Genomic DNA, 144,179 nt, shown 5'->3' with positions numbered 1-144,179 from the left:
CTACATTATGAAGGACTTTGAATCCCAAACAAAGCATTTTGTATTTGATCCTGGAGGCGATAGGGAATCCTTGGAGTTTATTGCTGGCATGGAGGTGTGGGGGTGCCATGATTGGCCTTGCATTTTAGAAAAATCACTTTAGTGGTGGAATTGAGGATGGCTTGGAATGGAGTAGGAACTTGAGGCAGGCAAACCCACCTGTAGGCCGTTTCAGTGAGGTAGTAAGGGCCTGCAGTAGAGCAGTGTCACAGGAGAGAAGGAGTATATATCAGATGTTGCCCAGGTGAAATAGACCTTGGCAGCAGATTGAATGGAGGGTATGAGAGGACAGCGAGGAGTCCAATATGATTCCTAGGTTTTAAGCCTGAGGGACTGGGAGAATGGTGTTGCCCTCTACCATAATAGGAAAGGTAAGAGGGAGGAGAAGATTTATGGGGAAAGCTCTATTGAGTTACGTTTTGGACATAATGGGTTTAAAATATCTACTGGATAGGTCAGTATGTCTGAAAGAGATATCTGAAAGGCATTGGACAGGTGAGATTAATGGTCAGCAGAGACTTTGGGGCTGTTTTAGATTTGAGAATCATTAGCATAGAGATGATAGTTTAGTCCATGAGAGCTGATGAGATCACTCACTAAGTGAAGGAGTTTAGAGGGAAAAGAGAGATGAACATTATTAACTTGTAAGAAGTCTAAATATGATTGAAGGAGCTTAGAAAATCCACTTGAGAAATCTGATATTCCTCCTGAAGAAGCTTGAAGCCTCTTTGCACCTTTCTTAAATACCTTAGTGTCCCATCTATCTTTTTTTCCCCTGGTATTATATTTCTTGATGCTGGATTCTTGGAATTTTTTGCAGCATGAATAAAGAGGTAGAATCAATTTTCTCACAAGGTGAGAAGTATGTTTTTTTCTTTTTCATCATCATATTCCTGGCATATGTCACTGTATTGGTCTCATGACAATTCTCTAACCAGCATTTTAATATGTACTATTCCTTATGACTAAACATCAACTGGTCTGCATGGATTTCTTTCCATGTAGTGCTGGGACAACATACAATGGAGTTCTACATATCTTGTTCAATAAACACTCAACAATTATTATGCCAGAATACTGTTGCTAAGACCTTTGTCTTAACCTTTTTTTGTGTGTTTGTTTGCAGGGCATTGAGGGTTAAGTGACTTACCCAGGGTCACACAGCTTTTCTTAACCTTTTGAGGTTATTTTATGTAATAAGAGATTTGGGGGGGGAACTAAATTTCCCTTAGGGTTTTCCTAATACTATGAAAATACATGATCCCTGCCATAAGCTGATGGAAAAACTCATGAACATCTTATTTAAGCATGCCTGTATCAGGCTTTGATTAAAAAGTTGGGTTGCAGTACTCTTAAAAAGAGATACGGAGGCAGCGAGATGGCGCAGTGGATAGAGCACCCCCTGGAGTCAGGAGGACCTGAATTCAAATCTGGCCTCAGACACTTAACACTTACTAGCTGTGTGACCCTGGGCAAGTCACTTAACCCCAATTGTCTCACTTTAGATAGATAGATAGATAGATAGATAGATAGATAGATAGATAGATAGATAGATAGATAGATAGATAGATAGATAGATACGGAATAGTGCCTTTTATCTGATCATGTGGTTTAACATTTTATTGATGTTAATTTCTTTGAATGTTTTTTGGACAATTTATGGCATAGTTAATGTCCATAGCATTCATTGTGACTGCTTCTTCTGTTAGCTTCTTCAGAACAAATTGACTTTCCTGCCAAAATTCACCTCACAAATTCCTCACAGATGCAAAACAGCCAGACTAGCTTCTTCATTTGGCTTTGGGGTTGGCTGATGGGCTTGTTCTTTCTGGGTTGGCTTTATCTCACTGCAGGGAGAGATGGCCTGGCTGAGCTCCTGCCAATACCCTGCAAAGCTGTTAATTCTTTTTTTTTTTTTAATCTGTAGTTCTCATCCTCCCCTCCCCACCATTTTTTAAAAAAGTGCTCTCATTTGGTTTTCAAAATCATTTTTTTAGCTCTTAAAAAAATATTCTGACTTTATGTCAATAGGAATTCCAGTTGTTCTTGTGCCCAAATTATGTTTTATTTTGAAGTTTTGCTTGTAGATGTTTTGTAATCATTCTCTCTTGCATGTCTTGTCACCATAATAGCCTTTTCTGGTCGGATTCTTTTTTTAAATTTCTCATTCTTTAAGCCTACATCCAGAATTTGGAATTTATGTTAGGCCCAAGCTCTGCACATTTCTGTAGAAAAAGTCTGAGCTAGTCCTCCTGCTGTTTTCTTGGGGTATTGAGTGTTACGTTATTCCAGAATCTCAAAGACAGCTTAGGCTGGGAACCTGCAAGTTTTCAGTGGTCCTAAAGTGCTGTGATCCTGGACCACTAATTGCTGCCTCTCTGGTGTGAGCTCTGCAAGTTCCTAATCTAGGTTTGTTTCTAATCTAAACAAAGCAGTTCCTAATCTAAACAGATCTTTGGGCTTGTGCAGTTTGGAGTTTCAGTAGATTGCTGCTGGTTTCAGCCATTATTAGACAGTTGGAAAGCTTGGTTCAGTGACAGAATTGTCAGACAGAACCAGATAGCTGCTACTTGCTTTTGAGCTTAACCTCTTGCTTGGTACACAGCTTAAGGTCCATAAGCCTTCCTTCCCCTGGAACACCTCCCACCCCCATGCCTTTCCTCAGTCTCCCTGGATCCATGATCTGGAAATGAGTAGTGAGCAAAAGTTTTGCCATATAGCACTGATTTTTGCATCTTGCATAAATTTAGGACCCTTTCTTCTGGTTTTGGAATTTCTTCTTTCCCTGGTGTACCCCTCTCCCTGTGCCGGATTGTCACTTTCTCTCCATACTCTTGTTTCTTTGTGCCCACCTGAGCTAGAAAATGGCTCTCTATGATTTTTTCCCCTTGGAATTCCTGGTCAGGATTCAGTTTAGTGCATTTTCTGACTTTGTTTGTAGGAGTTAAGGGATAGAGGTCAGCTGTACTTCTTCCTGCTACTCTGCCACTTTGGCTTCACTTCTGATATGACCTTTTATACCCCGGTTTTGAGTCCCATTTAGAGCATTGTGTCATGTGGTATGAGATGTTGGTTAAGACTAAGTGTCTGCCATACTGTATGCCAATTTTCCCAGCCATTTTTACCAAAGAGGAATTCCTTACTATGTCATTTGGAGCCTTTGGATTTCTTTAAAACTCTGCTATGATGTTCATTTACTTATGGTTCTTGTGTGCCTACTCTGTTACACTTATTGGTTTATGTATTTTTTTAATCTAATATCAGGTGTTATGATGAGTTTGATTTGATATTGTTAGGGCGCCCCCCCCCCCCTTTCTTTTTCTAATCTTGACCTCCAGATTAATTTTATTATTTTTTTCTAATTCTATGAAATAACTCTTTGGTAATTTAGCATAACATTGAATTTGTAAATTAATTTGGTAGTATTGTCATTTTTATTTTATTGGCATAGCTCAACCATGAACAATTACTATATTTCTAATTGTTTATGCTTGACTTTTTCTCTAAAATGTTTTATAGCTGTATTCATATAATTTTTTTGCATGTCTTGGTATTTGGACTCAGATGTATTTAATTTTTTTATCATATCTATTCACCTCTTTAACTTCTTTCTTATTTATTTTGTGGTTAGATTTATCCAATTCTGAGAGGGGAAGGTTCAGATCCCCCACTAGTATAGTTTTGCTGTCTATTTCCTCTTGTAACTTATTTAACTTCTCCCCTAAGAATTTGGATGCTATACTACTTGGTGCATACATGTTTAGTATTGATATTACTTCACTATCTATCATACCTTTTAGGAAGATGTAGTTTCCTTCCTTATCTCTTTTAATTAGATCTATTTTTGCTTTTGCTTTGTCTAAGATAAGAATTGCTACCCCTGCTTTTTTTTTTTTTCCTTCGTGGGGCAGTGGGGATCAAGTGACTTGCCTAGGGTCACACAGCTAGTAAGTGTCAAATGTCTGAGGCCGGATTTGAACTCAGGTACTCCTGAATCCAGGGCTGGTGCTTTACCACTGCACCATCTAGCTGCCCCCAAGTTTAACATCATTGAATAACCTTTTCCCCACCTTGTTTACTTACCTCTTTATATTTTTCTTGAGTCTTGTATTTGGAGATCAAATTTTCTGTTCAGTTCTGATCTTTTTCTCAGGAAACCTTGGAAGTCCCTTATTTCATTGAATGTCCATCTTTTCCTCTGAAAGAGAATAATCAGTTTTTCTGGGTAGTTGATTATGGGTTGTAATCCAAGCACCTTTGCCTTCCTGAATATCATATTCCAAGTTCTGCAGTCCTTTAATGTTGAAGCTGCCAGGTCCTGTGCAATCCTGACTGTGGCTCCATGATATTTAAATGGTTTCTTTCTGGCTGCTTGGGGTATTTTCTCCTTCACCTGGTAATTCTGGAGTTTGGCTACAATATTTCTTGAAGTTTTCCTTTTGGGGTCTCTTTTAGGAGGTGATTGGTGGATTCTTTCAATGATGACTTTATCCCCTGATTCTATAATTTCAGGGCGGTTCTCCTGATGTGGGATGGAATTAGGGTCAAACTGATCATGAGTCATCCCAAAAGAATTACAAGACTCAGTGACTCAGTTTTCCAAGTTTTATTGCAATAATGTGAGTGATCACAGGGAGAGAACCAGAAAAGTGGAAAGGTATCTCTTGAATAAGGAAAGGAAAGACAGTTATATTTATAGTATGGACTAAATGATTATCAGTCTCATTATAATAATCTCCACCTCTGGGAGGTACAGGGGAGGGCTTATCCTAATTTGGAGTTCCTGGGGTTCTAAGCCAACCCCTGAGGTGGGTACCTTTTTCTGTGGAGGTGTGTTTTGGGGATTTACATATCATAAGGTGAATCTGGGGACCAATTTGGCCTTTTCTGTGCTTGTCTCTTTCTGATTCCTATGCTTAGTTTCAAAACAACCTTAGTTTTCATTTATTCCTAGTTTGAGTTTCTATAGACTGTCAGTGTATCATTGTTATAGTCTGAGGTCTACATGGCTCAGGCAACTTCCTGGAAACTTCTCTCTGCCATCTTGGCTCTCCCTGCCCCTAGAACTCCCATACCATTTCTAATGGTGCAGTAATATTCCATTACATTTCATATGCTACAATTTTTTTATCCATTCCCTGATAGTTAGTCTCCTCATTAATTTCCAGTTCTTTACTACTAGTTAGTTAACCTTTATTAAGTGTCTACTATGTGCCAGGCATTGCTAAGTTATAAGGATACAAAAAAAGATAAAATAAAAGACAGTCCTTGCTAGGAAGGAGCTCACAATCTAAATAAGTTATATATGAAACCTTTTTCTCTTTCTTTGATTTCCTTTGGGTAAAAGCTACCTCACTAAAGCATTTATTATATTAAGTGCTAACAATGTGACAGGTACTGTGCTAAACACAGTACACAAATTCACAATCACACATCCAAGCCAAAAAAAAGTCTTTGCTTTCAAGGAGCTCGAATCCTCATGATGGAAGAAAAAACATAAAATGGAGCTGAAAAGGGAGGTGAGAACCTGTACAAGGGCAAGGTAGAAAAGCAATCTGGAAAATAAGAACTTTGCCAAATTTGAATGACTGGATCTAAAGTCAACATTCAGTCTGTGTCATCTTGAAGGGATTGCTCCAGGCATTTGTCTTTTCCCCACCATTGCTTATTATTTTTACAGAGATACTGTCAATGACACAGAAATGAAACCCTAATAATTTAACTTAAAAAGGTTTCTTTTCTGCTGGTTTTATGCAGTATATTATCAAATCTCTAAATATTTTCTTAAATTACAAAATACAAGCAGTTGCATTGTAGACAACAGGAACCCAGAAAAGGAGCATTAACACTGATTTCTACATCAGGATTCAAAAAGGTCTTGTTAGAATTGATGGCCTACATCTAATAAGTTGAAATTTAATATAGTTAAATGGAAAATCCTAATATGGATTAAAAAATAAGTCTTGCCAAGTGTATGATGGAGAAGGCATAGCCAGACAGCAGTGGGTGTTTTCAAGAAGAAATTAGAATGGGGCAGCTAGGTGGTGCAGTGGATAAAGCACCGGCCCTGGATTCAGGAGGACCTGAATTCAAATCAGGCCTCAGACACTAGACACTTAATAGCTGTGTGACCCTGGGCAAGGCACATAACCCACATTGAGCGCGCGCCCCCCCCCCCCCAAATGAGATTGCTTTCTCATATCTGTTGTGGAGGTGTTTCCCTTAACATCTCTAGCTCTCATAATCCTTAATAAATGTCCATTTCTGTTTTCTCTTACTCTATATAATTTTTGTTGTTACTTGGTAGCCACTTTTTTCCTCTCTAAATCATTGAAAATTTAGTCTGTCAGAATTGATTTCTAGTCATTATGTCTGCTGTCTTAATAAAGGTGGATCTTTCAACTGGTCACAAATTGGGAAAGTACCAGCCTATATAGAATGAGTGGTAATTAGTGGAGCTGTCCTTTACATTAGTATGAAGAAACAGAAAATAAAGACATGTCTATGTTTATTTGTCTTTTGATTCTCTTTCTATGACTTTACAATTTTAAAAAATTGTTTAAATGGTTAAAAAAAATTTTCAGTGCCCTTTTTTACTTAAAAATTTATCATTGTCTCTGAATTACCAGTTGTTGGTACTTAATGATAACTAGTAGTCATTGCCTTAAATAAAATAACCACACAGAATTATGCTTTCACCCTTTTCCCATACTATTTTTGTTATTTACAGAAGCATTTTGGCATAATGGCTAGAGTTGACCTTGAAACAAACCATGAAGACCTGTCTTGGACATCTACTGGGCAAACCACTTAACTTCTCAGAGATTTTTTAAGTGTCAGCAAAGATGTGAGCTGCATCGGTAGAGGCATTTTTGTCAGCCAGTAACAGTTTCTTCCCTGTACCAATGTCCAAGTAACTATTCCTATCCTACAGCCATAAATTAGTTATTTGGGAGATCCACTTTTTTTAAGCCTCCTCAGGGATCTTGGTCAAATCCCTGGCTTGGGTCACCACTTCTATTTCATAGGAACCAGGCACTCTTACCAAGAAGATACTTGGCTCTGCTGATTGCCCCCACTTATTTAAGAATGAGAATTTTATAATTAGGCTTTTAGAATTTTTTAACTGAAAGAAACTTTAAAAAAAATTTTTTTTTTCCAGGCCATGGGGTTAAGTGACTTGCCCAGGGTCACACAGCTAGTAAGTGTCAAGTGTCTGAGGCTGGATTTGAACTCAGGTACTCCTGAATCCAGGGCCGATGCTTTAACCACTGCGCCATCTAGCTGCCCCCTGAAAGAAACTTTTTAATGTTTGTTTTTTTTTTTTTAAGTGAGGCAATTGGGGTTAAGTGACTTGCCCAGGGTCACACAGCTAGTAAGTGTCAAGTGTCTGAGGCCGGATTTGAACTCAGGTACTCCTGACTCCAGGGCCGGTGCTCTATCCACTGTGCCACCTAGCTGCCGAAAGAAACTCTTTAAAAAATTTTTTATTGAGTTTCATTTCTCCCCCCAATTACATGTAAAAACAATTTTAACATCCACTTTTAGTTCTTATTGTTCTTTGCATTTATAGCAGTAAGGACATTGCTTTCATGGGTCTGCTTACTTAACTCAGCATCAATTCATAATTCTTCCTATGTTTCTTAGAATTCTTCATATTCATCATTTCCTGCAGCAATATAATATCCCATTGCGAGGGCTTACCATAATTTGTTGAGTTATTCCCCAGTTGATACAATGCCCCCTTTGCAGCCAGAGTTAATGGCAACTTTGGTCTTTTGGTAGTCTTAAGAGGCCAGGAAAAAAATAAAGGAGAGAGGAAAGGTGGAAGAATAGATTCTTTACTCTTCCCCGACATGGTTTATATGTCTTCTTCATAGCTCCAAACTCATACTTTTATTCACAGTCCTAACTTTCCTGTACTCTTTTCTTTTCTTTCTTTCTTTCTTTCTTTCTTTCTTTCTTTCTTTCTTTCTTTCTTTCTTTTTTTTTTTTGGTGTGGCAATCGGGGTTAAGTGACTTGCCCAAGGTCACACAGCTAGTGAGTGTCAAATGTCTGAGGCCAGATTTGAACTCAGGTACTCCTGAATCCAGGGCCAGTGCTTTATCCACTGCACCACCTAGCCGCCCCCTGTGCTCTTTTCTTATGATAATAGCATGTTGATTTGTAAGGTCCAGGAGGGTATCTCATCTCTTAGGCTATTCCAAACCTCTTCTTTCCTCAAGCATCCTATGTGCCATCCTACACTTCATTACTTTGGAATCGTGATTGGTCATTATACATTGGTAAGAGTTCTTAAGTCTATCCGTCTTGTTTGTCTCTCCATTGCTGTTTGTATATAAATTATTTTGGTTCTACTTATTTACCTTTTTAGTTCATATAAATCTTACCTAGTTTTGCCAGGCCCAATTCTTTTTGTCAATTCTTATGGTACAGTAATATTCCATTGCATTCATGTACTTTATTTGGCTTTTCCCCAATTAATAGTTGCTTTCTCATTTTCCATATCTCATTTAGCACCCCCCACCTCTACCCCCACTCCCTTCAATTCACTTTTCTTCTGAGCTTCTCTTTGGCTCTCCAGGACAGTCGTGTCAGACCCAAATAGAAACAGATCTGTACATGCTGCATATTGACTTAGAAAACCACAAATTAACATCATCTATGTTCTCCTGTATTTTTATTTAATTAAATATTCCCCAATTATGTTTTATTCTGGGTCAGGCTACACTTAAGAGTTTTGCTACAGCAAGTTTGATCTTGCTACTCAAGGATATCACCATCTTTCCAGTCACTAAGTCCTGTCAAGGAATCGAGGTGACATCCTTAACTTGTCACCCTTACCCCCACATAACCATTCCATTGCAAAATTTTGCCATTTCTCTTTTCATGTGACCTCTCATACATTCATTTCTTTCTACTCACACAACCACAACCGTAGTTCATCATTCAATAAATAATTAAATGCTTTCTGTGTTCCAGGCATTGTGACAAATAGAGGTGTTACAAAGAAAGGCAAAAATATTCTGTGCTTTCAGTGAGCTCACATTTTAGTGGAAGAGAGATCATGTAAACAACTAGGTACATATAAGATATATATAGTATAAATGGACAGATAATTGCAGAGGGAAGCCACGTGCATTGGGGTGGGACCAGTAAAGACCTCTTGTAGACGGTGGGATTTAAACTGGGTATTCAAGGAAGATAGGTGGTAAGAGGTAAGGAGAGAGTGAATTCCAGATTGGGGTGGGGGTAGCTAGTGCAAAGGCTAAATGCTGCTGGAGGTGGAGTGTTTTATGTAGAAGAACGAAGGCCTATTTGGGTGAACAGAGAACATGAGAGGAGAAATAATGTCCAGTGAGTCTGTAAAGACAGTTGGGGCCCAGGTTGGGTAGAATTTTAAAGCTAAGTAGAGTAGTTTATATTTTACTCTAGGGACAGAAGGAAGCCACTGGAGTTGGTTGAGTGAGAGAATCACAATCATATCTATACTTAAGGAAAATTACTTTGGCAGTAAGTGTAGGATAAACTGGAGTGCAGAGAGATTTGAGGGAGAGAGACCAATTTAGGAGGTCATTGCAGTAACCTAGGAGAGAGGTGAAAAGGGCCTAAACTGAGGTGCTAGACTCTGTAAGCGGGAAGAATTAAGGAAGATCAGTGTAACAACCGAATGGGGGAGAGACTTGAGGCAGGGAGACTAAGCGAAAGGCTATTGCAATAGTCCAGGCTTGAGGTAATGAAGCAGTGGTAATGGTAGTGTCAGAGGAGAAAAGGGCGGGGTGGGGGGGTATATACAAAGATGCAAAACTAGAAATGATAGTACTTGGCATTTGATTGAATATGGGGTTGAGAATAAGAAGTTGAGTATGACACTTTGGTTGAGAGCCCGAGTGACTGTGAGGGTGGTGGTGCTTTTAATAGTAATAGAGAAGTTAGAAAGAGGGGGAGGTTTTGGGGGGAAAGATGAGTTTAGTTTTGAACATGTTGATTTTAAGATGTTGAAAGGGACATCCATTTTGAGATGTCCAGTAAGCAGTTGGAGATGCAAGATTGAGGTCTGGAAAGAGAGAATATTTGAATCTATGGGAATTGATAAGATGTCTAAGTAAAATTTTATAGAAGAAGAAGAGAAGGGGGCCTAAGACAGAGCTTTAGGGAGCATCATGGCAGGCATGAACCTAGATAAAGAGAGATAGCAAAGGAGATTGAAAAGGAATGGTTGGAGAACCAAGGTAGTAGAAGAACCAAGAGTTCAGTGTCAAAACCCAGAGAGAAAAGATTATCAAGGAGAAGATGATTGACAGTGTCAGAGGCTACAGAGAGGTCAAAAGGAATGAGAATTGAGAAAAGGCCATTAGAAGTAGCAAATAAATAATTTGTAACTCTGGAGGAGAGCAGTTTTGGTTAAATGATGAGTCAGGGAGCCAGGCTGCAGGGAGTAAAGAATTAAGTGAGAGGAAAGGAAATGGAGGCACCAGTTGTAGACAGTCTTCTCAAGGCTTATAACTGTGGCATCTAAGGAAGTAACAGTAACAGAGAGAGGAGAAGATAACCTAAGATCAAACCTTGGGGAACTATTGGAGGGAGGACTGTGATTTGGACAATGAATGAGCCAGCAGAAGTCACTGATAAGGACGTGACAATCTTTAAGTGGAAATCTGAATATGTCACTCTCATACTTAAACTCCACTGGCTTCCCATTGCCTCTAAAATCAAATGCAAACAATTCTTTAGTCTTTACACTCCTTCACAGCCTGACTCCCAACATATTTTTGAACCTTCCTCTCCTCTGCCATACAACCTCATACACAACACTCCATCTCTAATTTGTGCCTTTTCACTGACCAGTCCCCCTTCCTTAGAATAAGCTTCTTCCTCCGCTTCCCTTTCTTCCTTGATCTCACTAGGTACACTTTCCATCCCTCCTTAACTATTTTATATTTAACTAATATTCCGGGTGTGTTTACTCTGTGTATGCGTGTTTACCCATTAGCATGTAAGCTCCTTATGAATAATTGTTTGATCTTTGCTATTTGTATCCCCACTGCCTAGCATATTGAAGGTGCTGACTAAAACTTGTTCATAGATAGGCTACACGCTAAGGAAGCTTAGAGACTAGAGAGCATCTAGCCCAACCCCTTCATTTTATAGAGTAGGAAATAAGGCCAAGAATTTAAATATGTATATATATTTTTTAAATTGATAAACATTTTTATTTATAGTTTTGGGTTCCAATTTTTATCCCTCCTTTTCTCCCCTTTCCTTTCCCTTCCCTGAGACGGTAAACAATCAGATATAGGTTATATATACGATTATGTAAAATATTACCATATTAGTCATTTTGCATAAGAAAACTTGAATAGGGGCAGCTAGGTGGTGCAGTGGATAAAGCATGAGCCCTGGATTCAGGAGGACCTGAGTTCAAATCTGGTCTCAGACTCTTGAAACTTACTAGCTGTGTGACCCTGGGCAAGTCACTTTGATGGGCATTCCTTTGATTTGAAATTCTTAACCACTGCAAAAGAGCTGCTATAAATATTAAGTGTGTGTTTTAATACAAAGAGCATTATATTAGACCTTGGTCTCAATTTCAGCCCTGCTATTGATTCTTTCTGAGAGTTCTTGAAAATTTTTTCACTTGTCTTCAGTTTTCTTTTATAAAGTTTCATTGACGCTTCTTTGTTTATAATTAATCAAAATCCATTAATTACTTACTGTGATTGGGAGGTAGGTGGTACAGAGTGCTAGATTGGAAGTCAGGTAGATAAAAGTTCAAATGTAACATACCCTTACTACCTGTGTAAGTAAACCTAGGATAGTCACTTAACCTTCAACTCCAGTTTCCTCATCTGTAAAATGGGGGTGATAATGGTACCTAATTCTCTAGGCTGTTCTGAGGATAAAATGAGATACTTGTTTTGTTTTTTCTGGGGCAAAGAGGGTTAAGTGACTTGCCCAGGGTCACACAGCTAGTAAGTGTCAAGTGTCTGAGGCTGAATTTGAACTCAAGTCCTCCTGAATCCAGGTGTTTTATCCACTACAGCACATAGCTGCCCCCAAAATGAGATGCTTGTAAAGCATTCTGCAAACCTTAAAGCAGGGTATAAATACTGTCTGTTATTATTTTTAGATATTATTGTGGACCAGGCTCTGGGGGTACAAAGCAATGCATTCTGTGCTCTCCAGAGTGTTTTCCCAATATACATTCTCCTCACCTCTCCCTTGTAACAAAGCAAAATAAGTGAAAATAACTGACAGAGACTTATTTGTGAGTATATAAACTATTGGGCATCCATAGGTACCACCACCCCTTCCCTATCCAGTGGAGGGATGTTTTATCATTATTCTCCAGGACCATTATGGAACTAAGTTTTCTCATGTGTAAAGTGAGAAGTAGAAGGGGCATTGGTTTAGATATAGCTATTCTTTACAGATAATAGCTAATTTCTTTCAGTTACAATTCCTGTAATAAAGTGAATTGCCCAAGATTACTCAGCTAGAAAATAGGAGAGTTGAAATTCAAAAGTAGTTTGAAACTAAATCCTTTGCTATTTTCACTTCCATCACACTGCCTTTCAACAGTACTGCAAAGTCTGGTGTCATTAATATAAATGACCAGAATTCTGTGATTGTGTCCTCCTACTTCACACTCACTTTTCCCCCTTTCTGTCAAGGAAGGCAGAAAGAAATGTAATGTTTCCATTGAAATTTAATGTGGAAATGGTACATGAACTAATTAAAGAGCTTTACCCCTTTTAAACATTTGTAATTAGTATGATGAAGTATTTAAGTACTAAGGAGCCTCACCAAGGTTGTGATTTCTTCTTTGTAAACTGATCAAACTGTCTGGGAAGTGTTGATTCCCTCAGCAGACTGGTGAATACATTTCTCACGGAGGAAGTACAGAACACAAAGGGTTAAAGGCTGCCATTTTGTTATGTAATACCCTTAATGAACATATCACTAGCACCAAAATGGCAGTCCTTAACCCTTTATAAGACACCTGGCCTCAGTCAAGGAAACACAGTTTAGAATAGTGCTTTTAAGTAGATGACAGACAGAGCAGCCATGTGCTTGGTAACATTTTACAAAAGCAGTGCACTGTCTGCTAGCCATTCTTCAATTTCACTTTTTCCTAAGAGAAAAAAAAGTTGGGGCAGTTTTTCCTAAGCTAATTTAATTTTTTTTTGTTAGGTTTTGTGATAAAGTAAGCTTAGTTTTTATGACAGAGGATGTCTTTATGGGGCTGGGGAAGAAATTACCTTTAGTATGTGCAGGCTGCAGTGCATATATTTAGATTTAGAGTTTCCCAGAGCATACAACCATAATAGGCTGTTTCTTTAGGTATCTAGAAGAAATTTGAGTGTTGTTTTCTAAATCTTCCTAGAGAGATTCTTTCAGAGATTCAGTATGTAGTCCCAGAATATGCTTTGTGTGGAGTAGTGGTAATTCCCAAATTTCTTTTTAGGAAACAACAACAACAAAAACCAGATGGAAAAATAAATATATGGTCAGTTTGGGTGCTGAGAGTATTAGCCAGGAATTACAGAATAACATCTGGATAGTCTTGTTACTTTTAGGGTAATATAATTAGGACCCAGCATTTACAGTAGTTACTGTAACATAAGAAACTGAAGCCTTGTTAGAATTACATCCTTAGTAGCACTTGCAGAATGGTATTTTTTTCCCTTTTAAAGATACGTAAACTTTCACGAGAGACCATGTTTGAGAGAAAATTAAGCTTCTAGTAAGAATTCTGTCACATAATTTCCCCAGTTTTGCATACGTGTTTAAAAAAATTAATCTTAAGTTTTTCCTTTGTAACTTTTCTTGCATTTATATGTAATGTAGTGATTTTTCTACTGTTGTCACCCACATGCTAAGATGAATGACTTGGACCTGCTTTGGTTTACCAGTTACAGTAATTGGAGCACATTGCATTTATTCCAGGTTTCCATTTCCTCATCAGTAAAATGGCGATTATAGCAGTCAGACCTGGAAAGGTAGAATTTTAGAAATCATAATCTCACCCCTTTATTTTATATTATAAGAAACTGAATCCCCAAGAGCTTGTGATTTGGTCAAGGTGTCATGGTCCATCAACAAACTTAGTAAATACCTATTCACCAGGCTTAGTGCTAGAGATATAGTGACAATCATGAAATGATCCCTACTCTCAGGGAACTTAAGGGAAGGTGCTAACAAGTAGAGGAATCTGGAAGTGCTTCTGATAGAAGGTAATATGAATTGGGGATCCTGTGATTGGGAGGTGAAGAGGGAGCACATCCCCAGCACTTGCATAGTAACTGGGACAGGGGAGAAATGTACTGGATGAAAGGCATCAGGTAGGTCAAGGGGAGTTAATCTGGAAAAGTAGATTGGAGCCATATTGTAAAGGGGTGTAAATGACAAATGGAAGTTATATTTTGTCCTAGAAGTAATAGGGAGATTCTAGAATTTATTGAGCAAGGTAATGACTTGATCATTTTTATACTTCAGGAATATCATTTTGGGTGATATGTGGAAGTTGGATGGAAGAATCTTACTACCTCATGGGATTATTAGGATAATCCTGTGATATGGACATGCAAGCAGTTTTAAAGTGCAAAGCAGGTTACAAATAAATAGTAGTAGTTACTAATAATACTAGTTGTAGAAAATGACTAATGGAAAAATATTGTTCTCATTTAAAAGGTATACTTGTGGGCAGCTAGGTGGTACAGTGGATAAAGCACCAGCCCTGGATTCAGGAGGACCTGAATTCAAACCTGGTCTGACACTTGACACTTACTAGCTGTGTGACCCTGGGCAAGTCACTTAACCCTCATTGCCCCACCAAAAAAAAGAAAAGGTATACATGTTCATATAGCAATTTGATTTTACTTTTTAGAAGCTAGTTATAGAAAATTGGAGTCTTTTTTAGTATACAGTATTCTTTTTCAAAATTTGGTTACTATATTAAAAAGAAAAACATTATGGGATGGGTACAACTTTTCTTTTTTACTTTTTTTTTTTTTTAGCAGAGCAATGAGGGTTTAAGTGACTTGCCCAGGGTCACACAGCTAGTGTCAAGTGTCTGAGGTCGGAGTTGAGCTCAGGTCCTCCTGAATGCAGGGCCGGTGCTTTATCCACTGTGCCACCTGGCTGCCCCCTAACTTTTCTTTATTAAAGATATCATTAAGCTTTCCCCCCACGTAGATCATAAGTATGCCCTCCTCTTTTTTTTTTTTTTAAAGTTAGGCAATTGGGGTTAAGTGACTTGCCCAGGGTCACCCAGCTAGTAAGTAAGTGTTAAGTGTCTGAGGTCAGATTTGAACTCAGGTCCTCCTGACTCCAGGGCTGGTGCTCTGTCCACTGCACCACCTAGCTGCCCTCCTCTTTTAAAAGTAGGAATAGGAGTCCAGACAGTGTTTGGATTATTAGTATCTGAGAACTTAAGTAATGCTATAGCTTTTCATGTTCTACTATTCATATGACTCTTTGGCTTCCTGTTTTCCTATCTGTAAAATGAAAATAATCCTTCTAACTTACTTCATAGGGTTGTTTTGAGACTCAAATGAGAATGGGTGTGTTTGTGTATACATGCTTGATTGTTATCTTAATGTAAATCATTGGTATTCTGGTTTTGCTTTAGATTATTCTAGTTTATATGTGTGTGTGTGTGTATGTTTATGTATATATAACATGTTGTGTTATTCTAGTTGATCCATACAGTAGTCCTATGAAATTGGTAGTCCAAATGCAGAAATACATTTAATGTGACTGTGTGTGTGTGTGTGTGTGTGTGTGTGTGTGTGTGTGTGTGTGTGTGTGTATCCTATATCAGATTGTTTTCTGTCTTGGGGATTGAGGAGGGGAGGGAGAAAAATTTAGAACTCAAAACCTTATAAAAACAAATGATAAACTATCTTTACATGTAACTGGAAAATAATAAAATACTTTTATGATTTAAAAATAGGGGCAGCTAGGTGGCGCAGCAGATAAAGCACTGGCCCTGAATTCAGGACCTGAGTTCAAATCCAATCTCAGACACTTGGCACTAGCTGTGTGACCCTGGGCAAGTCACTTAACCCTCATTGCCTCACACACAAAAACAAAAACAAACCAAGAAAACCCCATCAAAACCCCCACAAAAACAAAAATATATTACTTTGCAGTCTCACCAAAGCGGGGGGGGGGGGGGAGAAAAACAAAAAAATCAAAAGAACTAGTTAGTACAGGTTGTTTAATCTACGTTTTCAGATGAGGAAACTGACCATATATTTAATAAGTTTTGTGGTTTTGTGTATTACTCTTTCTACTAATCTATTTCTTCCCTTCTGTGTGCAACTGTGATGATATAGACTTACCTATGACTATGATTGGTCAAGAAGTATTTATCAAGCACCTACTATGCTAGGAACCTTGTTCAACTCTGGTTTTACGATGACAAAAGTTAAAAACAGTTCCTGTTCTCAAGGAACATTCTAATAGGAAGACAGTATATCTCTGAGAATGCACCACCATGTGCATGCAGCACACCCAGCCCCACCTCAGTGTACACCTGACATACAAATGTGTAGGTATTTACAAGGTAAGCTCAGTGAAGTTAGTGAGGAGAGAAAGCACTCAAATTTGAGAGGAATAGGAAAGGCTTCATGCAGATGGTATAACATGTGATCTGTATCTTAATAGAAATTAAGGATTTCAAGAAGTATGAGTAGGGAGAACATTTTAGGCAGGAAGGAGAGCCAGATGGTTGTGTTGGAGGAAGAGCAAGTAGGACTGTAAGATTGGACTGAAGGAAGGAAGCAAACAAGCATTTATTAAGCACCTTTGTATGCCAAGCACTTGCTTAGTGCTTTACAAATATTATCTCTTTTCTTTTCTTTCTTTCTTTTTTTTTTTTTTTGAGTGAGGCAGTGGGGGTTAAGTGACTTGCCCAGGGTCACACAGCTAGTAAGTGTTAAGTGTCTGAGGTCAGATTTGAACTCAGGTCCTCCTGACTCCAGGGCTGGTGCTCTATCCACTGCACCACCTAGCTGCCCTAAATATTATCTCTTTTAAGCCTCACCAATAAACCTGAGGTTGTTGCTAGGGGAACATGCTATTATTATTATTCTCACTTTATAATAGAGAAAACAGTCAGGCAGAGGTTAAGTGACTTGGACACAGGTGTCCTAGGCTGGGTTTCAACTCAGGTCTTCCTGATGCCTGGCCCAACTCTCTTTTCATTGTGCCACCATAGAGTATATAGATTGTCTAGGAAAATTGGGAAGATAAGAAGGAGCCAAGATGTGAAGAGCTTTAAATGCCAGCGAAGTTTATATTTATTCCTAGAGGTAATAAGGAGTCCCAGGTGTTTGGTTAAGGGTAGTGACATGGTCAGATGATAGAAGGAATGAAAAATTGCAATTTGACCAAATATGAGGTAAGAAGTAAGAATGATACTGAGGTATCATTCTTATGCTGGGTGCATGGAAGGGTAGTAGTACCCTTAACAGAAATAGTTAAATTTGGAAGACTGGTGGGTTTGAGGGAAAAGATGAGTTCTGTTTTGGACATGTTGAGTTTGAGATACCTATGGAACATCCAACTCAAAACGTCCAGATTCAGAGGGATGTACCTATTTGTTGTTAGTGATTGTACCAGGCTCTAGGAATACAAAAGAAAAAGTCCAGTAGTTTAGTTCTGATGGGAGAGATGTAGTAGATGTAGTTAGTACCCTTCTTTTAATGCTTTTTGTTTTATTTTCTTTAGATATCATTAGGATTCAATAGACTTTGCTTTATAGGACCATGCCCTCTTTTGTTATTCACTATCCTTTATCTTCCTTTGTTTCCATAAGATTCTAGATTTAGAATTGGGCAAATTACAAATGTTGTTTGTGTCTTTTTTTCAATCAAGTCCAAATTTCTGTGACCCCATTTTAGGGTTTTCTTGGCAAAGATAGTGGAGTTGTTTACCATTTCCTTTTCCACCTCGTTTGGAACCAAGGCAAACACAGTTAAGTGACTTGCTCAGGGTCATACAGCTAGCCAGATTTGAACTCAGGAAGATGAGTCTTACTGACTCCAAGCCAAGTGTTTTATCCACTGTGCTACCTAGCTACCCAAATTGCAAATAATATTGTCCAACCCCTTCAACTATGAAGGACTGGAGAGGTGAAATGATTTGTTCAAGGTCAATTCCATTGCCTTATCTCTGTTGATTTTCTCCTATTTTAACCTGAATATACCTTGGGGTGTGTGTGTGTGGGCGCATTTGCTTGTATGTTGTCACCCCCATTAGAATGTAATCTCTTTGAAGGCAAGTACTTTTTTTGGGTGGGTGAGGCAATTGGGGTTAAGTGACTTGCCCAGGGTCACACAGCTAGTGTCAAGTATCTGAGGCAGGATTTGAACTTAGGTCCTCCTGAATCCAGGGCCAAGGCTCTATCCACTGTGCCACCTAGTTGCCCTTTTGAAGGCAAGTACTTTTTCCTGTTTTTGTATCCCCAGTGCTTAGCACTGTGCCTGGCACATAAGTAGTCACTTAATAAATGTTTATTAAATTGAATGTCACATAAGTAGCCAAGCTAGAAACCAGAACCAGCCTTTTGACTTAAAATCTGATGCTCTTTCCATTATGACAGCAGTTCCCAAACTTTTTTGGTCTCAAGGTCTTTTTACAGGGTAGCTGTAAAAGGTCATAATTGAACTGAGTGTTGAAGGAAACCAGGAGGCAAAGGTCAGGTTGGAGGGCATTTAGGATATTCCAAGAATGGAATACAGGGAGAAAAGAGGGTCATGTTTGAGAAACAGCAAGTGAGCCTGTGTAGCTAGATTGTAGAACATAATGAAGAAGAGTGAAGTATAAAAAGATGAGAAAGGTAGGAAAGGACCAGCTTATGAAGAACTTTAAATGCCAAACAGAGGACTTTATATTTGATCCTGGAAGCAATAGGAAACCATTGAATTTTTATTGAGTGTATATGGCGGTGGGGGAGACACAATCAGTCCTACTTTTTCAACTCTGGCAGCTGAGTGGAAGATAGGTTAGAAAGGGGAGAAATTTAAGGCAAGGGGACTATTTAGAAAGTTTTTGCAATAGTCCAGGTGTGAGGTGATGAGTGCTTGCACCAGTGTTGGCTGTGTTGAGTGGGAAATAGGAGAAATACATGAGAGATTGTTTTTTTTGTGGTTTGTTTGTTTGTTTGCAGGGCAGTGAGGGTTAAGTGACTTGCCCAGGGTCACACAGCTAGTAAGTGTCAAGTGTCTGAGGCTGGATTTGAACTCAGGTCTTCCTGAATCCAGAGCTGGTGTTTTATCCACTGCCACCTAGCTGCCCTAAGAGAGCTATTGTGAAGGTAGAAATGAGACTTGGCAACAGCAGACTGGATATGTGGAATGAAGGAGTGCAAAAAAAAAAGTTGATGACTCCAAGATTGTGAACCTCAGTGACTATGATTGTGATGCTTTCAGCATTAATAGTGAAGTTGGAAAGGAGGAAATGTTGAAAAAGAGAAGAAGAGGAGGGCAAATGATTTCTGTTTTGGATATATTGAGTTTAAGATTGTGTTGCAGATGTCCAAAAAAGTCAGTTGGTTATGCAGGACTTGAAGGTAAGGAGAGAAGTTAAGTCCGGGTATTTAGATTTGTGAATCTTTTGTATAGAGAATGTTGATTGAATCCATGGGAGCTGATGAAATCACCAAGTATATATGGAGAAGAGAGCATTGGTGGAGGGACAGCAATTATTAGTGTGTTCGACCTGGGTGAAAAAACCAGCAAAAGATACTGAGAAGGAGGAGAGAATCTGTAAAAAACCCAAGAGAGAATCCAGGAGGAGAAAGTGATGGGCAGTATTGTGGTTCAGAAAGTTTTAGAAGGATGAGCATTGAGAAAAGGCAATTAGATTCGACATTTAAGAGATCATTGCTAACTTTAGATAAAGCAGTTTTGGTCGAATGATGGTCAGACATCAGATTGAATAGGGTTTAGAGAATAGAGTGTATTGATAAGAATCTTCTTTTAGTGAGTTTTTTGTGGTTTTTTTTTGTGTTTTTTTTTAGTGAGGCAATTGGGGTTAAGTGACTTGCCCAGGGTCACACAGCTAGTAAGTGTTAAGTGTCTGAGGCCAGACTTCAACTCAGGTACTCCTGACTCCAGGGCCAGTGCTCTATCCACTGCACCACCTAGTTGCCCCTTCTTTTAGTGAGTTTTAGACATAAAGAGGACAGATATAGGAAAATAGCTAACAGGGATGGTTGGATCAAATTAGCATTGTTGTTTTTTTTAAGATGGAGAGAAATATAGGCATCTTTGTGCCTGTTCATCGGTTTACTTTGAAGAAGGGCCAATCCCATACCTCTTCCTCTGAGACCCAAGTGAAAAATGAAATAGGGGAAAATGTCTAAGTAATGTGAGATGAAATGAGGTTGGAAGAAGGGGGAGTTCACGATGAACAGCCTTAATTTTTTGGATGTTGTAAAGCCCTTGGCTGAGAAGATAGGGGAAGAAGGGTATAACAAAAGACTAGGAGGTTTGGAATAATTGAAGGTACTATCATGTTACTTCCCCTAAGTCTTCTGCAGGCCAAATATCACTAGTTTCTTCTGGTGATTGTTTTGGGGATCCGGACATATAGCTTGTTAGTGTACTTAAAAAATATGGTGCTCAGAAATGATGAGTAGGGCAGAGGTCTGTGGAACTATCTCTTCCCTTAGTGCTGATTACTATGCTTCTGTTAATTTACCTAAGATAAAATTGGGTGGGGGCAGCTAGGTGGCGCAGTGGATAAAGCACCTGCCCTGGATTCAGGAGTACCTGAGTTCAAATCCGGCCTCAGACACTTGACACTTACTAGCTGTGTGACCCTGGGCAAGTCACTTAACCCCCATAACCCTGTCCAAAAAAAAAAATTGGGGTGTGTTTGGGGTTTTTTGGCTGTTGTTTCACACCGTTAACTAAATAGTATTTTATTTTTTCCAATTACATGTAAAGACAATTTTTAACATTCACTTAAAATTTTGAGTTCCAAAATTTTGTCCCTCTCTCTTCCTTTCCCCCTCCCTAAAATTATAAGCAATTCTATATAGGTTATGTATGTGCAATCATGTAAAATATTTCCATATTAGTACAATGAAAAAAATGAAGTGAAAATAGAATGCTTTGATCTGTATTTGGACTCCATCAGTTTTTCTCTGGGTGTGGATAGAATTTTTTCTCTTGAATTCTTTGGAGTTATCTTGGACCAATGTATTGCTGAGAGGAGCTAAGTCATTCATAGTGATCATCCCACAATTTTGATGTGATTGTATAATAGTGTTCTCCTGGTCCTGCACACATCACTCAGCATCAATCCACTTCAACTTTCCAGGTTTTTCTGAAATCTGCCTGCTCATCATTTCTTACAGCACAGTAGTATTCCATTACATTCATATACCATAACTTGTTCAGCCATTCTTCAGTTGATGGGCATCCCCTTAATTGCCAATTCTTTGTCACCAGAAAAAGAGCTGTTATAAATGTTTTTGTACATGTAGGTCCTTTTCCCTTTTTTATGATCTCTTTGGGTTACAGACCTAGTAGTGGTATTGCTGGAACAAAGGGTATGCACAGTTTGATTGCCCTTTGTGCATAGTTTCAAATTGTTCTCTAGAATGGTTAGATCAGTTCACAACTCCAACACTTATCATTTTCCTTTTCTGTCTGTCATATTAGCCAACCTGATAGGTGTAAGATATTTTAATTTACACTGTTAAATCTTAATGAGTTTATAGACCACTAAACCCCAGCCTCCTTTTTCATGTGAATAAACTTTCCCATGAAAGCATGTTTATTATTTTTTTTTTACATATAAGGTATTTTATTTTTTCCGTTACATGTAAAGATAGTTCTCAACTTTTGTTTATACAAGCTTTACAATTTCAGATTTTTCTCCCTCCCTCCCCTAGACAGCAGGTAATCTGATATAGGTTATATCTATATATCATATCCATATAGATATAGATATATATATACACACATATATATATACACATAATAACATTAATCCTATTTCTGCATTAATCCTGTTACAAGAGAAAAAATCAGAGCAGTGATGCAAAACCTCAAAATAGGGGAAAAAAAAAACAGCACCCAAAACAAAAGAAATAGTATGGTTCAATGAGCATCTATACTCCACAGTTCTTTTTTTTTTTTCCTTGGATTTGGAGATCCTCTTCTATCATGAGTTCCCTGGAACTCTTCTGTACCATTGCATTGGTGAGAAGAATATAGTCCATCACAGTAGGTCAACACTCAATGTTGATGATACTGTGTACAATGTTCTTCTGGTTCTGCTCATCTCACTCATCATCAGCTCACGTAAGACCCTCCAGGTTTCTCTGAACTCCTCCTGCTCATCATTTCTTACAGCACAATAGTATTCCATTGTATTCATATACTACAACTTGTCCAGCCATTCCCCAATTGATGGGCACCCCCTCAACTTCCAATTCCTTGCTACCAAGTAAAGAGCAGCTATAAATATTTTTGTACATGTGGGTCCCTTTCCCCCTTCCATGATTTCTTTGGGAAAAAGACCTAAAAGTGGAATTGCTGGGTCAAAGGGTATGCACAGCTTTATCGCCCTTTGGGCATAATTCCAAATTGCTCTCCAGAATGGTTGGATCAGTTCACAGCTCCACCAACAATGCATTAGTGTTCCAATTTTTCCCACAGCTTCTCCAACATTTATTATCTTCCTTTTTTGTCATTTTAGCCAATCTGATAGGTGTCAGGTGGTACCTCAGAGTTGTTTTAATTTGCATCTCTCTAATCATTAGAGATTTAGAGCATTTTTTCATATGGGAATAGATAGGAAAGCATGTTTATTCTATGAACCATAGTCATAGCCTGTCAGAGCTAGAAAGGAATATAGCCTGTCAGAACTAAAAGTGATTTCAGATAACAAAATATCAAGCCTGAAATGGACATAAAATACTACATTTGGGAGAACTGTGAGGAACCAAGAAATACAGATGATGATGAGGACCTTAGATAGAGGAAATATTTAAACGCTTACTATTGCCAGGCATTGTGCTGAGTCCTGAGGATACTAGTAGTTATTGGTATTCAGTTATTTTTTCAGTCTTGTTCAGCTCTTCCTGGCTCATTTGGGATTTTCTTGACAAAGATACTGGAATGGTTTGCCATTTTCTTTCCCAGCTAATTTTACAGATGAGGAAACTGAGGCAGACAGGGTTAAGTGACTTGCCTAGGTTCACACAGCTAGTGTCAGAGGCAGGATTTGAAGTCAGGTATTCCTTACTCCAGACTCTATTCACTAGCTGCCCTGCAAATACTAGTTACATGAGCAGTGTACAATGCATTTCCCTCCCATAAGGGATGAAGACAACAAATAAAGGGAAAATGGAAGGGAGGAAGGGGTGGAGAGAGGAGTACCATCTTAAAGGCAAAGCTGCTATTGAGGAGGCAAAGTCTGAAAAGTTAATTGAACAGGGATGGAAGCAGGTTCCTTTCCAAATTGGCAGTGCTGGTAAGGGAGTTATCAGTCAGGGGAGAACAGGCCCTTGGGGAGGGAGGGTGTTGCAGAGGTTTCTCCAGGGTAGTACCGTACCTCCACCCTAATCATTTTATAGATGAGTGAACTGAAGGCCAGAGAAAGAAAGTGATTTGCCCTAGATCTCCCATTTAGTAAAAAACTCAAGAGCTAGAAGCTGACAGTGTGGACATGAACCCAGGAACCAGAAGATATCCAGTACAGTGCACTATGAACTGAATTGCTTGTGTTCTGTAGACAATTTGTGTGGACCAGTAACTAGCCTGTTTTGTCAACCTTTGTATATCAATGGTTGTGTTGCATAGGAATTGAGTACTGGACCTAGAGTTCAGAAAACCTGGGTTCTGACCATGTTTCTAGCATTTACTAGCTTTATGACCAGGGAAAATTACTTAACCTTTCTGAACTCCAGTTTCTTCATCCTTTAAATGAGGATAATAATATTTGTAGTACCTACCTCAGTGGGTTGTTGTAAAACTCAAATAAGATATGTAAAATGCTGTAAAGATTTGAAAACCACTGTTTAATAATATTTTTAAGCTTGAGCCTCATTTTGATGGAAATGTTTTCCCTAAGCACCTCTTTCCTATACCAAGAGTTTTGAAATAATTGACCTATACACATCTATTTAATTCTTATGTTTCAGTCCTGATTATTATTACATGGATCTTATTATTATTACATGGATCTGAGTATGTGCCAGGAACCTCAGTTCTTGAGTGGGGGAAAAAGGGCAATATTCCTAGTGTAATATTAATAATACTATATTTTTTCATAGGGATTTTTTCCCCCAGATTTCATTCCCTAAACAGCTTTTCTCCCTTAAGGATTTGACTTTTTCAAATATCTTTGGATTAATGCCAGTAGTCACCATAGCTGCCAAATGCTAGCTTAGTGGTAGGCATACAGGTGTGTCTGGTTACTCGGCAGCCTGCTTGTAGATGCATTTCATTTGGCCTAAAACACTTGTACTGCCTTGGGGGAGAGGAAAAGACAACCATCATTGGAAAGTTTATATCAGGTTCTGCCCAACCAAGGCAATGAACGCATTACCATGGAAGGGAGTCAAACATAGCAGTGACCTTGGGGGAATCTTGAACCAGTGGGAGGTAGAAACAGTCACAGAGGTAGTGCTGTTTCCAAAGGGACACTGGAGCTCCCAGTACTCTACCAAGTTGTGTAGCATGGCTATGCTTGTGAGAGGTCATCATCTCTCTTTTGTTCTCACACTCAAAATGACACCTGATTTGTACAAATTTGGTGTGCAGAGGAGAATGTGTATGTATGGGTTGTATTAGAGTGATTTATCTGGGGAGACATTTTGGGGGCAGGTGAGAGGGGCTAGTTCAATTCTTCTCTACTTGAATTGGCAAAGTTCCAGTTTCTTCTGCTTTATAATAAACTCTCTTGACATTGTCTTTATTGAAGGGTTTAGTTCTTTCACCTCTCCTAGAGAAACTGGAAAGAATTGTAGCTCAACTAAAATAGAAACTGTGAAGTCTTTATTTAATGATGTTGTAGTGACAAGAACACTTTTAAGTACCAGCTCCATGACTTATTAGCTTTGTGACCTTTGGGAAATTATTTTTCCATTCTGCGCCTCAATTTCTTTGTTTGCAAAATGGGAATAATAATAGTTGAACATAGTTATTGTGAAGAAATTGCTATGTAAATGTGAATTATTATGTCATTGCTAAGCTAGATTCTTAATGAGTGAATAGAGATACAGCTAAGTGAAATATAAGACTGACCTTAATTTGGCATACATTTTAGTTAAGGGGACAAAAATAAGACACAGAAAATGGATTGAGTACATGAAGTCACAGTCCTGAAAGAGAAGCCTACATACAAAAAGGGTACATTTGCAAGGGACCTTAGAGTTTCTCTTCTAATGTCTTCATTTTCATAACTACTACTATGCCAAATGCTGGGGATATAGAAAAAAAGTAAAAACACAGTCTTTACCCTCTAAAGCTTACATTCTAATTTGGGAGACATGTAAACAGTTATGACATATAAAGTGTAAATGGAAGGTAATCTCAAAGAGAAGTCATTTCTGTGGGAATCAGGGAAAGAGCCAGAAGTAGGAAGCTAGAAAGGGGAGCATTCTAAGCATGGGGGGTAGCCTGTGAAAAGCCATGGAATTTGGGGATACTGTATCCTGTGCAAGGACCATACAGAAGGCCAGAATTTTTGGATGCAAGGAAATAAGAAGACTGAAAACAGAAAAAGGGGCCACATTGTTAAGGGCTTTAAATGCCAAAATAAAGATTCTTTTTTATTTATTCCTAGACGTAATAGAAAGCCACTGGGATATTTTTATTTATTTTTTTTTGTGGGGCAATGAGAGTTAAGTAACTTGCCCAAGGTCACACAGCTAGTAAGTGTCAGGTGTCTGAGATCAGATTTGAACTCAAGTACTCCTGAATCCAGGGCTAGTGCTTTATCCACTGTGTCACCTAGCTGCCCCCTGGTGTTTTGTTTTGTTTTGTTTTGTTTTTAATTAAGGAAAGGGGTACATATTTGTGATTTAGGAAAATCACTTTAGCAGCTGAGTAGAGGATGGATTGAAGTGAGAAGACACTTGTCAGGGATACCAACTAGTTAGGTTAGTCCAGGGCTTTTTTGGGGGTGGGGTGGGGTGGGGTCTTTGGGATATAAACCTAGCAGTGGTATTGCTAAATAAAAGGGTGTGCAGTTTTATAGCTCTTTGGGCATATTCCAAATTGCTCTTTTTTTTCTCTTTAATGAAATTATTGTTTCTGTGATTTGTTCTTTGACCCACTAGTTCTTTTTTTTTTCATTTTGTTTAGAATTTTATTTTCCAAATTACATGTAAAAGCAAATTTTTACATCATTTTTAAAAAACTTTGTGTTCCAACTTCTCTTCTTCCCTCCCTTCCCATCTCCCACCCCAAGAACTCAAGCAATTCAATATGTTATACATGGAAAACATCTCTACATTAGCTAGGTTGTGAGAGAAAACAGATAAAACAAAACTTCAAATTAAGGAATTCTCCCCCAAAAATGTGTTTCAGTTTGTTTTCAGATACCATCAGTTCTTTCTTTGTAGATGTATTGCAATTTTCATAAGTCCTTCAGAGTTATGTTGGATCATTGCCTTGCTGAAAATAACCACATGCTTCCCAGCAGATCAGCTTACATTAATGCTGTTATTTTGTATATAGTACATTTCTCTCTGCTTCGGTTCATGTGTCTTTCCAGGTTTTTCTGATAGCATCCTGTTAATCATAACTTTTATACAGTACCTTAAACTTGACAAAGAATTTTCTTCACAATAACCCAGCAGAGTAGGTACCATATGTTTTGCCATTGTAGTCAATCATCATAACTATTTCCCGCCATCCTATTCCCTTCTCATGATATTTACTCTATTTTCTATCTTATTTTGCCCCCTCCATGGCTCTACCCTCCCTCCATTCTCCCTTTCCTCCTTATCCTCTTCCCCTCCTACTTTCCTGTAGGGTTAAATAGATTATTCCTCCCAATTGGGTGTGTATGTTATTCCCTCCTTGAGCCCACTCTGATGAGGTTAAAGTCTTTGAGCTAATTCTGTTTTCTAAATTTTTCTTCCTCCCTCCTCAACTCTCCATATGAAATCAAGCAATTCAGTATATGTCATACATGTGCTGTTAATGCAGAACATCTTCACCTTCCTTGAAAATGTTTTTATTTTTTGTTTATCTTTGTTTTTTGTGGGGCAAACAGGGTGGGGTGTCTTATGTCTGGGGATTAGATTTGGGCTCAGGGCCTCCTGGGTCCAGGGCTGGTGCTTTGTTCACTGTGCCATCTAGCTAACCATGATGACATCTTTAAAATAGATTGAGGGGTAGGAGGAATAGACTGGGGGAAGGAAAAGGGGAGAGGTAGCTCACATGAAGGAAACAAGAAAAAAGCTTATGGGAGGGGAGGGAAAGAGGGGGAAGGAATAGGGCAGTGAGTGAACCTTACTATCATCAGAATTGGCTCAAAGAGAGAATAGCATACATACTCAAGTGGGTATAGTAATATATTTTTGCCCTGAGGAAAAGTGGGAGGGGAAGGAGGGAAGGGAAGTTTTGGGGGAGGGAGCTGTAAAAAGCAAAACACTTTTGAGGAAGGTGAATATGTTCTGCATAACAGCACATGTATGACATATATTGAATTCCAAATTGCTCTTGAGAATGGTTTGATCAGTTCACATTTCCACCAACAGTACATTAGTTTAGTGCCCCTTTTTAAAATTCCTTCCCTTCCCCTCCATTTTACTGTCCTTTCCCCCTCCTCCCCTTCCTTCTTTTCTCTTTCTTTTTTCCCCCCATATCCTCCCTCACCCTCTCAAATCTGCGCTCGCGCGCGCGTACACACACACACACACACACACACACACACACACACACACACACACACACACACACACACACACACACACACACACACACACACACACACACACCCTTTGGTGAAAAAAGAGAAAAACAAACAGGAAAAAAACCGAGAAAAAGAAAAATCATTTATTGTAATAAATACGAATAGACAATACAGATCCTCACATTGGTTGTTTTCAAAAACATTTCATTCTTTATCTTCAGTTCATCAAGGAGGGGCGGGGGTGATGGGGGTTCAAAATGTAAGTCGCAGACTTCATCATTAGTCCACCGTAATCAAGGTTGGGTCATTGCATTGATCAGAATTCTCAAGCCTTTCAAAGTTATTTTTCTTTATCGTGTTGTCGTATAAATTCTCCTCCTAGATCTAAATACTCATATAGATCTTCCCAGATTTTTCTGAATTTGAGGAGTAAAGAAAGACAAGTGAGAGAGCACTGTCGCAAAAACTCAGAAGACAGATTATCCAGAAGTTGGCCAACAGTTTCAAATGCTTCCACAGGTCAAGAAGGTTGGAAACTGAGAAAAGGCTATCAGATAGGTTAGTTAAGAAATTATTGGTAACTTTGGAAAGAGGCGTCTAAGTTGAATGATAATTTAGGAAGCCAGATTGCAGAGGGTTTTCAAGACAGGGAAATAGAAGGGGAAGCAGAGCCTAAGAATATAAAGTAGCTTAAAATGTTTGGGGGATTCGAATGGAATGAGTACTTCAGGAGAGGGACAATGTCTTTAAGTGTATCCATAGATTCGTGAACTATTAGAGATGGACAGAACCTTAGAGACGTGTATAATCCTCCTTCATTGTAAAGATGAAGAAACTTTAAACTCAGAAATTTGAACAAACAAGACATATTGTGAGATTTAGAGTAGAATGAAGTCCCTTTGGCTGATTTTTGTATCTTCAGTGTACAGCACTTCCCACAGCTGGTACTTAATAAATGCTTGTTGAACTGGGTTTTCATGGGAGAAGGGTTGGGTCTTGAACTGGACTTTGAAGGTTTCATAGAATTTGGGAAAGCATCATAGCTGCTGTCTTAGCATGGCCAAAGATTGAGAGCCATGAATGATGGTGGTGTGTTTAGGACACTGTAGATGAGATTTGTTAACTTGAAAGAGGAAGGCTTATTTGGGAGTAGAGTTAGTAAGTCAGTAAACATTTATTAAGTGGCTACTATGTATCAGACCCTGTGCTATGTGCTAGGGGATAGAAAGAAACGTAAAAGGCAGCTCCAACTCTGGAGATCACAGTCTACTGGAGGAGAAAGCATATGAATAACATTGGACAAACATTTATACAGGATAAATTGGAAATAATCATTAGAAGGAACGCACTGGAATTAAGAGAGATGGAGAAAGGCTTCTTGTAGAGGAAGATAAGGTTGTAGTGCTAGATTGTGGAAGGCTTTCAGTGACAATTTGGCTTGGTAGTAAGGAACAATTGAAGCTTTAAAAGCAAGCAAGTTACATATAAGTATCATCCTCTACTCATCACTCCCTCTCTGTATATACAATCATTTTTGAAATTTTGTGTTTTCTATTTCTACAGCATTTCTCCTATAAATCCCTTTCTCTCTAATTAGAAAACCACTATCCTAGTTTTGGTCCTTAGCTCTTCCTTCGGTTCTTACAACATCTTCCTAAGTGGCTTTGCTGCCTCAAGTCTCTTCCCCACTCCAATTCATCTTCCACACAGCTGCCCCAAATGATTTTCCTAAAGTGCTCTTGAGCCATGTCATGTCTCCTCGATATATTCTAGTGAATTCCCATTACTTCTGGGGTCAAAAAGGAACTCATTTTTTAACATTTAAAGCCCATCACAACCTGGACTACCATATTTTAGCCTATTACTCTATTTCATGCTCTGTGTAGTCTAGTCAAACTAGCCTTTTTACTGTTTCTCATATATGATAGGACATTTCCCCTCTAAGTTTGCCTTCCCCTTATTCTTTATCTGTTTTTTTTAATATGTTCTCCTATTAGAATGTAAATTTCTTGAGGGCTGGGACTATTTTTTACTTGTATCTTCAGAAATTAGTACAGTATCTATCACATAAGTGTTTTATAAATAATGCCTTCCATATGCTTTATAGAGTAGTGCCCACTCTCCACCAGTCATCTTGTTAAGTATATAAAAATATATGAAAGTGATAAGTGAAGGACAGCTTGCTTTTTGTCTGGGGGGAAAAACACCAAAAGCACCTGGTGCAATGCCTGTCACTTATTGTTTATTGGTTGGTTGATTGATGGGTTGATTGAAAACAAAGTTTTAGGTTAATTAATCCTAAAGGACAGATTCAAGGGTTCTTAGTATTAAAAAGTATTCCTGACTTTTCATTTTTTAAAACACATCTTTATAAAGAATATTTGGGAGAGATGAGAGAAACACATATCTGAAGAACTATTTATGATATTGGTTTAGCTGTTGTGGATGAATAATCTCAGATTAAGAATTATAGACCACCTTTGTAGGCTAAAACTGGAGTTTGGAAGAGGTGGGAGGAAGAGCAACAAAGAGCTGGTAAATAAAGGAACAACCTTTGGAAAGAGCTAGAGTTGTCCAAAATGCCTGGTTTACTAGAACCTAATGCTATTATTTTGATTAAGCAACTCCAAGAATCAGGAAACCTGCATTTTGGTCTGGACTCAGATGCCAATTAGCTTTGTCCTGTTGGAGAAAACACGCCAATAGAATTTCAGAAATGAAAGGGGCTTTAGAGATCACCTTTATTTTTTTAAGGATGAGGAGACTGAGGCCCAAAGAGGGAGAATGCTTCAACAGAGATCATCTTTCTAGTTAATCACTGAGGCAAGACTGGAACCCAGGTCTCCTGGCTCCCTTCCCATGGTATCTCCACTGTGATGTGCTACCTCTTGAGTATACCATAGAAACTTAATCTCTGGGCATCACTTTCCCCATAGGTAGAGTGTGGGGGTCTAATTAAGTTGTTGCTCAAATTATATCCAACAGAACCCAGTTGTATGTGTGAATTTTTGTGAGAATTTCAATTCAAGTAATATTTCCCCTCAGAGTATTAAATATATTGTATCAAATTTATTTCATGCTGTACTTTTTCAACTTGAAAATTGACTTGATTTCTCAATTTTGCATCATTTTCAAAAAGACTTATCTTAGAGGTATTTGTTATACTGACTTCTAAGTCTTTATGGTGTTTCTAAGTCTGTATGTATTTAAAGCTCCAATGTATTTTGTGGCCCATTACCTAGACTAGATGATACCCAAAGTTTCTTCTAGTTCTGCTATTCTGTGGTGCTACGAATTGAATTGCTGTCCACTTTCTCTATTTAGGTTCCAGTGATATAGTAAAGTTGTGTTTTCAGCTTGAGTATATTGTGTGTGTTTTTTTAAAGGTTATGTCACTGCTATTTTTTAATATTGTTGTCACTCCCTATTGACTAGCCCACAGTCATAGAACCTTTCTAGTAATAAAGTACAGTTAAGCCAATTTATCTGACTACTTATACCTTATTTCATGCCCAAAATCTCTGAATTAGTTCTCTGAAGACATGACTTCTCACTGTAATGATTAGGCCACAATAATGTAAAGGAAAACAATGCTGAAAGACTTCAGAACTATGAATTTATTTTTCCAAATGATAATGTAGTATGTTCATATAGTCAGTGATAGCAATTGATGGAAATAGACATTTCCAAATATCAAGCTAGCCTTCTTTCTCCCATTTCAAATACTTTTACAACTACATCTCACAAAAAAAGTATTGTCTTTCTGATTCACTTTGGGGGTCAGTCCTGCTTAACACTGAAGAAAGGATGGTATAGCCAGTTCTTAAAGTAGAACCTAATTTTCTTTTAGTTCCTTGTAAAATGAGGTTATCCTTTATATTACTTCATTAATTTCAGGTCCCTGAAAGTTAATATCATAAGTAGTATGGTACCATTATTCCATGACAGTATGGAAAAATTTTATACTGGCTTGGGGAGATCTGATGACCTGAGTTTGAAGGCCTAACTTTGCTTTTTGACTCTTTGGTTTGTTTTTGTTTATTCGAGCTGCTTGACTTTGGGCAGAGTCATAAAATCCTTTATTTAGAGCTGGAAGGAATGTTGCTTTAGAGGCTGTTGAGTGATCATTGTTCTTCACCTTTCCCCATTTTAAAGATGAGCAAACTGAGACACAGGCAAAGTCAATTTTTCAGGGCCTTTGTTTTCTGATCTATAAAACAAGCAGGGTGGACAAGCTAATTCTGTAAATGGGACCCAGAAGTGAAACAGTTTGAAAAGTGACTATGGTCATTTATATTGCCATGTCATCATATAGCTCCTGGATAGAAGTCCACTGTTTATTAAGAAAGGTTTTGGTCAGGATTGTAATAGTAAAACTATGATAGGAGGCTCAGGAGTGGCATTGGGAAAGTGGATGGGGCTTATGTCAAATTTTAGAGGTGTTTTGGGGGGAAAAGCCAGTGGAACAAACCCAGTTTGTTTTTGGCTTGACTTGCCATGTTATTTTCTCCCTTTGAACAAGCATCATATTTGGCTTTTTTTTTTTTTTTGGTGGGGCAATGGGGGTCAAGTGACTTGCCCAGGGTCACACAGCTAGTAAGTGTCAAGTGTCTGAGGCCAGATTTGAACTCAGGTCCTCCTGAATCCAGGGCCGGTGCTTTATCCACTGTGCCACCTAGCCGCCCCACATTTATCTTCTTTTAAGTTAGCAAGGGGGCCTTTTATACTGTATAATTGACTTCTGTTTTCTTAACTCAGTAAATCTAAGAAATTATGATCTTCTGGGTTTTGGATTACTGAAGTAATGGCATAGAGAATGTTTTCCTTCCAAGATATTCCTTTTCTCCAATGTGTTCAGGTGACTGGTAGGCTTTGTAGTTCTACTTTGGTAAGTGAGACAGACTTTCAGTCTGTATCTTTGGCTTTAAGACTGTGCTTTCTTAAATATATATTATACTAAATTAAAAAAAAACACTAATGAGCCCCTTTTGCCACAGAAAAGTCCCAAAGGCCAAAATAGTTAAATTAGTCTTCCTTTGGAATTTTTAGACAACTGCCCCTTTAAGAGCAGTGATGCTATCCTGCCAGACTTGTGTTTTGGAATTCCAACAGCAGTCCTGCAGATATACATTGCTGCTGCTGCTGCTGCTGCTGCTGCTGCTGCTGCTGCTGCTGCTGCTGCTGTTGTGTCTCTGTGAGGGTTAACAACATTTCAGCTTGTTGTCTGGAACCGGTTCAGACTGGTTTTCTGGAAAGTGCTTTGTCTCTCAGACTGAATCCTGGGAAGGGTCATGTGGAGCCCAGTGATGTCATGGGATCAAAAACTGACTCAGCTTTTTTTCATCTAGATATGTATATGATGCAGGTACAGGAAAGTGGTAGAGTGAAATGCCCAAACCTATCCAGCCTAAAAGTTTCAATGACTCTGGAATTTCAAAGGTTAAATATGATCCCAGAGGAGTTGTACACTTCCTGTGCTCCGAATGGGCAAACGGGCCTCATTCGTTAAAAGGGAGTAAAAAGTATCAACTTGAATATTATCACAATGGCAGTAATTTAGTTTGTTGTGCAATAGACTGGACAGAAATCCAGAAAGAGGTCTTTTCCTGCAAGACAAGGTAGTTCTTTCCCCCTTTACCTAAGACTCCTGATAACTGACAGGAAATGTAGGTGCTACAGATCCCACAGGCAGAAATTGCAGAGAAATTCAGGTCTAGATTTCTTGTACTTTATTTGACTTTGAGACTGGAATGCAGAGAAAAGCTCTTTTCTTTTTGGTAAGCAGCCAACTTTCATTTTTCAGCTTCGAAGGTTTCTAGTTGAGCATTAGAGTGGTTTATAGTTGTACTTCCATACTTAGTATTGCTTATCAATTTCTCTTTGCCATAATGATACCATTGACTAGGAGCTATGAACAGAGTTTTTGAAGAAAGTCAGGGAATTTTATGATGGGCTTCAGAGATTCCTTGTTTGGCTAAAACAAACCCATGTATTGTTATGAATGGAGGAAACATTCAAAAAGGCAACTTCAAAGAAACAAAAAAATAAATAAGATACAAACTTTATTTCAGAAAATGTTAAACTTGTCTTTTCCCCCTGCCCCCTCCTTCTTTTACTAGAACTCCAGAATGACTGAAGAAGCATGCAGAACACGGAGTCAAAAACGAGCACTTGAACGTGAAACAACCCTAAATGATGTGGATAGTAAAAAAATAAAGATGGAGAAAGGGTTACTGGGATCAGACATCAAGACTGAAAGTGAATTGAAAATGAAGTCTGAGCCCGGAGCAACCAAGGTCCAAGGATTACTAAAAGGAGGGGAAGTTAAGGCAACTATTAAGGTGGAAGTACAAACAAGTGATGAGCCAGTGGATATGAGTACCTCAAAAAGGTAGGTAGCAAATTGGCCATTGTATACCAGCTGAAATTTTCAATCTTAAGGAGTTGCGCTAACAAGGTCTACTTTTTACTTTGCTGTTTAATTAATATCTTAAACTCATCATTTGATTAAAAATAAATTTTTATTCTTTTTTTAACATCACCTACATATTCCAATTTCTCTTCTAACTTTCCCTTCTAGAGAGCCATCCCTTATAATAATAAAGAATTTAAAAGAGGAAGAAAAACAGTTTAGCAAACCAAAATGATATTGAAAAAATTTTCTGAAATTATATCCTATGTTTCTTATCTCCTTATAGTTTGGGGAGGGGGTGTATAGAATACACCTTATCAGATCTCTTATTTGGGTCCAGGCATAATCATTTTAATTTTACAGCATTCAGATTAATTTGTTTTGTTGTTGTTTCTATTTACCTTTTTGTAGTCATTGTGTATATTTTTTCCTGGTTCTGCTTATTTCACCTTTCATCAATTCATATAAATCTTCTCATGCTTTTCTATATTCATCCCATTCAATGTTTCTTAAATATAGTAATATCCTATTGCATTCATATAACACAACTCATTTAGCCATTCCCTTATCAGTGGACATGTACTTTGTTTCCAGTTCTTTGCTATTACAAAAAAAAAAAGCTGCTATAAGTATTTTGATGTAGGGCCTTTCTTTTTCTCATTGAGTTCCTTTTGGTTATGTGCCTAGCAGTGGAATCCTTTGAGTTCAAAGATTTGGCTGTTTTACTTTCTTCAAGTGATTTTTATTTTCCAGAATAGTTGAAATCAATCCACAGCTCTGCAGTATAGTAGTGTGCTTGTCCTTTCTATAATCCCTCTGACATCTACTACCCCCCCCCTTTTATTTTTCATCTTTGCCAGTTTTCTGTTTTTCACTTGAAACCTGTGAGCTATTTGCATTTTTGTTTCTCTTAATAGTTTGTTATTCTTCTTTGAGAGTTGTTCATGTACTTTGACCTCTTATCTATTAATAATACTTGCCTTTGGCCTTATTTCTTTTAGTTGCCTATATGTCTTTGATATCAGACTCTTGTTAGAGATGATTAATACAGATTTTTCCCCCCAAAACCAGTGTGATATAAAAAAGCAAAGGACTTGGATTAAAACTTTTTAAAGTGTGATGGAGAGAGTAATATTTCAGTAATTTACAGAGATTTTTGCCATGTTTGTCTTCCTTTGAAAGTTAAATAATAGGGGGCAGCTAGGTGGCGCATTGGATAGAGCACTGACCCTGGATTCAGGAGGACCTGAGTTCAAATCTGGCCTCAAACACTTGACACTTACTAGCTGTGTGACCCTGGGCAAATCACTTAACCCTCATTGCCCCGAGGGGGGGAAAAAGTTAAATAATAGCTGCATGTATATAAAATTTAACTTGGTCTCCTGGCCAGTGCAGAATGTGAAAGGGTTTGAGGAACACCATTCTAAGAATATCAAGGGAAACAACAAATCAAAGTAGTAATGAAGGGAGAACTATATTTCTTCAAATTATATATACCTCAGAACTCTTATTTTAAAGTAGTAATTATCAAAAACTATTCCTGGGGGAAAAAATAGAAAAATAGTTTCATGGGACAGTCAACCAATAAAAATATATTAAATACCCATTATGTGTCAGGCACTGTGCTAAGCACTTTGGATACAGATGTGAAAAAAAGGAGCAGCTAAGAGCGCAGTGGATAAAGCACCAGCCCTGGATTCAGGAGGACCTGAGTTCAAATGTGACCTCAGACACTTGACACTAACTATACTACTGTCAGCCACCATCCCCACTTTCCCCTGGCTTCCTGTTACCTCCATGATGACATAGAATTTTTTCTATTTGGTATTCGAAGCTCTTCATAATTTAGTCGTGCCATCTTCCCCCCCCTTCCAAGACTTACACCTTACTCCTTACCACAGACTCTTTGATCCATTGACACTGGCCTCCTTGCTGTCCCTGGACAAGATACTTCATCTCTTGTCTTTGGGCATTTTCTTTGGCTGTCCCCCATGCCTGGGATACTCTCCCTCCTCATTTTTACCTTCTAGTTTTCTTGGTTCCCTTCAAGTCCCAACTAAAATCTGATCTTCTATAGGAAAACTTTCACCTCTTCTAATTCTAGTGTTTTTCCTATCAGGACAGCTAGGTGGTGCAATGGATAGAGCACTGGCCCTGAAGTTCAAATTTTACTTCAGATACTTACAAGCTGTGTGACCCAGGACAAGTCACTTAACTGCAATTGCTTAAACATCCAGTGCCATCTCCAGTTGTCCTGATATGTATCTTGCCACTGGACCCAGATGGCTCTGGAGAGGGGAGAATGAGGTTGATGATCTTCCACAACCCTCAATTATTGACATCACCTCCTGATGTCATGGTCCTTTTTGAGAATGAAGGACAGAGAATAACAATAATTTATCCTTTATGGCTTGTTTATACATATTTGTTACCTTGTCTTTCTCATTAGATTTGTGAGCTCCTTCAGGACAGAGACTGTTTTTCTTTGTTTTTGCCTCTTTTTTATCCCTTGTGTATTTAATAAATATTTATTGACTGACATGGTAATTTGAGGAAAGAAGGTGCTTTATCAACTGGTGAATTAGGAAAGTTCAATGGAAGAGGTACCTTGAGCTGAATCTTTAAAGATACTGATTCTGGAGCAAACATTTATTTTCTTTTTTCCAGTTACACATAAGAGTAGTTTTCAGTATTTTTCATAAGATTTAGAGTTCCAAATTTTTCTCCCTCCCTCCCTTTCCTCCCCCCTCCACAAGACAGCAAGGAGGTTATATATGTACAATCTACAAGTGCTCTTTTTATCAGTTCTTTCTATGGGGGTGGATAGTATGCTTCATCATTAATCCCTTAGGATTGTCTTGGATCATTATATTGCTGAGAGTAGTTAAGTCATTCACAATTGCTCATCTAACAATACTATTGTCACTATGCACAATGTCCTCCCAGTTATGCTCACTTCACTATACATCAGTTCATATGAGTCTTTCCAGGTTTTTCTGGGATCATCCTGTTTGTCATTTCTTATAGCACAATACCATTCCACTACAATCATAAAACACAGCTTCTTTAGTCATTCCTCAATTGATGGCCATTCCCTTGATTCCCAATTCTTATTCACCACAAAGAGTTGCTATAAATATTTTTTAAACAATTTTTATAAACAATTTTTCCCCCTTTTCTCTTTTTCATGATTACTATTGTTAACTGTTTCCCTTCCATCCTCTTCCCTTCCCTGTGGTATTTATTCTGTTACCCATCTTCTTTCATCCTATCCCTCTTCAAAAGGGATTTGCTTCTTTCTGTCCCTTCCTCCAAACTGCCCTCCCTTCTTTTCCCCCTCTCTCTTTATCCCCTTCCCCTCCTATTTTCCTACCGGGTAAGAGAAATTACTCCACCCAATTGAGTGTGTATGTTATTCCCTCCTTGAACCATTGCTGATGAGATTGATGTCTTTGAGCCAATTCTGATGAGTGTTAGGCTCATTTACTGCCCAGATTAAATAGATTACCCCACCCAATTGGGAATGAGTGTTAATCCCTCCTTGAGGCAACTTGGATGAGTTTAAAGTCTTTGAGCCTTTTCTGATGAGTGTAAAATTCATACTGCCCTGGTCCTCCCCCATCTCTTCCCTACTCCATAAACCCTTTCCTGTTTCTTTGATGTAGGATTTCATCCCATGCTACCTCTGCTCTTTCCCCTTCCCCACTGCATTCCCCTCACCCCTCAATTTAACCCTAAAGATGTCATCATGGGGTAGTTAGGTGACACAAAGCATCCACCCTGGACCCAGGGGGATCCCAGCCAAAACCTGGCCTCAGACACAAGACAGTCACCTACTGCACGACCCCAGGTATGTCCCCCAACTCCAATTTTTTATGGTTCTCTAGGTTCTTGTATTTGAAAGTCAAATTTGCCATTCAGTTCAGGTCTTTTCATCACAAATACCTGAAAGTACTCTTTTTCATTAAAGTCCCATTTTTTTCCTCTGAAAGATTATACTCAGTTTTGCTGGATGTGTGATTTCTTGGTTGTAATCCCAATTCCTTTGCCCTCTGGAATATCATATTCCATGCCCTCCAGTTCTTTAATATAGAAGCTGCTAGATCTTGTGCTATTCTGACTGGGGCTCCACAGTACTTGAATTCTTTCTTTTTGGCAGCTTGCAATATTTTCTCTTTGACCTGAGAGCTCTGGAATTTGGCTATAATATTCCTAGGAGTTTTTCTTTTGGGATCTCTTTCAGGAGGTGATCAGTGGATTCTTTCAATTTCTATTTTACCTTCTGGTTCTTGAATATCAGGGCAATTTTCCCTGACAGTTTCTTGGAAGATGATGTCTAAGCTCTTTCCTTGATCATGGTTTTCAGGTAGACCAACAATTTTTAAATTATCTCTCCTGGACCTGTTTTTCAGGTCAGCAGTTTTTCCCAGAAGATATTTCACATTACCCTCTATTTTTTAATTTGGATTTGCTTTATTGTGTCTTGGTTTCTCATAAAGTCACTAGCTTCTATTTGTTCAGTCCTAATTCTTAAGCATTTATTTTCATCAGGGAGTTTTTGTACCTCCTTTTCCATTTGGCCAATTTGACTTTTTAAGCTGTTGACTTTTTTCTCATCTTTCCTGCATCACCGTCATTTCTCTTTCCATTTTTTCCTCTACCTCTCTAACTTTATCTTCAAAGTCCTTTTTGAGTGCCTCTGTGGCCTGAGACCAATTCATATTTTTCTTGGAAACTTTAGATATAGGGGCCCTGACATTGACATCTTCCTCTTAGTGTGCACCTCTATCTTCCTTGTCACTAAAGAAACTTTCTGTGGTCCTCACCTTTTTCTGTCTGCCCATATTGCCTTTCTTTTACTTGACTTTTAGCTCCTTAAAGTGGGGCACTGTTTCCAGGCTGCGGTATCCCAAGCTTCAGAAGGCCCAGGTGGTATGATTTAAGGAGGATCAGGTTCTTCACTCTCCTGGCCTGTTCCCTGGTCTGTAGATGACCTCAAACCAACTTGCTAATCCACCAGCTTTGTGTATTGTGGTTATCAGCTCTGAGGAGCCTGTGCCCCTCCCCCACCTGGGCCACTGCTACTCAAGCCTACCCCCTGGTTCCCAGCAGGGGTGAAAAACCCAAGTTCTGCCTCAGCACCAGCATAGACCCCTGTAGTCTCTCCCCGTGCCAAGGGCTCAGCCCTCTCACCAGACTGTGAGCTTAGTTCCAGATGACACTAGCGCTGCAGCTGATTCAGAGACTCTGGGGGGTCTCATTCTCTGGTGAGGCCTTCCTGGGAATGGATTTGTGTCAGAGTGACTGTGGGGTTGGGCTCCACTCCTGTCTTAGCACAGCAGCTCCCTCCTTCTGACCTTCCAAGCCGTTCTTGGTTAGATGATTTCATTTCAGCACATTCTTTTGTGGGGTTTGCTGCTCCAAGCATTGTCCTATTCTGTAGTAAGAGGAGAGTGCTCACCAACCAGACAGCCTTCCCAGTCTAATGTGTGACCCAGAATGGTGTTTGCCTCATGGTCTGTCTTTTTCTTCTTCCAATAGAGGAAGATACTGATTCTAAAAGACAGAAATGAGAAACTAATGCGTTCTGTGCATTTGGAACCATTTCTACAAATGTAGATTTCACAATTTAGCAGGAACGTGTAAAATTGCTATCCAGCTATATTGTCTAAAATTATCTAATGAGTGGTCGCCAGTAAATTATAAGCTTTAGCAAGAGTTCAGACTTTTAAGCATTTATTAAGAGAGAGAAAGCGGCCTAGATACCTACAGCTATCTATCTCGGGGAGCCATCAGCCATCATTTCTAGCTCCTCTCTCCCCTGAGGTCAGAGAGAGAGAGAGAGAGAAAGAGAGAGAGAGAGAGAGAGAGAGAGACAGAGAGAGAGAGAGAGAGAGACTGAGACTGACTCACCCCTTCTTTGTCCCACAAGCCTCCTGTGAAACCCAGAACATCCCATCCACACACACACACACACAGAGCTCCAAGCTAATTGGCTGGTAGCTTTGATAGACAGTACCCACGAGCAAAGGTCACTTCCTGACACCAAGGAACTGACCTCCCAAGCCACACGTCTTGCCCTCAGATGCCTTCCCATGGTGGAACTTTCCTACAATAACTCTCCAGCAGGTGGCGTCGGTCCAATTTTTACAAATGTGTAGTGTGTGAAAATAAGTCTGGAAAGGTAGATTGGCACTTGGATCTGGAAGATCATTTTCCAGGTTGACTTTATATTCTATTCCAGAAGCAATAGGGAGCTTTCAAACAGAAGAATAATATTCTCTCTTCTGTGCATTAAGATCTTCTTGGCACCTGTGAGTGATGAATTGAAGATAGCCAAGAGTAAAAGGAGTTTAATTGGGAAGTTTTTACATGGATGAAGGGCATGTGAATGCAGAGAAGGAAACAGTCATGAGAGATACTGTGGAGGTAGAATCAACAAAATGACACTGATCATAGGTATGTGGTTAACTGGAAGGAAGCATTCTATGATAGGTTGTGAATCTGGCTGAATAGGAATATGGTATAGTGAGCTCATCAGAATAAGGGAATTTGCTGTGGGGCTGCTTTAGGGGAAAGGATGATGAATTATAATGGTGATATTGACCTTAAGATGGTACTGTTGAATTCTGATAGAAATGTTCAGCAGGCAGTTGGTGGTGCAAGAATGGAGTATAAGAACTATCTTTAGCAGAGTTTATAATTAAACCCATGGTAGTTGATGAGATAACAGGGAAGAGAGTACATATAGGGAAAAGAGAACCTGGAGAAACCCATGTAAAGGGTTTGAGATGGGCAATAAACCAAAAAAGGCTTTTAAAAAAGTGTTCAGATATGTAGGATAGCTAGGAGAGTATAGTGTTATGAACATAAAAGATTTAGAGTGACTTTTTTTTTTTTTTTTAGTGAGGCAATTGGGGTTAGGTGACTTGCCCAGGGTCACACAGCTAGTAAGTGTTAAGTGTCTGAGGCCGGATTTGAACTCAGGTCCTCCTGACTCCAGAGCCGGTGCTCTATCCACTGCGCCACCTAGCTGCCCCGAGTGACTTTCTTTTAAAAAATTTTTTTAAATTTTTTTGGTGGGGCAATGAGGGTTAAGTGAGTTGCCCAAGGTCACACAGCTAGTAAGTGTCAAGTGTCTGAGGCTGGATTTGAACTCAGGTCCTCCTGAATCCAAGGCCAGTGCTTTATCCACTACACCACCTAGCTGCCCCCTAGAGTGCCTTTCAATAGAGAGTAATCAACAGTACCATGCTTTCTCAACACTGCTTACCAACTACAACATGGGGTCCTGAACTCCTCCTTGGTGAGAGTTCTCCATAACCAGACTTTCTCTGGTGTCCTATCCCTGTTTCTTTTCTTCCTTTGAATGTAGTTGAGAACACTCTTTTTATTCTTATTATTCATTTCAAGCCATATCTCATTCTAGGCTTTATGTTTCCAATACTATTCTTTTTTTTTTTATGAGATATTTTATTTTTTCCGTTATCCAATACTATTCTTTTGGGACTTTGCTATGCTTTTGTGATTATCCTTAGTTGCCTACCTTTGTTTCTGTCTTTTATACGTCTTTTATTTTATTTATTTATTTATTTATTTTAGTGGGTCAGTGAGGGTTAAGCCCAGGATCACACAGCTGGTAAGTGTCAAGTGTCTGATTTTGAACTCAGGTTCTCCTGAATTCAGGGCCAGTGCTTTATCCACTGTGCCACCTAGCTGCCCCATATACATGTCTTTTAAAAAAATCTGACTTGTTAATGAGTCTCCTTTGTAGCCACTTCTATCTCTTTAGAGCCTACTTTTCCTTCATGGTTGACTTCATTTGTATGTTAGAATTGTGTTCTGGAGAACGTTATGTCTTTGAGCAAACTTTCCCTGTGGACTCATAGGTCCTGGAAGCCTGGCTTTCTCTTTTCTGAGCTCTTTGAAATCCATCCTCCCAAACTACATGTAAGACCATGTCCAGATGCTCTTCCTCATATTTCAGTAATTCTGATTCTGATCACTTTCTCCTCCCACTTAAATACTTTGTATTTTACTAGTCTTATTGATCAGAATCAGATTCAGAAAAATATTTACTCTGGTTACTTTCTCTGCCTTAAAAATTTTTTTTATTGTTTTCAATTTACAAACATCTTCCCTCCCTCCACCACAAATTTTCTTTCTCTCACCCTGAAAAAAGGAAAACAAAACCTTTGCAACAAATACACAGTTAAAGCATTTCCACATTGGCCATATCCATAGACATGTTTCACTCTGCTTGTCTTTTCTTTCATCCCTCTGTCAGGAGATAGGCAGCATTTTAAATTATCCTTCTAGAATCAGAGTTGAAATTCTAGAATCAGAATTCATAAGTCTTTCAAAATTATTCATTTTTAAAATGTAATTATGGGGCAGCTAGATGGTGCAGTGGATAGAGCACCGGCTCTGGAGTCAGGAGGACCTGAGTTCAAATCCGGCCTCAGACACTTAACACTTACTAGCTGTGTGACCCTGGGCAAGTCACTTAACCCCAATTGCCTCACTAAAAATAAAACAAAACAAAACAAAATGTTGTAATTATAGTATAAACTGTTCTCCTGGTTCTGCTTATTTCAGTCTGCATCAGTTCCAAGTGAGGTTCAAGTGATGTTTCTCCCTTTCTCATTTATATATAGTCTTCTACTTATGGGGCTGCTAGGTGGGGAAGTGGATAGAGCACTGGCCCTGGAGTTCGGAAGATATGAGTTCAATTTTGGCCTCAGACACTTGACACTTACTAGCCATGTGACCCCTGGGCAAGTCACTTAAATCCAATTCACTGCAAGTCATGAAATCAGGTCCCAATATCATGGTTCTCTTCAAGATTGAAGGACAAACAAAAATACAAAAAATCAAAAGTAGTCTTCTGCTTGTACTCTTTGATTATGTGGGATAAGTCATCCCTTGCCCATTTTTCTCCTTTTCTTCCCTAGTGTATCATCTTCCCCTCCCCCCTTTCCTTTCTCCTTATAAGAAAATCATCTTTTCTCCTTATAATAAAAGCATAACAAAAATCTCAGATGCACCACCCTCCCCCCAATTGCTAGCACCATTATTCTCAGGGGGTGTTTGTATCTTTTCCCCACCCCCACTCCCTATCCCCCCCATTAGAATGCAGTATACTGATAAAGTCTTTTCTGATTACTTTATTATATTTATCTTTTTATACTTCTCTTCACTCCTATATTTGTATTTCAAAGTTTCTACTTAGTTCTGGTCTTTTTTCCCCTTGTAGGATTATATTCAGTTTCATGAGCAAGTTATTCTTGGTTGTAAGTCTGTCTTTTGAATTTTGGAATATTGTATTCCATGTTATCCAGTCCTTTGTAGTGGTAGCTGCTAAATCTTGTGTGATTCTGACTTGATTCCTTGGTACTTAAATTCTTTCCTTCTGGAAGTTAGTAGTATTTTTTCTTTGACCTAGAATTGGATTTTGACTATGATATTGCTAGGAGTCTTCATTTGGGAGCTTTTTTCAGGAAGTAACTGGATTCTTTCTTATTTTCACTTTGCTCTGTTGTTCTGAGAGATCAGGGCAATTTTATCTCTGTTTCCAGGTCAGTTGTTTTTTATATATATCTTAATATTTTCCTCTATTTTTTTTTTCAGTTTTTGACTTTGTTTTAATAGTCTTGTCTCACGACATCATTAACTTCGGTTTTATATTATTGTGATTTTCAAGCAGTATTTTACTTGTGTAAGCTTTTGTACCTATTGGTCCAAGTTGTTAATTCTCTCATTTCTTTTCTGGTTCTTTCTGTTATCACTTTCCTTTATAATACCATTTTCAAATTATTTTTCTGTTGCACCATTTCTTCTATGAATTTGGATTGATCTTTATTCCCAAGCTGAGTTTTTCTTTGAGTCTTACTGCCAGGAATGTAGGAGTTATTCACTTCTAGATTTTGTCTTGGGCATCCCTTGTCTCATGATAGCTTTCTACTGTTTTTTGTTTGTTTATTGTTTATTTATTTAGTCATTTTTCTAGCAATCTACTCTGGGTAACCTAGAATTCTTAGCCTAGCTAGGGGCCCTTTCAGGATTAAATCTGTGATCCTGGCTGCCCCTCTCAGAGAACCCCTCTATGCTGCTCTCCTGGACCAGAGACGAGTCCAATGTCTGCTTTGGGTGACTCTGTGCTAGGGGTTTGGGGTACTGAGACCATGTTCTAGGCCCTAAGCTGCTGGCTTGGACCAAGTGCTAAGTCTGTGATTAACTCTGGAAATTTCTGAACTTTCAGGCTTCGTTTGGAGCTCTAGGTGCTGCATCCTAGCTAATGGTACCTCTGAGAGATCCCAAGGCTTGGGCCTAGGGCTGAATGATCAACTGTGAGCATTTTCATGCTGCTGGCCTGGGTCCACATTCTAGGTGCTCTGTCCATTTCTCTTACACAGCTTCTCTCCTGGTTACTTACTTACACGTAGAATCTATGGTCTTGTGGTAGAATCCTTCAATTTCTTGTTCATTACTCAGTCTAGCATTTTTCTTAGATTATTGTTAAAAAGTTGTGAATTTAAATATACAAAAAATTCAAGAATTAGACAAAAAAATGCTCAGCTGCTCTGAGATGAAAATATGTCAATCAATGGGCATTTATGAAGCACCTATTATGTACTAAACACTATGTTAGATGCTTGGGATACCAAGCCAGAAATGAGTGAGTTCCTGCCTTCAAGGAGCTTACATTCTACCAAGGGGAGGGGAATAGAATGGGACAGGACTCTATATCGATGTCCGTTTTGAGCAAAAATATACAAGATAGTTTTGAAAGAAAATGAACTAATATTTGGGAAAATCAGCGAAGACTTAATGTTTTATTAATTAGTAATGTACTCACATGAATTTTTTTTTTTTAGTGAGGCAATTGGGGTTAAGTGACTTGCCCAGGGTCACACAGCTAGTAAGTGTTAAGTGTCTGAGGCCAGATTTGAACTCAGATACTCCTGACTTCAGGGCCGGTGCTCTATCCACTGCACCACCTAGCTGTCCCTCACATGAATTTTTGACCTCAACATTTTGTCTGACACTCCCTTCTCCCCTCCCCCCCATATGCAAATTGATACCCATGCATGCCTGCTCATCCTATGTGACTGTATTCTCTCCTGAACTGCAGTCCAGCATCACCAACTGCCTATTTTGAATTTTATGGGCCACAGGAGCCTCAAAGTCATTGTCCCAAACAGATCTAATTATCTTTCCTCTTAAATTGATTCCTCTTCCAAACTTTCTATTTCTGTCAAGCGTGCTAGCTAGCATCAAGCCTTTAATACAGTCTAGAACTCTAAGTAAATTCTGGGGATAGTGTTGCTTTTTTCTGTTAAATATGAATAGTCTTACAACATCCTTCTCCTTTGACAACTGCATGTCTGATATTTACCTGCCAGCCATAGATCCCAAATGTAACTTTGAGAATGGTGGCTCTTGCACCTGTTCAGGCTCCTGCAAATGCAGATCGTGCCAGTGCACCTCCTCCAAGAAAAGCTGCTGCTCCTGCTGCCCAGCAGTATGTGCCAAGTATGCCCAGAGCTGTGTCTGCAAAGCCCCCCAGACTAAGAGTTGCAGCTGCTACCATTGATGTTCCCACATCCTTTTGCCTGTAAATAGAAGAATTTGTACAGACCTAAATTACTTTCATACACCATGGATATCTTCTACTGTTTTTCTATGAAATGTATGAATTAAAATAAACTTGATAAATACCTTTTCAAAATGAATCTTTGGCATCTAATGTAGAATTCTGGCTTAAGATCTTTTTGGGGAGAGGCCTCTGCTAGACTTCTGGTATTGTTGCTTTATCAATATATAGATGTAAGTTCTCACTCTCCAATGTGTAATTTTTGTGGGCAGATTAAACTAAACTGTTTCTTACCACAATTTAACCTATCTTAAACCAGTTGGGCATTGTTCATTTGAAATTACTCTGTTCACTGTTTACTATTTCTTTAAAAGTTGCTGATCAATAACTATGAATGGAACTGGAGTTATTAATTACCTGCTTAGCGGTTTGTTTGTTTTTTCTTTTTGGTGAGGCAATTGGGGTTAAGTGACTTGCCCAGGGTCACACAGCTAGTGATTGTCAAGTGTCTGAGGTCGGATTTGAACTCAGGTCCTCCTGAATCCAGGGCCAGTGCTTTATCCACTGCACCACCTACCCGCCCCCCCAAACCATAGCTTTTTAAAAAATATCCTCCACATTGTTTAAACTCCTGGATAATTTGATAGTGTTTGAGGAACCGTAGTGGATAAGGTGAAAGTTTCCAAGTCCTTCTACCTAAGATTTTTGTTCTTTAAATTACTAATAATACGTTCATGTTTAATTGAATAAACGGATATGAGAACTTCTTTCTTATGTGCTTAATTAAAGATCTAGTGTTGTGCAGGTGAAAAACTTGAATTAAGAATCTAAAGACTCAGGTTCTAGTCCAGGTGATTGGTTATATAGCTGAGACAAATCCCTTAATTTGTCTGGGTCTTTTTTAGTTTTCCTATTTTTGTGGAATTAATGAATGACTCTACCATGGAGATAAAAATACTTGTGCTAACTTCAGAGCATTGTTGTGAGGATTAAATGAGATAATATATACACACAACATTTTGTACAGTGTAAAATGATTATTATAAAAAGGGCTACATGCTAAGTAAAAAGCTACTTCTCAGGCCCCCCTCTCCTCCAACTACACACATACACACACACACACACACACACATATCCACTTAAGCTATTTTGCTTTTAAAAGTAGTTTAAGCTCTGTTGCTTTTAAAAATCAATAATGTGGAAGTCAAACTTTATTCATGCAACTTACACCATCAGTACCCATTCTTTTAATGCCTGTAAATAAAAAGATTACCCCCCCCACACACACACACCCCTGCTGAGAAACCATTATTAAAAATGTATTAGGGGGGGCAGCTAGGTGGCGCAGTGGATAGAGCACCGGCCCTGGAGTCAAGAGTACCTGAGTTCAAATCCAGCCTCAGACACTTAACACTTACTAGCTGTGTGACCCTGGGCAAGTCACTTAACCCCAATTGCCTCACTTAAAAAAAATGTATTAGGTAGGGGGCAGCTAGGTGGCACAGTGGATAAAGGACTGGCCCTGGATTCAGGAGGACCTGAGTTCAAATCTGGCCTCAGACACTTGATACTAGCTGTGTGACCCTGGACAAGTCACTTAACCCTCATTGCTCTGCGAAAAGAAAAAAATGTAATAGAATTCTGTCTAAATTAGAAATTAAATTCTGTCTAATTATAAAGTCAGGAAGACCTGAGTTCAAATCCTCCTCAGACACTTACTTTTTTTTGGGGGGGTGAGGTAATTGGGGTTAAGTGACTTGCGCAGGGTCACATAGCTAGTAAGTGTCAAGTGTCTGAGGCTGGATTTGAACTCAGGTCCTCCTGAATCCAGGGCCAGTGCTCTATCCAGTGTGCCACCTAGCTGCCCCTCCTCAGACACTTACAAGCTATGCCACCTAGGCAGATCACTTTAACCTGTTTGCCTCAGTTTCCAAATCTCTAAAATGGGGGTAGTAATAGTATCTAGCTGCCAGGGTTGTTGACAGTCAATTGAAATAATATTCATAAAGCACTTGGCACAGTGACTGACATGTAGTAGGTGTTATGTGTTAACTGTTGTTGTCATTTTTCCTTTGAATGTGGGCTTTAGAATGTGAACTTTGTTATATCTTTGTTTATCTGATACTTTCCCCCTTTCTAGTTCTGGAAGGTTAACATTGATATTATTGTACATGCTATTACATCTCTTTGCCCTCTATTGTCAAATACTTTCTGATCTGTAAGTACCTTTTTAAAAGTACTAAGAATATTCCCTATTTAAAAAAAAAAAACCCTTTAAAGGGGGCATTGCTTTTGGAATGTGAATACTTATCGCCTGTTTTTTAGGATGTTTTCTGGAAGGGGCAAAAACCCTATATCTATATCTATATATATGAGGAAAACCTTAAACTTTTCACCACCACAGACAGAACTGGCTTCCTGTTCAGGATGATAGGAGATGGAAATTGGACTGATCTCTTGATTTGATAGTGCACATCTCTTTTCCTTTTATCTTTTTTAAAATCATTGAATGTCATATTTGAAAGGGACAGATAGAGATTATATAGTCCAACCCCTTCCTGTTCCCTCATTTTACAGAGGAGGAAACTAGGGCTAACAAAGAAATGATTTGTCCAGTGTCACACAGAACATTATTCTTCTTTTCATAAATACTTGTATAATTGATTACTTCCCCTAAACTAAGATCAGTTTATAATGGGCCTCTCCATGTGGCAGCATGCTGTATATTTACTCTCCAGGGATTTGTGTTTCTGAGAGACAGAATAGTATAGTGCATAGGACCCTGGACTTGGAGTCAGGAATACTTGGATGTGAATCCCAATTTAAATGCTTTCTACTTGAATTTCCCCAAGATAAGTCCCTTAACTTCTCTGTGCTTTAGTTTCCTCATCAAAAAAATGAGGTAGTTGGTTTTCATGGCTTTCAAGGCTTCTTCTAGCTCCAAATTTATGATCAATGCTTTTTATCTTGCAGGTGATAAAAATTTGGCCTGGTGAACTATAGTTGATAAATATATAGATGACAAATCTAGGATCTAATAATTTATAACTTTTATGGCATATACCTCATTGTAATGTCATAAATAGTTTATTAAACAAATCAGCAAACATTTATAAACCATCTACACTGTGCTAAACTCTGGGGGTACAAATACGAAAAAAACAAGACAATCCCTAACCTCAACGAGTTTACAGTCTAATGGGGGAAGACAACACAAAAAAAGAAGCATTACCCTCCAATCAGAGAGGCAGAGGGTAGTGATAAGGTTGATTACCAACACAAATGACATCTTATGAGATGATAAGGTCATCGCAATAATGTGCTTCCTTCGGGGCAGCTAGGTGGCACAGTGGATAGAGCACTGGCCCTGGATTCAGGAGGACCTGAGTTCAAATTTGGCCTCAGACCCTTGACACTTACTAGCTGTGTGACCTCGGCAAGTCACTTAACCCCCATTGCCTCACCAAAACAAAAAACAAAAAAAACCCCCAAAAAACAAAACCAATAATGTGCTTCCTGGAGCATGGTGAAGAAAACATTTTAGTCATGGAGGACAGGCAGTTAAATAGAGTACTTTGTAGGAGGAGAACAGAGTCACTTGATTGTAGAGGATGTAGATTATGTGCCATGCTTAGCATACTAAGTACTAGAACTTTACAAAGAAAGGCAAATAGGAAGACATTACTTTAATGTTTATTTGGCCTTTATGGTCTTTGACCTGTGTGTTACATTCTGTGTTCTGTTGTATGTTTGTGTTGTTACCATTCCACAATACCAATCTGGGGGATCAGTTTTATTGCCTATGAAGGGATAATGTTTTAGCTAAGGAGAAAATGAGTAGTATTGAACAAGATGAACTCTTATGACTTTCCCATTTTTAAGATTGTAATGTTCTAAGATTTCTTTCAGCTTCAATATTCTGTTCCAACATTCTGTGTTCTATAAAATCCTATAGTGTGTAACTAGCACCCCCAATGGATTTAGTATCAAAAGAGGCTTCCACAACCTCTATTTCTGATTTCCTTCTCCTTTCCTTATATCTTCTTTGGACTTTAACCACTAGAGGGTGATGTAATTCCAGTCTTGAATCAAATTTATTCATAGAAAGAAGTGTGGAGGGAAATAGCAATTTTATGTATTTTAATTGTAAAATAATCATCATTAAATATTAAAAGGAAGATGTTGGTAAAAGTTGATAAAACTTTTAAATATTAGAGCTATTGTGATATAGCTATTGATGCTTCAGTGAGTGATTGCACCTGACTTTTGTAGGTCAGCTATAGATTTTGTAGGCCATTAGTGAAAAGCAATTATTTTCACAGTTCTTTCTTTTCATTTCTGTTCTTTTTGGGTATAGGGAGGCAAAGATTCTGGTTATGATTAGAGTTATGAGACCATGAACACAAAACCTGGAAAGTCAGACCTGGAGTGGATTTAAAGAATTTTTAGTCTAATCTCCCTGCCCTGTTATCAAAAACCCTCTGTAATCTAGTCATAACCTATTGTACTTACCTCCCATAATTCTAGCCTCTGCTGGTTTGTCAGCTCAGGATCTAGTTTCTCATAGAAACTTTCCCCTAACTGTTCAAAACTTCAGTCCCTTCTTAACTCCTCTAGCATTATTCACTCATTGGACACTTAGCACAGGCTCCCTTGTTTTGCCTTTTGTATTTATGCATCTATCCTATCTTAGTGTGGTGTCAATGTAGTGAGAAAAATGACCTCATGCTTTCCCTGTTTGTATACCTTCCTTAATAATGTGCTTGATATTGGAATAGCACAAGGTGCAAAGGTGAAAGACAAATTAGAGTGAATATATCTGGCATTTGGTGGCAGAAATATGTTCTAGTAGTATTGACTGACAAGGTAAATAAGCACTAAATCCCACAGAAATTACTATATTTCTTCACTCACCTTCGCCTGATATCTTTTGGGAAGATGCTGTGACCAAGTATTAGAGTGTTGGAATTGAAGTCAGGAGGGCCAGGGTTTGACTTTTGCCTCTGACACATTGGACAATGAGACTGTTGGCAAGTCACTTAATCCCTTTCAAGTGTTGGTTTTAATGTATTTTAACTGTGTATTTAAAGTATTTCAAATGGAAAATGGGAATAGTAGCAGTTAATAGTCAACAAGCATTATTAATTTTCAGCAAATCAACAAGCATTTTTTAAGTGTGTTGCTGGCACTGTGTTAAGCTCTGAAATACAAAGAAAGACAGAAAGACAGTATTTATCCTCAAGAAGCTTGCCATCTAATGGAGAGACAACAGGCAAAAACTATGTATAAACTAGAAACGAACAAGATAAATTGGACATAATTTTCAAAGGAAGGCATTAGTATTAAAAGGAGAACATCAAAGGATTTTCTTTGAGACTTGAAAGCCAGGAGGAGAAAGAAAGAAAGCATTTCCAGGTATGGAGATGGAATGTCTTGTACAAGGAACTGCAAAGAGATCAGTCAGTGGATTGTAGAGGATATGGATTAAGCTTTTACTGTGAGCTAAGCATTATGCTAAACACTGGGAATACAAAGAAAGGCAAAAACACAATTCTGCCTTTAAGGAACACAAGTTCTGCTGTGATATTAAGCAGCTATTATGTGTCAGGCACAGTGCTAAACAATTAACCAATATGTGATTTGATCCTCACAATAGTTCTGGGAGGTAGGTGTTAGTATGATATTCATTTTACAGTTGAGGAAATTGAGGGGGACAGGTCAAGTACCTTGCAGGATCACATAGCTTGTAAATGTCTGAGACCAGATTTGGACTCAAGTATTCCTGACAAGATAAATGGAATGGAAGTTAATTTCAGAGGGCGTGCAATAGTACAAGGAGAAGGAGGGTATGGGAAGGGCTTCCTGTAAAAAGAGGAATTTGATCTGAGCCTTGAAGCCAGGGAGGCTAGATAGAGATGATGAAGCCTTCCAGAAATGAGGGACATAATGCAAAACCATGGAGTCATGAGATAACAGTTTCATATGTGAGGAACAGCGAGGCCAGTGACACTGGACCATGAAGACTAAAAGGGAAAGGACAGCCAAGTGTTTAAGGGCTTTAAATGTGCAACAAAAGATCTTTTTGTTACTGGCAGTAATAAGGAGCCATTGGGATTTATAAAATAGAAAGGTGGCATCATCAAACCACTTTAGGAAGATCACTTTGGCAACTGAGTAGAGAATTGATTGGAGTGGGGAAAGTGTTGAGGTATGGAGAATGACCATTAGGCTGTTGGAATAGTCCCCAAGTGAAGTGATGAGGGACCTATACCAGAGCAACAGCTGTATTAATGAAGAGAAGGACATGTATGCGAGAGAGAGGTTTTGCAGATAGAATCTATTGAACTTGACAAGAGATTGGATTTGTGGAGTTAGTGTTAGTAAGGAGATGAAGACACCAGATTTAAGAGGCTGAGTGACTGGAAGGATGGTGGTCCTCTGGACAGCAATAGAGGAGTTGAAAAAGAGGGAAATGTTTGGGATAAAGATATTCCATTCTCTTTTGGATATGTTGAATTCTAGACATCCCAGAGGTATTTGATAATATAAGACTGGAATTTAGGAGAGAGATTAGGACTAGATATTTAGATTTAGGAATCATCTGCCTGGAGATAATAATAAGCACTGATAGCAGTTGATGAGATCACCTAGTGATAGTATAGGTGGAGATGAGAGCCCAGGACACACCCTTGAGGTAAACTCATGGTGATTGAAGCATGACCTGGAGGAAGATGGGTGAAAGAGTCAAAGATGGTAATGATCATATATTTAGAAGGAGTAGAGAGACAGCAGTATCATGAAAACCTAGAAAGGAGAGAATATTAGAAGGGGGGGGATCAACAGTGTCAAAGGCTGCAGAAAGTTCAAAAAGGCTTTAGATTGAAAAAAAGGCCATTAGATTTGTTAACATTAGAGCTGTTTTCAGTTGAATAAGATCAGAAGTTAGATTACAGCGGGTTTAAAAGACAGTGAGAGGAGAGGAAATGGAGTTACTTAATGTAGATGATTTTCTTTGTCAGTTTAGCCACAAAGGAGAAGAGAAATATGAGATAATAGCTAGCAGGGATGGTGGAATCAAGTATGGATTTTAATTTTTTTTTTATCCGAGGATGATGGAGCCATCATGACTTGTTTGTAGGCAGTAGGGAGACAGCCAGTAGATAGGGAAAGAATGAAGATTAGTGGGAAAATGGTGATGTTAGAGGGGGGCAAACAGCTGAAGACTGGATGAAATAGAATCACTTGTGCATGTAGAAGGGTTTGCCTTGACAAGGAAAAGGGCTACCTATCTCTTCATGTGAAATGGGAGTGAAGGTATAGATACTGGCAGAATGTGTCTTGGTGAGGTAAGGAGGAGGGGGGGGGGAAGTAATTCTTAACAAATGACTTCAGTTTTTCCAGTGAATTATGGGTCAGGATGGGGACTAGGAGAAGGGAATAAGTATTTATATAATACCTACTATTTGGGCTGAACACTTCCATAATATTCTCAACAGACTGTCATCAATTAATGCTAAAGCCATTGACTGTTTACTTCAGGTTAAAGTCAGTCCCTCTCTAGCTAAATATCCAACTGAAGAAGAAGTTTTGAATGGCATTAGGCTCTTTTCCTGTGGCTAAGCACTTGGTGCTGATTCTCTTCCAGCAGAGATTTACGAGGTGGAGTGTCCACTGCTCATACAAAACTCATACAAAAGCTGACTGAAATTTTCTGGGTTAAATAGCAAGAAGAGGAATTCAAGGATACCTCCATTGTCCATATCAATAAAGGCAAAGGAAATAGATTGTCCTGTGACATGGGGGAAGTCTTTCTCTTAGTCATTGATGGCAGAATTCTTGCCAGAGTCCTTAATCCTTCACCTGGAAGATGGTTATCTACCTGAGAGCCACTGTGGCTTCAGAAAGGGCTAAGGAATGATCCATGGTTTTTTTGCTGCCCAACAAATCCAGGAGAAATGCCAGGAGCAGGACAGAGGTCTGTACACAATGTTTATTGTTTTGACCAAGACCTTTGATACTGTCAGTCATGAGGACCTATGGAAAATTATGTTAAAATTTGGTTGCCTGTTGAAGTTCATAAGTATTCTATGTCAGTTTCACGATGGCATGCTTGCCGGGGTTCTGGATGATGGATGATCCTCTTGTGCTTTTCCAGTCACTAGTGGAGTGATACAAGACTGTGTGCTTGTTCCTGTATGTTTTCAGCAGTACCTTCAATGAGGATGAAGGCAGCATCAAGGTCAGCCATCACACTGATGGTAGATTATTTAGTTTGAAAAAGCTACAAGCCAAGACTAAAGAAGGAGAGTTGGTGCATGCATGATTTTTAAATTTTCTCTCAGATTATTGCACCCTCAATGCAGCCTCTAAAGGTGAAATGCAACAGAATATGGATTAGTTCTCTGCTGCTTGTGCTAATTTTGGCCTAAGAATTAACACCAAGAAAACAGAGATTCTCCCATCAACCAACACCACACCATCCATACATAGAACCTTCGGTTATGCAGCCAATGGAGAAGTTTTGAATACTGTGGATAAGTTCACTTACCTTTGTAGTATACTTTCCAGGGATGTACACATTTATAATGAGGTTGATGTTCACATTATCAGAGCTAGCTCAGTGTTCCGGAGGCTCCAAAGGAAAATGTTGGAGAAGAGGTAGTAGACTGCTTACCAGACTGAAGATCTACAGAATTATTGTGCTGACCTCATTGTTGTATACCTGTGAAACCTGGAGAGTCTACCAGCACCATGCTGGGAAACTAAATCACTTCCATTTGACTTGTTTAGGAAGATTCTGAAGATCCCCTGGAAGGATAAGGTGCCAGACACTGAGGTCCTTTCCTGAGTTAAACTGCCAAGTATTCAAACTCTACTGCAGAGAGTTCAACTGATGGGCTGGGCATGTTTGAAAGCTGAACATATTGTATGCCTAAAAGCTTATATTACAGAGAACTTACACAAGGGAAGCCCACACATGGTGGTCAGAAGAAGCAATACAAGGACACTCTCAAGGTCTCTTTGAAGAACTTTGGAATTGATTGAGTGATAGGGGAGACACTGGCACAGGACCATTCAGCATGGTGTGTCCTCATCAGTGAAAATGCTGTGCTTTATGAGCAAAGCAGAATTGAAGTAGCTCAAAGGAAACGTGATATGTGCAAGTTTAGAGACTCCAACCCCAATGTTCACGTGGATTATTTGTGCCCAACCTGTGATAGAGCATTTCAAGCTCATATTGGTCTGATCAGCCACAGTCAGACACACAGTAACTTGACTCTAACATATAGTGATGTCATTGTGGTCCTCTTCAGAAATGAAGATCAACAACCAACCAACTGCCAGGCACTGTGCTAAGTGCTTTTACAGATATCTCATTTGATTGTAACAAGAACCCTGTGAAGTAAATGCTGTTATTATCCCCATTTTACAGTTGAGCAAACTGAGGCAGTTGGTAAACATTAAGCATGTACTATATACTAAGCACACAAAAAGAAGCAAAAATTCCCTGCCTAAAGGAAATCACAATCTAAAGGGAGACAACAACTATGTAAAAATAAATTATATAGGGGGCAGCTAGGTGGCGCAGTGGATAAAGCACCGGCCCTGGAGTCAGGAGGACCTGAGTTCAAATATGGCCTCAGACACTTAACACTTACTGGCTGTGTGACCCTGGGCAAGTCACTTAACCCCAATTGCCTCAATCCACCCCCCACCCCCCCAAATATATACAGGATAAATGGAAGGGGGGAGGCACCAGAATTAAGAGGGGTTGGAAAGGGCTTCCTACAAAAGATGGGGTTTTAATTGGAACTTGAAGGAAGCCAGGAGGTAGAAATGAGGAAGAAGAGCATTACAAGCATGGGGAAGAACCAAAGAAAATACTCAGAGCCAAGAGATGGAATGTCTTTTTGGGGCAACAGCCAGAGGCCAGTGACACTGGATGAAAGAGTATATGGAGAGAGTAAGGTATAAGAAGACTATTCATGGTAGGGAAGAGGTTATGAAGGGCTTTGAATGAAGAATAGAGGATTTTGGTTTTGATCATGGAAGCAATAGGGAGCCACTGGAGTTTACTGAATAGAGAGGAGACATAGGTTGGACCAGCACTATAGGAAAATCACTTTGGTGGCTGAATGGATGATGGATTGGAGTGGGAAGAGACTTGAGGCAGACAAACACACAAAAAACACTTGCTGATGGCAGCAGGCTATTGCATTCGTCCAAGTAGGAGGTGATCAGGATCTGCACCTGGGTGGTTGGCAGTATCAGAGGAGAGAGGGGACATATTGGAGAGATGTTGAGGACGTGAAATCAACAGGCCATGGTAACAGATTGAATATGGAAACTGAGTACTAGTAAGGATTTGAGGAGGACACTTCAGTTGCATGAGCCTGCAGGACTGGAAGAATAGTGTTATTCTTGACAATAGTAACAAAAATAGTTAATATTTACATAGCACCTACTCATATGCCAGTTACTTGTACTAATAAACACTTTACAAATATTATCTCATTTGATCCTAACAACAACCCTGGGAGACATGAGCCACTATTATCCCCATTTTATAGATGAGGAAAGTGAAGCAGAGGTTAATTGACTTGCCTTGGGTCACACAGCTAATGTCTGAGGAATCTTCCTGACTCAAAGGCTAGTGCTCTATCCACTGCACCACTTAGCTGCCTCAGTAGGAAAATTTGGAATTGGGGTGGAGGGGAATTTAGGGAGAAAGAAAATAAATTCCTTTTGGATATATTGAAAGTAAGATATCTAGTGTACATCCAGTTCTAGATATCTGACCGGCAGCTATAGATTCATGACTGGAGGTCAGAAGAGAGGTTAAGGCAAGGTAGGTAGCTTTGAGAATCATTAGCATGGAGATGATAATTAAATCCTTGGCATCTGTTGAGATTACCAAGTGAAGTCTATAGAGAGAAGAGAAGAGGGGCCAGGACAAAACCCTGGGGGTTTGGGTTCAAGAGTGCAATCTGTAGGGGCGGATTCAGAAAAAGAAACAGAAGGAGCAGTCAGGTAGGAGAAGAACCAGGAGAGTTGTTCCAAAAACCTAGAGTATAATACAATGCAAGGATGGTGGCTTGGTAGGGGGGTTTAAGGGGGAGGGATATTGGAAAAACCTGCTGGCCTAGGCTTGTGAGGCTTATATATAAAGTATTCCATAAGCCTTCAAGTACCATATTAATATCAGTTCTTATTATTAATTACGTGCTGCTGAATATCACTGTCCAATTTTGGGCTGCTTCCTAGGAAAAATGGAAAAGCTTAGTACTCTACAGAATTGTTTGGGGGGGGGGGCAATGGGGATTAAGTGACTTGCCCAAGGTCACACAGCTAGTAAGTGTCAAGTGTCTGAGGCTGGATTTGAACTCAGGTCCTCCTGAATCCAGGGCCAGTGCTTAATCCACTGCGCCACCTAGCTGCCCCCTTACAGAATTTTTTAAAAAATGGGTTTAACTTGTAGATGTGGACTTTTTAAAAAAAGTAGACTGGGGACTAGACCTTTGATTTCATTGGCAGAAAGGACTTCCAGGTCAGGAGACTCCTACTAATTCAGGTTGGCCCCTTCCCTATAATTTATCATCTAGAACTCTGATAGGTTAATTTACTTGCCCAGGATCACACAGCCAGTCTGTGACAGGAGGCAGTGAACCTGTGTTTTCCTGGCTCAGAAGCTGACTACCCATGAGAATTTATAGTGTGTAAAACATTTAAAATTGTCACTTAGTTGTTGTACTTTTTGGTTTGCTCAAATCGAAATCAAGTCACTAAGCACATTCATTCATTAATGCCTGCGATCTGTACTCTGCTAAGCAGTGGGGATGTAAACAAAGGCAAAAACTGCCCCAGCTCTCAAGGAGCTCACAGTCTAATGAGGGTGACAACATATATGTTTGCATATAGACACTAGAGATACTCTCAGAAGGAAGACACCACTAGCATTAAGGAGAATTGAGAAGATAAGATTTTAGCTGAGACTTGACAGAAACCAGGGAAGCCAAGAGGCAGAGGTGAGGAGAGAGAGAATTCCAGGCATGGGGAACAGCCAGCAAAAAATGCATGGTGTTTTGGAGATACAGCACCTACTGATAAAACAGACTGCCAAGCAATGTGAAAGAAACTGCTTCTAGCTTGGGGCTTTAATACTGGTTTGATCCAGTTAACTGGAAAAGGAACTTTAGCTCTCCGGGACCAAAAAAGTAGTCTTTTAGTTCAAGACATTTTCAGTGGTTTCTGTCCCAAAATAAGTCTTCCAGCCTTCTCTGTCTATTATTCTATTGAAACTACTCTCTTACATGTCAAGATGGCCTCCTTTTTGACATATTTAATGGCCTTATCCTGGTTCTCTGTACACTCTTGAATACTCTTTGTTTATCTCCTTTGTTGATTTCTTTTTCTTTTTCCAAGGTTTAAGTTTCACCAGTCTCCCTTTTCTGTGTTTACCCTATTATTGAGAGGGCTTATAAATTCTTATGGCTTTTACTCTTTTTCCTCTGACTTTCAAATCATTCCTTTAGTGCCATCTTAATACTTCAGTTCCACCCATCCTTGGTTTGACTTGGAGTCAGAAAGACCTGAGTTCAAACACCCAAACACTGACTAGCTTTGTGACCCTGAGCAAATCATTTAACCTCTCAGCCTCAGTTTCCTCAATTATAAAATGAAAATAATAACAGCATCTACCTTCCAGGGTTGTGGTGAGGATTAAATGACATAATATTTGCAAAGCACTTAGCATATTGCCAGGCACATAGTAAATAGGCGTGCTATATAATTTCTTACCTCGAACCCCCCTCCCCCTTTTGCATATATTGTCCCAATCCTAACCACAACTCTGTGCAGGAGGTACTATGATACTACTCTATACATGTACTATATAGATGAGGAGACTGAGTCTGAGAGGTTAAGGGACTTGTCCAAGATAACATAGCAGGATTTGAACTCACATCTTCCTGACTACAAGTCTAGAATGCTGTCCTACATTATCTAATTGTCTCTTTAGATGGGGCAAATGCAGCTAGATTACAGTTGTTTTGAAAAAGATTTAGAGGTTTTAGTGGATATGAGTTTACAATGTGATGAAGTAGCCTAAAAATATAAATGCAGTGTTAGTTTGCATTAAGAAAAGCATAACTAGGGGGCAGCTAGGTGGTGCAGTGGATAGAGCACTGGCCCTGGATTCAGGAGGACCTGAGTTCAAATCCGGCCTCAGACACTTAATACTTACTAGCTGTGTGACCCTGGGCAAGTCACTTAACCCCAGTTGCCTCACTAAAAAAAAAGAAGAAGAAGAAAAGCATAACTATCTAGAAGGAAGAAGGTCCCAACGTACTCTGCTGCAGTCAGATCATATATGAAATTTTTTGTTGAGTTCTGGCCACCACATTTTATGAAAGATATTGTAAGCCAGATAGTGTCCAGAGGAGGAAAGCAACCAGGATGACCAAGAGCTTAGAACAAAGACTTAGAATGAGAGCAATTGCTGTTCACAGACATTTGAAGGACTATTATGTTGTAGAGGTATTAGACTTTTGTTCTCCTTTGCTTCTGGAAGACAAAACCAGGAGTGGAAGTTTCAGAAAGGCTTGATGGAAGGAAAAATGTGCTAATGATTAGAGCTACGTCAAAATGGATTGAGTAGGCTGCCATGGAACATTGTGGTTTTTTTCCTTAAAGGAGATCTTCAAAGGCTTTATGACCATTTGTGAATTGCCTTGTATAGTAAGGATTCGTTTTCAAGTATTAGTTGCACCAGTCAGTCAGCAAGCATTTTAAGAGCTTCAGAGAACAATCCCACTCATAAGAAACTTGGACAAGTATGGATGGACATGAATGGAGGACAAATACAAACAAAAATATATACAGCGTAAACATCAAGTCGGTCAATAAAAATATATACATGATAGTTAAATACCAAAGTGGTTTAGGAGGGAAGAGAGGAAACTAGCAGTTGAGGTAATTAGGAAAAGCTTCATGTAGAAGATGGTGTATAAGCTAAATCTTAAAAGAAGAGAGGAACTGTTGTTTGCGGTAGAGGTGAGGAGGTGGGTGCACTCCAGGTATTGAGTTAAGAAGGGCAAGTGCAAAGTATAGAGGCAAGAGGTAAAAGTTCAGTTTCTGAGCAACAAAGAAAGCCAGTTTGGCTGAATGGAAAGGGGGTGGGAGGTGGAGAGGAGCTAATATTCAATAAGAATGGAACGATTGGTGGGACCAAGATGGGTAGGGCTTTAAAAGCTAAATGGAGGACTTTATGTTTTAATCTGAGACTTCCTGTTGGAAGCCCCAAGAGTTTGAGTAGAGGAGTAACCTGATTACTTTTATAGCAATGTATAGGGTGCTTTGGAGTGGCAAGAAACTTTGATGAGAGAGAGTAATTAGAAGGTTATTGCAATAATGTAGGTAAGAGGTGATGAAGGCCTATGCTCCTGTAGTAGCTGTATAAATAGAAAGAGGTCAGGATATAAGAAATGTTGTGAAGGTTGAAACAATAAGATTTGGCAACTTGATTAGATATGTGGTATAAAGATGGAGAGACATACACCGAGGCCTAGGGAGCCTGGGGGAATTATAGTTGTGGAGCATAATGTGAATGATGAAGTCAGATAAAAAGGAGGTGAAGCAGGACAGATTGGTATCAGAGAGAGGGAGGGGAGAGGAGAGGAAAGGATGGTCAGTAGTATCAAATACAGCAGATAGATTGAGAAGGATTAGGACTAAGAAAGGAACCTCAGGTTTGGCATGTAAGAGATCATTAGTAACTTTGGAAAGACCATTTTTCAGCTGAGTGATGAGTTTGGAAACCAGGTGATAAAATGGGCTGAGTAGAGAAAGTGGAGGCAGTGTAACAAAGATAGACGTCTTTTTCTATGAGTTTGGCTGAGATTAGGAGAAGAGAAATAAAAGATGGCAACTTGAAGGTGTGATAGGATCTAGGGGTTTTTTAAGGATGGAAGGAGAGCCTGTCTCCTGACTCTGGGCATTTTCACTGGCTGTCCCTCATTCCTGGAATTCTCTTCCTCTTTGTTTCCCGGACTTTCTGGCTTCCTTCAGGTCCCAGCCAAGCTTTTCCTGATCCCACTCAATGCTTGTGCTTTTCCTTTGTTGATTATCTCCCATTTATCTTGTACACATCTTCTTTTGCACATAGTTGTTTGCATGTTGTCTCCTATTAGATTATGAGCTTCTTGAAAGCACGAACTGGTTTTTGTGAATTTTTGTTGTTGCTTTGAGTTTTTCCTTTTCTCTTTTTTTGTTCGCCAAGTGCTTAGCACAGTGTCTATAAAATAATAGATGCTTAATAAATGTTTATTAATTGACTGACTGATTTGGACATATTGGAAGGCAATAGGGAAGGATCCATTTGATAATGGAGAGGTCGAAGGTTCTAGAAAAAGGGAGCTAATCAAGCATGCAGATGAGAGCAGATGAAAGGGGTTAAATGCATGTGTAGAGGAGTTATCTTGGAAATGAGACTACCTCTTTGTCAGAGCCTAGAGGAAAAGAAAAGAGAATATGAAATGTCAGAGGCTTTGAGATGAAGAGGAGATATTGTAAACCAACATTGAGTGGCCCCAGTTTTCTCAGTAAAGTCTTCTAAGTCCTCAGCTAGGAATGGGGGGGTATGTGGGGATTTAGGGAGGTTAGAAGAAATTTCGAATAGTTTCAATGGGGAGTGAAATAGAAGAGCAATTAGGGAGAAGTGATAAGATTCTGTAGTAGTCAGCTTGATGGTTATACTTAAGAAAGAGACAAAGAAACAAATACTGATCAACACAGAGACTTAGAGGCCTGTGAGTCATACAGAATTTGCAATTTGGGAGGGACTTTAACAGCTGGCTATTCCAATCCATAAACTAAAGGAATCCCTGCCAATCAAGTAAATATCCAGCCTCTACTTTAAGACCTCCTAGGAAGAGGAATCTATTACCTCTCAAGGTAGCCTGTTTTACTCTGTGTTAAACAATCTTTTCTGACATAGAACATAAATTCTCTTTGCAACATCCTCCTATTGCTCCCAGCTTTATCTTCTGAGGCCAAACAGAACATTTAAAACTGTAGCACCTAGCACTGAACACAGTATTCCAGTGCAGAGTACAGTGAGGCTATTGCTTCTATTAAACAAAAGTTATGACTCCAGGGGGCCCTTCGCACTTCCTTATTCCTGGAAGCTACTACTTTAATAACAAAGCCCAAGGCCACATTAGTTTTTCTGGTTGCTATATCTCACTGTTGATTCATATTGTCCTTAGATGTTTTTCAGATAAATTGTTCCCTAACCATGTCTCTCATATCTTTCACTTATGAAATTGATTTTTTACATCCAAATGTAAGATTTTTACATTTTATCCCCATTGAATTTCATTTTATCAGATTCAGGCCCAACGTTGTATCCTGTCAAGATCTTTTTTGGTTCCTGACATTCAGTGTATTTACTGTCCCTCTCAGCTTTGTTATCATAAGTAAAATTAATGAGCATGCCATTATTCAGGTCAACAAAAGTAATGATAACAGCATAGAGCCAAGGACAAATTCCTGGAGGTACTTCACTGAAGACCTCCTGCCATATTGACATTAAACCAGTACCCTCGAGTCTAGTCATCAATGTGGTCTCTGTGGAGAAACTCTCACATGTGGAGAGGGGAGGAAGAGCAATATCATTCAGAGCTATGGGAGGAGAGATAGAACTTCCAAGAGAGAGAAAGGTCAGGGAGAGTTGGAAGGATTTTGAGGTTTCATGAAAGAAAAACACACATGGCCTCACTCAGACCAGGAGAGAGTCTGAAAGACCACACCATTTGTATGGCCTCAAAGAGGAGGAAGAAGGGGTCAGAAAAAAGCATCGCATTCACTAAAGAGTATCACAGACCATTTTCTATATTTTTTTAATGCCATCTTAACAGTTTGTGTTTATTGATAACTTTTTCTACCCCACCCACTTCTATCAATCACTAAACATTTAATAAGTGCCAGGCATAGTGCTAAGAGCTGGGGATAGATGGGATAAGTAAAAAATAATTAACAGAAGGAAGACACTGGAATTAAGTTTGGGGAGGCTACCTGTAAAAGATGAGATTTTAGTTGGGACTTGAAGGAGGCCAAGAAGGTCAATAAGATGAAAAGGGTTTCAGGCATAGGGGACATCAAAAGAGAATGAATGGCAGGAATGGAAAGATGGAATGTTGTTCATCAACCCCCCCCCCCCCCCCCCCCAGTCAGTGTTGCTGGATAGAAGAGTCTGTGTTGGGCCACTAGGTGGAGCAGTGGATAAAGCACTGGCCTTGGATTCAGGAGGACCTGAGTTCAAATCCAGCCTCAGACACTTGACACTTACTAGCTTTGTGACCCTGGGCAAGTCACTGAACCCTCATTGCTCCACAAAAAAAAAAAAAAAAAAAAGAAGGAAGAGCATGTGTTGAAATTTAAGTTGTAAGAAGAATGAAAAGGTAGGAGGGAGCTAGGTTATGAAGAAATTTGATTGCCAGTCAGAATATTTTGTTTTTGTTCCTGGAGGCAACAGGAAGTCAGTGGAGTTTATTGAATAAGAGGAGTGACATGATCAGATCTGTGTTTTTTTAGAAAAATCATTGTAGTGGCTGAATTGGAGGATGGATTGAAGTGGGGAAAGACTTGAGACAGGAGGTAGACTTACTATCAGGGTTTTGCAGGTATGAGACAATGAGGGTCTGCCCTAGATGGGTGGTATTGTCAGAAGCAAGAAGGGGGCATATTTGAGCAATTTTGCAAAGGTGAAATCATCAGGCCTTGACAACGGCTTGGAAATATGGGGGTGGGGAGGGTGGAGAGGTGAGGGATATGAGTGAGGAATCCAGGCTGACTCCTAGGTTGGGAGGGTGGTTGGGGGGTTGGTGTGGTCTTCTACAGTAATAGGGTTGCTAGGAGAAGAGTCCTGTTTTGGGGACATACTGAGTTTAAGATGTCTTTTAGACATCCATTTTGAGGTGTCCGAAAGGCAGTTGGAGATGCAAGATTGGAGGTTAGGGGAGAAATTGGGGCAGGAAAGATACATAGATTTGAGAATCATCAGCATAATTAAATCCATGAGAGCTGATGAGATCACCAAATGAAGTAGAACTCTATTCTTGTTACAAAGAAAAAACATTGAGCAAAAGTACCTGACACAGAAACCTTATTTGACAGCGAATACAAGACCTAGCTTTTTACTGATACCTTGCATCAGAACTGTGGTTTAAAAATTAGTGGACCCACCAAAGGGTTGCTTAATGCTCTGTAGGAAAAGAGAGAGAGAGATCAGTTTTCTTGTCTTTTGAGAAACTCAGATACAAACACATTCTGGTTTTGTGTTCTGTTAGGTTAAATAAAACCTATCCTTTATCCAGTGTTTTGTCAGCCTTGTTGCTTGGAGGGCATTAAGAAAGGTATAAACCAAGTTAATATAAGAGGCAACATGGAGTAGAATGAGCCAGAGATGATTCTTAAATGTGTGCACCTGCCATCCCCCACCCTTCCCCAGTGAAAATTTTAGTGGCTTGGGCCAATTCACAAGACTTACAGAAATACAAAGGAAATTTTTAAAGGGGGGGGTGGTGGGAAACTGAAGGAAAACTTCAAGTTCCTAGGTTTGGGCAGTGTTGTTGGGAAGTTTTTTGTATTTTTTTTTCTTCCTAAAAATCTGCAATTAGATGCATTTGGCCTACCAGTTATATGTTGGAATGAATCCCTGAGAACAGGAATCTGTGTCTCCTGACTCCCATGACAGCATTCTTTCTATTATATCATTCTTCCTCCCTTAACCTAAATAGAAATTGCAAAATTTAAATTGAGGTAATCCAGAATTACTTTAGGGAACACAGATAGTCTGTGATCAAGGCCTGCTTTGTGTAGAGTGTGCATGTGAATGCAGACAAATCATCTTAAATCTAGTCTGACTTTGTTAGAAACACTTCTGTGTTGTATTATTGTCTCAAGTTACTCAATTCCCCTTTTGTCATAGAGTAGCTAGATTTTTTTTATATGTATTTTATCTTAAGTTGGGGATAATAGATATAAATAAATTGGCTCTACCTTTTTTTGGTTGGGGAAGGAAGCATACATCTGAGGAGTGTTCAGCTTAACATTTAATCATCTTTGTTTAGGAAAATATTTTCTTGTAGAGCAATAGCTTTTGCCTTGTGGGTTTAATTTCCTACTAATTACTTAATTATTAATTATAATTAATTACTTTCCTATTTATAACTCTCCTTTTTCTTTGGTGTTCTCTGCTGCTATCCCTTTGAGAAAAGCAGAAAATGAATATAGGCTCCAAATTTGCTACATTTCTGGATTTCTGAATGTCGTGTGCTTTCTTTAGATTTCCTTAGAAAGGAGGTGTAGTGATTTGTTTACAACAGTCCCAACTGTTAAAATTTTGACTTCTATAAATATGCCCTCTGATTCTGGTCCAGGTTCTTCTTTCCAAGGGTTATTGAGAGACAGCATGTTTTGTTTTTTTGCAGGGCAGTGAGGGTCAAATGATTCAGGAGGACTTGGATTCAGGAGGACCTGAGTTCAAATCCAGCCCCAGACACTTGACACTTACTAGCTGTGTGATCCTGGGCAAGTCACTTAACCCTCATTACCCTGGGGGAGTCCCCCCTCCCCCAGGACAAAAAAATGAAAGTTGAAAACTATCTTTACATGTAATTGGAATAAAATTTAAAAAACTATTAAGTTGAAGGAAAAAAAATTCTTTGAAAGAGTTATCCATCCATAATAGGTGCCTCCACTTTTTTTTTCCTCTCATTCTTCTTAACCCCCCCTTCCTTACAAATCTGGCTTCTGACTTCATAATTTTATCCAAAGTTATCAGTGATCTCTAATGCTAATTAATTTGATCTCTTAATTGCCAAATCTCTTGGCCTTTCCTCAATCCTCATTCTCTTCCACCTTTCTGCAACCTTTAAAATGGTTGATCACCCTTTCTTCCTTGATAATCTCTTCTCCTGGGTCTTCTCCTACCTATTTGATTGCTCCTTCTCTGTCTCTCTTGCTGAATCCTCCAGAACACACCCTCAAACCTTTTTTTTTTTTTTTTTTGGTAAGGCAATTGGGGTTAAATGACTTGCCCAGGGTCACACAGCTAGTAAGTGTTAAGTGTCTGAGGCTGGATTTGAACTCAGGTACTCCTGAGTCCAGGGCCCGTGCTTTAACCACTGCGCCACCTAGCTGCCCCGACCCTATCATTCTTTATCTGCATGTAGATAACATTTTCCATCATAAGTCTTTTGGAATTGTCTTGAATCATATAATCATAGTTGATCATCACACAATCTTGCTCTTACTCTGTACAGTGTTCTCCTGGTTCTGCTCATTTCATTAATGGGGGAAATCACACACAGGTTCATCTCCTATCCTTCTTTTTTTTTTTTTTTTTTAGTGAGGCAATTGGGGTCAAGTGACTTGCCCAGGGTCACACAGCTAGTAAGTGTTAAGTGTCTGAGGTTGGATTTGAACTCAGGTACTCCTGACTCCAGGGCCGGTGCTTTGTCCACTGCGCCACCTAGCTGCCCCCATCCCCTATCCTTCTTTTTTGTTTGTTTGTTTGTTTGTTTTTTTGCTGGGCAATGGGGGTTAAGTGACTTCCCAGGGGTCACACAGCTAGTAAGTGTCAAGCGTCTGAGGCCAGGTTTGAACTCAGGTGCTCCTGAATCCAAGGCCAATGCTTTTATCCACTGCGCCACCTAGCTGCCCCCCCCCATCCTTCTTAATAACACATAGTATAGGTTCTTCTAGGGCAACGTTTCCACACTTATTTGTCCATGGCACATTTTGAGACTTGAAATATATTGTTAACTCCCTCAGTACTGAGCTGGAGAGATACAAGGATTAAAAATACTGCCAAAATGAAAGAAGTTTCCATTTTAATTGTGGAGTAAAATTGAGCCCTGGAAGAAGTTCATTGTGGCTCTTTTTTGTTCAAAGGGGCATTGTGGAAGCCCCTTTCTTTGGTACCATCTTTACATTTTCTGTTCTGTTGTGAGAACAGAGAAGAGATCTGGCAAATTCCCTTTTTTCCTCTGTTTATCAAGGCATGGATTTACCTTTCTGATTTCACTGAAGGAGTGTAGTAAGCCAACTACATTTAGCTTTCATATTGCTGCTTCTTGCCATTATATTACATTTCTTTGCGCTTCCTGATCCCAAAGATAGATCCTGTAAGCTAGTTCTCTGGAACATATATCTTGATGGCTCTTTGGAAAAGCATGGGTAATTCAATGCTGTGTAGCTTATTTTAACCATTAGAAGTATGGTAACCTCTGACTCAACTAAATGGAAGAAATTCTCCAAGGGAAAGACAGACACCTGAGGCCTGTCAAAATAGGTTGAACTCAAGCTCCCTTATTGATTTTTTTTATTATTACTAGTAGTATTTAAAGTACATTGGTCCCATATAGGGTTTTCTATTTCATCCATAAAAGAAAAATCCCCTAAAGGCAAAAGGAATCCAGTTCTACTATTGAAGAGAAGAAAAACCTACATTTGCAAAGCAAATAGTATTTTTATATTATAATTTTTTGCTGATAGACTCTCCTATTTAGATTAATTCATTTGTCATCCAAAAATACGTAGTACACCTGAATTTTTACTACCAAGGCTCCAAGAAAAGTTAATAAATATTTGTTGATTAAAACTCACCAGAACAATTGTTCTGTTCTTATCCTTTGACCATTTCTCACTTGGGGAATGATTTGCATTCTTATAAATTTGATTTAGTTCTCTATATATTCAAATGTTATTTTCTCTTAAGAACTTTCTGAGGTGGTACAGCGGATAAAGCATCAACCCTGGATTCAGGAGGACCTGAGTTCAAATCCGACATCAGACACTTGACACTTACTAGTTGTATGACCCTGGGCAAGTCACTTCAGCCCCATTGCTCCACCTTCCTTTCCCCCCCCCCCCCAAAAAAAAAAGAACCTTTTGAAACTGCCAGTTGAAAATAAGTCTCTCATTTTATTTCACAGCATATTATACAATTTATACAAATTTATATAATTACTGTTTTATAGATGTTGACCCATTTATATATGTGTCACATCTCTCCTTACTATTTTCCCTACACCATGGGTCCCTCTGATTGTGGATAACAGTAAATTGTCCTTTACCAGCTGAACCAGTGTATAGTTATCACTAAATTGTATGTAAAATTGAATTTAGTCAAATTTCTCCCAGTGAAACATTTCATCATCCATTAGATTATTCTCAAAAGATTGTATGTGACCATCTTTTAGACTCCTTCCAAATTAGGTAGAATCAAAATAAAAACAGCAGATAAACTTAGAAATACTATCCCTCAAAACATTTTAGCTAGCTGCTATCCTGTCAAAGTTAAGATGACATTTGTCTTCCAGTAGGTACTTTCCCCTTCCCCAGGAAAAGTTCACTTAACTCATGGCACTGGCAAAGCAGTTGAGCCATTTGATAGTGCCAAGGACTTTGATGGTGAAAAACTTCTTTTTGATCTTTGAGTTCGTGTAGCTGTCAGTGAGGGAGACCAGGTTATGAAGGTAAGTTGCTGTAGCACAAGCAGAGGCAGTTTGCCAGGTCATATTTTCAGGTGTGTTGCTCTTCTGGATGATGACTAGGTGGAGTATATTAACAAAATATAATGACCTTATCCACATTCATATCAATAAATTCAGTTTGCCCCTTGAAAATTTTATTTCTAAATCTGGAGGATATCTGGTGTGTGGTGTTTTGTTTTTTGTTTTTAGTGAGGCAATTCGGGTTAAGTGACTTGCCCAGGTTCACACAGCTAGTAAGTGTTAAGTGTCTGAGGTCGGATTTGAACTCAGGTACTCCTGACTCCAGGACCAGTGCTCTATCCACTGCGCCACCTAGCTGCCCCAGATATCTGTATTTTTTTCTTTTTTTTTTCTTCTTTTTTTTTTTTTTTGGTGAGGCAGTTGGGGTTAAGTGACTTGCCCAGGGTCACACAGCTAGTAAGTGTCAGGTATCTGAGGTCACATTTGAACTCAGGTCCTCCTGAATCCAGGGCCAGTGCTTTATACACTGCGCCACCTAGCTGCCCCCACCGGATATCTGTATTTTTAAAATGAAGTTCTAATTGTTCATTTTCTCGAAAATCAACTCAAGTAGTATCACAAACTTTCATTTGAAATCTTAGCCTCTTGGAAACATTCTGTAGTCACTAAAAATTTTTATGATGATACAGAAGATGCTTTCCCATCTAAATTCTTGTCAGTTGCTGTGAGGAAAAAAAATCTTGTCAAAAATTTACTGTATTAAAGTCAGACTCAAGATTGGGATTTTAGTCAGTTCTACTTTTTGTTTCTGTTTAATATGAGAGTCCCAGGATCAGAGACCAAAAGTTCAAGTAAGATGGGTATTGCATGAGTCAAGACTGGTTATAGCTCTACGGGACCAATCATAGATTCAGAATGTTCAGACCAGTCCCATTTCTGCCAGTAACAGAATGTATTACCTTGAACAAGTTCCTTCTATTAACTGGGCCTTTGTTTCTTCATCTGTAAAATGAGAGTGTTGGACTAGATGTTTTTAAGAGTTCTCTGAGCTTGATCATTTTTTGTTCTAAAGTCTCTTCCATCCCTATTGTTCTGTAAGCATATTTCCTTATCCTTGAGGACATTGGGACAAAAGAACAGTATTTCAAAGTGAGATACATTTTAATGGAAAGGTGAAAAGAATTTTATTTGTAGAGTAAAAGTGGACTCCAGTAATTTGAAGGTTTTATTTTTGTTGGCTCATTGCGCCACCTAGAGGAATCCAAAATGCGACTATTTGTACTCTCTCTTGGAATTCATGTAAAATTAATGACCCCTGTTAACTATTTTAGCTTCTGCATAAATTTTTTTTCATTGAAATATTATAAAATATGTATCTTGATCAAGCAAAAGCTAGCAACATATTTGCTTTTCCTGATCCCATGTTTTTAGGGTATTAGGTATTAACAAAGTAGCAAGTCATAATACTGTAAATTTGCGGCATTGTTCTTTGTATGTTCTTCATGAGAAATGGAATTGTTAAGGACATGAATTATTGCATAATGAATGGTCACAACTTTACTTTGTATTTCTTTTAAAAAATATGTTATTGATATTTTCTGTTTCTTAATCATCATGGATATCCCAAGTATCTCCCCTCCTCCCTCTCCCACAGAACTATCCCATATGACAAATAGTATTTGTTAGAGAGGAAAAAAATCAGCACAACTTACTGATAAATTTGAAAAATGTGCAGTGTGACATCTGTGGAGCTCCCACCTCTATGAAGGGGTAGGTCTCCAAATCCCACTTGATTTTTATAATTTTGTTACATTTACTTTTGATTTTTCAGGTCATTATTCTTTCTATTTACATTGTTGTTACTGTGTATTTGTTTTCTTGGTTCTGCTTACTTCACTTTGCATTAGTTCATATAGCTCTTTCCATGCTTCTTTATTCAGCACACATGTCATTTCTTACAGCACAGTAATATCCCATTGTGTCCATGTACCATAATTTGTTTAGCCATTTTCCAATTGATGGGCATCTACTTTGTTTCTAATTCTTAGCTATGAGAAAGAAAAAGTGATGCTGTAAATATTTTGGAGTGATTGTGGACTTTTCTTCTTATTGATGTGTAAGCCCAACAATGGAATTTCCAGTTTGAAGAGTTATAGACATTTTAGTCACTTTATTTACATAATTCCAGATTGCTTTCTAAAATGATTGTGCCATTTCACAGCTTTGCCAACAATGAATTAGTGTGTCTGCCTTTCCACAATTCCTCGAATGTTGACTGTTGGTGTGTTTTGTCATTTTTGCCAATTTGCAAGATGTGAGGTAAAACTCTGAGTTGTTTTGATTTGCATTTCTCTTTGGTGATTTGAAGCATTTTTTCCTGGGATTGTGAATAGCACTTTCCAGTTCTTTTGAGAATTGTTTATTCCTATCTTTTGACCATTGACCTAATGGAGAATGACTATTTTCTGCAAGCATGCATGCATATGTGCTTGTGTGTGTTGGTGGCAGCTAGGTGGATAGAACACCAAGCCTAGAGTCAAGACCTGAGTTCAGATCCTCAGACAATCACGAGCCATGGGATCCTGGACAAACGGGAGGAGGGAATGGAAAAGTACTCTGCTATCTTCGGACAGTGTTGGTGTGCTATGTTTCATGGGGTCATGAAGAGTTGGGCACTACTGAGTAACTGAACAAAAACAAATATATGTAGTATACTTCCATCCCATTAAATTGTAAGATTCATGAGGGCAAAGAAAGTGTTATAGAATTTCAAGCTGATGAACCATCGTCCAATGTATATTTAAACAGGTATATTATCTAATAGAGTGCACACATAAAGGGCACTTAATCCTTTTGGTCAATTGAACATCCAAAAAAGTAGTTATCTGGAGTGTGCTTGAACACCTGAAGAAGCTCAGAACTACACTAACTCTCAAGATGCTTCATTCTACTTTGTGATATCTGTAATTCTTAGAAGGTTTTTTCTCATACCAAACTGAAATTTTCTTCTGTGCAATGATTGTTTTCTAAGTCCAAGTAAAACAAACCTAAATGGCAGCTATTCTTTCATTTGAAGGTAGCTCTCCTGTCCTTTGCCCCCTTCCCTCCTTCCTCAGCCTTTTATCCGCTGACCATCTTGAGTTTTTTCAGTTCTAGTTTCCTAACCATCCTGATCACCCTCTTAATTGTCCATCTTAAAATGTGGAACCCAGAACTGAACATAATACTTTAGGTGTGATGTGACCAAAAACCAGAATACAATGTCCCTAGTCCTGAAGTTTTTGCCTCAGTCCAAGGATCCTGGGATAACATTAGTCTTTTTGATTGCCATGTCACACTGTTGACTTATTGGCCATCTAATACAGCAAAATCACCAACTCTTTTTCACCCCCATTTTGTATATTTGAACATAATATTCTTTTACATGTGGTAACTTATTAATAGAAGTTTATTGAGTGGTACTTTATGCATTTTATAGAAGTATCATATTTGTGCATATATTTTTGTGTGCATGTTTTATTACCTCTACTAGATGATATTAATGAGGATAGACACAGAGTATTAAATACATCTTATTTTTATTGCACAGGACTTTACATGGAAACACAGAGAAGATACTTAATAAATGGCTAAATGATTCATAGAAATAGATTTAAGCATGACCAGACCTGGATCAACACTGATTACCACCCCTGCCCCTTTCTGAGGAGCACGCCATGTATTTGAGACTGTGCACTTTATTTTTCATCTACCACCCACTCCAACCACTATAGCTAACAATTTTCCTCCACCCTGTATTGATTTATTACTAGCCACATAGGAGAAAACTACCCCCAGCTTCAAACACCTATTCTCTCATTCTCTTCCTCAGTCCTACCCCACTAAAACCCATCCCCTGTCTTCTGGACTTTCCATTTTCCTAGACCTCTTTCTCTCATTCTTTCAATCCACCAGTCCCCATTGAGACATGACCCTTTTCTATAGCACTTGTTTTGCCCAGACCCCTCAATATACTTGTCGTTGAGAAGGAAGGAATCCGAATACCCTTGTTGCCACTTCCAGACTGTCCATTTAGCACCATAATTCAGCTACCTCTTCTTAGTCGAAGGTCATGGTATCAAAAATTTCTGTCCAATCCAGTGACTGTTGTACACTATCCCCCAAATCATTCTCCCTCCTTTCTCAAGAAGTGCATTACCCAGCTCATCATCTTTCCTTTGTCAACTCCTGCCTTTATAGTAGGGACTTTGAACATCCATACTGATTCTCCTTCAAACTCTATGACTCTTTTTTTTTTTTTTTTTTTGGCAGGGCAATGGGGTTTAAGTGACTTGCCCAGGGTCACACAGCTAGTAAGTGTCTGAGGCTGGGTTTGAACTCAGGTCCTCCTGAATCCAAGGCTAGTGCCTTATCCATTGCGCCACCTAGCTGCCCCCTAAACTCTATGACTTTTATTCTCTAATAGATGACCTTACTCCTTTATTCCACCTCAGCCACACATAGCGATTATCACATACTGCATTTCACCATTATCCACAAGTATTCCACTTCCCTAATTAAAACTCAGACATTCCTCTATGCAGCTATAGCCTGCTATCATTTTATTTCTCACTTTGCCTTGTCCTTCATAAATACATTATTTGCCCCCAAAGAGAACTATTCAGGCTAATTATCCCTGCTCTGACTTCACTTTGTTCTTTCTTGAATCTTAATCCAGTATTTAGCCAATCGACTCTTCTTCACTATCTTCCATTCTCACTTCCCTTTCTCCCTTTACTCTGTTGTGTGCACCCCATGCCAAACCTCAACCGTCCCTTATCCCAAATCCTTCATCTCTTCTGCTTCTGTTCAGCAGTACAGAGCTGAAGGAAGTCGTGGGTACATTATAAATTCATTTTATCCAACAACATAAACAAAGTCAGTGTGTGTATGTATGTATGTAATCATTAAATACCAAAGTGGTTTGAGAGGGAAGAGAGAGCACTAGTTGAGGGATTAGGAAAAGCTTCCTGTTAGGTCTTTATAGCTTTCTGGACCATAGGGGACCCTTCCTGGCCACTACTCTCTTATATGTATAGTTTTCCCCAGTAGAATGTAAACTCCTTGAGGGATGGGGACTATCTTTGTGTTTGTATCCCTAGAGCTTAGCACAGTGCTTGGCTCATAGTAAGCACTTAATAAGCATTTCTTCATTCATTTTTAATTCATCCACCAAAGCTCAGATTCCTTTCTTAGCCAGACATTTAAGACCCTTCACCAGCTTCATATTTTTTTCCTTCTCTTTAAAATTTTTTCTTTTTTGTTATAAAACTTAGAATTATCAATAAATCTTAGCTTCTACAGGAAACCTTTCCAGGTTCCTACTAAACAAAATCCTTGTAACAAATATTAATAATTGTCTCAGTCTGCAAAGGGTGGTATCAAAAGATTTTGCGGGGGGCAGCTAGGTGGTGCAGTGGATAGAGCACCAGCCTTGGATTCAGGAGGACCTGAGTTCAAATCCGACCTCAGACACTTGACATGTACTAGCTGTGTGACCCTGGGCAAGTCACTTAACCCCAATTGCCTCACCAAAAAAAAAAAAAAAAGTAAAACAAAAGATTTTGCAGGGCTCTGCCACAGCCTGCATTATCTCTACCCCAACCTATTTTCTGACCTCATCTCACATGTCTTCTCTGATACTCTGCTACAAAACCAAACTTTTTGATCACTCTTTATGGTACTGAAATACCTTAATTAACCCTCTTCTCCATCTCTTCTATTACCATCCTGTTCTTCATTGTCTAGCTCAAATACTACCACTTCCACATTACCTTCTTTAATTTTTTTTCTCCATGTTCTCTGTCTCCTGCACTTAACACAGCAGTGTGCTGGTAAATGTTTAACATCCCACTCTCTGGGGAAAAATATATGCTCAAGACACATTTTAAAATTTAATCTGCATTATTAACATTTTCTTCATTATTTAAATCTAGATAGTAAGCAAAACCATATATTAAGCCCTACTTTGTATCAGTGATCCGTTTCCAAGGTGTAAATGTTCACACTAAAAATTTAACAGTTGGGAGCCAGTTCAAGTAGACTCCAGCACATTCTTTTTGTTTGTTTGTTTTTGTTTTTTGTAGGGCAATGGGGGTTAAGTGACTTGCCCAGGGTCACACAGCTAGTTAAGTGTCAAGTGTCTGAGGCTGGATTTGAACTCAGGTCCTCCTGAATCCAAGGCCAGTGCTTTATCCACTGCTCCACCTGGCTGCCCCAGCACATTCTTGACCTAAACACATAATACCACTGAGTTGTCCCTTGAACCACTACTATGTTTTAAAAATATCTAGGTTTAATCATCTCTACTAGAGTATAAGCTCCTAGTGGGTAGAAACCAGGAAGAGAGTAGAAGTCATAGGATCTTTAGGGCTGGAAAGGACCTTCAAAATCATCTAGTTTAGCTTCCACATTTTACAAATGAAGAACATTCGGCCTAGAAAGGGGAAGTGACTTGCCATAGTCTCATAGATGCTAACAGCACTAAGATGTGAACCCAGATTTTCTGACTCTAAATCCAGTGATCTTTCCACTTTCCCATGCTGCCTGGCTAGTGTTCCTGCCTTGTTTTAATTTCCGGTTTTCACATGAGGTTATCACCTAGTTGATCTTGAGAAATTGAAAGAAAATTATCTTAGGAGTTTTAGAGTATCAGGCACACTGTTGTGGAGAAGTAGAATGTTCTAAGTAGAAGCTTACTTTCTGACTGACCTATTTTCTCTTTACTTTTCAGTGACATGAAGCCAGAGAAGAGAGTTCCTTCACCTGATATTATAGTGTTATCAGACAATGAGCCTTCAAGCCCTAGAATGAATGGCTTAACAAAAATACCACTAAAGGAAACCAACACCGAAGCCCTCATGGTGAGTTGGGCTTTTTAATGTCTTTTCTATTACTAGCTGTTGAAAAGTATCAAAAACCAGAGCCTAATTGTTTTGATGACATTAAGCTAGAACTTGGAGCCACATAGTTCAAGAATTGGTTCCAAAACTCATGTCACTTGGTCATGAATATGACATGAATATTATATCTGACAACTTGGAGTACCTTTGGTGCCAGGATTAAAGTTCTCTTGAACTGTAACAGTACATTTTGATCTTAAAAAAAAAAAAGATACAGCTCATTCACAGGGAACAACTAGATATAATTTATTAATGTTAAAATAAAAGGTATATTAAGGACACATGAAAGTCTTCGATATGATGGTTCTGGTCCTTTTTGGCCTGCTTTGTGGTACCTGATATTTATGTAGCACTCTGGAGTTTATGAAATGCATACTGTCTCCTTTAATCCTCACAACAACCCTGTAAGTATTGTTGTTATATCCGTTTTGCTGATGAGCAAACTGAGGTTGAGTGGTTTAGTGACTTGCTCAGGGTCACTTAGCACCTGAATGATGCAGGATTCAACACAAGCATTCTAACCCCTATTTCACCTAGCTGCTTCCTTATACAGTTGAGGTCAAGCTAGAAGCCTAGTCACCTCTTCAAAGACTGCAGACTAACCTGCGTCACTCCAAAATGTTGGGACTTGTACTCTGTCTTAGGGTAAGCAGGCTGCTAGATATAGATGAATGTGCCAGTTACGGATAAGCTAGGTTAAGACTGTACATAGGGACTGGTAAAGTTCCTTTGGTGCTCACCTGTTGTACTATGGTACTATGGAGTCATCTATTGTTCTGGTTCCAATTTTTTTGTTGGTCCACCTCACCCCAGGAAAGGGCCTAATCTGACTAGACTCCTGGAAGTCAATAGGATTGATTAAGGACTTACTATTGACTAGATATCATGCTAAGCACTAAGGATATAACAAAAGGCCAAAAAACAGCCTCTGCCCTTAAGAGCTCACAATCCGATTTGGTGAGACCCCATGAAACTAACTACATACAAGTTATGTGCAGGATATACTGGAGAGAGAATTCCAGGTATGGGGGACAGGCTGTGAGAATGCAGAATATGAAGTATTGTATTCAAGGAGCAGCAAGGAGGCTAGAGATACTGTAAGGAATGATGAAGGGAATGAGAAGACTGGACAGGTACGAATGGACTTTTAAAAAGTCAAACAGAGGATTTTTTTTTTTTTTAAGTGAGGCATTTGGGGTTAAGTGACTTGCCCAGGGTCACACAGCCAGTAAGTGCCAAGTGTCTGAGGTCATATTTGAACTCATGTCCTCCTGAATCCAGGGTTGGTGCTCTATCCACTGCGCCACCTAGCTGCCCCAGAGGATTTTATATTTTATCCTGGAAGTATAGGAATCTACTGGAGTTTATTGAATGAGGAGGTGATATGGTCAGATCTACACTTTAAGAATATCACTTTGCCTAGCTGAATGGAAGATGGACTGGAGGAAGGCTATTACAGTAGTCAAGGTATGAGATGATGAGGGCCTGCATCAGTATGGTGGCAGTACCAGAGGAACGAAGGGAGTATAAATGAGAGATATAAAGGTAGAGTGTACAGGACCTGTCAGCAAACAGAATATGAAGGTGGGAGGATTTGGGTGAGGATGGAGAGGAGTCAAGAATGAAATCTAGGTTATGAGCATTTAGCACAGTCCCTGGCACATAGTTTCTTTTCTTTTCTTTTTTTGGTGAGGCAATTGGGGTTAAGTGACTTGCCCAGGGTCACACAGCTAGTAAGTGTTAAGTGTCTGAGGCCAGATTTGAACCCAGGCCCTCCTGACTCTAGGGCTGGTGCTCTATCCACTGCACCACCTAGCTGCCCCCCTTACCTTCATTTTTAGTTTAAACTCATAAAACTTGATCAGATTCATGAGACATGAAGCAAATATATTTTCTTTTTCTTTATTTTATATTCATTTTGAACTTAAAGACAAAAAAAGAACATTTCCATATACACAGCACGACATAAAGGGAAGATTCAATATAAAAACATGAATTTCCAACTCTTTACTTTGGGGAGGGGGCAGGGCAGGGCAGTGAGGGTTAAGTGACTTTCCCAGGGTCACACAGCTACTAAGTGTCAAGTGTCTGAGATCAGATTTGAACTCAGGTCCTCCTGACTCCAGGGCCAGTGCTCTATCCACTGCGCCACCTAGCTGCCCCTACAAAGGGTTTTTATAAAGTACCTTTAATTTGCATTTCTCTAATCAGTAGTGATTGGGAAATTTTTCATATGGCTGTAGATAGCTTTAATTTCTTCATCTGAAAACTGCCTGTTCTTATCCTTTGACCATTTCTCAATTGGGGAACAACTTGTATTATACATACACACACACACACACACACACACACACACACACACACATTTTTTTTTTTTAATGGTGAGGCAATTGGGGTTAAGTGACTTGCCCAGGGTCGCACAGTTAGTATGTGTCAAGTGTCTGAGGCCGGATTTGAACTCAGGTCCTCCTGACTCCAGGGCTGGTGCTCTGTCTACTGCGCCACCTAGCTGTCCCTTGTATTATATATTCGATTTGGTTCTTTATATTTTAGAAATGAAGCCTTTATCAGAAACACTGGCTGTAAAAAATATATTGCTTTTGTTTGTACAAAACTTTTTTAATTTAATGTAATCAAAATTATCCATTTTGCATTTCATAATGTTCTCTATCTCATCTTTGGTCATAAATTCTCCTCCCCATAGATCTGACAAGTAAATTATTCCTTCCTTTTCTATGCCTATGGGATTTGCCTATGGGTTCACCCATTATGCCTAGGTCATGTACCCGTTTTGACTTTGCTTTGGTATACGGTGTAAGATGTTGGTTTCAGTTCTGGGGGGGTGGGGGGCAGTGAGGGTTAAATGACTTGCCCAGGGTCACACAGCTAGTAAGTGTCAAGTGTCTGAGGTCGGATTTGAACTCAGGTCATTCTGAATCCAGGGCCAGTGCTTTCTCCACTGTGCCCCCTCAGTTCATTATTTCTTATAGTGCAATAAGTCATATACCACAACTTGTTTAGCCATTTCCAATTGAAGGGCACCTATCATTTTAGCCAATCTGATAGATCTACAATAATAACTCAAAGTTCTTTTAATTTGTATATATCTAATTAATAATGATTTAGAGCATTTTATATGACTATATAGTTTTGTTTTTTTTTTTTTGGCGGGGCAATGGGGGTTAAGTGACTTGCCCAGGGTCACACAGCTAGTAAGTGTCAACTGTCTGAGGCCGGATTTGAACTCAGGTACTCCTGAATCCAGGGTCGGTGCTTTATCCACTGCACCACCTAGCCGCCCCCCGACTATATAGTTTTGATTTCTTCATCAGAAAAGTACCATTCATATCCTTTGACCATTTATCAATTGGGGAATGACCCATATCCTTAAAGATTTGACAGAGTTCTTTATATATTTTAGAAATTAGACTTTTATCTGAGACTGCATATAACATTTTTCCCCCAGTTTTCTGCTTTCCTTCTAATCTTGGCTACATTGGTTTTATTTGTACAAAACCTTTTTTAACTTAATGTAATTGGAATTATTCATTTTATACCTTACAATGCTCTCTTTCTCTTGTTTATTCATAAAATGTTCTCCTATCCATAAGTCTGATAGGTAATATGTTCCATGTTCTTCTAATATCTCCCTTTATTTCTGGGCCGTGTATCCATTTTGACTTTGTCTTGGTATATGATTTAAGATAATAGTCTGTGCCCAATTTTTACTAGACAGCTTTCTAGCTTTCCCAACAATTTTTACCAAGTAATAAGTTTTTTTAATCCCCCAAACATAAATCTTTTCTTTTGTCAAACACAAGGTTATTATAATCATTTACTTACTGTGTATATTGTAGGTGTACTCTATTCCACTGATCTCACTTTCTGTTTATTAGGGAGTACCAGGTAGTTTTGATAATTACTGCCTTATTAGCTTAAAATCTGGTACGGCTAAACCTCCTTCTTTTTCATTTTTATTAGTTTTTTTGAAATTCTTGACCTTTTATTTTTTGAAATGAATTTTGTTTTCTCTAACTCAGTAAAAATGGTTTTTATAATTTAATTAGGATGCCATTGAATGCATAGGTAAAATTATCATTTTTATTAGATTGGCTTTGCCTACTCATGAACATTTAATATTTCTCCAGTTATTTAAATCTAATTTTATTTGTATAAAAACATTTTATAATAAAGTTTATTCTGTTTTGGCAGGTATACACCCTGGTATTTTTTACTATCTACAGTTCTTTTTAATAGGGTATCTTTTACTATCTTTTCTTGCAAGATTTTATTGGTGATATATAAAAATGCTAATGGTTTATGTGGATTTATTTTATATCATACTATATTACTAAAATTAGTTATTGTTTCAACTGACTTTTTAGTTGAATCTTTAGGATTTTCCAAATATATCATCTGCAAATAGAGTTTATCTCATTTCCTATTCTGATTCCTTCCATTTTTTATTGCTATTGCTAGCATTTCTAATACAATATTGACTAATATTTGTGACACATAACTTAGCTTCCCCCTTTTTGGGGGAGGAGGACAGTGAGAGTTAAGTGACTTGCCCAGGGTCACACAGCTACTAAGTGTCAAGTGTCTCAGGCTGTATTTGAACTCAGGTTCTCCTGAATCCAGGACCAGTGTTCTATCCACTGTGCCACCTAGCTGCTCCTTCCTGTTTCCCTTTTAATTAAATTAAATTTTTGCTTTAACCTTGTCTGAGATCATGATTGCTACCCCTGCTGTTTTTTTTTTCAGCTGAAACATAAATCAGTTCTACTCCAACCTTTTAACTTCATGTTTATCTCTCCTTTTTAATTGTATTTCTTGTAAACAACCAAGATTCTAATTTTGTAATTTTGTTTCTTGTAAACAACCAAGATTCTAATTGGATTCTAATTTTTAATCCATTCTGCTATCCCATTTCCTTTTTATGGGTGAGTTCATCCCATTCACATTCAAAGTTATAGTTACTGGTTGTGTATTTCTCTCCATCTTATTTTTTCTCACTATTTATCTTTCTCTCCCTATTTACTCTATCTCTTCTCATGTACCTAATTTACTTCTAACCATTGCCTTGTTCTCTTATTCCTTAATCTACCTACCCCTCTAAAAATTCCTTCCTTATCTTCCCCCTCCAAGAGTCCCTCCATTATCCTATCTCCTTTCCTTCCTATTTCTTTATAAATTTGAAGACTTTTATGCCCTTCTAAATGTATATATTATTCTTTCTTTATCCCAGTTATGTAGAATTCCAGCACTAACAGGCCCCCTCCCCTACTGAAACAGTTCTTCCATTCACGCTTTATTGTATAATTATTCCATTTTACCTCTCCCTACCTAATTTTATTTTGGGAGACTCATCCCATCATACTCAACTCAACCCTGAGCCTTACATCAATATAGGAGCTTTCAAACTACACAAGTAATGATAACAATCTTAAGAGCACCAATAACATTTTCCCATATAAGAAGTAAACAGTTCAACTTATTGAGTATCTTATGTTTCTCGCTCATTTTGTGTCTCAAATTTTCTATCAAGTTCTAGACTTTTTGTCACAAATACTGTATTAAATATCCATTTTTTAAAATTCAGAATATTCTTGATTGTAAGTCCAGCTCCTTTGTTCTACAAAATATAATGCCCCAAGCCCTTCAGTCTTTTAATGTAAAATCTTGTGTTATCCTCACAGTAGCACCACAGTATTTAAATTGGCTTTTTCTTATTACTTGTATTTTTTCCTTAACCTGGGAGCTTCAAAACTTGGCTACAATATTCCTGTAAGTTTTCATCTTGGGATCTCTTTCAGCTGGTGATTAATGAATTTTTCCTATTTCAATTTTACACTCCTTTTTTTTTTTTTAAGTGAGGCAATTGGGGTTAAGTGACTTCCCCAGGGTCACATAGCCAGTAAGTGTTAAGTATCTGAGGCTGGATTTGAACTCATGTCCTCCTGACTCCAAGGCCAGTGCTCTATCCACTGTGCCATCTAGCTGCCCCACTCAATTTTATACTCTTGATCCAGTACTTCAGGGCAATTTTCCTTAATCAAAACTTTCAGGTAGTCCAACAATTCCTATATTTTCTCTCCTCAGTCTGTTTGCCAAATCAATTTTTTTCTAATGAAATGTTTCACATTCTCTTCTTTTTTTTATTCTTTTTATTAAAAAAAATTAATTTCTTGGTGTCTTATAACATCATTAGCTTCCCCTTGCCCAATTCTAGTTTTTAAGGAATTATTTTCTTCCTTAATTTTTTTTATCTCTTTTCCAGTTAGTTGATTTTTCTTTTAATAATTCTCTTGATTTTCTTGGATTGCTCTTATTTTTTCCCCCTAATTTTTCCTTAGCCTCTCACTTGATTTTTAAAGTGCTTTTAAAACTCTTCTAAGAATTCTTTCAGGTTTTGTGATCATTTGACAATTTTTCTTTGAATTAAGTAGGAATGGGTTTTCTTAACTTCACTATCTTATTTTGAGTATGAACCCAGATCTTCTCTGTCCCCTTAGTAGCTATCTATGGTCAGGTTATTTCTCCTTTGCTTACTCACTGTTAGTGTTATTATTATCATTACATTTTAGCAGTTTATTATTATAATTAAGTTCTGGTCCAGAAGTATGGGGGATGATGCCTTAGGCTTCAGGTTTTATGTACTGTTGCTTTCTAAGCTCTTTCTAGGAGCTGGACTTCGGGCACTCCTCTCCATCTCAGAGCTAATGACTAGGGCCCCTATCCACAAAGTCACTGCAAATACTCTTACTTCTTGTGGGCTAAGGGCTGGGAATGTCCGATTACCCCTCTGCTCTGGAACCACTGAGCTCGCTGGGTGTGTGCTTGTTCCTCCTTACCATCACCCACAGCAAAATCTGGTCAGTGAACCTGTGTGTGGTATCACCTCACACTGGCTGCCACGTGGACTTCTTTGTTGATTCAGCAGAGTGCCTGGAATTGTTTGCTCTTAAATTGAGCCTGACCTCCCTTGAGATATATATTCTCACCAGACCTCCTTAGTTATTCTCTATCTGTTGTCTAGAGCCATGATGACTAAAGAGGGACTTTTTTCCTTTTACTTATCATTGCCTCTTCCAAACATAACACTGTTGACTCCTTTTTTCCAGGAGAAATCCAGGATGATCCAGATTCGTTTAATCTGCTTTGGTGGAACTATAATATTAGCAAAATCTTTCTGGTGTGAGGTTCCTTGTTTTTTATCCCTCAACCCCTTTCCAGAACCCATCCGGGCCCACTGGGCTGCAAAAAGACCCTTGTCTCACCCTTGCTTCATTTCAGCCTTTCCTGTCAGACCTACCAGTCCTCTAGGCCTTACCATCTACCCTATCCTTATGTCCTGAAGACCCTGCCACTGTCATCTCACCTGTTTAAATTATCTGAGGACGGCTGGGCCTTGACATCCACTCCACTGCCTCTTGAGAGCAGACAGTCTCACTTTTTCTATTTATATCCCCAAAGCTTAGCGTGATACTTGGCATACAGAGAAAGCACTTCATAAACGGTGTTTTTTTTCCTTCATGCTTTCATTCACGGCTGCTTTCTTTTGTTTTTAGCTGGCACCCTCTTTTCCACAGTGTTTAATTTTACCCCATGTCCACGCTTAAACCAGTAGAGTAAAAGGCAGCCAAGCAGTCTTAGAAAAACTGGGCTTTTTGAAAACTGTTGCCAGAACAGAAAGCCAACAATGTCTGAGAAAAATGAGAGATGGGAATTAGGCTCAGTTGAGAGAACCAAAGCAAAGTAAAAAATGGAAAGGTGGGAATTTTACCCAGTTAGTTCTCAGCATCGGAGTCACCCACTGATATTCTGTATTGGCTCCTTAGTCCTTTTCTTACTGGTTCACAGTCAGCATCGGTTTCAGCAACAATGGGTAGTGGCAATGAGCATGTACTCAGTGAGTGTTCGACCTCCTGTCTTCCCTCATTCTTTTTCCAGTGGTGCAGCAGAGCTGCCCTTTCTCTCCTCTCTCTTAGGACTGGATGAGAGGGACATTTTTATAGGTCGTGGTCTCATGGTTCCGAGGGGATTGTCTGCCAATGAATGTTGCCTCCACTCCTTGTTATATAACAGTTTGTGTTGGTGTTTGATTTCACGTCTTATTTATGTTATATTTTTCTCAGTGCTACACGTGGTGTTCTCTACACAGTTGGTGCTTAATAAATGTTTGTCGAATGAATTAGTGAATAAAGAATGAAGAAGAATCCTATACTTAAAGCTGGGGAGCCTAGCATTGAGTCCTACTCCAGTATTTATTACTCATGTGATGTTAGAGCCTCAGTTACCTCCTTTGTAAAATGGAAATAGTAGTACTTGGACTAACTCTATTACAGCTTCTGTTCATGAGGAAAGGAGTCTTTGTAAATTGTAAATCATAACAGAAATATGAGATGCTATCATTGTTATTAAAACACTACAAAGCAGAGCCTTCACAGACTATCACTGCTTTAAACTTTTGTTTTCCCAAATTGTCTCCTTTTATTCACTTATTCTGTCATTTCTTCTTGCAGAAAAGCAGCCCAGAAGAACGAGAGAGAATGATCAAACAACTTAAAGAAGAGTTACGATTAGAAGAAGCAAAACTTGTTTTGTTGAAAAAGCTAAGACAAAGTCAAATACAAAAAGAAGCCACTACCCAGAAGGTGTGTACTATTTTCTGGGATGTTTGAGATGAGTTGTTATAATTTAGGATGAATCTTTTTGAGGATGGTGGTTCTGAGTATCTCATTTTGTTCACTGCCTTAGGATACTTACCTATGTACAGAATCCCATTTAAAAAAAAAAATAATAATAATAATAAAAGCCCCTGACATATCTTTTGTTGTTTTAAGGAGAAAGGAGATTTTTCTGGGGCTATGCAGCCTGGTAGAAGGAAGGGCAATTAGTTTAATGAAGGAAAGATATGTATTGGCCCCATAAAAGCAGAACAACCTCTAATTCATGGTATTTTTCATTATATTTTAAAGTTTTCCTTTCAGAGAAATCTCATTTAAGGAATTTGCTTTTTTATGTATTATTATAACTGTTCTGAATTTAGCTAAAAGTGTGTTTGAGTATGTAGGATTTCCTTTAGAGCAGTATATTTAAAATGTGACTTTGGTGAGACTAAAAACTTGACAATATTTCTTCAGAATAAAAAGAAATTTAATACCTATTAAAGCTTAAAACAGTACTAAGACTTTTGGAGCAGCATATATATTCAGTTAGTAGATAAAAGTCCATTGCTGCCTAGAAACTCTACTATTTGTATTTCAAGAAAGGCTTCCTTTTTCCTGTTTTATAATAGATCTATAATAATAGTTTGACAACTCCAAATTCTGTAACTTAGACATGTGTGTCTTGAAACATTTTTTCATTTTTCTTATTGTCAGATTTCTCTTTCCAATCTGATCTGGGTCTTGTTTAAACCTAGACATTTGAACATGATGATAGTATGTGTATGAAAAAAATACTTTCACATTCCTAAATCTTTTTTTTAAAATGCCTTTTTTAGAAAGATAATCAGTCCATCGATGAGGTTTTCTAGCCTCATCCTTGGGCCTATATTGTCGGTCCTTCCAGCTGGATAGGACCAGCCAAAGCTTGTCACTAACATAATCAAGAGTTTCTACAACATGATGAAGTATCTGAGAAAGATTTCAGTGGAAATCATCAGAGAAAAGTGTTTGGAACATTATATGGTTATATTCACATCAAAGGCTTTGTTGGGCTTTTAAAGTGCCTTAACATTTTTCCTCCCTTTGGGAAAATCCCCCATCTTGTGAAATCTCTCAGTTGCTTTTTGATTCATTTTAGTAAGTATCAAAATAGTCATTAATATAGTATAAAGGCTTATTTCTTTAAGGTGGGGGGGGGCGCAGGAATAAAAACATTGTACTTAACTGATTTGTGATTTTGTTTGGGGGCTTTCTACTTAGTATCCTTCTATCTTGTCTTCTGAAACTACTTAGAAATATTTGGTGCAGTCCATTATCACTCATTAAAGAGGTAGAACCTTAAATACTATTCTTGATCATGTAGCAGCAAGACCAATTTTTCTAGCTCTCCTAGGGAGGAATGAGTTCCCATTACCATATTTAGTCTTTTTGTCCAGTCTATAAAATCCCTGCACTGAGTTGTTTGTGTAGGTGTGGAGATTACCTTGCCCACTTGTCAGATGGCAAGCTCTGAATATTGTTGGGAGGTAAAGTGCTGAAACAAGGATCAACCTATTCCAGTATACCAGTCCATTTTGCTCACTTTACTCAACCACAACCTCCTGCCATTCTGGCCACACGAGAACAAAGCATTCAGCCTCCATTTAGCTATCTGGGAAAAGCAGTGAATGATTTTAAAAGCTCAATACCACTGAGGGTCTGTGGTCAAGAGAAAATTGTTTCATGCCCTGTTTTTCCTCTACCATTCACACATGCCCAACAGTTTGCCTTTGTTCCAATTATTGACACAGACAGGGTCATTTTCTTAGTTTGAAAGTATGGCTATGGGAGCATGGCCAAAAAATCAATATCTTCTTAGCAAAATCTTACTCCATGAGGATTACTTATTCATGTAGATTTTAGGGGGAGGGGATGTTTTTGTTCCTCTTAATTGCTTGCCACTGTGCTCCCACTCTCTCATGTGTATCATTTTGATGTTCTTTTGCAGCCTGTTGGCTCCTCTGGGAATGCTGTGGCCACCCCTCCCCCCTTGGTACGGGGAACACAAAACATTCCTGCTGGCAAGCCATCTCTTCAGGTCAGTTTGATCCTTGGAAACACTGCCAGGTTGGAGGGAAGAGAAATGAGAAGGGCATAAAGAGAGGGAAAGGAAAACATGGTACTTGTTTCTAATATCAGTGCTGCCTTCCTAATTTGAAACAAGAAAAAGGAATTCATTGTTGTATTTATTGATAGGAAATAGCTAAAGAGGATAATGAGTGTTTAACATTGGAGTTTCAGTGTAGAACAAACCTGTGACTTATGATTAATAGGGAACACATTCTAGTAGTCATGGCAAACTGGAAAAACATACTTTAGTCAACTGTTATTAAACCATAAAGCCTCCAAACCTTGGCCACCAGATAGAGGCTTCAAGGATAAGAAAAACAGACTTTCTAGGCCAAGACCCAAATGTCCTGAGTTTCTCTCCCACTTTGCTCCCTATAATGAAATTCTAAATTCCTTGAACCAAAATGAACATTTGAAATGCAGAAGCAGATTTGTAACAGTCTAGCCAATAGAATTCATTTTTGGATCTGCATTAGGCTTAGCCACCTCATAGGCATAAGCAGGTTTGAGGGTACTGAAATGATACTGCTTCCTCCCCTTTAAGAAAAACAGCTCAAAGAATACTCTCTGATTACAAGCTAGATTTCCTGGGAGCATCTAAACAGTATAAGCATGATACTTAGACTTCATCACCAAACTAACTTCATAACTGAATTGTCCCTTACTCATCTTTGAAGGCACCCCATTCTAGATCTTTGCTATATGCATGAGCTAAATGGAACCAACATTCAGTGTGAGTGTTGACTCCAGAACACTTGTTAGATACCCAGATCCTGAATTTTGTTTCAAGTGTGGTGTCTTAGACCTTGAGCAAAGCACACTACTCAATTTCAATTGTAATGGACCACTTTTAAGTGACAATGACTTATCATCTATCTACCATATTACACACTTTGTATTACTTGTGATGTGCCTTTGTATTTATCCACTTAAAGTCATTACCTTTTGGGCACTTTGTAATTTGCAGGCCTCATCTACAAGAATACCAGGCAATGTTATTCCTCCTCCTCTGGTCCGTGGAGGCCAACAGACATCTTCAAAGCTGGGGTCTCAGCAGAACACACAAATAGTGATGCCCCCTCTTGTTAGAGGAGCCCAGGTAAGAAGAGAGGGGTTTAGCTGGATATTTTCTTTGTTCATATAAAAGTTGGATTCTTGAATCTTTCCATTTCCCATCCCTCTGCTTCAAGACTTCACAAGTTCCCCTTTCATTTGAATCTAGTAATATTGACTAGGATTATGTTATCTTTTCTCATAGTAGTATTGGGCTGGCTGAACTCACTTCTACTGCCTTGGTTAAGTGTTTGGCACTAGTGTTGTGGTTGCCCTTTGTTAGCCTGGAACTTTGCTAGGATTTAAGCTCCAAATAAATGAATTGACTTGAGGTGTAATAGCATCTGACATTGTTTCAGTGATCTTAACAGAAGAATCTCAGTATTACTGTCCTGTTTAGTATTCTTTGCCCAATCACCATCTTTTATCTACCCATTGAATTCTCCAGAAGAGATCCACAAAAGTAGGTGTTCAAACATGTAGCTGCTAGCTATTGTTTTCCTTTATAATTATCCATAGCACAACTAGTGAACAACTGTTAGGGTAATATTACCAAGTGGTACACAGCCGTTAGGTAGTATGGGTAAGGTGGGCTGACCATTAGCTATTCTTTGCTCTTGTCATATGGCCAGACCATCTTTTTAAAGTCATACGGTTTTTGATGTCATCCAACACTCTGGTTATTCTCAGTAGTTCCTTGTTTGTCATGTGATGTTTCTAGTAAGTATTTCTCCATTGCCTTTTGAGTGATAATTCTTAAGAGATTCTGTGTGGTGTTTCCATGACTTTTAACTGATCAAGAACATTGGTAGACTATTCATATTAAAAGGCAATGCTGGGGGCAGCTAGGTGGCACAGTGGATAAAGCACTGGCCCTGGATTCAGGAGGACCTGAGTTCAAATTTGGCCTCAGACACTTGACATTAACTAGCTGTATAACCCTCATTGTCTCCCCCCCCCCAAAAAAAAAAAAAAGGTGGAGGGCAATGCTTGTACTTCTGGAAGAAATTTGGAGTCATTAAAGAAGCTTTATAATTTGCCTAAGATTATCTGTCTAGCCCACTAATCTATTTAATTCTGTGTCTCAATCATTATTCATTTGCAATGTCTATCAAAAATACATACAATGGTATATCAGCTCTATAAGTCGTGTCTTATAATGTAGGCAGTAGATATTCTTTATCAACTTGGTTTTTCCCCAGTGGTTAGGTAGGCCAAATTATTTTGAATGGATACAAACCCTATCTGGGAGGTTCTGTATTGTTATACGACTCTGTATACCTATGAAAATGTCATGCACAAACAGGAATAACCTGGGTAACCTCACTGTCTTAAAGGGAATCCCTTGTTAATTTGAACTCTGTAGGATCTCTTCCATGATAGTGCTGAATGCCTTTGGCAAATTTATTTCTCCCTAATTTATGCTTTTCTTGATGTTATGGTTAGAAAGTTATTGAACAAGATCCTCTCAGTTGTAGCAGTCAAAGAATTTTATAATCTTTGAATTAAAAAAAAAAATTCCGTTCTGAAATCTGTCCCTCCCTCTACTCCCCACCCTTTGAAAAGGCAAGAAATACAGTACCCATTATACATATGAAGTCATGTAACACAAATCTCTACATTAGCCAGTATTGCCACTGTCTCCCCCAAATGGCAAAAAAAGACAAAATGAAAAAAACATTTGTCTGCACTCTTGATAATCTTTGAATGGACAACACATCTTGTTGAAAAACAGCCTTCAACAAATATAACAAAAATGGAAACTATTGGATGTTGGAAAGGATGTGGGAAAGCTGGGACACTAATCTACTTTTGGTGGAGTTGTGAAAAGATCCAACCATTCTGGAGAGCAGTTTGAAACTGTGCCCAAAGGACTATAGAACTGTGCATACCCTTTGATCCAGCAATACCACTGCTAGGTTTATATCACAAAGACATCCCAAAAAAAGAGAAAAAGACCTTTTTGTACAAAAATATTTATAGTGATTCTTTTTGTGCTGGCTAAGAATTGGAAATCAAAGGAATGCCCATCAATTGGGGAATGGCTAAACAAGCTGTGGTATGTGATGGTGATAGACTATTATTGTGCTATAAGAAATGACAAGCAGGATGATTTCAGAAAGACTTGAAAAGACTTGTATGAACCAGTGTATAGTGTGAAGTGAGCAGAACCAAGATAACGTTATGCACAGTAACAGCAATATTGTTTGATGAAGAACTGTGAATGACTTAACTATTCTCAGCAATACAATGATCCAACACGATCCCAAAGGACTAATAATGAACTATACAATCCATCTCCAAAGAAAGAGCTGATAATGATAGAACACAGACTGAAACATGCTATTTTCACTTTCATTCTTTTCCTTATATTCAAGTTTTCTTATACACAATTACTAATATGGTAATGTTTTACATAATTCTACATGTATAACCTATATCTGCTTACCACCTCAGGGAGGGAGATGGGGAGGAGGGATGGAAGAATAGAATTTGGAACTCAAAACTTTAAATAAAAATGATTATTTTTATTTTTTAAAAGATATGTCAGTGTATATGTGGGTTATTCTCAAAAAATTTTGTGTAGATCAGAAAGTAACCATTTGGTCAGTAGTTGTGAATACTTCTATTGCCTTTTTTAATATATTAATAAGATTTTTTTCCTCACATTTTGACATCTTTCCTCCCTTCACATACTTTGTGAATTAATTTTTCAAAGTTATCACATTTTCCACAAATGTCCCTTAATTCCTGTTTATGTTCATAGTTTATTCCAGCTGTTTCTCTTCTCTTTGAAGCCATTTCTACCTTTTCCATAAATACATGTGAGATTTTGTCAGAATTTTTGAAAGTTTTTATAAAAATCTTTTGCTATCTTTTCTGTTTTTCTTTTCTTTATAGTCCTCCTACTTTCTCCCCCCAAAATGACTTTGTTTAGTTGGGTCTCTTATCAAGCTTCTTTAAACTACTTGTACCTTCCCTTGTCTCTGTTTTATGAGATCAGAATCTTTCATCATCTTTCTCTGTAAGATTTTACAAACAAGTTTATATTCTTTAAGTTTATATTATTACCTTTGGCTACTGTAACTCCTATATCTGCTATATCTCTGAATGCTATGAAAGAGTTTTCCAGTAAAATTGTGATCCTTGAAAGCAGTAATTTTCATTTTTGTCTTTGTATCGCCAGTAGCCAACCCAGTGCCTAACATGTTATAGGCACTCAATAAATGCCTATCAAATTGAAATGACTTTTTTAAAAGCCCTTTTCATTTTCTTATCATGACATTGGATTTATATCAGTTGAATTTGTGTTAAGAAATTATTTTAACCCATAACTATGGCCTTCTGTCTCAATTCCATTTTTCTTTTAGCATCAGTGATTTGTTTAAATAGGTAAGAATGGAATTGTTTTAAATACGCATATTTTTAGATCTTTGCTTTAATAAATCAGTGGTCTTGACCATATACAGACTTCTGGTTTAGGAGTATCTCCTCCCTACCCATAATGGAATGAAATCTTTGTTCCTGTAACTTTACCATCAGTTCTAGTTTTGTCCCCCTCCCCAGTGCCAAGCAGAAAAGGGATAATCTGTCTTCCATATTCCAGCATTTTTTTTAAAGAATATTTTTTTTATTTCCATTTCTAAATTTTCTCATTTTACATCCCCCCCGCCCCAACCCAATTATGAAAGCAAGAAATACAATGCCCATTTTACATATGAAGTCATACAAAACCTATTTCTACATTAGCAGTGTTTTGGAGGGGGGGGTGTAGGGGTAGGGAAGGCAAGAAAAATTAAGGAAAAGGGGGGAAAATCTCCTTCCTTCTACATTCAGAGGCCATCAGTTGTCTCTCTTTGGAAAGTGGATAACATTTTTCAGTCCTTTGGAATTATCATAGATCATTGCATTGATCAGAGTTCTAAGTCTTTCACAACTGATTATCTTTATAATATTTCTATTTATTATCAACATTGTTCTCCTGGTTTTGTTCACTTCATTTTACATCAGTTTATACAAATCTTCCCAGGTTTTTCTGAAACTATGCCCTTCACCATTTCTTAAAACACAACAGTTTTGCATTCTAATCATATACCATGACTTTTTCGGCCATTTTCCAATTGATGGGCAACCCCTCAATTTCCAATTCTTTGCTACCACAAAAAAACCTGCTATAAATATTTTTGTGCATATAAGTCCTTTCCCTTTTTCCTCTTTGATCTCTTGGGATATAGACTTTGAGGTATTGTTGGGTCAAACTGATATGTATGCAGCTTTATAGCTCTTCTGGCATAGTTCCAAATTGTTCTTCAGAATGGTCGAACTAGTTCACAGCTTCACCAGCAGTGCATTAGTGTACCTATTTTACCATGTTCCTTCCAGTATTTATAATTTTCCTTTTCTGTCTTCTTAGCCATCAGATGTGTATGAGTTTATATCTGAGTTCTTTTAATTTACATTTCTCTAATTATTAGTGATTTAGGTTATTTTTAATATGACTTGATAGCTTTGACTTCTGATAAGTGCTTGTTTGTATCCTTTGATGATTTATCATTTGGGGAATGGCTCTTATTATAAATTTGCTTCAATTCCCTATATATTTGAAAAAAGAGACCTTTATCAGAAACTTGCTGCAAAAATTTTCTGTCAGTTTCTTGCATTTCTCCTAATTTTGGCTACATTGGTTTTCTTTGTGCAGAAACTTTTTAGTTTATTGTATTTAATTACCCATTTTGCCTCCTGTGATCCTTCTTATCTCTTGTTTGGTCATGAACTCTTCCCCTATCCTTACATTTGATAGGTAATTTTTTTTCCCCTTGACCTCCTAATTTTCTTATGATATTATCCTTTATTTCTAAATTATATGCCCATTTTGAACTTTAATTGGTATCATTGTGAGATATTAGTCTATACCTAGTTTCTGCCAGACAATTTTCCAGTTTTTTTCCAGCAGTTTTTGTCAAAAAGTGACTTCTTGCCCCAATAGCTGGGATCTCTGGTTTTGTCAAAGAACTGGGACACTGTACTCATTTCCTTCAATTTATTGAGTATTTAATATGTTCCATTGTCATTCTGATTCTTATCCAGTACTGACTTGTTTTAATGATTACTACTTTTCAGTATAGTTTGAGGTCTAATTCTGCTATCAATCCCCTTCACATTTTTTCATTGATTCCCTTGATTTTATTGACCTTTTCCTCCAGATGAATTTTGTTATTATTATTATTTTTTTAGATCTATAAATCCTTTGGTAGTTATGCCATCACTTCACATGTTGGAAAGGAGAAATTATGTTCCTCTGAAGTCTTTTTCTAGGCTAAACATCCCTGGTTCCTTTAGCCTACTCTCATTTGGCACGGTCTCCATCTTCTCACCTATCTGTGGACACACTTCATTTGGTCAATATTCATTGTAAAAGGTGGTGACCAGAACTGAATATGATACTTCTTCTCATTTAGGTCTGTTAAGGGCATGGGACAAGCAGGACTAGCATTTACCTTATTCCAGAAGTGACAGTAATCTTTTACTATTGATCAAATCCTGAAGCAACAAAAAGTTCAAGAAAGCCTTCCAGCCAACAGCCATGTTAGCATTTTGCTGTGTGAGGAAATCCCCACTGATGATACTGCTATTCAGAGATCTTGTATGAATATATGGCATTGGGCCTACTAACAGCATGTAAAACCTAAGACTTTTCTGTGCATAAAAAACTGGAGACTTTTCCATTATTACTCAAACTGAAACAATCATCAATGCATTACAGATCTTTTCTTGAGCTTTGGGTCCTGCAGTTACAGTTAATAGCATGTAAATTATATTGACTACGATAATAGTAATACTGTCGCTTTTTTGTCCTTGTCTTATATCATCTCCATTGCATCATTCCGTTGCTTCATGAAACCATTGCATCAGCCAATCTCTGTCTCTTCCCAGCAAATCCATAACATCAGGCAACATTCCAGCACGGGGCCTCCTCCTCTACTTCTGGCACCACGGGCATCTGTTCCCAGCGTGCAAATTCAGGGTCAGAGAATTATACAGCAGGGTCTCATCCGAGTTACCAATGTCCCCAACACTAGCCTGCTGGTGAATATCCCACAGGTGAGTTCTGAGCTATCTTTATAAAAAACATATTGCTTGCTTTAAGGAAACCAGAATGAAGAACTGTAACTAGGTTGGGACCCTGGTGGTAGGTGGGGTCCATAAATACATTGAGAGCTAGTAGATTTAGTTCTTCCTTTGGGAGCTAGTGGTTATACTAGCCTCTACTTCACCTGGGCAGCCCTTTAATGTTGACTCAAATAACACAATTTCAGCAAAGTTGCAAGATATAAAATGACCCTACATAAATTCTTACTTAGCCTTTCTTCATATTACCTACAAAATTTAGCAGTAAAATTCCCAGTAGGCCTTCTGATCCTTGAAACTATTTACCATGATCCCCAAAGGAGTCTTCCCTATGCTAAAATCATTACTCTACCAAAAACAAATATACGATAATTTCAGTTTTTATTAAGGGACAAACTGGCAAGAAATAAGAACCCTTAGTTGTCTACATGTTGAAATTAGGAGGTTTTGAATGACTCTGTGACTTGGGTATTTCATGTTTTTCAATGGCTTATTCTTGCCAAGGTTACCTGAAATCTGTTTTTTTCCCCATTCTTTACCAATATAAATAAGCCCTGCAGTGCTTTTTTTAAACACAAAAAAGGCTAAACCTGATGTGTCATCTAAATAATGAAATTGAAGGCAAAAAGCAATGAGTATGCACCTCATTGAACTCTAGAGCAGACATTAAAATGTGTTGGGGGGGGGGCGGCAGCTAGGTGACACAGTGGATAGAGCACTGGTCCTGGAATCAGGAGGACCTGAGTTCAAATCCAACCTCAGACACTTGACACTTACTAGCTGTGTGACCCTGGGCAAGTAACTTAACCCTCATTGGGGGCCCCCCCCCCCCAAAAAAAAAAGCAAGTAGTAAAAGGGTTGGAAGGAAACAGCTGGGCTAGGCAATGATTAAATCATGCCTCTCCACTTTAGACTCTTTGATTTACTATATTTTATACAGGACCCCTATTCTGTTTAATGTATGGGACTGACCATGGCTTGTGCTTTTCTCTTTGGCTTCTGTTTCATTTTTAAGGCCTCACCAACTTCAGTTAAAGGTACAACGGTCACATCTGCTCAGGGTAATGCAACTAACACCGGTGTTGCATCCATAGTGAATGCCAATGATTCACCAGCCAGCCGACAAGCTGCTGCAAAGCTTGCCCTACGTAAACAGCTGGAAAAGACGCTGTTAGAGATTCCCCCTCCTAAACCACCTGCTCCGGAGATGAATTTTCTACCCAGTGCAGCCAACAATGAATTTATATACCTAGTTGGATTAGAGGAAGTGGTACAGAATCTCTTAGAAACTCAAGGTGAGCTAGCAGTATGCATGTATGTACTCTTGTTTTCTTGCACCTGAAATTGCTGTTAAACATCATACTTAGTCTTCACTGTTACTATTCACTGGAGAAAATTGGTGTCTTAGGATCATAGTATTTTAGGAGAGAATACTTTTTTGATTTTTTTTTTTTTATAATAGCTCTGTACCTCATAAATTTTGGACTGAGGCAATAGTAATGTTATGGGGGTTGAGAATGCTAGAGCCTGCTTCCCTTTCTTTCTTTCAGTCTTATATCAGAGTTCTTTTTCCTAGGTCTGTAGAGAATGAATGCATATTAATATGGGAAAGTATGAAAAACACTGAGCTAGGAATAAGGATACTGGAGTTCTACCATTAATTTGCTGTATCATCTTAAGTAAATCATTGAATCTCTTAGCATGTCTCAGTTTACATATCTGCCTTCTGACTTGCATATTGGTTTTATGAGGTTTTATAAGACAGACAAGTGAGGACTCATCTGGCCCTTTTCACTTTATTTTATAAATAAGGAAACAGAAGGACAGGGAGAAGGAAAGTGGCTTGTCCTCTAATGCCCCAACATGAAAGCAAGAATTATCAAAAATGCTGTAAAATAAACATGGATAGTCAAGCAAAACAAATTCCCACATTGGCCATGTCCAAAAACAGGTTTTGTTCTTGGTCTGCATCCTACATCTGTCACTTTTCTCCCTCTGGGGGTGTGTACATGTTTCGTCATGAGATCTTTTGAATTGTATTTGGCCATTGCCTCAGAGCTCCTGCATGATTGTTGCTATTGCTATGAATTGTTCTCCTGGTTCTGCTTACTTCACTCTGTGTCACTTCATTTAAGCATTCCCAGGTTTCTCTGAAACCATCCTCCTTGTCATTTCTTATAGCACAATACTATTACATCACATTCCTGTAACATAACTTGTTCAACCATTCCCTAATTGATGGGTATCTCCCTCAGTTTTTAATTCTTTGCCACCACAAAAAGAACTACTACATATGTTTTTGAATGTGTAAATCCTGTTCCTTTCTTTGATGTCTTTGGGCAAAAACATTGTAATTTTACATAATCAGAATTTTACCTCATTGTCTCATTTGGTCATGAACTCTTAACTATAGAGCTGACAATTTCTTCCTTCCTCCTCTAATTTACAATAATTAACCTTTATAACTAAGTCTTATACCCATTTGGAACTATCTTGTTATACAGTATATATAAAGCATATATTGGTATAGACCTAGTTTTTGCCCTATTGCTTTCTAGTTTCTCAAACAGTTTTTCTCAAATAGTGAGTTATAGTTTGAGGTGTGTTACTGGTAGGCTTTCTTCCTTCTCACTTTTTTCATATAATTATTCCCTTCATATTCTTGACCTCTTGTTTCTCTAGATGAATTTTATTATTATTTCTGATTCCATAAAACATTCATTCACTGACTTGATTGGTATGGCTCTGAAAAAAGTAAATTAATTTAGATGTTATCATTTTTTATTATATTAGGTCAGACTAACTATAGCTATAATATTTCTCCAGTTATTTAGATCTGTCTGTAATTGTGTTCCACTATACATCTCAAAAGATGGATCCCCAAGTATTTTATACTTTATATAGTTATTTTAATTGTAATTCATCTTTCTTCATGCTAAATTTTGTTGGTATTTTGCAGAAAGACTTGGGGTTTACATGGATTTATTTTATATCCAATAACTTTACTGAAATTGTTCATTGTTTCATTTAGTTTTTAATTGACTCTCTAGGATTCTCTAAATAACCTAATCACATCATCTGCAAAAGGTTCTCTCTCTCTTTTTGGGAGGGGGGGGCTCTCCTTACTCATCAATTTCTTTTTCTTGACTTTTTGGCATTTCTTGGCATTTCTAGCACAGTATTGAATAGTAATGGTGATGATAATGGACATCATTCCTTTGCCTTTAATTTAATCAGAAAGGTCTCTGGTTTTTATCCATTACAGATAATGCTGGTGCTTGATTTTAGATAGATAACTAAAAAAAAATCCATTTGTTCTATGTTTTCTAGCGTTTTTAACAAGAAAACTGATATTATATATTTTTAAAAAGCTTTCTATTGATAATGATTTCTGTTGTCCTTGTTACTTGTTAATATGGTCAATTGTGTTTATTTTTCCTAAAATTGAACCAGCCTATACATTCCTGGTATATATTTAGTCTGGTCATAGTGCATAATCTTTATAATCTTGTGCTGCAATAGTTACCTTGTTGATATTTTATTTTAAAATTTTCATTGACATTCATTTAGGGATATTGCTCATAGTGGTCTGTTTTGACTCTCTCTAGTTTAGATAACCAAGATCATATTTGTGTCATAGAAGTATTTTGGTTTGGTAGGACACCTTTTTTTCACATTTTTCTAACAGTTTCTTGTTGAGTCATTTCAGTCATTTCTGACTCTGTGTGACCTAATTTAGGACTCTCTTGGCAAAGATACTGGAGTAGTTTGCCATTTCCTTTTCCAGCTCATTTTACAGAAGAGGAACTAAGGCAAACACAGTTAAATGACTTGCCATGAGTGACACAGCTAGTAAGTCTGAGGCTGGATTTGAACTCAGGTCTTCCTGACTCCATGGGCCAGCTCTCTATCTATTGTACCACCTAGCTATCCTTTTGTAGTATTAGGATTGATTTTTATGTTTGATAGAATTTGCTTGAAAATCATATGGTATTCTTTTTTCTTTGTTTATCTTTTTTTCCTATGAGAGTTTATTTGTGGCTTTTTCATTTTGTCCCCCTAAGACTTGGTTATTTAAGTTTTATTGATCTGGACATTTTATGTTTTTGTAAATACTCACTTCATTTTGTTTTTGTTTTTGTGGGGCAGTGGGGGTTAAGTGACTTGCCCAGGGTCACACAGCTAGTAAGTGTCAAGTGTCTGAGGCCGGATTTGAACTCAGGTCCTCCTGAATCCAGGGCCGGTGCTTTATCCACTGCGCCACCTAGCTACCCCCTATTATTCACTTAATTTTGATTATCAGTTTCATTGGCATATAATTGGGCAAATTAGTTACTAAAATTTGCTTTATTCTTTACTTGTGAATTCACTTTTTTGTTTTTAATACTGGTAATTGTTTTTTTTTTTTAAATCAAGTTAGCTAACAGTTTATCTTTTTATTCTAAAAGAAAGTATCTCACTTTCAGTTTTGTTAATCTCCTCTTTGATTTTTAGAATTTCTGTTGTGTTTTAATGGGGAGGGTAATTTCTTAGTTTTCTAGGCTTTTTTTTTTAATAGAGGTCTGCCCAATTTATTAATCATTTCATAAAAAATGTTTAGAGATAAATTATCTCCTTATGGACTGCTTTAGTTGCATCCCAAATATTTTGGCATATTGCTTCATTATTATTATCTTTAATGAAATTATTGATTGTTCCTATAATCTGTTCTGTGAATCACCTGTTCTTTAGGATTAGCTAATTTTTATCTCCAATTAATTTTTTTGTTTTGTTTTGCTGAGGCAATTGGGGTTAAGTGACTTTCCCAGGGTCACACAGCTAGTAAGTGTCAAGTGTCTGAAGCTGGATTTGAACTCAGGTCCTCCTGAATCCAGGGCCGGTGCTCTATCCACTGCGCTATCTAGCTGTCCCTCCAATTAATTTTTAATCTTTGTTTTAGAACCCTAATTTATTCAATATAATTTTATTGCATGATGTAAATGTAAAAGATGCATTTGATATTTCTGCTTTTCTGCATTTATGAAGCTTTTATGACTTCATTAATTAATTGATTTTTATGAAGTTGCCATGAACAGCTAAAAATATGCATAGTTTCTTCTTTTTTTCATTCATTCTTAAGAATTTTTTTCTGCTTCATCCCTCCTCCTTTCATCTACCTCCCTTTTACTTATCTCCTTTATATCTTCCCTTTTCCTCCTTTTTTCCTGCTGTGTAACTAGTATTTGTGTCTGGTGGGGGTGGGATAGGGTGTGTGTGTGGGTGTGTGTGTGGGGGGGGGGTGTGTGTGTGTGTATTCTTCCCTCCTTTGACCAGTTCACTTAATATTAAGGTTTAGGGGGGGTGGCTAGATGGTGCAGTGGATAAAGCACCGGCCCTGGATTCAGGAGGACCTGAATTCAAATCCGGCCTCAGACACTTGACACTTACTAGCTGTGTGACGCTGGACAAGTCACTTAACCCCCATTGCCCCACAAAAACAAACAAACAAACAAAAAATATTAAGATTTAGATATTGCCTTCTTCTCAACTCTTCCTCCTGGTTTGAATAGTCCTCTGTTTGAACTCTCTGATTGTGTGAAATAATTGTCCCCATCCTTCCGATTCCCCCAACCCCAGTGTATTCTTCTTCCCCTCACTTTTTTTTTTTTTTAGTGAGGCATTTGGGGTTAAGTGACTTGCCCAGGGTCACACAGCTAGTAAGTGTTAAGTGTCTGAAGCCGGATTTGAACTCAGGTCCTCCTGACTCCAGGGCCAGTGCTCTATCCACTGCGCCACCTAGCTGCCCGGCCCCCCCCCCCCCTTTTTAAGATTGGAACATAACACAACCAACAGCACCCTACCCCCAAGCTGTCTGTCTAATTAAACTTCTTTTCTGTGACCCCCGATGATGATAGTTTTCATGGGATGGATGAATCATATCCCCATATTAAAATGTAAACAGTTTGTCTTGTTAGTTCTATAAAAGCTCACTCAACATTGACTTTTTTATATTTCTCCTGATTTCTGTGTTTGCATTTCAAAGTTCCTACTTACCTCTAGGTCATGCAGGTGGTAAGAAGTAAAGCAGGAAAGAATGCTGATCTTCTGGTACTAAATGTCATACTCTGTAACACATGGACTCCTGCCTCCAAATATAATGGACAATGGCTGAATCCAGCACTAGAACTTTCAAAAAGGAGGCAAGCCCAAAGGAATATTGAACAGGCAGAAATACAGGTCTGAAACTTGCAGAGCTCAGACAAGAAGGGCAGTGATCAGACTTTGTATTGAATCAAAATAATTTGAGTGCACTGCCAGCCAGCAGGTTCCCAGTTTAAGCCATCCCTGAGATCATGAAATAACACAACATAAATACCCCAAGAAAGCAGAAGTACTCAAGAAAACAAAAGCCCCTGGGGCAGCTAGGTGACAAAGTGGATAAAGCATTGGCCTTGGATTCAGGAGGACCTGAGTTCAAATCCAGCCTTAGACACTTGACACTTACTAGCTGTGTGACCCTGGGCAAATCACTTAACCCCAGTTGCCTCACCAAAAAAGAAAGAAAGAAAGAAAACAAAAGTCCAGTTATTCTCCTTAGAATTGCATAGGCCCATTTCTAACATTAAAAAAAAATGTGCAAACAATATAATCCTTTTTTTCAGAATTTTGTATCAGGAGATGCATATGAATTTTTATTTAATCTTTTTATCTATTTGAACTGTTTGCTCCCTAAGAGGAGGGAAGAATGTCTTGGGATCTATGGTTTCATCTGTCTGGGTGCTGGGTGATGGAAGTTGATCAAGTTCCTTCTACTTAGTTGGTAGTCTTTCTGAGTTACTGTGACTGAAAAAAAATTACCTGATGGCCAGTGTTTTGGTGATACACCTCTGAAAACATAAGCCTGTCCTTGGACACCGGGCACTCCATTCATTGCCAGTCCTATCCGTGAATCGTTCCAGGTTGGTAGGATGTACCAGAGCTCACACCCCAAATTGCTGCTGACCTCAGCCATTGTCAACCAGCTACAAAGTTCTGCATATTGAGAATGACAGAAACTGCAGATTTCCCTTTGGTTTGAGATTCTTCCCCTGGTTATTCTGCCAGAGGCTTCATGCTGGGCTGGAGGCAGGAACTTAGGCCTTGCTCATCAACCAGGATCAGAGTCACACAGTTTACTGTTTGCTTCTAAGCTTGCCCTTAATGGAGTACATAGCTTGGGAACCCTGGGACACCTCTAAGCACAGATCCCATATTCATTTTTTTTTTTTTTGGTGAGGCAATTGGGGTTAAGTGACTTGCCCAGGGTCACACAGCTAGTAAGTGTCTGAGGCCAGATTTGAACTCAGGTGCTCCTGAATCCAGGGCCGGTGCTTATCCACTGCGCCATCTAGCTGCCCCCCATATTCATTTTTTTAAAGGACTAAAATTCTAGCTAAGATGTCTAAAATCTAATTTAGAGTAGTCACCTTAAATTAGAAGCTTTAGCAAGAGTTTAGGCTTTTTTATTAAAGTGCATCGGGGCGGGGGGGTGGGGGCAGCTAGGTGATGCAGTGGATAGAGCACCGGCCCTGGATTCAGGAGGACCTGAGTTCAAATCCAGCCTCAGACACTTGACATATATTAGCTGTGTGACCCTGGGCAAGTCACTTAACCCCCATTGCCTCGAAAAAAACAAACAAACAATAAAGTGCATCAGAAGTTGGTGAGGAGAGAGAGAGAGGTAAAAATCTAACTATCTCTAAGAGCACCCTGCATCTCACCAGCCAAAACCGAGGTCAGGAACCCAAAAGAACCTCGCTTCAGCAGCTTCTCCCTGAAGCCTCCTGTGAAACCGGAAACAGGGTCGTCCACACACAGCTCCAAGCTAATTGGCTGGTAGCTCTGATTGACAGGGCCCAGGAGCAAACATCACTTTTTGATGCCGAACTAACCTTCAAAACCCCCAGAAAAGGTCATTTCCGGACGCTAAAGTCACATGGTTTCTTTTCAGGCCAGAGCTCACTATATCCCTCCCAGCAGGGGGTGTCATTCCAATTCTCACACTTTGCCTTGTATCTCTGACCCAGGGATGGATAATGAACAAAAGAACAGCCAGTTGGCATCTATTCTCACATTCTGCGCGAGATTGGGAATCCTCCATGGTTCTGGCCTATTTTTTGTCTGAGTGTATATCCTCAGTCCCCTTTCAGTTCCTGCGTACAGCATACTCCACGACTGTGCACCCCTGACCAGATCCTGTCCCCCATTTCTGAAGACCTTTCTGCCTTGCTACACTACTGTAGTTTGGAACTGTGCCTTTTTCCCTTGATTTTCAATTAGTTCTCAGTCTGATGTGTTCCCTGGATCTTTGTGGAGGCTCACATCAGAATGGTAAGCTGTACTCTGCCATTTGGATCCACCTCTCTGACATCCTTTCTAGTTCTAACAGTTTTGAAGCCTATACGTCTTTTTGAGCAAGGACTCCTGGAGATATATAAGTAGAAGATGTGGCATATAAAAGAGTTTTAAAATGAATGCTCACCATAATGATAATCCATGTTCCATAGTGTATAGATTTAAGAAACCTTTTCTTTACAACATACTTGTGATATGCATAATAAGAACATTTTCTGCATTTTATAAAGGAGAAAACAGCCTCATGGGAGTAAAGTGGTTTATCCAGGTCTCTTCTCATTTCTAACCTAGAAATCTTTACACTCCAAGAACATTGAGAAGAGAGCATTTGTCCAAGGCCAAGGGGATCTTAAATGCTAAATTTGGAGGGAATCAGTCATTCAAACTGTTCCCCATCAATACCATTTTTTGAGAAACAGATCTAATGGGGAAAACACTGAATTTGCATCGAGACCTGGGTTCAAATTCTGACTCTGGTACTATTTAACTATATGATTCTGAAAAGCACTTCACTTCTCTGAGCCTCTATTTTCTTATCTGAAAAATTGTGGCTGTACTATTTACATGATCTCAGTTAAAAAGATAGTGCTGGGGGCAGCTACGTGGTGCAGTGGATAAAGCACTGGCCCTGGATTCAGGAAGACCTGAGTTCAAATCCAGCCTCAGACACTTGGCACTTACTAGCAGTGTGACCCTGGGCAAGTCACTTAACCCTCATTGCCCTGCAGAGAGAGAGAGCGTGCGAGCAAGTGAGCGTGAGCTTGATAAACCTTAAAGGTCTATAGAAATGGAAGTTGTTAGGTTTTTTTTTTTCTTAAGGAAATGTTCTTTGTTGACCTAAGCTTCAAACTTATCTGATTATCCCAGGCAAAACTGCAACCGCAACTTTATCCCATGAGCCCTACATGTGTGCTCAATGTAAGACTGATTTTACCTGCCGGTGGCGAGAGGAAAAAAATGGAGCCATTATGTGTGAAACATGTATGACATCAAATCAGAAAAAGGCGCTGAAGGCTGAACACACCAATCGCCTGAAGGCTGCTTTTGTAAAGGCTTTGCAGCAGGAGCAAGAGATTGAACAGCGGATATTACAACAGACGTCTTCTCCAGTGCAGATCAAGCCAGAGCCAATGGCCCAACATCATTCACTGAAACAGGTGAGGAGAGAGACTTCACAACTACCACCAGAGAGCCATGCTTTGATTCAGTTGTGTGTATTGTCAAATGGCACCATAATGTACCATCATCCTCCCTGGTACTTAAATTGTGTTTTTTATAGAATAAGCTGGGTTCTTTTATACTCCAGGTTGAGTTTAGAGCAAATTCTCAAGAGTAGTGGAGAGTTTTCAGCCAAATTTGTTTGTAGCCAACTCAGGTACTAAACTGAATTCATTCAGGACATCCCAAGATTGGAATTAAGGGGTTATTTTTCATGTGCTTTAAATTGTCCTGAAGGTATCAGGTACTTGGTGGATTTTATGTACACCTAATTTCTATAGTGAATTGTTTCAAATCTGGCTTAACCATTGGAAGAGCTTATTGTTCTACCTATCACTAAGTCAGTGATTGTTTTATGTATTATTGAGTGTGTGCATTTTACTTTTCGAAAATACTAATTTGGAATTCAAAGAAGACAAAAAGTACTACTTCAAAAAATAAAATCTTTTTGTGAGGGCAGAATTGAAATACAAAATGAGTACTTGTAAGATATGTTACAATATCCAGTCTAAAGGGCATTCTTGAAAGGTGTGAAAATAGACAGATAGTAATATGAAACAGTTGATTTCATTATATTTATGTAGCATATCTCTACCAGGGATTTTGAAGGTATTTCCCAAATCACACTAATTCTCTGGTCCATAATGATGGTTTCCTAAAGCTTTTTCTCCTGTTTGTTATGGGAGCAGAGGGACATTGTGACTCAGTTTCTTTATATTTCAGTTCTTTCCAGGAAAGTCTTTTGCAAAGATTTAAAATTCAAATGTTTACTCTAGGGCCTTTTGAGAAAATTTACAACATTAAAGTAGTTTTAAAACACTAAAATTTTAGCACATTTTTTTTTCTCTTGGGGAAATTGCAGCATCCTGCATTTTAAGTTAATTATATTTAGAATCCTAATTGTCCCCAAATTCAATTCAACAAACTTAACTAACACCCACCATATGCAAGGCCCTGTGCTAGGTGGTGGAAATACAAAATGATACAGTATGGATCTTACTCTTTAAAAAATTCTGAGAAGAAAAAATACACTACACAAAATGATGCTACTATGAGCTATAAATAGGCTAAGCCTAGTGCTATGAGAAATTTGAGGAGAAAGGCTGACTTGGATTAGGTAGGTTGCGATGGTGATGGTCAAGGAAGTCTTCATGGAGCAGGAGGAATTCTGAGTTGAGCCTTGAAAGGGGACTTGAAAAATATTGAGAAGAGGCAGAGGAGTCCTTTCCAGCTATGGGGGATGAACACAGGAGTGAGAGAGAGAGAGAGCTGAAGAGGGCCAGAAGGCAGTATAGTTGTTTGTACAGAATATGTGACAGGGACTACAGAAAGAGGACACAAATCCACAATCAGGCAGAGAGCTGCATTTCCAGGAGGCTCTGTCAGTGAGGGTCAGGGTTTACCAGAGCCCTAGGGGATCTCATTTTCAGCTCCCCACTTTTGCAAGTCACAAAACCATGGCATAAGTTGGCATTCTGCTCAGGAGAAGCCTTCAACTAGAGTAATGGAGCTGTGCTGCAAGTCAGAACTGAGGTTCTAGGGGAAACTGAGCTAGCACCTCCCTTAGCCCGCCCATGATGGTACAAGCCCTTCATGCCCTATGTGTAGGACAGATTAATTACTCAAATACAATATGCTGTTTTCTCTTTTTCCCCTCCCTTGGTATAGGTTCTGAGGTCTCCATTTTTCAACTGATAAAGTAATGGGGGCAGGGAGGTTAGCAGAGGAAGGAAATTCTCAGAGCTGTATTGGGCTTTATGAAATCCTAGGCTCATGCTCTACCCTCCCTTCTGATTGTTTCTTGTCTTACACTAGACTTCTAGCCAACTGGCCCGAGGTCCCCCAGGGGCTCCCCGAGGAGTCTTACACACATTTAGCCAGTCACCTAAACTGCAAAATACAGCAGCTGCTGCAGCACTTGTTACCAGGCCAGGTAAGCATGTGGAGAGACCTGTCAGCAAGGGCAATGCTACCACCAACTGGAAGAAGACTTCTATCAATACAGGTAGGTTTCTAACATCTTGTTTTCAATAGACATGACTCTTTTAAAATTTTTATTTCATGTACACCTATCATTTTCTACCTCCCACCCCTATGCAACATACTTGGAATCTTAGGCTTTTAGTAGATCTAAAAGAACGAATGGAATTAAGGGTCATCTATATGCCCCACCCTTTTTACAGAAGTACAGTGATTGACCTAAAGTTACACTGGTGGCCAAGCTAGGACTCAATCCCAGATATTCAGGCCTAAAATCCAGTGCTCTTTTAATTCCATAAGATGGGCCAGTTAAGACATAAAATATCTTTAGTGGGAAAGAGAACATAAAAAGTAATGGAGAGACCCAAATTGCCACAGTGAGTTGGAGTGAGGGGTGTAAAGAAAGATAGAAGTCTAGAAGAAATAGGGGAACTCTCAGCAGGGTTTGAAATGAATACTGCACCAGAACTTATAAATTGTCACTTCCTCTCTTAGTCATTTGAAATTTGAACAAGTAGTTCTATCCATTTGCATATTTTTAGTTCTTTGTTGAACTGAATTGCATCTTTCTTAAACCTTTAGTGGCTCTACCTGGAAGAGCTCGATGAAGGAAGACATAGGATTTTCAGAGCTCTAGTGCTAAGTCAGTCTCTCTTTTTTTTCCACTTGTGACCCATGCAACAACTCAACCCCCTACCCCCAAACTCCCTCATACATACTTAAAGGTTAAAACATTTTCCTGAAAATAATCTTGTGAAGTAGATGGTATAGATAATTTTGAAAATTAGAAAACTGAAGTTCTGAGAGTAGAAGCAGCCTCCAGCTCAGAAGCTAATAAGTGCTCACTCAGGTAAGTGCAGGAGTTAGGATCTGAACCTAGTCAGTCAGCAGGCATTTATTAAGCATCTACTATGGGTTAGACATTGTGCTGAGCACCAGGAATACAAAGAAGGGTAGCTATTAAAGCTTTAAACTATACTAAGACTTTGGGGCACCTTGTATATAGTAACCCTGGCAAGTTAGACTGGAGCCAGATTGTGAGTGGCAAATAGACAGAATTTGTATTTTATCCTAGAGGTGGTAGGGAACCCTTGAGGTTTTTTTGAGCTGGAGAGAGGCTAAGGAAACAGCATGATGCTTCAGTGCAAATGCTGCTTTGATGTTATTAGGCTGGTTAGGTAGACCTCCTCATAGTTCAGAACAGATTTTTAGCTATGACCAAATTGTTGAGTTCAGGGCACAGGATATTACATACAGTAAGCATTTAATAAGTGGCATTTGGATTGAATTCTCCATTTTCCATCTACTTCCATTCTATAGATAAAAAAAATTTTAACTTCTTTGGGAACCTTCCCTGTTACTTGGAGGTATCATAATCAGAAACTGGGTGACAATTTGTTGGAAATTCTGTAGAATAAATTTATGCTGTATATAAGAGTTCAGACTAGACTAGATAGATGAGCTTTGAGACCCCTTCCCACTCTGAGATTGTATAATTTTACAATTACTTTTGGAAGGTAGCATTATTATCCATTTTAGAAATGTCTTTATGTTGTGCTCCATCAAGCACTTCTCTTGAACCAACTGCATTTAAATGATGGTTACTGTAACTCTCGTATAGAGTATGACTCCTTTTGTGTATGCCATCAATTCACCTTTACTGTTTACCAAGTAGCCTAGTGTACAACAGGTTTCAAGACTCATCTTCTCACTTTAAAAGATTTATAGTCCAGCTGAAAGAAATCTTGTCATTCTCAAAGAAATGCTTTGGTACCTGAATAACTTGGTTTTTGCCATTCAGAATTATGTCTTTTGTAAGAAATTAAAAGATAAAATAAATTCCAAGAAGAATGAAAATCTTTCTAAACTATATTTACTCTTCTATGATACATTAGTCTCACTAGATTCCAGTTTACAAAAAAGGGTAAGAGTAGATGATAACATTTCTGTAGCACTTTAAGGTTTACAGAACACAGTCCCTATAATCCTGTGAGAGAAGCCATGTTAAGTATTATTGTTACCATCTTATATATGAAGAAATGAAATAAATAGAATCCCAGACAAGTGAAATGACTTGTTCATAGTCACTCGACTGGTCAGTGTCAGAGCCAGAATTTGAAACCAGGCCACCTGACTGGCTATGAGGCTCTTTCTACTAAACTTCTCCCTAGAAATCTTTTGGGGGGGGGGCGGGTGAGGCAATTGGGGTTAAGTGACTTGCCCAGGCTCACACAGCTAGTAAGTGTCATGGGTCTGAGGCTGGATTTGAACTCAGGTCCTTCTGAATCCAGGGCCGGTGCTCTGTCCACTGTGCCACCTAGCTACCCCGCTAGAAATCTTAAGAGAGATTCAGTGACTACTCAGAAGGGATTTCAGTGTCTGCTTCATGCAAGAGAGGCACCACCCCTTTTTAACTTTTTTTTTTTTTTAGTGAGGCAATTGGGTTTAAGTGACTTGCCCAGGATCACACAGCTAGTAAGTGTTAAGTGTCTGAGGCCGGATTTGAACTCAGGTACTCCTGACTCCAGGGCCGGTGCTCTATCCACTGCGCCACCTAGCTGCCCCTTAACTTTTTTAAAAAAGATTTTGATAATTGGTTTTTGTGGGGATTTTTTGTTGTTTTGTTTTTTGCGGGGCAATGAGGGTTAAGTGACTTGCTTAGGGTCACACAGCTAGTAAGTGTCAAGTGTCTGAGGCTGGATTTGAACGCAGGTTCTCTTGAATCCAGGGCTGCCTAGCTGCCCCCCTTATTATTTCAATATAATTGATTTCCTTTGTAATCCTATGGGGTTTTTTTGTTTGTTTTTTTAGTGAGGCAATTAGGGTTAAGTGACTTTCCCAGGGTCACACAGCTAGTAAGTGTTAAGTGTCTGGGGCTGGATTTGAACTCAGGTCCTCCTGACTCCAGGGCCAGTGCTCTATCGACTGCGCCACCTAGCTGCCCTCAATCCTATGTTTTTTATTTTAGGCATTTGAAAACATTGTTTTCATAAGGAATAGGTTAAGCAGATTGCCCTAAAGGGTCCATGACACACACAAAAAATTGGTTGAGATTATTAGCTGTAAGGAGATCCCTTCAAACTCTGATTCTGTTTTTAAGCACTTCCAGTGATATGGTCAACTGTTTATCATTGCATTCAGCATAGGTGTGAGATGGATTTTAAACTGTGTTTGACAGTGTGTTTTATCACTTTTGGGGAGAGTTTTCCAGGAGCTCCTGAAAGGTATGTAATCTACTCTCTGTTTGGGGCCTTTTTAAGGAATTACCTAATAATTTTCCTTTTTTTCTGTTTCAGGTGGTGCTCTTACTTTTGTTAACCCTAGTTTAGCTGTACATAAAAGTTCTTCAGCATTAGAACGTCAGCGTGAATATCTGTTAGACATGATCCCACCACGATCCATCCCTCAGTCTGCCACATGGAAATAATGCAAAGCAAAGCCCAAGTGGAAGATTTCCCTCTTTCTGCCATCCCTTTTTTATCCACAGTACAATGTGGGACCTGCTTTAGCCCAACAGCTGGATATGCCCTCTCCCTTTTTTTGAAGGAAGCAAGATGACCAATTCTCGACATCGCAGTGCTACTGTTCTCATAATATGAGAATAACAGCTGGGTTGTGGAAACAACTTTTTGATACTTTGGCTAGGAAATTCTCAAGATTGGCTGGTGGTAAAGGGCAGAAAGGGTGGAATTAACATTACTTTGGCTGGGAGGAAGGTTATTGTGGGGTTTTTTTGGTTTTGTTTTTTATCTTTAGTTTCACATCACCAGCACAAAATTGGGACTAAATGGACTTGTTCTGCCTTTGGTTTCTTTCACGTTAGTACCTTGCCAGTCACAAGAACATGTGAGATGCACTGGAGACCAAGAATGCCCTTGTGTGAATAGTGAAATCAGAACCCAGTGATTACAAATGTGTTTAGTGGGTTGGATTTTATTTTATTTTATTTTTTGTCGTTCCTTCCCCCCCCCCCCCCCCCCATCCTCCCTCCCATTTCTGACTGCCTCCCCTCACGGCAATCTAACAGATTGAAATATTTTTTAATCAGCTCGTAATAATGGAGTTAGTGATAAAGAAGTGCAAACTCAAGTATTCCAGTTGGGCATGATTCCTCCTGGACCAGTTTGTGCTCGGGAAGGCATCATTAATAGGAACCCATGGCATAGACGTCTTATTTTCAGCAGAATTTGTTGGACAAACTTCATGAGAAGCTCAAAGGTCTAGCCCTGAAATTATTGAACGTTGAGCAGCCGCTGCCTCAGCCACATTCCTCCAGCAGAGAGCATGTTGCTTACTTTTAAGTTTCCAGAAACTAGGACACTTATCAAAAGAACAAAACAAGAAAAAAACTGAAAAAATAAAACAAAACTAGAAACTCAGGAAAGCTGCATGCTATTGAAAAGATTGAGGAGATAGATTGTGGCAAAGCCAAGAAGGTTGGTTTGGGGTGGGGGGAAGGGGATTTAGGGGGGGTGGGGGATTTTTATTTTGTTTGTTTTTCTTTTCCTACTGTTTGTTATCGATGGACAGAACTGTGAGCTATCCTAGTGTGTGCTCGTCAGGTGTCAGCCGCAAAAGCACAGGATGGGTGTGCTTTAGGTAGTATATAAAAGACTGCCTAGTCCTGAATTTTTTTTTTTTTCTGCCCACCCATCTCCTTTGGTCCATACATACCAAGCATGTTCCTCTCATCACATCACTTCAGTGTTTCATTTTGGGGAGAGCTTTAGATACCCCATCCTTAAAGTCAGGGTTGCCTACATTGTTAGTTTTGGGTTCTTCCTTTTAGTCCACAGAAACACTGAGAAGGATTGGGTCAGCTTTTCTTATTCTCCTTCAGATTGTTCTAAAGTGGCAGAAGTTACCTTTTTTTGTTTGTTTGTTTTTATTGGTGCCAGAATTAGTTCTGATATGAATACATCAATATATAGATATAAATGTGTGTGTACATGTACATGCATATGACTATATGTACACACATATATACATATGGCATATATACATGTGTATATACCGATATACACATGTGTATGTGTGCATACAAACACAGGTGTGCAAGGGGATTTCTGGCAGATTTCCACTAGTCTGATTTTCTCATTGGCCACAGTTAGGTATTTAATTTAAGAACATTCTGTAGGGCATCCCTCTTGAAATCCAACTATTGCATTCTAATAAAAAGCTCATTTTAACCCCCCCTTCTGTTGTGTGAATAATATCACTGTTTAGATAACTATTTGATATATGCAGTAGAATAGAAAACCTAGTTTTGCAAAATGGTGGGTTGTTTTGTTTTGTTTTGGTTTGGTTTTGGTTATTGTATAAAACCCTAGAATTCACATTTGACTATATGGTGAATCAGACAGGATTGGGGTGGGGGGGGTGGGGAGGAGATGCTGTGGTTGTTTTCCATTCCAAAGTAGGATGAGGTCTGGGATTTAAGGCCTGGGGAAAATACACATTCAGGAAAACAAAGGTGCATTTTTGCATCATAATATCAAAGTATGCAAGTATTTCTATTCCCTGGGGGGGTGGGGGGTGGAGAAGGGGACATTGTGCCTGGCAAATAAATTCTTATACCCTCCGAGCTAACTAGCCATTTCTATTTTATGATATGAGCCAAATTGTGTGTCTGAGATAGGGAATGCTTTTTTAAAAAATCCCCAGGCCTCCTGGACTCTAAATGGGAAAAAAAAAAGTTATTGATTATACCTTTTGGTTTTGAATTTTAGTGCCTATGTAATGAAACACCTTTGTGCAGGAAGGCAAGATTAGTGTCTTTATTGGGGGAGAATAAAAATTGAATTATAGGGGAAAGAGCCACCCTATAGAAAAGTCATAATTGAAAATGTCAACAATATTGTTTAAAAGGCCTTCAGTGGTTCAGAGATTTAATAGAACATCAGTGTAATAGTTTAAAAGAAAATACCCAGGGCAAAAAGTTTATATTCAGAATGGAGTCCATACTTTGGTTCATAAATGGAATTTGCAGACTTCATTTTCCTTTATTCAGTATGTGTGCTGTGGTATAATTAGATCACATATAAATGATCAGAAACTTAATACAACCTTATTCCAACTTCAGAACCACTGAAAACTAGACAATTTGAATGTTCTTTTATCTAAAAGTCCTGGAAGTTGTGCAGACCATTTAAGTAATAATAACAAAAATAGCTAACCTTTATATAGCACTTTAAGATTTGCAAAGTGCCTTACTTATGTATTGTCCTCTGTGAATTACTTGGGACAAAGTAAAAATAATTAAATTGACTTTCATTAAGTTTATAAGATATTGACACATTCTTTAATTCTTCATCATGAAACCACACTTTTATTACATTGGATGTTATGCATAACTTTGCTGAACAGTCCATTTTCCCAAGACTTAGCCTTTAGCTCATAGGTTTTCAGTATAGTTTAAATTGGGAAAATTTGTAGGTCATTGTAGTATGTTTACCTCCATCTCTTTGTGCTCAACTATTTCTGATGTGTGGTGTGGTACAGGGTCGTGTTACAATATTCCATCTCTATTTGGGAAATTTTCAGATTCTGAAACAATTCTACTTCTTGAAATAACAATAGTTACTAGCATTCATCATTCCCTCAATGAGAACAAGACTTTTAGGTTCACTGAAAGTAAAAAATAAAAATCCCCAAAACATTTTTTAGGTGGCTATTTTACAGTCCAGTGAAGATGTTCAAATCTTATAGGCTCTGGAACGACTTCTGACAACAATTGCAGCATAACTTTGAGTGAAAAAGTTCATTTCATCAAATTCTTTGATCTTTGTCTTGCCCATGAGAAGCATTTTTTTCTCATGGCAAAGGCACTATAGCAGCTGGGGTAGGTGGGAGGGAGGGGAGGTTTGTGGGGAGGGGGTTGGTATTTTTTGTTTGCTTGTTTTACACTGGTCATTTTACTGTTCTCCCAACTTCAAGAAGCCTGTTTCATGTTGTAGAACAATCAGTAACCATCTTTCAGCTGCCAGGGACCTCATGTTTTCTGAGGATTATTAGTTAGACTGCTTTGCTGCACCATTTTATCACTTCTTGGCATTGTTTTCATTTTCTACCACGCCTCCCTTTACACTTCAAGGCGTCTGATCCTGTTTCGTTAGTGATCCTTGAAATGCTTTACTTCTCCACATTAATAGTTGTTGTAATATCTCTAACAGTCATTGAAGTATGTCTTTAAGAGCTACAATTTTTGCATGTTTCCTTATCCATTTTTTAAAACCACAAAATTAAATACAGAAGAAAGCAATGAAGCATGTATATCACAAAATCCAGCACTCAGCTAGCAGACAAATAACTAGAAGTTAGAAAACCTACTTAATCTGGTTTTGTTTGGTCAAGGTCAAATGTTATGTCAGGCTAATGTCAGTAGAAACACAGACCCAAGACCATTGCTTGTCCCAAGTAATTTGTGCCACTTGACATTCTCTCATTTATACTTCAATTTACTTGAATCATACTTGTGAGATAGGCATTTTTATGCCCATTTTACAAATGAGGAAACAGAGGCTTAGAAACATTAGATGGCTTGCTTGTAGTCAATCCTGTATTATTAAATGTCAGGGGTAGGATTTTAATTTGATCTCTGACTTAAGTTCCAGTGCTGCTTCCCTATGTTACAAAACATTATTTCTTAAAAGTAGTATTAATTAGAATATACGATGAAAGTTGGGGAGATGGGGTTGTGCTTCAGTGTCTATGTTCTGGATGGTACTGATTGAGAAGTTTTATACTTTAAGATGGACACTGTTATTATTAAAGATTTTCACTATAACTGCAGCAGAATCAACTCCTCTAGTTCTAATCTGAGTCATTTTCAATATGATTTAGGACTACATTTTTTTTTTTAAGTGAGACAATTGGGGTTAAGTGACTTTCCCAGGGTCACACAGCTAGTAAGTGTTAAGTGTCTGAGGTCGGATTTGAACTCAGGTCCTCCTAACTCCAGGGCCGGTGCTCTATCCACTGCACCACCTAGCTGACCCCAGGACTACATTTTTTAGGGAAAGTTAAGAGTGATACATATATATGTGTGTGTGTGTGTGTATTAGAGACATGTCACTGTACTACATATATATGTGACTATGTCACTATATATATATATATATATATATATATATATACACACAGACATTCTCTAGGAAAAATAAAGGAAAGATTATATGTGTATATAATGCATGTGTATGTATAATCTTTGATTTATTTTTTCTGAAATTTTTTCCACCATTGAAATGTAGTTTCTTTCTGTAGTCTCTTTGCAGTAGAGTTCCAGTCCCAATTATACTACTCACAATAGTGTGATCTTGAGAAAGTTACTTCTCCCTCTGGAACTGTTTCCTTATCTGTAAAATGGAGGACTTGAACTAGTTCATCTCTGAAGACTGTTTCACAGACGTCTGTGATTCTATGACATATAGCCATCTTGTGGTGAAAAATTTGAGTGCCCTGCCTGGACATATAACCTGAAATTGGTTATTTCATTTTTAAGGAGAAGCCACAGCAGTTCTCCAAGTCCCTTAATCCCAGCATCACTTTTGCTGATTAAGCCACAAACTTATCACACATTTCCCCCTGAACTTTTTGCTCCCCAAGAAGAGAGGGGAATGTCTTTCAAGCCATACTTTTCATACTTCTGGGATCCATGGTTTCATCTGTGTAGGTGCTTTCTCTATCAATGCTGATCAAAATCCCTCTACTTAGTTGACAATCTTTCTGAGTTACTGTGGCTGAAAAAAATTACCTGATGGCCAGTCTTTTGGTGACATGCCTCTGACAACATAAACCTGTCCTTGGACAACAGGTGCTCCATTCATCACCAGTCACCAATCCTATCTATCTATGAAGCCTTCCAGCTTGCACTCCAGTTGCACAGCCTTCAAGAACCCAGGGTCACTTCCACACCATGAAGAGATATTAGACAAGGACTTCAGATGTAGATAATCTACAATTTCCTTGACTTGGAGATTGCAGAATTTAAGTGATAATGGCAATGATTAACTTGTGTAATAGACTGATGGATGGAATGTATGAAATAAAGCCCTGACTTCAATTTGAACTGCTGTTAAAATTTGGGAGTATTGTGTATTGTGGTCTGTTTGGGGTTAAATATACTTATTCCATTAGCCATGTTTGGATTTGGATCTTTGAATTAAGTGATAATGAAGTTCTGAACAGAGTACAGAAAAACTAACATCTTTATTATGTTGAAGCTTTTGAGGTTTCCTAAAACTGATCTTTGTCAGAAGCATTCTCATAATCAATATTTTAACTCTGCTAGTCAGAAAAAAAAAAGTCTTTTTGACAGCTCAGTAGTGGGGAGTAGGGTTGGCAGGTAGAAATTATTTTCTTTGATCTTCATCTGACTTGTAGGTGTATGTTGGCATGGAAAGACCTCTAGCAGAGACAAGGAAACTATGTGCTGCTTGATACTGCCACTAAGTGGCTTTGTAACCTTGGCCAAGTTCCTTCCTCACTCTGGAACTTGATTTCCTCATGTAAATACAGAAGCCCTTCCAGCTTTGATATTATCAGATACTATAAATATCTCTGGTTCTTTGGAATTTTGTTATAAATAAAAGCGTCTACAAAATAGAATTGAGGGGGTGGCTAGGGGGCGCAGTGGATAAAGCACTGGCCCTGGATTCAGGAGTACCTGAGTTCAAATCCGGCCTCAGACACTTAACACTTACTAGCTGTGTGACCCTGGGCAAGTCACTTAACCCCCATTGCCCTGCAAAAACAAAACAAAACAAAAAATAGAATTGAGAATGATTTCACAGCATAAAATTAACATGATACATCTCACCCACATTCATGTGTAGTTTTTGTATAAAGTATAGCAGAATTTAACCAGTACAACAAATGTTTTTGTTGTTACTGTTAAACTTACTGAATCTTTACAAAGGTCCTTTTTTGGTTTCTAATGAAGGTTGTGGAGCAAAATTGCTAACGGACTTTCAGCATAGTTCTAATGATGTGCAAGGATCATTCTAGCAAAGTGTAGAGAGACCCATGGCCAGATTAGGCTCTTTGGCTGTGGCAGTTCATGAATTAGAAAAATATTGAAGGATGTGGTTATGGATGAGTCTTGTATAGGATGGCATGAAGGGGTTGTATTCTGCACTGGTGGGTGGAGTGCCCATTCTGATGAGATCACAAATCCAAGTATAGTCAATGTACTTACTGAGACTAAATCTATGATAAAGTAAATGGAGAAAGGTTAAGGAGAAGCTACATTATTTTTAAAAATGTGTTTGAGTTCTAGGTTGTTTGTCTCCTTCCCTCCCAATCTCACAGTAGAGAAAGCCAGCATTTGTGTGTGTATGTGATATATACATACTTTCATGTATCAGTTCTTTCTCTGGAGATAGATAGCATTTTCCTTCAGAAGTCCTTCTTAGTTCATTTGAATGTTCGTGTTACTCAGAATAGCTTAGTTTTCAGTCCTCAAACGATATTGCTATTACTATATTCAACATCATTTGGTTCTGTTCATTTCACTGTGCGTTGTTTTTTTAAAATCATTTCTTACAGCACAGTAATGCTCCTTTACAATTAAACACCACAACTTATTCAGCCATTCTCCAATTGGTGGGCATCCCTTCAGTTTCCAGTTCTTTGCCACCACAAAGAGAGCTTCTATAAATATTTTAGAACATATAGGTTCTTTTCCTTTTTCCTTGATCACCTTGGGAAACACACCTAATAGTGGTATTTCTGGGTCAGAGGGTTTACACAGCTTTATAACTCTTTGGACAGAATGCCAAATAGCTCTCCAAAATAGTTGGATCAGTACTCAATTCCACCAACAGTTTTTTCATGTCTTTTTCCACATCATCTCCAACATTTATCATTTTCCTTTTCTATCATATTAGCCAATCTGATAGATTTGAGCTGGTACCTCAGAGTTGTTTTAATCTTCATTTCTCTAATGATTTAAAGCATTTTTTCACATGATTATAACTGATTTCTTTATCCAAAAACTGCCTGTTCATATCCTTTGGCCATTTATCAGTTGGGGAATGACTCATTCTTATAAATTTGACTCAATTCTCTATGTATTTGAGATATGAGGCCTTTATCTTGGAAAACCATTGTGGTAAAAATTATTGGAATTTAACTGACTCATTTGGGAGGGGCCACACCTGGTCCACCCTGTAGTTATGTATGCTACTGAGATCAGAAGGAGAACTCTCCATAGGCAGTTTTTTGGCCCCTACACTATCTATTAAAAAAATTCCCCCATGTTGGTTTTATTTTTACAAAACCTTTTTAATTTAATCAAAATTACCCATTTTATATCATAGTACTCTATTGTTTATTCATAAATTTTCTCCCATACATAAATCTGATGGGTAACATGTTCTAGGCTCTTCTAACTTACTGTATCTCCATGTCTAGGTTATATATCCATTTTGACCTTATTTTGGTAAATTGTGTAAGATATTGGTCTATACCTAGTTTCTGCCAGACTGCTTTTCTGTTTTCCCAACAATGAAACTATATTACGTTGAGGGATTTTGTATAATTGCATATTTAAAAGTGGATGGCATTGATTGTTACCCCTACACCTTCCGTATTTCACAATGATTTGTCTTTAAGTCCTGCGGTTTGAAATAGAAGGTAGTTGTAAGAGTGTTAGGATTGTGACAAATCAATATTTCATAGGACTCAGCCTGTATTGGGAATTTTTGTGTTTGTGTTTTTGGTGTTTTGCTTTTTGGTGAACTGGAGGGAAACTGGCTCTTGTAAGCAGGGTACAATGTTCCAGTCTTAAGAAGGACAGTGACAAACCAGCAGGTGTCTAGAAACAACCAGGACAGGGCGGGAGTCTGGAAACTTATATGAGAAATATTCATGGAACGGGATATTTAACATGGAGAAGAAAAGACTTAGGAAAGCATCAGAGCTCTAGTGAAATATATGAAAGATTTTCATGGTCAATGAAATCGACATTCTTTGTGATTCAGTAGGGTAGAATGGAGACTGTTTGGGTTAATGGGCGGCAGATGGCAGCTTACTAACGTATTAACAGTTAAAGCTGACTGATAGTGGAATTGGTTGCCTCCTAGATGTGAATCCCCAACTGTTACCTGCCAAAGCTTGATAATGAGGGCAAAAATTGGTTCCTGAGCAGTAAAGAGTAAGTCTGAATAGAGGGTGCAAGTGGAATAGTATGGTATGTATAAGCCATGAGCACAGATTGATTGCAGAGCTCTGGACCTCTTTGTCCAAATGGGCCAAAAAGCAGTCTCTCACATACAAAATCTTATACCTCCCATATCTAGTACTGGTTACTATTGATTCTGCCTCCAAAATTTCAGGCTCAACCCTACTTTGGTGTCTACCACCTTATGGTAGACCCCAGTTACCACCAACTGGACTATCACAATAACCTAACAGGCTTTCCCATATCCAGTCTCTTGCCTTGAATATTTCCTTCATACTTCTTCCAGATTGAGCTTCCTTTAATCTCTTTGTGACATTCCCCACTCAAAACTCTACATTGAGTATTGACTACCAAATAAAGTTCAATTTTTTTGGCCTACTTTTAAAGCCCCTCCACAGTCTGGTTCCACCCTACCTTTGCAGATTTTTTACCAAGCTAGAAAGCCTTTCAGTATAGGCATGGTACTATCTATGGGCCATTTTGGATAAGTATAGAAAATCTCATGTGAGGCATCAAAGTAGAATTTTAGTGGCCTTTTGTTTCTTTGGCATATTCAAAAGTGAAACCAGATTACTAATGGTGTCCCACATTTCCCCCATTGTGTACCTTCACTCATAATTCTACCCATCCATTAAAACCTAGTTTGGCATAACTTCCTGCCTCAAACTTTCATCTCTGCCCTTTTCCTGATCTCCAGTTGGTAAAAGTTTTTCTCGACTTACCACCTCATATAGTACTTTACTTCGCAGTCCTGTATGTTGTTTTGTACTATGGGTATTTATGTATATCATTTTTCCATTAGATGGGTATCTAGCATATTGCACTTAAGCACTTCAAAAGAGCCAAGATTTCATCAATGTGAGGTCTGTTTCCACTGCCACAAATTTTAGCCCTTCCAAGCCTTATTAGAAGCTTTCATTAAGTGCTCTGGACCCCCACCCCCAAGAAAAATCTCTTACCCATTGATCAACATTCAAGTGTTGAAAATTTTCAGACTTAGCTTGACTGGGCTAGTTTGTCAGTAAAACCTAGCCTTTCTAGAAAGTATACGTTTTGCTGACACAGCATATAGAGCAGAAGTACTAACGGGTCCAAACTAGAAATGCCTTGTAGTATAGTCCTGGCACTGTTCAGGGACCAATTTCGCTAAGCTCAGAGACGACCATTCATCTTACATGAGACATCAGAGTTTGATTTTAGGGGACTTCAGTTTTGCTGTGAACCTAATGAGTTCTTAATTTATTTTTTCAGTTAACAAAAATCCTTGCCCTCTCACCTCCCGACCCCCTTTAATCCCTGTTGTGAATATGTATAGGTGAGCAAAATTCTTGCATTGGCCTTGTAGTCCCTTGATTCATGCCATACAAAGGTTTGTTGAAAGAACATAGGAGAAGAGACGACTCACTAGAGACTTGTTTGCTCTCTTCAGCTACTTAAAGGAACATACATGTTATACAGAGATTAGATCTATGCTGCTTGGCCCTGGATAAACAATAGGGGCAGTTTGACAGGGACAGATTTTGACTAGATATAAATGAAAAACTTATAAATGTCTAAGTTCCAAAAGTAGACTGGATTGCCCCTATAGGATGACCAGTAGAGTAGAACTCTTAAATGGTTGAATGACCACTGGTCAGTGAGGATTTTTTTGTTCTTATTGAACTAAATGGTTTCTGAGGTTCCAACTGCCAAGGCTAGGGCATGTTGCTGGTAGTCAGGCAAATTGCTTCAAGAAGAGAAGGAGGTGGTTTCACCAGTTAGGCCCCCAAAATACCAGAGACTTAATATATACAGGTATCTTACCCAGGTCTCAATCTAAAACAGAACTGAAGAAAGAAGGAAAGAAAAAAATTCCAAAATAGATGTACTTTTTTTTTTTCAGGCAATGGGGGTTAAGTGACTTGCCCAGGGTCACACAGCTAGTAAGTGTCAAGTGTCTGAGGCTGGATCTGAACTCAGGTACCCCTGAATCCAGAGCCGGTGCTTTAATCACTGCACCATCTAGCTGCCCCAATAGATGTACTTTTCATGGAATCATAGATTTAGAACTAGAAGAGACCTTAAAAGGTCATTTAGTCCAACCCTCTCTTTTACAGTTGAGGAAACTGAGGCCCCCCCAAAAATGTCTTCCCAAGGTCACACAAGTGGTAAGAGATAAAACAGGAAAGAAGACTGGTCTTCTGATTCTAAATCTAGTGCTCTTTCTATAGCACATCAACTCTTGCCTCTAAATCTAAACTTTTTCCCCCAACACTGTATCAGGAAGTCCATATGAATTTTTATTTAGCCTTAATTTCCCAGGTTTGGGGATAGAGATATATGGAATAGATACTGTACTTGAGTTCACAATCTAAAAGTACAAAAACAACCATAGTACTAGAGGAAAGCAAGATGAATGAAAGGTCTGGGTCCAGGCTAAATATCAAGTGAATATCAAGTATCAGGAATTACTCAGCTGCTTTAGAAATTCAAGGGAGAATGTAGGCCCTAAATTGGGCCTTGAAGAAAAAGGTGGGATTTCAACAAGTGGAGATTGGGAAAGGCTGGAGAGTTCCATTAAGTTAGGTTGTAAGCATGGTCAGCAAGAGATGGGAGAATAGACTAGGTGGCGCAGTAGATAAAGCACCAGCCCTGGATTCAGTAGAACCTGAGTTCAAATTTAATCTGACACTTGATATTTACCAGCTGTGTGACCCTGGACAAGTCACTTAGCCCTCATTGTCCCACCAAAAAAAAAAAAAAGATGGGAGAGTGCAGAACAAGAATGGAAATTGAGTAATTCATTTGCGTTAGAGTGTAGATAGACTGTGAAAGAGACTTTGTATGAGAGAATATTGGAAAGACAGGTTGGAGCTATATGAAGGGAATATTAAGTGGAGGATCCGAAGTGGTTTTGTTCCCTAAGCAATAGCTTTCTATAAAAGTGACACAGTAATTTACTAGGAAGATTACCCAGACATTGGTATGAAGAATGAGTTAGGAAATAAGAGACCAGAGTAACACTTAAGAGGAATTTTGACCTACATTAGAAAGCATTGGAAAAGAGGATTACAGAGCAATAGACTCAAATCAAATCCTGACTTTGCACTTGCTAACTATATGGCCTTGGACAAGTCACATTACCTCTGGGCCTCAGTTTCCTTATCTAAAAAATAAGGACTAGATGACCTCTTAAGGTCCTTTCTAACTAAATTTATCATCACTGCAATGATCAATTTATCTACTGTAAGGTTCTAAACCTGGGGTCTGAAGTCTTTTTAAGAAAATATTTTGATGATTGTATTTCAATTGAATTTCTTGTAATATTTCCTTTGTTAATATTGTGTATTTTATGCGCTTAAACACTTGATTCTGAGAAGGGATCCATGGTACCTTTTTTTTTTTTTTTTTTAATTTTTTTTTTTTAATTTTAGTAGGGCAATGAGGGTTAAGTGACTTGCCCAGGGTCACACAGCTAGTAAGTGTCTGAGGCCGGATTTGAACTCAGGTACTCCTGAATCCAGGGCCGGTGCTTTATCCACTGCGCCACCTAGCTGCCCCATGGTACCTTTTTTTAAAAGTGATAGAGGGGCAGCTAGGTGGCGCAGTGGATAGAGCACGGGCCCTGGAGTCAGGAATACCTGAGTTCAAATCCGGCCTCAGACACTTGACACTTACTAGCTGTGTGACCCTGGGCAAGTCACTTAACCCCAATTGCCTCACTTAAAAAAAAAAGTGGTGGAGGTATTGCAGTTTATTAGTGAAGAGGGTAATAACTCAGATTTATATACTATTTTTTTTTTTTTTTGCAGGGCAATGGGGGTTAAGTGACTTGCTCAGGGTCACATAGCTAGTAAGTATCAAGTGTCTGAGGGCAGATTTGAACTCAGGTCCTCCTGAATTCAGGGCCAGTGCTTTATCCACTGCGCCACCTAGCTGCCCCCGAGATTTATATATTATTGTTGCATAGCTACAGTTGTAAGGGTCAGAGCTTGGGATTCCTGGACTTGGGTCTTACAGCTGTCAGGGACCTTAAAGATCACTTAGTACAGAAATCTTTTACCTTTTCTGCATCATGGACCCCTTTGACAGTCTGGTGACATCTGTGGACCTGTTCTCAGAATGCTATTTTTAAGTCTACAAAGTAAGATATGTGAAATTACAAAGGAAAACAATTATGTTAAAATGTAGTTATTAAAATATTAATCAAGCTCAGAAATTCCATCCCTGAATAATCCAATAATATTTTATAGATGAAGAAGTCGAAGCCCAGAGAAATGACCAGTTACATGCAGCCAAAGCTGCCCTTTGAATCAAGTTATTCTGCTTTCAAATCAGATCCCTGCATTGTTACACTGGTATTCTGACATCCAAGTCCTGAAACTATACAATATAGAGGTTTCATTTGGGGTTCTAACTCCTGAAATGCTTACGCAGACTCATCCTGGGAAAAGCCAATCTACTAATCAGCCCACTCTAATCCATATCCCACACCACAGCCCCAAAAGGGAATTTCATAACTATGAATTAACTGATTCAGCAATGAAGATGACTAGTATGCTATAACTCCCCTGCCCTTCAACAAAAATTACTTTAGGCAATGCTTAAGACCAGTTCTTCCAAGCAAGAAGTATGAGGAAGGACAACAAATCTTGTCTGCTCTCAGTGACAAAAAAAAAACAAAAGCCTGGAGTCAGTGTTTTCCATATGGTTTCTACGTCACTGGTTTACTTTGCCACCAGGGTTTTTGAATTCAGTGGAGCCCTTGGAAAAGGAGCATGTTGGGTGATAAGCATACAGATAGGACTTGGAGTCAGGTCTAGGTTGGATTAGCTGCTTATACTTAATTTGCTTCTTGTAGTACGTATACTTCCCTTAAAGAGTTGTGCAGAAAATTCAAGTTCCACTTAAGCTCCTCCTCCCCCCTCTCCCATGTAACCAAGTTATTGGAAATCACAGCCTTTTTACGTTGTATGGGGAAAATGGCCTTAGAGACCTTACAATCCTCATTTGACATATGGAGAAACTGAAGCCCAAAGAGAAGTGGCTTTTCTTAGGGCAAGTACAGCAACAACAGCAGGAAACAAAAACCAATTTCTTGACTCCACATTCATTTTTCTTTCCATTATGCCATGCTGCCTCCCAAAAATTCGCAAACTGTACCTCTTAGACTGAGCAGGTCTTCTGCGAAGCACCAGATAAAAACTGATCTCTTATAAAGTAAAAAGTCAGCATCAGGAGCAGCTAGATGACACAGTGGATAAAGCATCGGCCCTGGATTCAGGAGGACCTGAGTTCAGATTCAGCCTCGGACACTTGACATTTACTAGCTGTGTGACCCTGGGCAAGTCACTTAACCCTCATTGCCCCACCAAAAAAATTAATAATAATTAATTAAATAAAATTTTTAAATTAAAAAAATTAATTTCTGCTAAAGGTCTGGGGAATTGCAGCATACCCATAATTTACCATTGATTTGCTATATGACCTTGGGGAAGTAACCTCATTCTTGCTTCCCTCCCCCAAGAAAGACATCTTCATCAGGCTATGACATCCTCAAATAGATAAAGGCCTGAGATTAGGCAAAGACCAAACTTCCAAGACACTGGTGTAATACAAACTAGTTGAGTGGGATATCAAGCAAGCATTTATTAAGTACCTACTGCTGTGTGTGCTAGATAGTATACTAGGCACTGAGTTTACAAATACAAAAGTAAAACAGTCTAGCAGGGAGACAGGCAAAATCGATAAGACGGTAGTTTGGGAGGAAAAGAAGGAAGAAAAAGGCTTCGCGTAGAAGGTGGCTCTTGACTATACCTTTAGGGAAAACGGATTTTCAGAGACAGCAAGGAGGGAGTACTTTCAGGAATAGCTGGTGCAAGGACCTGAAGAAGTCCACTTTGAGTGAACTGTAGTATTCAGGAAGAGTCATTTCTAGCAAATTAGAAAATGGGGTTGGAGCCAGGTCAGACTGTAAATGCCAAACAGGAGTTTATATTTAATTCTTGAAGTGATACTAGTATTTATTCACCATGGAAGTAATATAATCAGATCTAACTTAAAGAAAACCACTTTGGCAAGTATTGTTTGTCCTTTGTTTTTGAAGAGGTCTGTGACATCAGGGTGATGTCATGACTTGCAGCGAATTGGATTTTAAGCGAGGCAGGCAAAGTCCCCAGTATCACTCTGTCCTCCAGAGTCATCTCAGTCCAGTGGCAAAATACACATCAGGATGACTGGAGATGGCCCTGAATGTTTAAGGCAAGAGGGGTTAAGTGACTTGCTTGGGGTCACATAGCTAGTATGTGTCAGAGATGAGATTTGAACTCAGATCCTCCCAACTTCATGACCGGTGCTCTATGCACTGTACTCACTACCTAGCTGCCCTGACAAGTATATAGAAGCATTCAAGTAGAGAGAGTAATACTGGAGAGACCAATTAGGAAGCTATTTGAATACTCTAGGTGAGAGGTAATAAGGACTTGAACTTGAGTGGTGGCTCTGGAAGTAAAGGGGAAGAATTTGAAAGTTGTGGAGGTAGGTAGAAAGTATAAGAATTAGCAGCTGAATGTATGTGTGGGAGGAGAGGAGTGGAGGATGACATCACATTTCCAAACTTCTGTAACTGAAGATATGATTGTTCCTCCACAAAAATATCCATTTTTTGTCTTCACTTAATAGTATTTTATTTTTTCCTAATTACATGTAAAGATAGTTTTCAACATTCATTTTTTTTGTTTTTTGGTGGGGCAATGAGGGTTAAGTGACGCCCAAGGTCACACAGCTTGAAAGGTATAGTCAAGTGTCTGAGGCTGGATTTGAACTCAGGTCCTCCTGACTCCAGAGCTAGTGTTTTATACACTGCCACCTAGCTGCCCCTCAACATTCATTTTTGTAAAATTTTGAGTTCCAAATTTTCCTCCCTCCTCTCTCCCCTCCCCAAAACAGCAAGGAATCTGATATAGGTTATACAAGTACAATCATGTTAAACATTTCCACATTAGTCATGTTGTGAAAGAAGAATCAGAACAAAAGGGAAAAACAATTAGGAAAAAAACAAAAGGGGGCATCTAGGTGGCGCAGTGGATAGAGCACTGGCCCTGGATTCAGTAGGACCTGAGTTCAAATCCAGCCTCAGATACTTTTTTTTTTTAAGGCAATGAGGGTTAGGTGACTTGCCCATGGTCACACATCTAGTAAGTGTCAAGTGTCTGAGGCCAGATTTGGAGAAGGATAAGGTATATATAGGTGTATATATATATATTTGGGAATCATCTATATAGAGATGATAATTAAACCTATGGGAGCCAATATGGTCACCAGGTGAGAGAATATAGATAAGTAAAAGAATCAGGACCTGAAAAGAACCTTGGGGAACCTTCAAGGTTATTGAGTGTGATTTGGATGAAGATCCAGCAAAGGAAATTGAGAAGAATCAGGAGATAAATGTCATAAAGATCTAGAAAGAAGAGCATCCAAGGGGCAGCTAGGTGGCACAGTGGATAGAGCATCTGCCCTGTATTCAGGAGGACCTGAGTTCAAATTCAGCTTCACACACTTAACACTTACTAGCTGTGTGACCCTGGGCAAGTCACTTAACCTCAAATGCCTCAACAAAAAACAAACAAACAAGGTCCTCTCTGGCACCAGGATCAGATGATTCTAGGTTTTATTGAGGAAACTGTAGAAAGCAAGCCCTGCATTAGTGGATCTCATGCTGAACCCATGGCATTTGAACCCAAAACCCCATTTTTGACCTGTGTTCTTGCTTCCCTAACTCAAAATATCCAGGAGGAAAAGGTTTATTTCAGGGTTGTACCCTTCCTTTTTCATGTCCCCGAGTGAGGCAGAACCACTGCTGTCTTCCTCTTTCCCTTTGCTGGTGGTCCTTCACTGTGAACTTCTTAGGTTTCTCTTCCTAAGTTGCAGCATCAAAAAATTTAGAACCCTTTGTACAAGTTTGGTTTTTTCCTGTGTGTTTGCTTTCCTGTTGTTGTTTTGCCTGTGGTAGGCAAGATGAAAGTGTTACAAGTCCTGGCACTTAGCTCTCCGTGCTTCAAGTTTCTTATCTGTAAGAGGACTGAGCTAGATCAGCCTCTTAAGTTCTCTCTTAGCCTGAGGAAAATGATGACTTCTTTGGCAGAAGCCTCATGTTAGAAGCAAAGCAATAAATTTCATTACTGATTTTTTTAAATCAGAGAAACAAAGCCTATTTTGTTTAAAATATATATATATATTGGGTGATGGTGCTACCAAAGCAGTATAAGACAGGAGTCTAGTTACAACGATAATAATGATGATGATAATAATAATACTTTGCATTTGATAATGCTCTAAAGATTGCAAAGCTTATTATAGGTTATCTCATTTTATCCTTACAACAACCCTGGTGCTATTATTATTTCCATTTTACAGTTGAGAAAATTGAAACTGAGAGAGGTCAAGGGATTTGCCCAGGGTCACACAGCTAGTAAGTGTCAAGTGTCTGAGGCTGGATTTGAACTCACCTCCTCCTGACTCCAGGGCCGGTGCTTTATTCACTGTGCCACCTAGCTGCCCTTTGAGGCTAGATTTGAATGTAGGTCTAACTGACTCCAAGTACTATGCTCTATCTACTGCATGACCTAGTATGGACACCACATTTTATCCTCATTTTGCAGATGAGGAAACTGAGGCACAGAGAAGTTAAGTAAATTAGAGTTGCCCAGGGTCACGTAGCTACTAAGTGTCTAAAACAGGATTTGAATTTGGGTCTTCCCAGCTCCAATTCTAGCACTCTAATTCTTTTTTTTTTTTTTTTTAGAGAGGCATTTGGGGTTAAGTGACTTGCCCAGGGTCACACAGCTAGTAAGTGTCAAGTGTCTCAGGCCGGATTTGAACTCAGGCACTCCTGAATCCAGGGCCGGTGCTCTATCCACTACGCCACCTAGCTGCCCCTCTAATTCTTTTTTTTTTTTTTTGGTGAGGCAATCGGGGTTAAGTGACTTGCCCAGAGTCACACAGCTAGTAAGTGTTAAGTGTCTGAGGTCGGATTTGAACTCAGGTCCTCCTGACTTCAGGACCGGTGCTCTATCCACTGTGCCACCTAGCTGCCCCTTGCCCCTCTAATTCTTGAATAGCTTAACATCCTTAACTGGGAAAACAGCCTGTGTACATCTAGAAGGATATGGGGATATGTGGTCACAGATGATTGTTGGGGGGAATAAAGCCATTGAAATCCTCTAGGCTGGGAGCAGCTAGGTGGCCAGTGGATAAAGCACCGGTCCTGGATTCAGGAGGACCTGAGTTCAAATATGACCTCAGACACTTGACACTAGCTGTGTGACCCTGGGCAAGTCACCCTCATTGCCCCGCCAAAAAAAAAGAAGAAGAAAAAAAGATCCTCTGGTCCAAGAGGACTAGACAGAATGGCTTAGTGGAAAGACTGCTTGATAATCAGGAGACACCAGGATTTGAATCTCTTGTTCAGTACTTATCAGCTATAGGACCATGGAAAAGTGCTTTGTTGGGATAGTGAGTCTTTCCATTCCAGTGCAAATGGAACTCACTGGGCAACCATATTCAAATCAAGCACTGACTTTTATTTTGAAAATACACCATGAGCCAGGCTCTCCATTGTCTTGTCATTCAATAACCCTGGGTGAAAATGACCTGCATTCTTTCAGCCGGATCTTAGGAGTTCCTGAAAGGGCATAAAAGCATCTCCTAAGCCCTATTTACAGTGGCTCTTCCCTTTTTGATGTCCACTCACTCAAGTGCCTGTGCCTCGGTCCAGGTCATCCATTTGGAGGCAGTTACCGCTGGCTCAGTGGGTCATATGGTGACCATTCAACTTTGTCTGTTACAGAAGTGGGGAGGAGAAGAGAAGAGGGAATAAGCATGCATAGAACACCAACTATGTGCCAGGCACTTTTCATATAAATACGATGTCATCTTATTCCCACAACAACCCCAGGAAGTAGGTGCCATTATTATCTCTTTTTCTCTCAGAAGAGAAAACTAATTTACTGATGTTACCTCCCCCATTCTAAGAACAAAACAAAACCAAAAAACCAACAACAAAATAAAACTCCCCTACAGCTTAATAGTAACAATAGGTAGCAATAGGATTTTAAGATTTGCAAAGCTATTTACAAATATTTCCTTTTATCCTCCCTACAACCCTGGGAGGTAGGTGCCATTTACTTTCTCCATTTTACAGATGAGGAAATTGAAGCAGATAATCAAGTGACTTTCCCAAAGTCCCAACTAAGTGCCTGAGGTTGAATTTTAATTTGGGTCTTTTGACTGAATTTCCTGTTTAGCTTGATAACTTTAGTGACAGGCCATCAAAAGCAGCCTAGTGTCTTCCTCTCTGAAAAGATGTGAAAACCTATCTCAGTTAATGAGGCATGTGATTTTTGTACACCTAAGTACTTTCTTTTAAAACCCTGGGAATGTTTTAATGGAGCCTATCAGCTATGTAAAACCTCATAGGTAAAAATCATTAAAATTTACTAAGATGGGTTCCACATACATAGATATGTGTGTATGCAAAGTTATTTCATACCTTAGGGGATGACATAACTAATCTATCTCCTCTCTGTATCCTATTACCATTTAGCTTTAAGATTTCATTCAACACTTTTAAATCTTTGCTTGTGTGGAAACTTGCTTCTTCTCTGAGGATTTCACAGTCCCTCTAGAGGTATTCTGGTAAATGTTTAACAACTGGCTCTCTAAAAAATACCACCACTTATCAGCATGACATACTTTTAAATTTATAATACATTATTACCTTTTTCTCCTTCACTTTCTTACATCTAGACCATCAACAAAATCATCAAGCCCCAATTTGTTACTTGCCTACTTCTAAGGTATAAATGGTCACATCGAAAATTTAACAATCCACTCTTGGGAACTGGTCTGAGCCAACTCCAATGCACTGTTGTAACTCTCTTCCTCCATTTGCTGTGACTCACAGAGCTGGGAGCATGGGGGACTATAGTCCTTGCTTTCTACCCTACCTCTCTAATCTTAATGCTACTTCCTATATTCCTGGATATACTCTGTCCTCCACACTATTCCCAATGTCTGAAAAACTGTCCTCAGAAAATTGCATTATTTTTCTGTCCTTCCTTTAAAACTTAAATTTAACTTTCTGCAGGAAACCTTCCCATATCTCTGCCATGGTTGATAATAACTTTCCCTCTCAGATCCCACATAGCACTTTGTGAAGTAAAACACTGGAGTGAGGAAGAATTGAGTTTAAATTCACCCTCCCAAACTTTCTAGCTCTGTGACCCTGGATAAGTCACTTAACTTCTCTCAGCCTCAGTTTCTTTGTTTGTAAAAGAAAGAAAATGGCCCCTAACCTCACCAGGTTCCTACAAGGATCAAATAACATTTAAATCTTTTGCAAACCTTAAAGCAATTTATAAATGCTGGTTATTCTTCTTCATTAATGCAGAGGTGTCCAAGACAGTGCCCACAGGCTGAATGATCCCCCTCCCAAATACTACTGGACTAAATTAAAATGTAATTGAGAAATATATAGTAAAATATAGATAATGTTAATACGTGGTTTTCTAAGTCAGTGCTCATTGGCAGAGAATCTTATGTATGGTTTAGTGGCTCCTATTTCTTTTTTTTTCTTTTTAGTGAGGCAATTGGGGTTAAGTGACTTGCCCAGGGTCACACAGCTAGTAAGTGTTAAGTGTCTAAGGCAGAACTTGAACTCAGGTACTCCTGACTCCAGGGCGGGGAGGGGGTGGGGGGGGCTCTATCCACTTCGACACCTAGCTGCCCCGCTCCTATTTATTTTTGAATGTGATATCACTGCTCTAAGACATTTATAATGTACTAATGAGCATGCTAACTACCATCATTGGTGTCTTATCTTCATTCTAGACTTACAACAAAGACTGGATTTCATATAAATTTTCTGTTTTCCCTCCACTACCTACTACAATCCTCTATACACAGGAGGCACTTAATAAATGCTTCTTTCTGTGAGCTCTATCCCTGTAATGGCTCTTTTTTTATTTTGTACATTCTCATGTTCTTCTTACCCCCAGGTTTTTTTTTTTCTTCAAATGCCAAATGGTTCTCTCCAGCAATATTTACCTAACCCAATTCCTAATATTTTTTATTCCTCAAATGCCTTGTCCCCAAAAAATGTGTTGTGAACCTCCAGGATAATTTAATATAATTATTCTTTTAGATTTATTTGTTAAGTATAATACTTTCTTATGCAAAATGATAACTTTTGTCCTAATAAGGTCTAAAATAAATTTTACATCATGTACTTTTAAAATAGAAAATTTTATTCTTCCTATAATTATAAAATTGAAATATAAAATTATAAGGTAATTACAATTTTGTGGGCATTCTATAAGAATTATTTAGTCCAACAAGATCTTATATGTTTACTATTTTCTGGTTTGGCAGTTAGATGCTACAATAGATAGAACACTGGGCCTGGAGTCAGGAACACCTGAGTTCAAATCCAGCCTCAGATACATACCAGCTATGTGATTCAGGCAAGTTACCTAACTTCTCTCTGCCTCAGTTTCCTCAACTGTAAAATAGGGTAGTAATAGAGCCTATGTCCCAGGGCTGTTGTGAGGATGAAATGCAATAATATTTGTAAAGTGCTTAGCACAAAGCACATAGTAGGTGTTATATAAATTCTAGTTATTATTATGCAAGACCACATTAAATTTCTTTATTTTACAAATCTTGTTGAATATAACATTTTAGTCAAATAAGTTATAATTTGGAAGATGTTTAACAATCATATTCTAACTTAATTTTAATGTTGGATTTTTTTATTTAGACAAAAGATTTGGCCTGGTGCCAAACACAGTCTCAAACCTAGCTCTGCTTAGAGTTGATTTCTGTATTTTGATTTAAAACTGGTATAAAATGAAAATGCTTGCTCACACAAATATGTGGTGGAAAATGGTAGGAGAATTTTGCAAGTTCTCATGATGAGAGATGGAAATTCTTTTTATTTGTAGCCACCTAACCAGCTGTCAAAAATGAATAGCAAGTTGCAATATAAAATATTTACTTTTTTACTGGCTAATGACAAGCACTGTATTAAATGACAAATATACTTAAAGTTCATTGCATATAGATTCATTTTTAAATGATGTTTATATATAAACTCATCTTTGTAAAGAAAAATATTTTTGGATGTTACTTTTTTCTCTTTTATCACTGGCACATTGGCTATACCATTACAAAAATCCTACTGAATGACTAACCAGTATTGCCAACCAGTTCATTTGCAAATCTTCCAGTTAGAAGAACAGTAACATAAGCAGAAGATAAATTTAAATCAGAAAATAGCTTTGATATTACAGTGAAAGGCAATATAAGATTTGTTTCTACAGAATATTTGTGATGATCCATGAGAGTTTCAAGATGGCTGGTAATGTCCAGTGACCAAGGTTTTTTAAACAACCTGACACTCATATAACAAGAACACAGATATGAATAGCATCTTGACCATGTGGTTAGATAGCTGATGAGGTATGATTGCAAGGGTATAGAGGAGAAGGAAGATGCTACTTTGGTACAGTGTACAGAATGCAAAAGAGGGTATGTGCACACATCTGATCGTCCTTTGGAAATGAGTTTGCACTCAAGCATCAAATCCTTGTTGAAAAACCACAAGAATTGTGGCAGCTAGGTGGTGCAGTGGATAAAGCACTGGCCCTGGATTCAGGAGGACCTGAGTTTAAATCTGGCCTCAGTCACTTATCCCTCATTGTCCCGCCAAAAAGGAAAGAAAAGAAAAACTACAAGAACACTGCATTTAGTTTGGTGTAATCACTTGAACGAATGCCAAAGTGATTGCACACATGATCATGATAGTTTTTAAATGCTGCAGAAACAAACCTACGATGTTTCAAACTTGCACATTCTTGTTGTCACAAAGAAAAAGTATATTTGTTACAAATTAAGCAATTATTTACTTCTTATGGTGCCATCAAAGAATTTTTAGCACAAACCCCTTGGACCATTGTCCTAAAACTCCAAGAGATTTGCAGGAAGCTAAATGGGAATCACTGTCCCAACACATTTATCCCTGTCCATCCTGGGTGACATTTTTTCATGTTCTCCTATAAATCTTCTGGTAAGGGTCAACTCAATGTGCTGACATGCTGGGACCTTCCTCACTTTCTTCTGACATTGGAAGAATACCTGGGGAACAGAGACTATCCACTGATTTTCCCTGACACTCATACCATATAACCAACCTCATTCTTTGATGACCTCCTGGCCTCTGCTTTTCCTTATAACTCCTTGTTTGCAATATGTTGCAGCCTTTTGGTGAACCTCAGTTCAAACTGTGAACAATCGAAATTGTTAAGAAATAATTTCAGTATGGCACAATGAAAAAAAAAAAAGTACTGAGTGCATATGGGCCTGATTCAAATGTTGGTTCTGCTACTTAGTGCATGTGGCAAGTCACTTAATCTCTTAAGTGACTTGACTGGATTTCAGTTTGCTTTTTTGTAAAATTAATTATTCAGCAAACACTAAACTCCTACTGTGTGCCATGAGTTGTAGTAATCAATGGGGGACAAAGAAAGGTGAAATATGGCTCCAGCTCTCAAGGAGCTCAATCTTAAGGGGGAGACAACATGAAAGCCATTATCTTACAAACAAGCTATCTAATTTGGAGATAATTAACAGTAAGGTACTAGGATTAAAGGGGATTGGTAAAGGTAGGATGGGATTTTAGCTAGAACTTGAAAGAAATCAGGGAAAGCAAGAGGCAGAGATGAGGAGGAGCAAGTGCATTCCCCAGATGGGGAGATATCCAGTGAAAATGTCCAGAGTCAGGAAATGGAGTGTCTTATTTGAGGAACAGAAAGGAGGCTAGTGTCTCTGGATAGCATAGTGCATTATGGAGGGTGGTGTGATTGGAATGATGCCACCTGCTGGAGACTTACTGTAGAAAAGTTCCGCCCATGAAAGGAAGGTCTTTGAGGGCAAGAACATGCATCTTTTCTTTGGCGTCAGGAAGTGATGTTGGCTAGTGGAAGGAAGAAGGAAGAGACTAGCGCTCTGTCTCGCTCTCTTTCCTGAGGATGCTGGTGGAGAAGGGAGCTAGAAATGCGCTCTCCCTTTAATAGATAGGAATCTAGGCCTTTCTCTCTCTCTTTACCAAATTCTTATTCTCCTTAATAAATGCTTTAAAGCCTAACTCTTGCTGAAGCTTATAATTTATTGGTGACCACTCATTAGATATTTTAGACAGAATAGCTAGAATTTTAGCCTTAACAGTGGAAAGGGGGATATTATGCTTAAGAAGGCTGGAGAGGGGCATCAGGTTTTAAAGGACTTTGAACACCAAAAAAATTTTATATTTGATCCAGGAGGCCAAAAGGAGCCACTGGAGTTGATTGAATAGAAAGGTGATTTGGTCAAACCTGTGTTTTAGGAAAACCACTTAGGCAGTTGAGCAAGGAATGAACTGGAGTGGAGACTTGTGGCAAGGGGACCAACCAACAAACCGTTATAATAGTCCAGGGGTGAGGTGATGAGGGGCTATACCAGGATGGTGGCAATGTCAGAGGAGAGAGGGGGGCATATATGAGATATGTTCTGAAGGTAAAATGGCAGATTTTTGTTTGTTTTTTGCGGGTCAATGGGGATTAAGTGACTTGCCCAGGGTCACACAGCTAGCAAGTGTCAAGTGTCTGAGGTCAGATTTGAACTCAGGTCCTCCCGAATCCAGGGCCAGTGCTTTATCCACTGCGCCACGTAGCTGCCCCCTGAAATGGCAGATTTTGACAATAGATTGGATACGAGGGATGAGAGACAGGGAGGAGTCACAGCACCTAGGTTATAAGCCTAGTTTCAGGGGATAGAGAATGATCCACAGTCTCAAAGACTGCAGAGAAGTCAAGAAGTAGGAGAATTGAGAAAAGGTCATTAGATTTAGCAATTAAGAGATTGTTAGGGGACAGCTAGATGGTGCAGTGGATAAAGCACCAGTCCTGGATTCAGGAGGACCCGAGTTCAAATGTGACCTCAAACACTTGACACTTACTAGCTGTGTGACCCTGGGCAAGTCACTTAATCCCCATTGCCCAGCCAAAAATAAATAAATAAATAAATAAAATTTTTTTTAAAAAGAGAGAGATTGTTAACTCTGGAGAATGTTCCAGTTGAATAAGGAAGCTGGAAGCCAAACTATAGAAGTGAGAGGAAAGGAAGTGGAGGCACCTATTGTAGATATTGTAGACAGGCTTCTCAGAGAGTTTAGCCACACACAAAAAAGGAGGATAGGTATGGGACAACATCAGGGATAGATGAATTGAATGAGGGATTTTTGAAGATGACGGAGACTTGGGCATGTTTGTAGGCTACTAGATAGAGATTAAAGATTAATGAAAGAGTGGGGTGGCTAGGTGGCACAGTGGATAGAGCACCGGCCCTGGAGTCAGGAGTACCTGAGTTCAAATCCGGCCTCAGACACTTAACACTTACTAGTGTGTGACCCTGGGCAAGTCACTTAACCCCAATTGCCTCACTTAAAAAAAAAAAAGAAAGGTGAAAAGATTAATGAAAGAGGGCAGCCAGCTAGGTGGCACAATGGATAAAGCACCGGCCCTGGATTCAGGAGGACCTGAGTTCAAATATGACCTCAGACACTTGACACTTACTAGCTGTGTGACCCTGGGCAAGTCACTTTACCCTCATTGCCCCACAAAACAAGCAAACAAATAAATAAATAAATAAGATTAATGAAAGAATGATTAACGGTAGAAGGGGCAATCTGCTGAAAAACAGGATGGGATGGGATTATTTGTGCATATACAGGGTTTTGCCTTGGCAAGGAAAAGGGACACCTCATTATATGAGACAAGGGTGAAGGCAGAAGTCATGGCAGAAGGCATCTGGGAGGGGCGGCTAGGTGGTGCAGTGGATAAAGCACTGGCCCTGGAGTCAGGAGTACCTGAGTTCAAATCCGGTCTCAAACACTTAACACTAGTTGTGTGACCCTGGGCAAGTCACTTAACCCCAATTGCCTCACTAAAAAAAAAAAAAAAGAAGGCATCTGGGAAGGTAAAAGTTGATGAGAATGGAAGAAGAGGAAGCTTTCAGCAAGCGGCTTCAGTTTTTTCAGTGAAACATGAGTCAAAATTCTCAGTTGAGAGGATGAGGGGAGGAGAAGCTATGGGAGATTTCAGGGTTGGGAATGATTAGTGAGGTTAGTGAGAGTCAGGTAAGGAAGTTTGAAAGGATTGCTTTGCTGCAGAAGGCCCAGTTGAGATTCCATAAATTTGTAATGGATCCAGCAGAGTTTCATGACTTTCTCCGACTTTGTTCGTTTATCATCAGCACATGAGTAGAGGTGAAGGCAGTGGAAAGCAGGAAAGATCCAGAGCTGAGGTTTGGCAGGTAACAACAGTCATAGAATAAGAAGGGAGAGGCAGCTAGGTGGTGCAGTGGATAGAGCACAGGCCCTGGAGTCAGGAGGACCTGAGTTCAAATTCGGCCTCAGACACTTAACACTTACTAGCTGTGTGACCCTGGAGTCACTTAACCCCAATTGCCTCACCTTAAAAAAAAAAAAAAGAATAAGAAGGGAAGGAATTCAAAAGAAAAATACATTGTGGAGTTGAATTGGCTCAATAATGGGTCTAAGATAGGAAAGGGACCAGAGTGTAGACAATCCAGGGGGTAATGGCTTGGAAAAGAACTAAAAGGTCAAGGGATTGAAGGTCATGATGAGGACAAAGAATAGGATTTGGGATTGCAAGACGAGGGAGATTTGGAATGACAGGTCGCAATCAGATATGAGAATTTCAGAGTTCATGAATATGGAAGTGGAGCATTTGTGAATGATGGGGAGATCAAGAGTGTGACTATTTCTGCATGTAGTTTTGGTGAGGTGGAGAGGGCAGGAATAAATGGACTTTGAGGTCATATGAAGCTCTATACCAGTGATCTTTGCCATGCCTGCTATCCCTTCAAACTCTTCCCCAGCATTGCTCAATTTTCAAGAAGTCATCCATGTTCCCTCCCTTTACTTCCTCACTACCCAGTCTTCTCTCAATCCCCTGCAATCTAGCACTACTTAATTGTAACTGCTCTCCTATGGACCCCTAATGGTCCAATCCAGTGGCTACTATTTTAGTCCTCTTCCAATTTCCTATCTCTAGCTAACTTTGTGCCTGGGGCAGAAATAGACAATTGCCTGCCCCTCTTCTCAGCTTCCTTATTTCTATTGATGGGACCACCATTCTCCCAATCACTCAAACATCAGTAGCAGCAGCAGCAGAAAAAAATGACTTAGAGAGCTGACTCCACAGGAATGAGGGATCCATGGGAGAGATGTAATTATGTCATTCATTCAGAATATCATCTGAGAGATGTGTGAAAAGAAAGGAAGGGGGACCACTTGCAGTGAGAGCAAGAAATAGACAACCTACTGACAGCCTGTGTGCTCCATTAGTACCCATACAGGGTCAAGCCATTTGGAGGTAGACACCCTCCACCACAGCATGTTGGGGGCTCCTGGGGAGGATTTACAAGAAGACATGGACAAAAGTTGCATATAATGGGGTGGGGATGTGTTGCAATCTGCCCCATTAAAAGGAGTATTCATGTTGATGAGATCACAAATCTACCAAATTATAAAAATGTTCTAGTAAGGAAGGAAACAGACACTGGTGTTTGTAGACTAGCCCTGGAGAGAGGAGTTATGGTAGCAGTGGTGGCCCAGGAGCCTTTGTTTCTGTGTCTTGCTAGATGTCTCTCATCCAATGTCTTGGCAATGTCTCTTGGGTCTCCATAGACATGTCTGTCTGTTTCTCATTCCCTACTTGAGACAGAGGGTTAAGTTCAAATCCTCAAAATCCTCTCTGATTCTTTGTCTCACTTGCCCCACTTCCATGCCCAATTAGTAGCCAAATCAGGTTGATTCTATGCCCATAATTTTTTTTCTGTAATTTAACACTCCCTCTTCTTTTATTTTAAATTTTCTTTTTTTGTTACAAACTTAAAACATAAGCAGATGTGAACATATCAGCATAGTGAGAAGGAAGGAAGGAAATTTTTATTAAACTCCTCCTATGTGCCAGGCACTGTATTAAACACTTTGCAGATATTATTTGATTCTCACAAAATTCTGGGAGATAGGTGCTATTATTATCCCATTTACAGAAGAGGAAACTGAAGCAGACAAGTTAAGGGACTTACATAGGGTCACACAGCTAAAAAGTGTCTGAGGCTGGATTTGAACTCAGGTCTTCCTTACTCCAGGCCCAGTACTCTAACCATTGTATCACCTAGCTGCTTCATAAGAACAGAATATTGTATATAAAACTGTGAACTTCTGTTATATACAGTTTAAATGTATATATTAAATTTAACAAAGTAGTAACAAGACTGCTCTGTGTCCCTTTTTGAGTTACCTTCTGCTCTCTTCTGTGTATTTTAAAAAACTCTAACCCCTCCATTCCACAGTGAAAGCCAACACCCTAGTTCACTCCCTTGTTTACTCCTTATCTGGACTATTTTATTTTATTTTATTTGTCTGTTTGTTTGTGGGGTAATGAGGGTTAACTGACTTGCCCAGGGTCACACAGCTAGTAGGTGTTAAATGTCTCAGGCTGGATTTGAACTCAGGTCCTCCTGAATACAGGGTCCATGCTTTATTCACTGTGCCACCTAGCTGCTCCTAACTGGACTATTTTTAAAAATAATTTAATCTTTTTTTTCATTATTAATCTTCTTCCACTCCAATCTATCTTTTACCACACAGCCAAGGCAATTTTCCTAGTTCAACCTGCCTTTCCAGGCTTATCCCTCTTCTATGGATTTCAGTCAGACTGGTTGTTGTTGTTCAGTACTTTCAGTCTGACTCTTTGTGGCCCCATTTGGGGTGTTCTGCAGCCAAGATACTGGAATGGTTTGCCATTCTTTCTCCAGCTCATTTTATGTGTGAGGAAACTGAGGCAAACAGGGTGAAGTGACTTGCTCAGGAGTAAGCTTCTGAGGCTGAATTTGAACTCAGGTTTTCTTCAATCCAGGTCCTAGCACTCTATCCGCTGAGCTACCCAGCTGCCCTAGTTGTCAGTCAAACTAGACAACTTGCCATTTTCCCATCTACTCCTCCCCAGCTCTCACTCCTGTGCATTTGTTCAAAATGGAACCTATGCCTTGGCTGGATTCTTCTACCTCACCCTGAACCTCAGACATCAGAACTCTTTCCCTTTCTGCTAGTCTGACCTCAGGTGCCACCTCTCCCATTAATCCCTCTGGGTAGAAGTGATTTCTGTTAATCAAAATATATTATTCTATTTGAATTTATGTTTTCACATTTTAATTAATTAATAACAATAATTTATTATTATTATTATTAGGTGTATATGGCCCATACACACACAGAAGCCCACAAACTGTGAACTCCTTGAGGGCAGCAGCTGTATCTTTTATTTTGACAGCCTTGGTGTCTGGCAGAGCTCCTTTGATCATCAGGGCTATTTGATGAATTCTTGAAATTTGTAAATGTCTGAGAGAAGACATCAGTCCAGGTCTTCTTCCAAGCTTAGTGCTCTTTTTGCTATTTTACATCACCTCGGGAAAATATGTTTTCCTCCAATATCAAAGGCTATAATGCAAAATTTAATTTTGGTTCCATTTCCTGGAGAAGAAGGGATTGAATCAGGTCGGGATCCCATTAACCAGGAAGCCTTCTTGAAGGTGATTTTTAAACTGACTCTTGAAAGAAGAGCCAAGGAATCTTGATTAAGAAGTTTACACGTGGGGGCAGCTAGGTGGCACAGTGGATAGAGCACCGGCCCTGGATTCAGGAAGACCTGAGTTCAAATCCGGCCTCAGACACTTGACACATACTACCTTTGTGACCCTGGGCAAGTCACTTAACCCTCATTGCCCTGCAAAAAAAAAAAAAAAAACAAATTGGTGAACATTTATTAAGTGCTTACTATGTGCCAGGCACAGTGCTAAGTCCTGGGCACACAAATTTTTTAAAATGTCCCTGCCCTCAAGGTGTTTACAGTCTAATGGGGGAAGACAACAAATAAAAGGAAGCTGGAAAGGGAGAGGCATTGCCAAGGAATGAGTGTGGCAGGGACATGGTGTCCCTGGAGTGGAAGTAGAGCTTATGAAAAGTATTTAGCAGAAAGACAGTGAGCATTCTATAAAGGAAAGTCTTGGGAGGAATCTGGTGCCAGCCCTCCAATAAGAGGGAAAAGGCGGCTGAGGGTGTGTTAATCAGTTTTAATTTATTAAATTGAGCTCATCTGTACACCAGAAGGCCTTATTCTTTTTTTTTTTTTTAGTGAGGCAATTGGGGTTAAGTGACTTGCCCAGGGTCACACAGCTAGTAAGTGTTAAGTGTCTGAGGCCAGATTTGAACTCAGGTCCTCCTGAATCCAGGGCCAGTGCTCTATCCACTGCGCCACCTAGCTGCCCCCAGAAGGCCTTATTCTTTACCCACCCTAACTCCTTTCCTTGTCCCACCCCACAACAAATAAACGAATGAATGAATGAATGAATGAATGAAGCAGAGGAGGAGGAGGAGACAAGGATGTAGATGACAACAACAATGATGACAACATCTTGTTTTATGTCTGATTGTCATTTTTTCCCCGGGATAGAAATCAAATTGCTCTTTCTTGTTCCCATATCTCATCACCATGGGCTGGGTATACAGTGTAGAAATATACCCTAACCCTTTATCATTTACAAAGGTAACACAATGCCATTTTACATAACACTTTACCATTGACAAAGGTACATCTCATGACCAGGAGAAAGGTTAGTGCAATTATCCTCATCTTAGAGTCATAGTACAATAATAAGAAGCACTTCCTGCCCCTAGGGTCCTGGGGTCATGTCCCATCCAGTCCAGTCATGTCCAGCTCTTTAGAATGCTGTGGACTGGGGACAACTAGGTGGCACAGTGGATAAAGCACTGGCCCTGGATTCAGGAGGACCTGAGTTCAAATGCAACCTCAGACACTTGACACTTACTAGCTGTGTGACCCTGGGCAAGTCACTTAACCCCCATTGCCCCCACACACACACACACACAAAAGAATGCTGTGGACCATACTAGAGTGGTTTTTGCCATTTCCTTCTCCAGTACATTAAGGCAAACATAGGTTAAGTGACTTGTCTGGGGTCACACAGCTAGTAAGCAACTGAGACTGGATTTCAACTCAGGTCTTACTGACTCCAGGCAGTGCTCTATCCACTCAGCCATGTAGCTTCCTTCTAGGGTATATATTGTAATGATTGGAATGATGCCACCTGCTGGAGACTTACTGTAGAAGAGTTCCGCCCATGAAGTGAAGGTCTTTGAGGGCAAGACCAGGAGTCTTTTCTTTGGTGTCAGGAAGTGACATTGGCTAGTGGGAGGAAGAGGGAAGAGACTAGCACTCTTTCCTGAGGACGCTGGTGGAGAATGGAGCTAGAAATGCGCTCTCCCTTTAATAGATAGGAATGTAGGCCTTTTTCTTCTCTCTTTACCAAATTCTTATTCTCCTTAATAAATGCTTAAAAGTCTAACTCTTGCTAAAGCTTATAAATTATTGGCGACCACTCAATAGATATTTTAGACAGACTAGCTAGAATTTTAGCCTTAACAATATGGAACTTATTCTTCCAGACCATGTCTATATCCACCTTCTGAGACTGACTCAGGGTTTGACCTTAAATTAGTCCATGCCTCTGATCTCCCCACCCTCTCTCTTAGGGGTACAGGGAGGTTCCTTAAGCCCCCTGTACCAAGCAACCTGTCAGTTGGGAGACAGATTAACTCGTGAGCATGTTAGTCCAAGGCAAGGGTGCTACTTCCTATATGACTTCATTTTTTTCCTGCAAAGTTAAAAGCCTTAACGATATAGATTATTACTAAATTCATAAAAGATCTGAGCTCCCCAAGTGATCTTTTGATCACCAGACTAGAAACAATCTCCTAACCAGTTAAATTCTGTGTTGTCAGTTATCTACTGGATTTGCTCTCTTATCCATGCTCACTATAGAAATGACACTGACTTGGGACACAATTGTTTGGAGCAAACTGCCTCAGTTTACCCAGATAACTCGAGGAGACCACCAAGTCAAGCAGAGACAGATTTATTACATCCTCATGAGGACGGGCAAAACCCAATTACACATTGAAGTCTTGCAAAGATATGCCCAATCCTCTAGGTTTTTATAGTAATCTTGAAAAGGACTGTCCCCACGTACACCTAGGGTGGATGAGCTCACAATCTAACATCCAATCCTGTCTCATCCAAGGTGCGTGTTCAGCTCGTGATCAATGTATGGAGACATGCATACGTGTTCCAGGAGCAAGGGGGAAAAGGGGAGGGGGAACAAGGTCAAACCAAAGGAAAAGGAAACAGGGGAGTGAGAGTCAGATGTTTCAAATCTCACAGTTCCCACTGACTCCCCTCTCCAGGCCCCTGTCTCTAAAGATAAGGATGACAGGGTTAAAATTTATCTTCGGCTATGTTGGGAAGTCAGAGAAATAATTGGCAATTAAACTTAAAGGAGACAGTGAGAATTTGACAAGCAATAAACTTCTAAACTAACTATATTGGGTCAGGGCTGGGTACCTTCCAGACCCCATCTTCAGAGTTTAATCTGATTCAAATCCATAATCATATCATACACAATGAAAACTAAATTTATTTAGGGGAAAAAAATCATTAAAACCACAAACAACTAAGTAAGTAAATGTAGCAGAGCAGAGAATCACTTAGTATTAAATACTGCCCATATTATAGAGTAATTAAACAGGAAAAGCAGAGTGTAAATTCACCATTGTTCCAATGATGTCTCTGATTGGGCACAGTTCAGTCATGAGACATCTTTTAGTTCTGCTGCTCATCAGACTCAGGCTTGAATAGACAGTACATGTGCTCACTGCCAATGAAAATAACCACTCTAGCTGTTGGAGAGGGCCAGAATCTCCCTTCATAGGAAGTCCATGGGAGAAGCTAACAATCCTGACACATACCAGGGTTCTGGGCATACAAAGACAAAAATGAAACAGTTTCTGTTCTCAAGATACTTAATTCTATTAGGGATAACTCATACATGTATATGTGCAGATCAAATACAAGATAAGTATAAGGTAATTTAGGGAGAGAGAGAGTACTGGTAGCTGAGGTAAGAGGGTAGGCATCTGGATCAGAAAAGACTTTAGCCAAAAAAAAAAAACAAACAAGGAAGAAAGGACTTTAGGTAGAAGGTAGAGCTTGAGCTAAGTGGGAAACAAAGAGGGAAATCATTGCAGGCAAAGGCACAGAGATGAGGGATGGAGGAATATCAATTTGTGAGAAACAGCAAGGACAGTTTAGCTAAATGTCTAGAATGCAAATAGAGGAGTCGTATAATAGGGCTGCAAAAGGAGCTTGAGGGGGCAGCTGGGTGGCACAGTGGATAGAGCACCGGCCCTGGATTCAGGAGTACCTGAGTTCAAATCCGGCCTCAGACACTTGACACTTACTAGCTGTGTGACCCTGGGCAAGTTACTTAACCCCATTGCCCTGCCAAAAAAAAAAAAAAGGAGCTTGAGCTAGGTTGTAAAGGGCTTTAAAAGTCAAACAATAGATTTTACATTTGATCCTATTACAGGGAGCAAATAAGGGATGATTTTTAAGTTACTGACTAGGGAACAGACTTGGTCAGTTGTGTGGAAAATGGATTGGAGAGGGGAGAAATGAGGCTGGAAGACCATTCAGAAAGCCCCTGGCATAATCCTGGTGAAAAGTAACTGGGGCAGCTAGGTGGCGCAGTGGATAGAGTACTGGCCCTGGATTCAGGAGGACCTGAGTTCAAATCCGGCCTCAGACACTTGACACTTACTACTGTGTGACCCTGGGGAAGTCACTTAACCCCAATTGCCTCACCAAAAAAAAAAAAAAAAAAAAGAGGAAAAAAAAGAAAAGTAACTGAGGTCACTTCATTACTGAAGTAAGAAAAAGGGGTGGTATGCAAGAGATGTGGAGGTATAGATAGCAAGATTTGGCAATTAGATGTGTAGGGTAGGTACAAATATGAAGTTAATAACATCAAGGTTGCAACTCTGAGTGACTGGAAGAATGGTAGTATTTTCAGGAGAAACGGAAGTTCAGAAGAGGAGTGGGTTGGGGCAGCTAGATGGAGGGTGGATAGAGCACCGACCCTGGAGTCAGGAGTACCTGAGTTCAAATCTGGCCTCAGACACTTAACACTAGTTGTGTGACCCTGGGCAAGTCACTTAACCCCAATTGCCTCACTAAAAAAAGAAGAAGAAGAAGAAGAGGAGGAGGAGTGGGTTTGGGGAGGGGGAATAATGAGGGATTTTTTGGAAATGATGAATTTGAGATGCCTATAGGATATCCAGTTGAAAATGTCAAGTTGGCAGTTCACAATGCAGGTCTAGATAGCTCAGGAGTGAGAGAAATCATTATTTCTCTCATATTAATAGCCAATTATTCAAATTGGGGAGACATCAACTTTTTTTCCCTGTCCTATTTCCTTTTCCAATTTCTCAAGGACAGGGTTGATGGAAGATAGGATTAACATTCTCCTCCTTCTAGTTTAACTAGATCAGATTTCTAATCTAAGGTGAAACTCCCTTTCTGCTCAGGCTTGTGTAGGGTAGGCTAGGGTAATTATTTAAATAGATTGCCCGAGTCTGGGGGTAACTTGGAAGTAAATGGCATAATCAAAGTTCACTTGAATAGGTTCAGCCCCTCACTGTAATATTCACTCTTTCATTAATTGTTAACCAATCAGAGTTGTTTGTCACCCTGGGGACATATAAGAATGGGCATATAACCATGATTATCTTTGGTCTAAGAGATGGCCAAATAACCATTATTAATAAAATGATTAAATTACCCAGAATTATGTCTCTCAAACTTGGAGAAAGATCTAAGAGTCTTTTGAATTGAGATGATAAACCCATTGGAGCTGATGACATCACCAAGGGAGAGAGTATGGTTAGAAGAGAGGAGTGCCCTGGATAGAATCTTGGGTTAAGTCCACAGTTGGAGCATGTGATATAGATGAAGAATCAGCACACAAAATGGAGAAGGAGCAATTTGATGGGTAGGCAGAGAACCAGGAGAGAGTAATATCACAAAATCCAGAGAGGAGGAATATTGAGAAGGTGAGGGCAAGAGGTCAACAGTGTCAAATGAGGCAGGGGGATCAAGAAAGGTAGGAAATGAGAAAAGACCATCAAATTTAAAGATCATTGTTAACTTTGGAGATGGTAGGTTCAGTTGAATAAGAAGATCAGAATCTAGATTGTAGAGGGTTTATAAGTGAGAAGAGAAGTGGAAAGCATTTTCTTTTTTTTCTTTCTTTCTTTTTTTTTTTTTGATGAGGCAACTGGGGTTAAGTGACTTGCCTAGGGTCACACAGCTAGTAAGTGTAAAGTGTATGAGGCTGGATTTGAACTCAGTTCCTCCTGAATCCAGGGCCAGTGTTCTATCCACTGCACCACCCAGCTGCCCCTGGAAACCATTTTCTAAAGTTTGGCTGGGGAAGGGAGAAGATAGACTGCAAGCTTGAGGAAGGTAAGAGCTATTTATTATATCCAAAGTGGTGGTGGTGGTGATGGGAGCCAGAGATATCAGATAACAGAAATTGTATTACTGGCCTCCTTGGTTTCCCCTAACTTCCCTGGAACTTCTAAGTGTTGTAACTGTGATTCTTCTTACATTGTAGCTATTCTCTCTATGGTATCTTTGAATATATATGTAACTTGAGAGTACAGTTTTCTCTCTTACCCTGCCATTTCTCTTTAAACCTCATTGGAATAAATTTGTAAGACTCCAAAGAAATACATTCTTACTGACCCTTGTTAAGTTCACTTCATCTTTGGACTGGAGCCCATCATTCCTATGTTTTAAACTGTGGTCCAAAAATCCAGATCCCATTCTAAGATACAATCCTTGTAAGCAGTGATTCACTCCCCAACACTGGAAAATGACACCATTCCTGCCCACAAGAATCTTACAGTTTACACAAGAAGAAAGCACCAATACACAGATAACTATAAGGTAGAATGCAACGTGGGCAGAGGAGATATCCC

General features: G+C 38.9%; 2 protein-coding genes across 3 annotated transcripts; both read left to right on the top strand.

The window, feature by feature from the left end:
- Positions 1–33,281: 33,281 nt before the first annotated feature.
- GATAD2A (GATA zinc finger domain containing 2A) lies at positions 33,282–109,270 on the top strand. Of its 2 annotated transcripts, none has more exons than XM_043978565.1 (11): positions 33,282–33,714; positions 34,057–34,328; positions 75,238–75,367; positions 83,932–84,063; positions 86,066–86,155; positions 87,155–87,286; positions 93,154–93,342; positions 94,385–94,664; positions 102,610–102,899; positions 104,776–104,965; positions 108,237–109,270. In XM_043978565.1, exons 1-11 carry the CDS (start codon positions 33,688–33,690, stop codon positions 108,365–108,367), a joined length of 1,863 nt encoding a protein of 620 aa, XP_043834500.1. In that variant the 5' UTR covers positions 33,282–33,687; the 3' UTR covers positions 108,368–109,270. The 2 variants fall into 2 exon arrangements, with proteins under 2 accessions (XP_043834500.1, XP_043834501.1); XM_043978566.1 differs by having other exon boundaries at positions 33,283–33,714; positions 93,175–93,342.
- On the top strand, positions 45,694–45,945 carry LOC122736682 (metallothionein-1E-like). Its single transcript, XM_043979068.1, has one exon. It carries the CDS (start codon positions 45,694–45,696, stop codon positions 45,943–45,945), a length of 252 nt encoding a protein of 83 aa, XP_043835003.1.
- Positions 109,271–144,179: the final 34,909 nt, after the last annotated feature.

The sequence above is a fragment of the Dromiciops gliroides genome, chromosome 1, assembly GCF_019393635.1.
Source record: "Dromiciops gliroides isolate mDroGli1 chromosome 1, mDroGli1.pri, whole genome shotgun sequence".
NCBI classification, from domain to species: domain Eukaryota; kingdom Metazoa; phylum Chordata; class Mammalia; order Microbiotheria; family Microbiotheriidae; genus Dromiciops; species Dromiciops gliroides.
Note: the sequence above shows the minus strand (reverse complement) of the source record. Positions and strands in the feature narration are given on the sequence as shown.

Bases quoted from the DNA above. Each gene is read 5' to 3' on its own strand.
- GATAD2A (XM_043978565.1), top strand. From the start codon at position 33,688: ATGCAGAGAAAAGCTCTTTTCTTTTTG. The intron at 86,156-87,154 runs GTCAGTTTGATC...TGTAATTTGCAG, and splicing joins CTGGCAAGCCATCTCTTCAG to GCCTCATCTACAAGAATACC. The intron at 94,665-102,609 runs GTGAGCTAGCAG...TGATTATCCCAG, and splicing joins GAATCTCTTAGAAACTCAAG to GCAAAACTGCAACCGCAACT.
- LOC122736682 (XM_043979068.1), top strand. From the start codon at position 45,694: ATGAATAGTCTTACAACATCCTTCTCCTTTGACAACTGCATGTCTGAT.